This window comes from Mus caroli, unplaced genomic scaffold, assembly GCF_978045245.1.
Source record: "Mus caroli unplaced genomic scaffold, Mus_caroli_1 scaffold_10, whole genome shotgun sequence".
In the NCBI taxonomy this organism is placed as follows: Eukaryota; Metazoa; Chordata; class Mammalia; order Rodentia; family Muridae; genus Mus; species Mus caroli.
Genome location: NW_028227265.1, coordinates 49,607,267 through 49,751,445, shown reverse-complemented (window position 1 = coordinate 49,751,445; position 144,179 = coordinate 49,607,267). Strand labels below are relative to the sequence as shown.

Genomic DNA, 144,179 nt, shown 5'->3' with positions numbered 1-144,179 from the left:
GAAAGTCAAACATTTACAGCTGTGAACATTTGCCACAGATCAAGCTGTCAAGCTTTCTCCAGTCCCTGGGTTTCTAGGATCACCTTACTCCACATTCCTCCTCCAAATGCAGTTTCTATCTCCAGGCAAACAATGCACTGAGGATGCGTTTCCGCTAGGGGCATCCTGTGCCCGACCCCCATCCCCTCCGTCACGGACTGATTCAACATCTGTGTTTTCTTGTTTTCAGAAGGAAGGAGATATACACTCTCAGCTTTGGAATGACAAAAGCTAGAATCTTTCCTCTCTACTTGCAATGGTCCAGGAGGAGTATGCAGGCAGTACTCCTCTAAGAGGTTGGGGGGTGTTTGACCCTGGTGAAAGAAGAATGGTTAAAAGGAAATAAAAAGGACTAACTTTCAGGTGGAGTCAAGTACTAAAACTAAGAGAAAGGAAACTGCTTCCACTCTTCTGTGGATCACCTAATCAAAAGGATGATTTTTTTTTTTCTAAATTTTTGTGATAATGAAAAATGATCTTTGGGCTCATGATTCCATGGAAGTGACATTTGAAGTGATCTTGATGAATTGAAGATTAGGCAAGACACTGTGGAAATCATGTCGTCAAATACAAGTGGAAAATATTTTCCCATCTATCTGAAAACAAACAGGCACAAAAGGGATAGGTGGGGTTGCCATAAAGCTCTTAGTTTTTCTTCAGGCAGTTGTGAGCAGCGTCACTCTCGGGTAAACGGAGCTTGAGTTACATGAAATAATCCTTTGGAATTAAGTTGATGGGTGGTCTTTACTTTGGTTTGTCACTCTGGCACTTGGGTACCAATACTTAATATTCATGACTAAATCCAAGGAGGAAAAATGCTTGAAATTATAATCTTCTTTTGTGTTTGGAGAAGAATCTAGTTTCAGCCAAACTTTTCGTTTAACCAGTATGTTTTAACCTTCCTTAGGGGAGGAGGCCTAGAATTCCAAGTCCTATACAATGTTTACCTTTGCTTCACTTGCTAGACTGGCAGGTTTTCAGATATGTTTCCAAGGCAAAGACAAGCAGCATATTTCTCTCAACACCAAACCTCGCAGAAGCCTGTGTATAGCACAGATACAGCTGTTGGAAACGCTCAGGCCCAGAAACTTCCCAAATGTGATCTGCCCAGGCACCCCTGTAAATGTCTGCCTTTCACAGACAGGTGCTTCTCTGTGTGAACACCTCCCAGGAAGGCAGCAGAAAGAGCAAGGCGAGCTTGCCAGGAAGAGTGACAGGACAATATGAATAAAGGGGCAAGCAGCAGTGGTGCCTTGAAACTTAAGCTGTTCTGATCCCAGTGGAACAGGACACCTGGAGTCTCCTCTTGCCCCTTATCCCCCAGAGCCCTTGCTTCTGCAAGACAGAAGGGCACGGGAAGTAGCAGTGATGTGCTTATGTGGACGCGGATGGATGGGATGAGAGTGTGTTTAAGGAGTTTAATCCCAGCCAGGAAATGCTAAAGACCCTCTTGTGGATGAACATAGCCACGGGGGAGGGGTGTCTCTGATCTCACTTTGGTGGCTCTTACATTTATGAGATATAAGATATATAACACCAGGCTTTGACCCCCTATCCTGAGAGCCCTTCATTTCCCTCCTGCCTCTCTTGCCCTGGAAAGATTCTAGGTTGACTCCTGGGTAGGTAAAGAAATGTTATTGGAAAAACATTGAGGAAAAAAAAAAGGCCCATTACTTTTTAATCACTGGTTGTACTTTCCACCAGGAAGATAATACATTCATTAACTCATGTATACATTATGAATAGGCTCTGGAGAGACAGCTTCGTGTATAATAAAGGGATTCTGTGTAAGCATGAAGACTGGAGTTTGGATCCCAGTCACCCAAGTAAAATATGGGCAAGGTGATATGTGTTTGTAACTTCAGAATTGGGTGGAAACAGGAAGTTATCAGAGACTAGCTGGCCAGCCGTCTAGCTGTAATGAGCAGCTTCAGATTCACTGAAGGACCCTGTTTCAAAAAGTAGGTGGAAGACATTTTAGTTTACTTAATCTCTGGCCTCTATCATACACCAACAGACAAGTGTACCAGCATACAAACTTGTGTACACCACACACACACACACACACTTATGATTATTCTTCTCTCCCTTATTTTGACTTTACATTAGTATTCATCAAACTGAATAGTCTTTGTGTGATTGAAAATTTAAAGAAATTTTTGTATGGACATGACTCTGTATGTACTTTGTCCAGAGAAAAGAATATAAATAAGGTGACATGTGAAGGAAAGACTTTGGAACTGGGCAGAGTTGGTTTAAATTTGTCCCAATATGTGAGTTCGTATGTAACTTTGGACAGGTTCTTAAACACCTTTGTGCCTTGGTTTCCATTATATGTCGAAGGGAAATAGTAACTTTTGGAGATCAGATACAAGATAGAGGATGAGACAGAAGTCATTCGCTCAGATGCCAAGTGTGGGATCAGTGTGTGCTACCCTCCTTCAGTGGTTCCAGTTATTGCTTCTTTCCTTGGGATTCCCAGGCACTGCTGCAAATGACATGGGGAAGGGTGGAGTACAGCCAAGTTCCATGGTCCACGTCTTCCCTTGAGGTGTCCAGGCCCTGATGTACACCAGGCTGGAAAGGGTGAAGGGAAGTTTGGAAAGGGTGGTTCAGCAGGATCCTGGTCTGGCAGTGACTGCTGGGGTGGGGAGGGATCTCAAAAAATTTCAGTGAGTTACAATGCATAAGTGTTACAGCTCTCTTAGATGATAGTCAACAAAACAGCTGGTGCGTATATACTTTATCTGGGATGAATATATGAACCCTGGAGAGTGGAAAGTGGCTCTTCCTAGAGTGACATTTCATTGGCTGAGATTTAAGGTTCTGGGGATATCTCATTTGCATGGAGAGACATTCTAGCAAATTGAACCTGTAATTTTGACAAGGATTACATGACATTCCTCAGGTAGAAGATTAGGTCAGATCTGGGGCTCCCCAGATCAGGTGAAGAGGAAGCCTAGCTAAGAAAAGGGAGTCCTTCATTTTGCACTGAGCTCAGGAAAGCTATGCAGATAAGGTAGACTACAACCTTAGTATCGAGGTACAAGATCCTTCCACAACCCATGAGGCATCTTTCAAAACAAGGATTAGCCACCACAAGGCCATGTTTCCAATTGTCCTCATGTTTAACTCAGTCAGTGCTGATGCTGATAAAGTTTCTGGGGGATATTTGAGTTTTCTGATGGGTGCTCTCTTTCCTGGGAGAAACCATGGAGTATAAAAAGCAGCAGTAAAGGCAATGTTGTGAATGGAACATACTAGAAACATAAGTGATGTTCTAATGTGGAAGATTGTTTTCTTTTTTTGTGTGGTCATACACCCACTTTGGCACCTGTGTTAGTCACGATTTTATTGCTGTGCAGAGACATCAAGGCAGCTCTTATAAAGGAAAGCATTTAACTAGCTTTCTCACAGCTTTCCAGACATTTAGTCCATGATCAACATGGCAGCACATAGGTATACGTAGTGCTGGCAAAGTAGCTGACAGTTCTGCATCTTTCTACATCTGGATCTGTAGGCAGAGAGAGTGGGGAGAGTAGATAGAGATAGATAGATAGATAGATAGATAGATAGATAGATAGATAGATAGAGAGTCAGACAAAGAGACGGTGTGTGTGGGGTGGGGGGATGGAAAGGGAGAGGGAGAGTGGGCCTGGCTTGAGCCTTTGAAACTCAAAGTCTACCCCAAGTAATACACTTCCTTCAACAAAGCCACGCCTTCTAATCCTTCTCAAGTAGTGCCATTCCCCGATGACTAGGTCTTCAAATATATGCACCTATGGGAGCATTCTTATTGAAACCACCATGGAACTCATTTCTTGAAATGTAAGCTTGTGCTTTTCTGCAAATGTGGATGCCATGTTTGAAGGTACTCCTGCCTACTTGATAGAAATCTAATGTCAGTGATAACAAAGCCAGAAAGCTATGTCTGGAAAAGGCTGTCCATATTATTAAAAGAGTATATTGTTGGCCACAAGGAGCTTGATACATACTGGAGATGATACATACTGAGTTCATGGTAGAACATGGATGAAAATCCAAGTCTCTTGACTTGAATACAAATATCTGTTTCAGCAGGAGGATTTCCTTTTTCTCCTCTCAGTTGCTGCTTTTGATTGACAAGAAAGATGAAAGCCAGCATCATCAGGAAGGTGTGTGAGTTTTCCTTGGCCTTGCCCTCCAGTGCACTCCTTCTGAATAGGAAGAGTATAGTGAGAATTTTGGTTTAAAAAAAACACCACAGAAATATTATAAGAATATGTTTCATTTTAATCCCAGGTGTGGGCTGCTTCAGACTTCCTACAGCAGCTGAATATGATTTGCCTTGTGCTCTAGCAGAGGAGTAATTTTGCCAGCTGCAGATAGTGTCTAAGAATTCTGGGGACTTTTCAGAGAGCCCTGAGAGAGGGTGTGGGTTGTTAGTTGGTAGGTTGTTGGTTGAGGTTTGTTAAATAGTTTTGCATAAAGAGGAAACAACAACAAGAAGAAATTAAATATCCTGGCAGGAAGATCAAATTTGCCCCAAGGAACCTGACACTGCTAATCATCAGGAAGTCATCAAACAATAACATGACCCCCTTTTCTCTCTATGCTTTTTTTCTCTCCTAGCTAGTGTTAGGGAGTTCAAAGGGTGGAGAAGGGTGGAAGAAAGAACCTACAAAGTAGCCAAAAGAATGGCTACAGAAGACAGGAAATATCAAGTAGGAACTAGAAGTACAATTAAGAATGGTCTTTCCAGCCTGGGACACACCCTCCTGCAATTTCTCCCTGGGACAAAAACCGAAACACTGAAATTTGAATTCCCTGTTTTGCTACCAGTTAATGATAAGTGTACATACCAGCTAAAGCAAGGAGTAAGTAATTAAAATGATTTGTGAGAAACCAGAAGATCCATCTCTTGAAATCATTTGAGGAAATATTGCTTATATGGATTTGCTTGGATTGTTGCAAAAGATTGAATCACAGCAAGATTTCTTAGGCTGTACAAGTATAAATTAAAAAAAAAATCACCAACCATCTCTGGCCAACATCTTCTCTCCAACCTGTGTTCTGCATCTTGTTCCAAGAGTTGTGTCTGAGCCAAACAATACTGGACAGGGCATCTGCAGCACAGACTGGCAGTGAGAATTTTGCCTTGAGTTTGAAGGTGTTATTTTTCCCATGGTCTGATTTGTCTGGCATCTCCCTCTGCCTTTTCCTTTGCAAGGAAAGACATGAGAAGCATTAGTTGCTGACGACGTCAAGAGAGCGCTGAGGCCGGCTGGGTCTGTTACTCTTGGCCCATGCTTGGGGTGGTGTGGTTTTACTTCCCATTTACAGAGACTTTCTAGAAGCCTGGGCCCTGTTCTTCAATGAGTCCTCCTTGTTGGCTGGTATATATTTTCAAAAGAGAGAGAGAGTCCCAAAGAAGGAAAAGAATCTTCAAAAGCAGATTCTTGGAGAGAACAGAGTACCTTAGGAGAAAGTAGTGGAATCAGAAAGGATAAAACTATACAGTTGCTAGCTTGTAAAAAACCACCCTTCTGTCCAAGGCAGATGTAAAATTTGCAAACATCCATTCTATAGCCTAGTGTAGATGATGGTAACAGCTCCGTGATTACAAATGTGTATTCATGGGACTTCCCAGCGCTTGCCTGTCATAGTATTCATTCAACGTAAAGGAGGTATAGATCACAAAAAAACTGAAAGATTTACTTTATTTTTATATGTGTATCTGTGTATCTCTTGTGTGTATGTGCACATGTGTGCATGTGCCCTTGGAGGCCAGAAGAGGGCATCATCGTCCCTGGAGCTGGAGTATGAGGAGAGGGTGAGATACGTGATGTAGGTTCTCTGAAAGAGCCATGAGTACTTCTAACTGCTGAGCCATTTCTTCAGTCCAAATGCAAACTGCAGTAGTCATATTAAAATCCCCAGGTCCTAGGCTGCAGAAGGTGGGCTATTGTATTTGAGGGAGGAGCAGCCAGCTTGGCATCTGGTGTCTGGTTATGAGCTTAGCCATTAAAACCTTGAATAAAAGACAAACCAAGGTTTCCCTTTCCTTTTCCATCTGTAACACAATAAAATGACGTTTGATCTCTAAGAATCCTCACAGCTCTAATAGTCTGATTCTGTGACCCATTTGCCTTGAAGGGCATATATTTTCATCTTAAAAGAGGCACCATTTGGATGATGAAAAGCAAATTCTGCTCTTTTGATGAAGTCCCTGTTGTAGCCAACAGTTTGTTCAGAGCTTTGCACTTGGTTTTCAGAGCCATTCTTTAAGTATTCTGTACTGCTTCAATAAATTATGCCTGAGAGAGAGAGAGAGAGAGAGAGAGAGAGAGAGAGAGAGAGAGAGAGAAATTGAGAGGTGGAGTGTCACAAGATTTTCCCTGTCCAATTACATTAGTGCAGAGGAGGCCTGTGATTGGACAGGGAAAAGGGAGGGGGCGCTAAGAGTCGCAGAAAGAGGCTGCATCTCAGGGTATGAGGTGAAGGAAGATGGCTGAGGACATGTACCCACGTGGCATTTTCCAGCCAGAAGCAGCTATGATTTCACAAGGTTAGAAATATTGGAATAAAGCTTTTATCATTATCAATTGGCTCTGAAATTATTGTATTGCCATCTTGTAAATTGTGATATTATTGATACATAAATCTGATTGGTTAATTAAGCATTAAGAGTCTTGATTCTACCAGAGTACTGGGTATTGTGATATGATGGATGACCGTGGGGTGCATGATAGCAAGAGGGGCTTGGGGGCCCTGGCTGGAGAGATGGCCTGGCAGGAGCCCTGTGGTCCAGCATGGCTGGAGAGTTAGCAGGCCAGCAAGAGCAGGGAAGCATGGTCCAGCCCGGGGAGAGTTGGCAGGTTCATTTTTTTTTTTTAAATATTTCCTGCAACAGTGGAGTGAGGTAACGTGGCCTTGAGAACAAGAGAAATGATTTGACAGTTGTTTCTCCTTTAACTTGAGGATGATGATTCCTCTAGTCATGTCTTCTTTTCATACACAGGAAATACTTTGACCAACTTCAAGTAGTGTGAAAGACAGGGAGAGGGGCAAGTCCTGTGTGAATATTGTCATTTATGAAGTATCAGTTTGGGGGACTGAGGTTTCTAGATCTATGTTGCCAGAGTTCTAAGAAAGATGTTTAAGATGTGTAGCTTGTCACCAGGGGCAATGTAATTTTTTTTTATACACATCATTTGCTTAAAAATATTAGTAACTTTAAAAAAATCATTCTTTGGAAGCTGGAGAGATGGCTCAGTAGTTACAAGTACTTGCTGCTCTTGCAGAGAACCGAGGTTGGGTCCCAAACCCCTCACATGGCAGCTTACGTCCATGAATCCAGTTCTAGGAGACCTGATGCTCTCTTCTGACCTCTGTTGGCACCAGGCATGCATGTAGTACACATACATATACATGCAGGCAAACACTCATACACATAAAATGAAAATAAATTTAAAAAAATCCATGAATCTTACTTTATATGCAACATTTTAAACAACTGTTTTGTTTTTGGAGCAATTTCAGAATTACAGAAAAGTTTCAAAGATAATAGAGAATGGAATAGATCTCACCTTCTCTTCGTGTTTTGGCATCTGCATTACAATGGCACACTGTGACATCTAGACCAATGCTGATATTTGGCCATAAAGAAACTCAAGACACTTGACAGGCTTCATCTGCTTCTTATTCCTGTCACTTTTCTGTCCCTGGACTCAGTTCAGGATCCCACCCTGCATTAGTTCCTTACCGCATAAAGGCAAACAGAAGGCCACGGGGAAACATGCACATATTCCTTTAAAGAGGTGTTGCCTTTCATCCGGACTTTGCTCTATCTGACTGAGAAGTGATTGTCCCTAGTCACTTTTCCCTCTTTGATGGTGTCATGGACCATGCTAACTGTGGGTTCTGCAGGCAGAAGTATAGTCTTCTTCACAGGCGATGGGAGTCAGCTAGCATCAAAGCTTCATACAAGCTCTCAGGCATAGAAGAGGTAGTATAGAGTAGGGGTACATTGGAGCCCCCATTCATAGCTAGACAAGGAATAAACCCTGCAAGATGAGAAAGGGTGTCTGTTTTGCCACTATTACCTTTCCAAGGCCACCTGGTTCCTGGCACATAGTAGGCTCTCAATAAACATTTGTTGAATCCCCAAATGTGTGGAAAGATGAGAAAAGCTGTGGAGCTGTAGGAGAGCCAGCAGAGACAGGGAACACCATGGCTGGCAAAAGAAAGCTCGTTGGCTCTCTCCATCCCCACCCAGGCAGCCTTGGCAGTGGTAGGAAGGAATCCTCTCCAGTGGGGCAGCTTGGCCTTCTTCAGCTGCTGAGTTGGAAGCCACCCTTCACTACATCACACCTGGCTGTATTTCAGAGATTAATGAACAGCATCTTGTCAAGTTTAATACATTGCACCTGGGGAGTTTACTCTGCCGATGTAATCATAAATTCCCCTAGCTGCGAATCACACCTTAAAGACTTAAATGAAGTTCTAGAGGGAACCAGGGAAACAGGAATCACTGTAAAACGTAAAAACGTGATGGTTTTGAGAGAAAAACTGTAAATTTTCTAGGACATTAGGTTTCAAAAGAAGGATTACACACAGACTAAACAAAGTAGAGGTCATAAAAATTTAAAGACACCACAAAACATAACAAAAATAAGATCCTTTTTAGTTATGACAGAATTCTAAAAGGAAACTTACACCAAATTATGCCACCCAAGCAGAGTCATTAATTAACCTAATGAGAAAATATGTTCCATGGCCATGGCCAGAGCATGTCAAGAAGCCTTTGACATTTTCAAATGGGAAAGAAGAAGGAGGAGGAGGAAGAGGAGGAAGAGGGGGAGGAGTACGATGAAGAAGAGCAGAAACAGGAGATGGAATAGGAAGAGAAGGAGGAGGGGGAGGAGAACAAGGAAGAGGAAGAAGAGGATGAGGAGGCAGGGGAGGATATGGAAGAGGAGGAAGAGGAAAGGGAGGAGGAACAGGATTGGGGAAGAGGAAGAAGAGGAGGAAGAAGGTAATTACAGAATTTAAGTAATCTTAATTGTTAGCCTACCAGTTCAGGATCGCTGAGGTATTTTTGAAATTATCCTCAATGAGCTCTTGTGGAGGTTTCTGCAATTGTTGGGTAAATAAATGTGGATTTCAAAGGCAGAGTTGGAGAAAAGAAGAGAACATAAGGAAGTAGCAGCTTAGGGACCACTCAGGGTGGAACTTCACAAGGAGAATTGGAGTGGAGAAGCACCCAATTCCTCCCAAACCTTATGTACAAATGGGGCTGCAAAATTTTATTCTGAGATAAAATGGGAGAACCCAAAAATTCCCTCATTCAACCCTGGGCATGGCATTTAAAAGTCAAATTTTTGTTATTTCTTAAGTGATCTTGTGGTTTGCAAGGTCAGTATTGCTTCTGTCCCTATCTAGGGACCTTCCTGGGTACTTTCATCTACCTCTGTTCTTACTGAGACTCAGAACCCCCTGAACCTCTCTGCCTGCCCCTGGTGAGCCTTGAGCTTCATTATGAGTTCAGAGTGACACCCATCTACGGGTGCTTTGTAGTTCCTCCTGAGGAGTGGGGATGAAAATATTTCTCATATATTTCTCAGAACTTGTTGCAAGGGTTAATGAGCTCATATGGACAGAGTGTTTTTAGGTCCTCAGATAAAGAGTTACAGTCACCTAGCATGGCATTAGTCAGCGTTATTCAAACTGCAGCCCTGTTGGGCTTCCACTCACAGCTACAGTCAAGAAGGCATTAGTCAGGGGTTTATGGATTTCTCTCCAAGATTACCGTTAAAGCCGAAACTGCAAAGTGGTCCCCGTTGTGAAAGTTGAAACCAGAGTAGAAATGAAGGCTCTCTGCCTGTTCACAGGCATCCCAGGTGGTGTTCTGTGGCCTGGACAGGCTCCAGGTTCCACCTTCTCTGGTGACCTGTGGAGTAACCTGCCCTTTTGCACTCTCAGAGGTGATAGGCAGTTAACGTGGTCTTGGTGGTTCTGGAAATTATGCTAAGAGTCTGAGGTCTGAGATGTTTATCCAGCCGATGCTGGGAAGGCAGTATAATTATTACTAGCCTTATTGACCTAAAATGCCAATCACTTTAGCAGGCTATACATTTGACTGGCTCTATTTGAGCAAAAGAAATTGATTCTGGAGTCTGCAGTTTTTCAGTCTGACACAATACAGAACTTCCCTTCCATTTCCCTGCGGAAGTGGGATGTGTCTAGACTTTAAGCACTCAGAGTCCTTTGACTTAGGTAGGATTTCAGCTTTCATGACTTGCTGTGGGCTCATATTATCATGCAGGGCTTTTAAATGAAGGTTAATGGATTTTATTCACACACACACACACACACACACATACACACACACATATTTACCTTATTTACATTCCAAATGTTGCTCCTATTCCTGGTTCCCCTTCCCCAAATTCTTCACCCCATCTCTCCTCCCCTTTGCTTCTGAGAGGGTGCTCCCCCACCCACCCATCTACCCTCACCTTACCCCTGCCAGCATCCAAGGGGCATCATGTTTCTTAGGATTAGGTACATCCTCTCCCTCCGAGGCTAGACAAGGCAGTTCTCTGCTACACATGTGTTGGGGCCATTGACCAGCCCATGTATGCTTTTTGGTGGGTGGCTTAGTCTCTGAGAGCTCTGAGGGGTCCAGGTTAATTGATACTATTGTTCTTCCTGTGGGGTTGTCATCCCTTCATTTCCTTCAATCTTTCCCCTAACTCTTCCATAGGGATCCCTGAGCTCAGTCCAATGGTAAGCAGTATCTGCATCTGTCTCAGTCAGCTGCTGGTAGAGCCTCTCAGAGAACAGCCAGGCTAGGCTCCCGTCTCCAAGTACAATATGCCATCAGTAACAGTGTCAGAGTTTGGTGCCTGCCCATGGGGTGGCTCCCAGGATTTTTTTTTTATTACATTTTATGCATTGACTGTATTCTCTCTCTCTCTCTCTCTCTCTCTCTCTCTCTCTCTCTCTCTCTCTCTCTCACACACACACACACACACATACACACACACACACACTGCAGTGTTCATGTGCAGGTCAAGGACAACTTGGTTCTCTCTTTCTATCTAGTGGGTTTAGCAAATGAACTCAGATTTTCAAGCTTGGAGGCAAGTTCCTGTAGCAACCAAACCATGCCGCTGGCTCTGGAGTCATGTTTTAGATGGGATCAGTTGCTGACGACTTTTATGTAGACATTGTCCTCTGCTAAGGACTCAATTCTAGATCAAGAGTGTAAATCTCTATATCTGAGTCTGTGTAATTCCAGAGCTATTGACTATTAGATGAAATTTAGAGACAATGGGTCGAATTCTTTGATTCCTATCTTGATATTTTGGTTGTATCTTTGTTGCTGAATGTCAGTAGAGTCAGAATCCTCCGCAGAGTCCAATAGAAAACAAACCCCTAGGCTTCACCAATGGAATATCTTAACTAGTAGTCTTAGCATAGTGCCTAGTGGTCTACACTGATACTACTGGTCCTGAAATTATGTGCACCTCCCCCTGTCTCTTGTTTATATGAATGTGTGTATGTGCACATGCAAGTGTGCATACATGTGTGCATGGAGGTCAAAGGTCAATGTTGGGTGTTCTCCTCAATGGTCTCTACACTCTGTATTTAGAGACAGTGTCTCCCACTGAACTTGGCCTCACTGGCTGATTGGCTTGCCAGTGAGCTCCAAAGATCTACCTCTCTCCATGTCTCCAGTGCTTTCCTGTACCTGGCATTTAACATGTGTGCTGCAGATCCAAGCTGAGGTCCTTACAATGAGCCATCTCCACAGCCCTCACAACCCTTTTCAAACTTCTGTGCTCTGGCTATGGGTTGGAGAATCTGAGTCTAATCTTCACCAAATCTGGTCTTTGACCTGGACATTTTCATGATTGTAATGCAGCCTCCAGCTTCGTTCCCAATACACAGTACTAGAGTCTGTATTTTTCACAATACCAGTGGTTAGTATCGACTCTGAGGTTGGGAAGCACCAGAGTCTCCTGTATATTTCTTATGCAACCAGCGAAGTGTTTCAGATGTTCCAGGATGGAACATTTGAACCTCATCATTTCCAGGTGAAGACAATTCTGACAGGGTGGCCAATGACCAAAGCTTAGCACCACGGAGCCTGGGTTTTGCTTGTCTCTCTGATGTCTTCTTAGACAATGAACTAGGACCTAGAGTGGCTGGAGAGCACAAACAAATGGCTTATGAGCATGGAGAAGCTTGCTCTAGCACAGGAGCCCTAAGGATCCCAAGGGATTGCATGCTGGGATTCCTTTGGAGCCAGAATCCCATAAAGGAGCCCGTGGGGTATACAATTTGGCCCCACTGAACAATTCTTTAAAATCTATGCAGCAGAAATGTCAATACTACTCTTGGCAGGGCTGGCTGCAGTGCTCTGTAAAGAGGCAGGTGTTCAACATCAAATAACACTGTCTTGGACCTGAGCAACCCAGAGAAAAATGTAAATGAAATTTAAACAGTTATGATAAGAACCAGTCGACCACCCGGTCCACCCTTCCCCAGCTTATCCCCCCACCTTTCTATCACCTCTCTCTTTGCTCACAGAGCTGGAAGTCTTTGGAGTATCTTTAGCAAATGCTGTTTGTTTTGTTTTGTTTTTTAAGATGCATGTAGGAGTTATAAGATGAAACCTCTTGCAAAGGAAAGTTAATAAACAAAGAGCAGAGCATAATATTGACAGACTTTAGTACAAGTTATCTTTATTAGAAGACGCTGTGAAGCACAGAATTTCCTGTCCCTGAGGTATTGACATAAGGGCCACAGCAATGTGGGCAGAAAATGGTGAACGGGGTTATGGGAATACTTTCTCTGGGTGTCACCCTTTTATTTCATATTAGAAGCCCCTTATTTGGAATCCCACACATCAAGAGAGGTGCAGACAGGATGAGGGACTCGAAGTATCTGGAGTAATCTGTGGACGTAAGTCTAGGGACTTTAAGGCTTTCCAATACACACAAGAGGAAGCCCAAACTCCTTATCAATTCCAAAATCACGCCTCACATGACTGCGGCCCAAAGAACTTCATTTGTCCTTTCACGGCCAATATTTGTGTTCTTCTGGGACCAGACCTGAGCACACTGTTTCTTTTTCTTTTTGGGTCTTGGTTTCCCTTCTGCCTGGGATGCATTTCCTTAAATTTCTCTCATCTTTCTCTGAGCATGTGATATCTGTGGCCTGCCTGTTTGAATACGTTCTCACTCCCAGCAACTGTCCATTTCCTTCTTAACTGTTCTTTTGCCAATTCCCAGAAGTCTATTACATCACCCACAATCATTTGATTCCCAGGTCACATTCTCTTTGTCTGGCCAGGAATGTAGAGGTGTGGCCAGGAAGCTTCATGCTTTGGGTCTTCCACACAATTCCAGTCGGGAGGTGAGTGGAGCTGGGATAGGTCTCTCAATGTGGGCCAGTTTTAGCATCTTCATAGTTTCATGGCCTTAGTACGTTTCAACAATTTACACAGTAGCTGAAGTCTCCAACAGCCAAATGTTTCTATGGGCCACAAGCAGACACTGCATTACCTTTTGACCTAGCCTAAAAAGCCACTTAACAAAGATTTCTACATTTCTATTGGCTCAAGTAGATGGATGAAGGAATGAATCAGGTCTGACTCTGAGAAATGTCTCTCATCTGTGGTCTCATGGTCTCTAGGCTAGTTTTATCATCTTTGTAGATGTTCCTCTTCCTTTGAAAGACACAGGCTTTCTGAGGGTCCAGTAGCCCAGGCCACTGCCTTGCTTCTTGGAGTTACGTGCTCTGCATGGAAATACTTGCCTCCTGGCACGCCTCATCCCATTCTCCTGCTCCAAGGTCCCCAGTTCAGGGCAGTGAGCACATGAAATAAGTTTTCTGCTACTAATACTTAATCTGGTTATTATTGCTTATTGATTAGCTAACTACATACTGGTTACACTGCCTTATGAGTTTCAGGCATTGGGTAAGAAGTAACTTTATGAACATTTCCTGACTTCCCTTCCATCTTTCAGGTCGACTTTCTATCACATTTGCTACAAGTGTTTTGTTCAACAAGTGGAATTGCACATGGATGACACCAGGCAGAGTCTTCCAAGCGGACTTTTGAAATGCCAGTTAAGGAGTTTGATGAAGCACTCAAAGGGATGCTGTGCAAACTGCACTTGGATCATTTCCATAAGAACAGTGGTGATGTGTCTTTGTGGAGGGAACCTCCAGATGAGGATTCTTCACAAGCTATTGCTCTTCCCCCACACTGCGAACAGGAACTAATTGGATCATGAGCCTGGCAGAGTAAAGTGCTGACCGTGAGAAAATACAGATTCCAGTTTATCATCTGTGGCAACTTTCATACACGTCTTTACACTGGAAAATTTGGCTTTATCAGTTAGTTGAATTATGTTTCAATAGAGTGCTAAAGACATATTGTTATTGGTCCAGGATACCTATTTGCGACGTTTCTAAATCTCAGTGAAGCAGCTTATGCACCAAACAGCAAAAGAAGAACAGAGTTGATGGACACGAGTTAAATAGAGAGAGAGAGAGATTGGACGTTGAGAGTTTGAGGGTGGCCAAGGTGTTGTTTGCCTGGCGGAGGACTCCAGCATGCTGGCTATGGCACACGGCAATAGCAGGGAATTTTAATAACAACCCAGAGTGACAAATGATGTTGGGTTCATCTAATGGATTGAAGGAAAATCTCACCTGGAATCTTAACCATGACAGAAGTAAGAGCTCACCCTTTTCTCTTGACCCAGTCCCTAAACACAGGACTTAAGTAAATAACCAAAGTGGACTGGATGTAAGCCAAAAATTTCACTTTGCCTGCTAAGTACTTTTAGACACTAATAATGTTTTCTTTGCATGTCTGGATATTGTTTCTTCTCTTGGGTGCTAAGCATTCTGAGACTGAAGAGCCTGCCTTACGTACCTTTGCCTTCCCAATAAGGCTGGTCTGGTCTGCAGTAACCATTTATCAGTTGAGCGGTGGATTGTATAAGTATTCTTCACATGACTCTGCGATGAAGTCAGTGTTTCCTGGCCCTGGTGCCAGGTGTGATTGTGTAAAGGAAAGATAGCGAGTGACTGCAAGGAGACCTGTGAATATTGTCTTCCCTTCCCTCCTCCTTCCTTGGCTTTCCTTCACTTTAGGATGTAGAACTGTGTTTATTTTCCATTTGTTTTCTCCTAAACTCCCCTTTTACACTTGTAGTGGTGATAATGTGTTCAGGTAAGTGATTCCCTTTAAAGCCAGTTAAAGGGTGTTGGAGAGACAGCTCAGGAAGTAGGGTGGTTGCTGTGTAAGCACAAGGACTCTCAGATTCCTAGAAAGAAATGGGGTGGGTATAGCACTGGACCTGTAATCCCAATGCCCAGGAATCAGAGACAGGGAATTCCTGGAACACATTGGACAACCAGACAAATCAAAATAAGCTGTAGGCTCAGCAAGAGACCCTGCCTCAACACACACACAAGCACATGCACAAATAACCATGGACTGTACACCACACAAACACACATATGCAGAGCCAGGTAGTGTTCTGGAGAGAATGATCAATTAGTGGGAACTCATTGCTATCAGATCCTAAGACAAAACAAATTGAGGAAAAATACTTTAAAACAAGCTTCCAAGGGGCCAAAGTTAATAGTCTTTGCTGTTCTTGTAGAGTTTGGCTCCCGACGCACACGTCAGGTAATCTGATGCTTCTCTGGCTTTCACAGATACCTGCACTCACATGCTCACCCTTTACACACACACACACACACACACACACACACACCTCTAAGAAGCTGACAGGCAAATGAGTAGTTTCTTACTATGGAACCAAGAATGGAGGCTGGTCTTTGCACAAACCAATGAGAGAGGATGTTGAAAATGAATTTGAGAGCTGTAATACCCTGTCTGAATGATGTCACAATGCTTTGTGGAATAAAAGCAGGAGAGCCCCCACATGAGTGCTGGTTGATACCCAGCATGCCCAATGCACTCTCCCTCCCTCCCTCCCTCCCTCTCTCCCTCCCTCCCTCCCTTCCTTCTTTCCTTCCTTCCTTCTTTCCTCCCTTCCTTTCTTCCTTTCTTTTCTTCTCTTTCTGTCTTTCTTACCAAAGTTGTGAATGCAGTTTGCTTAGCAAGACAAGGAAAACGTTACCAAATGAACTATACTTATATATTAAACTCATCACCAGAAATAAATATTTGGAAAGAAAGATGAAAATAAATATTGTCATTAACTTGGGAATTTCATTAAAGGAGACAATGCAAATAACAGGAATTTTAAGTAACTAGGTCACCATGACCTTAATTAGCATAAAATACTAATTGGACACATTTAAATAAACTTTAGATTCCCACCTGTTTTTACTCTTACCAGAAAAAATTGATGTTAATTTTTCTGCCTATGAGAATCAAGGCCAGTTTGATCTGTCGGAATTTCAACAAATCACATTTGTGTGGATGATATGATATTTATAATGCCTTTACAGTGTCATCTCATTTGAAGGTGGTTAAAAAATGTTACAGTTATTGTTTTATTCATTTTATCAAAAATGAAATGAAGTACAGATGATGGTGATGGTGGTGGTGGTGGTGATGTTTTCTGAATGCTGGTGTTTTGATATCTTTAGAGCATAAGATATCAAAAGGGCCTCTGATCCAGGCATGCTCTGAAGTTAGCTCAATTTCTTTCACCATTGGTCAAGGGCTTTCCCGCCATATCATCATATAGGGCATACGATGGTGAGAAAAACTATGGCATGGACAGAGTAGTTTAAGAAGACATTAGGTATGTCTAGCACTTGACCTTGGATTACATTGTGAGGTCAAGGGTGTAGCAGACTTGTCATGATATTCCACATATTCTTGTTACTTCTTTCTGAAAACGTGTCCTAGAAGAACTTGTTCTCCTTGATGCCCTCTTTAAAATTCAGGTGTATTTCAGCTTATGTAACTTACTCTTCAGAACTTTCCTTCTTGCAGATGTTTTTAGGCAAAAGAGAACAACGTATCACCTAGGTTTCTAATTCCTTATTCTAATAGTCTGGCAGTTTCTTTATAAAGAGCTTGGCTGATAAACAGGTTTGACTAAAACATTGCTACTCAGTTGCTACAGAGAGGGGGAGAGAGAGAGAGAGAGAGAGAGAGAGAGAGAGAGAGAGAGAGAGAGAGAGAGAGAGAGAGAGAGAGAGAATCGATCTGTGGTAATGGAGATTACCCAAGAATTTAAGAGAAGTCATGCTATTCTGTCTGAGGGCATTATAAATTGCAGTTGAATATGACCTCAGTTGATGAGTTGGTGAGGATGAGCTCTGAGAAGCACTCATCTAACATGAGTTCTGGTTAAGGGAATTGGTAATGGTGTCTAAAGTTTAGTGCAAGAGGTTCTCTAGTTGTAGAGATGCCTGCTGTTCAAGGGGTTTGGCACTAGAGGGAGATATTGAGCTACACAGATAAAAGGGTGGAAGGGTGGCCACCCCCCCAACCCCCCCCACCCCCCCAGGGAATATGAGCTACATAAGTTTGGTCATGCAAGTTAAATGTATTCTACTTACCAATAACAATTAACATGGATTTAACATGAACTATATGCAAACAGCATAGTAGGCTTCTCACATGATTTGATTTATTATATCCTTTGGCTACTATTCATTACAACTCTAGGATACAGAATGAGAATTTAGGGACCCCAGGGAATATGTTATGGTCACACATCCAAGAAGGGATAAGAAATAATGGGACATGGGTCAGACCAGTCCTGTCTTTAATGTGAGTCTGGACAGTGGCATTCCAGTATGCACTATTTGTTTCTCTTCATGTCCCTCTAGGGCAGGCTTAATAACGTAAGCAACTGTGACTGTTGAACAATCAAAGAATAAAGAATTGAATTTGAATTATGGATTTTTTTAAATAGTTTTTCCTCAGGAGGCAGGTGACCAGAGACATATGACTAGGTTCTAGAGCAGTGGTTCCCAACCTTTGGGCCACGCCCTCCATGGGAGGTAACTGGCCCTTTCACAGGGGTCACCTGAGATCACCAGGAAGCATTAAGATTTATAGCAGAAGCAGAATTACAGTTATGAAATAGCAATGAAAATTTTATGGTTGGTGGGTCACCACAACACAAGAAAATATCTTAAAGAGTCACAGCACTAGGGACGCTGAGAAGCAGTGTTCTAGACTGTGCTGTGCAAATCAGAAGGCATCCCAGGCCATCCCAGCTTATTGAGCACTAGGAATGAGGCTACTGCAACCTGAAGTGGAATATTTAAATGGCTCCATTTTCAATAGTTTAACTATAAGAAGAAATAGTTGGTTACATAATTAGAAAACTTTGGGGCATGATTGGAGCAATGTGGGTGTGAATCTACTTTTTCAATAAAAAATTTCCTAACTAGATATCAGTCAAATTTTCCTGAGGAAAATGTTGTGTTTGAATTAAGATGGGCTATAAGCATAGACTGTGCAATTGTTTTCAAGGAGTTATTTAGTATAAAAATGCAAGATATTTTATTAACACTTTTTGGATTGTGTGTATACTGAAATTCTAGATGTGCATCCGAATTACAAAAACTAAGCACTAAAATGTTTCAAACACTTCTTTTTATTTGTGAAATGTGCTAAATAGAAGGTTTAACTATACACAGACAGGCATGCATGTACACACATACAAACTACACGCACACACATTTAAAGCTACTAGTAGTCACACATAGGTCTCAGATGCTATTAACACTGAATAATGCCTCTATAGAGCCAGACTGCCTGGAATCAAATCTTAATTTACAACACATAACTGGAGAAAGTCCGTGTCCCCTTCAAGAGGTGCTTTCTTGGCCTTTTGTTTTTGATTCTCCAGATTGCTTTGCTGTTCTAAGTATCATAACTGTATCTTGGTGTTAGAACAGAACTATAAGATCTCCTTTCTGAAATGTCAGTATACATTGATAAATTCAAATGCTGGCCAGAATGTGACTGATTCCACCAAAGTCTCGAGTGTGTGTGTGCGTGTGTCTGTATCAGCATGTGAAGATTAGAGGATCAACTATCTCTTCTTCTACCCAGGGATTAAATTTAGGTTATCAGGCTTAGCTGTGGGCATTTTTACCCAATGAACAATGGCACTGGCCCAGGAACTTCCACATTGTTGGTGGAAGTATAAAAAGGTACAGAGTTTGGCAGTATCTTATCAAACTGCATGCGCTTTTGTGACCATGATCCAGTCATTGAACTCTTAGGTATTTACCTAGAGCAGCTGAAAACATATCCACACAAAAATCTGCCTATCAGTGTTTGTAGCCTCTTTGTTCATAGCTGAGTTGGGAGACAAATAAGGCATCGTTCAGTGGGAGAAGAGATAAATAAACTTTGCTGCATGGGTTTATGGCAGAATACAGTTGGCATGAATAAGTAAGGAATTGCCATAAAAATGAGCAGAAGATATGGACATCATGAGGAGAAAAGCCAACCTAAGTACCAACCTAAAGTAGCTTCAGGCTGCTTTCATGAGCCCAAGTACTCACTGTTCCAGAAAAGGCAAAAGGATGCAGACACTGACAGACTGTTGATAACCAGGGGTGGGGTAGGGGGATGACTGGGTGGAGCATTTTTACAGCAGTCAAACTGCTCTGTGTGGTGCTGTATTGCAGGTACCTGTCATTTTCCACCTATCAGAGCCCATAGGATGTGAATATGAAGAGCAGACCTGCTATTTACTTAAATAATAGATTGATCAATCGATTGGTTGATCTCATCTCACTCCTGTGTGTGAGAACAGAGGATGAGGATGAGGAACAGAGGATGCCACTGTGGATACATGGGTAGGGAGGTATAGTATGTGGCTGTGGATACATGGATGGGGAGGTACAGTATGTGGCTGTGGATACATGGATAGGGAGGTACAGTATGTGGCTGTGGATACATGGATGGGGAGGTACAGTATGTGGCTGTGGATACATGGATGGGGAGGTACAGTATGTGGCTGTGGATACATGGATGGGGAGGTACAGTATGTGGCTGTGGATACATGGATGGGGAGGTACAGTATGTGGCTGTGCATACATGGATGGGGAGGTACAGTATGTGGCTGTGGATACATGGATAGAGAGGTATAGTATACCGCTGTGGATACATGGATGGGGAGGTACAGTATGTAGCTGTGGATACATGGATGGGGAGGTACAGTATGCTACTGTGGATACATGTCAGTTGTCACATGCACTGTGGAAGGGAGCTTCTGGAATGTAAGCATTGATATTGGCACAGGCAGCACACATGTACGGAGAGGGGCTTAAGAGATAATTCTGTGTCTTCTGTTAAGGTTTGTTAAGAACCTAAAACTGCACTAAGAAATAAGGTTTATTAAAATATTTTGTAAGGAAAATCAAGTCATATTCAGAAGTGTAACTTCTATTTTTTTCAAGCTATCCATTTCCATTTAAGCATCTTAATTTGTGATATTTTTCTTTTTAACTTTTTTTTTCCTAGCAAGAATCCTTCTCATTATTACATACAGCTGGCACAACAGACACAGCTTAAAACTAATCTTTATTGACAGATCATTCATGTTACTTTAGGAACCCAGCTTGAGATTAGCTCAAGGGCTGGGATAGTTCCAGGACGTTGATACTGCATTTGTTTGGGGGCTCATATCAGTAAGAAGAGTGGCACTGTGGTGACAATCTCTCACAGAACCAGAATCCTGAGAACAGTCATCAACACATAAGTCAGTACATCACACATTCTACTTTGCAAGGCCCAACCCTGGAACTTAAAGTTAGACCTCGGTGTGGTTTAGATCTGGAAAGGCGTTCAAGCGAAAGGCTTTCTTCTTAGTCTGGTGCAAGTGAGTGCCTGTAGAGGCTTTAAGAGGTGGGGCATAGGGAAGGGTTTGGGTCATTAGGGGCATCTTCTGTTGCAGCTTTCTCTGACCTGTTGTGACTGACAGAGGCAAAGAAGACAAGAATGACTATGGAGAGAATCACCACTGCTCTGTGACCACACCCTGACAACTCAGAGGAAATAAGTGGCATGGATTAGACATGACAGGACCTAAAAGGATATAAAAAGAAGCCATTCTAGGCTGAGAGAAACAACAGCAACAAATTCAGAGAACACATCCGAGACATCAGCAACAGACCCACAAGAAGGGACTGGAAATGAGGGGCTGAGGCTGGAAATAAGGGGAAGACAAATAAGGATGCCCCATAATGTGTGTGTGTGTGTGTGTGTGTGTGTGTGTGTGTGTGTGTGTGTTGGGGGAGTAAGCTTGGCTTCAAGGGTATGTGTGAAGGTCAGAGGCTGACACTCTTCATCTTCAATTGTCTTTCTGCCTTATTTATTGGAACAGAGTTGCTTACTGAACCTGAGGCTTGAAGTTTTGCCTATTTTGTTTTGATTTGCTGGTCATGATCAGGTGGTCCCCGCTGAAGTTATAAGTGTGTTCTGTTGTGTTGAGCTTTTATTTGGTGTTGGGAATCAAAACTCAGGTTCTCTTGCTTGAGTAACTGGTACCATGCCTACTGAGATACCTCTCTGCCAGCTTGGAAGGAACCTTTTTTGCCCCTGCAGAAGGAAGCTGATTTCCAAGTGTAGTGAGAAGGAATCAATTAGTGACCCAAGCCTAATATCTGCATGGCACAGCCTTACTCCAGGGTCCTTGCCGTTATTCCTGGCATGCATAGCTTTCGGTAGGTCTACATCATGGAGATGTGTCCATGAGAAGAAGCTAGGTTGCTTTTCATGAAGCACATGGATTTTGTAGCAAGGGGTCTTAATTACAAAGTTGTAAATATGTCAAAGGGATCTGACAGCACCTTTTTAAATGACAAGAATGAGTTCAAGTGGCTTCTGATGCTGGCACAGTCCCCAAAGGAGTGGCTCTGACAGTCATTGCCAACCCAGCCTTCCTTTCCCTTTCCCTGTCCCCTGCCCTTTTAAATTATGTTAATTATAGAAAATACTGCATAGGAATGAGCTATAAATCAAATTATGAAACCACATTTGAAGTACTTCATCCACAGTGTTTTCCCTTTTTTGTTGTTTTAATTCTTTAATTTCTTTGAAGGATGGTACAACTTAATCTCTAGAGATCCCTCTTTGGGGTATTAAATAGAAAAAAAAAGGTAAATTTTAAATGAGATACTAACTTGAGGCTGGTATTTTACATTGTATTTACCAAGAAATAGGACATCAGCTTTAAATGTCCTTTGTTTGGGTGTGTGTGTATGTGTGTGTATCTATGTGTGTATATGAGTGCTTGTATGTGTGTGAGTAAGTGTATGTATGAATGAGTATGTGTGAGTTTGTACATATGAATGTGGGTGTATCTGAGTGTGTGTGTCTGTGTGTATATGACTGAGTATATGAGTGAGTGTGTGTGAGAATGAGTGTGTATGTATGTGTGTGGGTGTGTATGAGTGTGCGTATGTCTTTATGTTTATAAGAGTGTATGTGAGTACATGTATGTATGAGTGTGTGTATCTGTGTGTATGACTATATATATGAGTGAGTGTGTGTGTATGAGTGTGTGTGTATATATGAGCATGTGTACTTTTTTTAGTCTATTCTTATCTTTTTGTGGTGCTGGGGATGAAGTCCAGGGAGGGCCTTGTGCATGCTAGGTAAGCCCTCTACAGCTTAGCTTCACCCCTGCCCTGACACACCCTATTCCATTTGTGGAGCACCATCTCTCTCCTCACCCTTCTGCAATGTATGTATCAACTGAGAATTTTAAAATGGGTGTGGAAGCGACTTCAGATGTTCACGATCTAGGGAATTTCAAACAAGGAGTTGGTTTGATGGTAAAGCTGAGAAGCGAAACAGTGGACAGAGGAGGAACCCAGAGAAATTGGAGAAAGCAAGAATGCTTCCATCTCTAGCCATATGTATGCATTTTTGTTTCACTTGTGTGGGCAGTAAGTCTTTTAGTTCTGTCAGGGATTCAAAATGTGGCAGACATATGCAGGAATCAGGGATGTTGTGTAGGCTGAGGCATGGAGGTATGCTCTAAGAGCTGGAAGGGAAGTGACCTAAGGAGGCCTCTGGTGCTTCCCAGGTCCCGATGGGAACCAGGTAAAGGATGCTATCCTGATGTCATTTTGCCTAGACTTCTGGGTAGTAACCTCAATTCTGTGCTGCTTTGTGAGTAGACCTTGCCATACATTTTCTTCTGGTAGAAATAACACTTTACAGACTGCTTTTCCTTTCAGGAAGCTGGTGCGGCACATTTATTTAAGAACATAAGAGGGTTGGGGTGGAAGCAGATGGCTTTTCTAATATACGTTCATATCCACTGGCCAGGCTTTTAAAAACCTGTGTGATTATCTCCTGGATGTGTATATATGCACCACACTTGTGCCTGGTGCCTGTGGAGGCCAGAAAAGGGCATTGAAACCCACTGAACCGTCTCTCTAGCTCTACTGATCAGACTTTGACAAGTACTTTTGCTTAAATTAAAGTGGGATTCCAATGCCAAGGTCACAAAGCTGGGGGTACCACCTTCCTACTTTTTCAGGCCCCTGCATAATGTTTGGGTGGAAAACATTAAAATTAGCTATGAACAATGACAAAAGACAATAATGTTTAGAAGTAGATTGAATATAGAATATTGCAAAACTACTGTTTGTGTAACTAGTCTGAAGATTTAGGAGGAACTTTTTAAATTTTAAAATAAAAACAAATTTTAAAAGGGCACAAGAACATGAAGTCATAAGATAAAGTTTAATACATTTGATCATGTTAAGACACACACAAAAAAACAGCCAATCTAATCAAATTTCGGGCATGCATTTACATAAATATATTAAATTAAGAAAAGAAATTATACACTTAAAACATCCTTTCACCTAAAAAATTCATTAAATCCACAGATCAACAATAAAGCCAATTCTCTGCATTTACCATCTCAAGATATAATTGTTCTATTTTAAAGATAACACAAATACACTTGTTAGAATTTATATGCATTATACATATATTATATATTACATAGATAGTGTGTATACATATGTAGTGTTTGTACAGATAGATAAATATATATACATGGGTGTGTGCACATGTACAAATACACACAGATGTACTTGAGGCCATCTGTACTACTTGTAAACTCCTGGATCTAAAGCTGAGCCAAGCTGGAGCCGGTTGCATGTGCTCTTTTGCCTCCAACGTGTCAATCATCCCAGTGAGCTTCCGGTGCTGCCCTTGCAGGTGCCTTCCCCTCTCTACAGTGTGAAGTCATGCGAGGCACTTCAGCATTTATATTGCGTTAATGAATACATGGGGGGCTGAATAGTAGAGGACCAATCAAGGAAAACTGCATGTCTTTACAAACTGATTTAGTGAGCCAGATTAGTGCAAACTCAAGAAGGTCCTATGAGCCAGTACCTACACATATTAATTTCTGGGGACAGTCTAGAAATTGTAACAGTGTCTATGCTAATTCTGATCCTTTAAATGTGCATCTGGGCTCTTCCTTCTGCCTCTTATTAGTGTATTAACAGGAACCTGAGGATGGATTGTTTCTGAATCTTATAAGATTCTCGTAATCTTATAAGACTATGAACAGACTGCTTTAAATTTCAACAGCTTGAAGGAAATGAACAATTTGGAACACTGAAATGTCTGAGAAGAGCAAAACACAAAACTCAACACCAATCACCAACAAACCAATCACAGATAAATCCAAGAAGACACAAGCTTTTCCTACTAGAAGTCTTTCATGCTCATGGTCATAATTCTATAAAATATTCATTGCAATTTGATAGATTCGTTTCAAATAGTAGTCTGTTGTAGCATGTCTTAGGGCATCTTGTTTCTAAAATTCCACATTACTTCAGTATTACCCACCGTAGTACTTCATGGTTCTTAGTGCCACTCATGTTCACACACATCCTCTGACTAGAATAAGATATGGGGATATATGATCTCTCATAAAGCTGTCAGTTTAGTTTATCACAAATAATATTATGAAATGAACCCTATGAACATGGATTCTTAGTTCATTCCAGGAAAGTCATGCCTCAGATTTTAAGATTATGGAGTAAAAAAATATCCGATGTTTGTTCTGGCACAGACCATACCAAGTCTAATCATACCTTATTCATATGAATGGAAACTACTGACTAGTTATTTTTCAGTACAGAGAGAAATGTTCAAGACTGAACTTCTAACTGTAAAGAAAAAGCTTATATTTGGCCACTATCAATTTCCCATCACTACCTATTTCATTTTCCCTAATGTATGTATGTATATATTATATATTATATACATACACACACATATATACACACATATATACATATAAACATGTATACATGCACACATATGTATATACTATATGTATATAATAGATGATATATATACATATATTAGATGATAAAATGTTCTTTTTATTTAAAAAATGATAGCCAGCAGACAATATATATGGGATGTTCACTTGTCAGTATATGGATATATCTATTTTGAATCTATAAATAATACATATTCAAAAAGGAAAAACTGAAATAAACAATGATATCTTACTTTGTGGTGTACATGAATGATTACCTTAGGATGAGTGCTGAATTGATACCATGTTGATTTTCTTTTTAATTTTGTTGTTGACTGACAAAAACAAATGAGAAGTTTTAGGCATAAGGCTTTTTATTGATGCAAGGAATCAATAAAGGAAAACGTGTTTGAGGCCACCATTACCAAGGGACTAATTTTCTTCCACATGGATGTAGAATAGTTTCCCTCAAAGTAGATTCCATAGAGATGGTCATCACTTTGGTAGGAACTAGCTAGGGCCATCCTTCCTGTCAGGTCAAGCTCTGTACTAGGGCAACTAACTGTCCTAATCTTTCCTGTAACTTTGCTGGAAGACCAGAATGAAGCACCTATGCTGGCAGACATGTATACTTTTTGTCATTTCTTTAAGAGTTACTCTAGCCTAGAAAGCTATTTCTCTACTTTTCTTAGTGATACTAACTTTGAGTCAATGTGATTCTGGAACAGAAAACAAACAAACAAACAAAAAAACCAACAACAAAATGTCCTGGCATCTGCTCTAGGACAACTTCATGATTGGCAGACATGATGTGTCTGCCAAGATAAAACACAGGAGAGTGGAAGAGGAAGAGGTTCAAAGAGAGACAGGTAGAGAGATAGGAGTGGTGGTACAGAGAAGGGTAGGGTGTGGAGCCTTAGGTAACATTCTAGACAGATGCTCAGACAGTAAGCTGATGTACCATTCACAAACCTCGCTGATATACTTCCTCCCCCTTAAAAACTTAAACTGGGTTTCTTTCACGTGCCAAGAGACAACAGAGAAACGCATAAGATCTTGGATTAGCATGTACTTTGAAAGACCTCAGGTTCAGTGTCTGACCTCATTTCTCACCCTGAGTAGATTTGCTGTATACTTTGTGGTTCAGGTAATAAAACAAGCCAGAAACAAAGATACTAAATAACAGTATGTTATTCTATAACAATTCCCAAAAACAATAACTAAGGAAGTCATGACTATTCAGAGCCATGCATATGGTAAAGAAATAGTTTTCTTGGTGGGTTTTATAAACATGTATAGATTTTCTTTGCCCATCCATTATGAAATTGATCAGTTAACTGGTAGAAACTTCTGAGCGAAGCTTAGGAAGTGTTTTCCAATACCTTAAATAGTGTTTTAATAGAGATATGGCCTGAAGCACCTTTGCTATCATTGGAATTTCTTAACTATCTCTCTTTTACATCTTAATGAGACGCCAATTTAGCTCTTGGATCATTGCTTTATGTGCTTTGAAACAGGCCAGAACTTTGCACCAAGACAGGTAGAAAGGTGGTTTTCTACTCAGCTGGTACCCAAAGCCGAAAGTCTAGAGTGGGCAGGCATACTAAACATGGCTTATTTCTCCTTTGTCATTCACATCAGCTTTGTTAGATGGGTAGATTTGTACTTTTAAATGATTAAATAGTTCTTTTTCTCAGCTCATGGTTTTTAAACAATTCCCATCTGTCTCTCACAAACTGCTTATGATCAATTAAAAATCAACTTCAAGGTCAAAGAGAAATTTGGAATTGGTCACATAGTCACACCATCATCCACCAGTTATAGCTATCTACTTTTCTCCTAAGGATGGAAAGAAAGGATTCTAGTGATTTTCTTTGCTTGGGTTACATATCCATGGGTCACAGTCTTTAAAGATAATTTGTTCTTTCATTTTAATAGTTCCTTATAGAAAAGGCAGTAACTTCGGGTGCTTCTTGAAGTCACTTTTCACTCGGGAAAGGTCTATGTAAAACAGCTCTGGATCTGGTCATCTTAGCCGAAGTTATTTGCAGAAGAGCATCCGCCAATGGAGCATCTTCTCTTTTAAAGATATAAAAAGAAGCTCTTGGGTTTTAAGACTTTTGCTGACTTTCTAGAGGCATCCTTATTGTTTTTACTCAAACTATGAATGGGAGTACGTGCAATAAAAGTGTACAATTTGACAAATTTAGACAGCTGGCTTCTTCATGAGAAGTTCACAGTCTGTCAATGTCACCCACACTGAATAAGGGATGGTTTGATAGTAAGGCCCACTCACAAAAATGGTTGCCAGGGTAATTTTTCCTTTTATTTATTTATTTTTAATTGTAAGACTTTCTGTAATGGAATTTGGTTAAAAGACTAGGAAGAGAAAATAACAGAGACAAAAGACTATTAACCTACAGATGAAGGCTACTGCATGACTCACTGCAAGATTTGTCACAGTGTCGGGCCAATGGAGTGCTGGTAAAACCAGAAGGGACCACCTCTTTTCTAGGGTAAGAGGGCAATTTGGTCTCCATGCTCATTTAGTCCCAAGACTTCTTTGAATAGACTGTCAATTGAATCTAAATTGTGCAAAATTATGCAAGCACCTTTTAATGCAGGCAATTGTTCCCTAAGTACCAAGATTTCCCAACCCACGTCTATTTCATATGAGGTCACTGGAACCCAAGCAATCAAATATGGAAGACAGGAGCAGTGGACCCAACAAATATTCTACAGTGTGGATTCCTTAGAAATGCACCCTGTGCTTGAGTTGCAACTCTCTCACTCTAAGACCATAGAGGGCTCCTAGCTGGGAGACCACTGTTGTTGTTGAGCCATATTCCTGAGGAGGAAGAGGTGTGTGCACTGCACACTTTTATGATTCTACAGCTTGGATTCCAGAGGAATGAATGCTATGGTTGAGAGTGTGCACTTATCATGGTCCAATGTCAGTAGTACAAAAATTCTTTGTTAAATCCTAACATAGAGAGATGGCAAATGGAAAACCATTAAGAAAAATGTCTGTCAGACTCTTGCAATTGAAAGCTAGGGCACATCATTTCTCTAAGAAAATATGAACAGAACACTTGTAGAAATTTTATTGAGGCAAGAACCAAAGGGTATTGTCACAGAGACCTAAAGGAGTGTATGCACTAGAAGTCAGATTTGCCAAGAATGAAGATCATAAGAATCCATACATGTGACCAGCTTATATACAGCCTGGGTTGGCTGTGAAGGAGCAAGCTCTTCTCCAGGGAGGATGGATTAAGAGCACACACTGTAGCCTTTTAATCTCACAGACTCTGATATTCTTGCTATGGTGAAAGCACTTTACATGCATGCAATGCTGGAATTTTATAAAAACTGGTTGCTTTCTTGCTTTCTCATCTGATGGGAGTGACTACATGTTGGCACAAGTACACATTGCTACATTAGATCCACAGCACATTAAAGGCTGTTTGCTTCCTTACTCCCCTTCTTTCCAATTGAGTTGGTGAAAACGTAACTTTAGTATTTTACAGGACAGGGTAAAGGTGTCTCATCTAGGTGATGTCTATATTATAAAAATAAAATAAAAAATATAAATATGTAACAGAAACCCAGAGCCTATTGTTATACAAAATATACAATAGAAGCAGCTCATTCCTGAAGACTGCTCTTTCAAATAGGTTGTTCTGATTTAATCATAAAACATTGGAAAACCATCTTGAGACTAAGCTGAAGTAATCAGATTGCTCTGTCAAATAAAAAGCTAAGTGCACAACGTTCTGTAATCAGATATATCAACAGAAATGAAGATTACAATCTTACATCAAGCTGCTTGTTCAGAAATTCACCAAGGAGTTGGGAAACATGCTCTCTTATTATAGACCTTTAATATAAAAATACTTCCACCACATTGCACAAGAACATTTCAAAACCCTACTAAGGTCAACTTTAGTAATTACAGACAGAATTTCCTGAAATGTAAAAGAATATCTTCCAATGCCATAAAAGACTCTGTGACGAATTTGCAGTGGAACTTCTGTGTAAAGTACTCCATACCAGCAAGTAGAAACAAAACAAAACAAAAATCCTTCTGTTATACAACCTCGAGTTTGGGGTTGTGCGTGTGTATGCAGATGTGAAGAAATGTGCCAACATACATGCTGAGATCTGTACATTTCTGAAAATTGCTTTTAAATTACTAAATGAAAATGAAATCACAGGAGTGTGTAGCAGAAGGACAGTCTCTCTTTTTAATGACAAGGTCAAAATAAATGCCCACTGGAAAGATATACTCAAACTGTCCCAGAAACTATACAATGTAACTTGTGAGATCCAGCAAGTAAGACGTCATGTCAATGATCTGATCAAGGATACCTGCCCTGGTCACTCTGCGGACGTTCCTGTCCACTTGTTCGCATTGAGGACCGAGATAGCCCTTTTTACAGAGGCACTTGTTCGGTCTGACACAGACACCTCCATGACGGCACGCTGGCTCACACTTGGCTGCAAGAAAGAAAACAACACAGTGCACTTAAACTTCACGTCCGAAGCCACCATGTCTGTGATCAAGTTAATGATGGATAAGTAAAGGTGGGCAAAGAAGGTGGGAGACCGTCACAAAATGATTGGACAGAGAATATAGAAGTGTGAAAACGGTTTGCAGACACAAGGTATTTTAAGGGCAGGGACCGAGCTAAACATCCAGATGTCAGCAGGCTAAGAAGCAGAGAGCATGAGAAACTATCTCTGATGTGCAGAACCGACTCTAACACAATGATGTCAGCTCTTTCAACCCCTGCTTCACAAGGCATTTCAACCCACAACCAATTCCATTCCTGCAGGGAGGAGCACACAGGAGAGAAGTTGGCCTTGAGAAAGAAGCCCCTCATCAGAGCAGGTCCAGTGTGACACTGAAGGTCATTTTGGGAGTGGAGTTGCATAAGCTATCCTGCATCTGGTCTCCCTGGGGTCCCCACTTTCCTATGCTTTTAGGAGGTGCCCCAAACACATGGCTTTGTGATTATGCCCCAAAGCCCATCCTGGGCCTAATGCAAGAGACTGGCAGATGAAGTTCTGAGCAATGCTCTTTGGGGCCATTTTACAGCAGGGAAGCTCCTTAGGGAATCATTTTTACTACTACCATATAGGAAAAGAATGTAAAGATTTACTGCTAAAATGATACAGAGACATAGAATTTGGATTATTCATTAACTAATCACTTATTGATGAACCTGAGGGTGGAGCCACCACAGACACAATCGAATCCTTTGAATACATTTCTTTGTACTTTAAGGAATCAGAATCACGTTTGTTGTTTTCAGGTAACAGTACTCAAAACTCATGGTTTTGGGACTGACCCATGGAAAAGAAAGTACAAAAAAAGGGAAAAGCATTTTCTCCTTCAAATTTCTGGAAGATGTGTGAACCATCTGGGTGTATAAATAAGATTCTTCATTGAAAACATCCCAGATTAATTTCATAAAGTGCTTTTTTTCATATTTACTGAAAAATATTTAAAGTTAATCAGGAGAAAATTTTAATTGAGAAGATTTTGTTGAAACACAACAAGCTAATGAAAGAATGTTTGTGATTGTGATGAATATATATTAAGACATTGTAGAGCACAGCAGGACTTAACATAATGTATTTACCCTCAGTTTGAGCGTGTTATCCCAAGATGGCATTCAGAAAGTATTTTTTTAACTGACATTTGTTTGAGGGGGTATAGAAGATAGGCAAAGTGCAAAAAAACCAACAGAGTGGATTCTCTATGAGACAAACAATGAGATAAGAGGATATATTTTGCCAAACACCAGGAGAAGCAGAGGATAATAGATATGTGACTACTATTACATTTGTACATTGATTAATTTTATGCTCCACTGACCAAAAAGGAGATAGAATTGGTCCTGGAGTGTATGTATTTATTCTGAACAACTATCTAGAGCATGATGATTTATGGCTTTGTATGGCTCACCTATGTTTTGAGTGCTAGTCCTAATTAGATGTTAGCAATATTACTAAACAGCAGAAGCAATTTAAGCTTAAAACATGTGCTGTCTTTATGACCTTTAACTATTGACTGTATCTGTAAGGCAATATGCAAGATAGACAAGCCATGATTATATTTGGAAACAAATACATCTTAAAAATTAAAAGCAGTATTTATGAGCCAAGAACACGATTAAATATTAATTTGGAGTTTGAGATTTCATCAGTAGGTTATACTTTAATGTGTGAAACAGTAGAAACGGAAACCACTTCTCACGAACACGTGCACACTCATTGTTGAATTTCTATCATCAACATAATCTTAAACTCCTTAAGTTTCTAAATTTACCCATTTTTTAAACTTTGCACCAATTACAATTTAACATGGTACAAAACTGAGGGCATCCCACATGAAGGGCTAGAAGAACCTCACAGACCTCCCTGACTCTTTCGGAGAAGCTGCACACCTTCATGATGGCTCACTCGGGAGTGGAGCAAAATAGAAAGCTCTTGTAATATGTGTCCAGATCATGGCATTTCCCCCTTGATTTAGTAATACCCGTGGAAAAGCCCTGCTCCTAGTGTGCCACAGCACAATGCAAACAGTGAAGCCAGAGAGAGCATTTATGGGGTGTCTGGAAAATGCTAGCACTTGGCCAGGGGCTGGGCAAACACTAAGTCTTTGGCTGCTGTGAATGCGCCAAATACAGGGCTGTGGTGTGCTGGTTTGCTTGTTTGTTTTTTTGAAAGGATTCAGTCATTTAAACATCTTTTATGCCTATGATTAACTTAGATATGTAAACAGCCACCATTAAGATGGGAAAGATTCCATTTTTAACGCCAGATGAGGCATTGCATAGTGTTAGCCACTTGCACACTAGATGACTCTACAAACAGGTGATGCTAACTTCTTGAGTGCCCACGGACCATTGTCAGTCGTCTGAGTGGTAACACAGATACTAACCAATTCTGCAGAAGTCTCCCTCCCAGCCGGGACTGCAGCAGCACTTGCCAGTGGGGGTGTAGTAGCCATTTCGACAGAGCCGGGAGCAATCCGAGGTCAGTGGCTGGGCAGGTTGAACTGTGACTCTGCATTCCTCAGGCATTAAAGGTCTGCACCCCAAAACAAGAGTTGACATTGCACATCAGCCAGAGAACCAGTATGGGATAAAATTTGGTGGTCTTACAGCTTACAGAGAATGTCTGTTACCAAAAGAGATCTTTAAGTGACTCAGTGAACTTACAACTTCAGAACAGAAAAATATGCCAGTGATGTGAAGTAGTCTAAGAAACTTTCAGCATCAAAATTCTTCATAAAATTATCATCAGATAGATATAATAATATGACTCTTTTGTGTTTGGTAGCTAGAACATCTAGAAACTGTAATTTTAAATATTTCAAAATGTTATTTTATGGTATGTGTGTGTGCGCCTATGTGTATGTGTGCACCGTGTGTGAGGAGTGTGCACATGCCGTAATTCATTTGTGGGGACCAGAGATCAACCTTGTTGAATCACTTCCTTCCTCTCACCTTTCCACAGGACATGAGGCTTGTTCATCCTCACACTGTAATCTTAAAAGTAGTAGGGCACACACATTTTAAGGCTTCCCTCTGTTCCAGATCCAGTGTTTTTGGGGGATCACTCACTGTAATATCACAGGGCTGGTGACATCATCATATGCTCTGATCCCTTCTTTTTCCTCTCTGTTTCTTTTTAATGGTTGATGGCATCAAACCCAGGCCCTTGAGCACATTAGATGTGCTCTATGCTCTGTTGCTTAGTCACATTGCTGCTCTTCTTTCTGCTAACAACTTACAACTTGCATTTGGGGGCAGAGTCTCCTAGACTCTCCTCTCTCTCTCTCTCTCTCTCTCTCTCTCTCTCTCTCTCTCTCTCTCTCTCTCTCTCACACACACACACACACACACACACACACACACACACATACACACACGAGGCAGGGTCTACCTATCTCTCTGTCTCTCTTGTCTTCCAGGGAAGGGTTCAGGTTGGCCTCATATTTACTTTGTAGGCCAGATTGGACTTGACCTAGAAATCCTCTTACTTTAGCCTCTCAGTTACTGGGCTGCTGAATCTAGCTCATTTTACATTTATTTTGACATAATAATTTTCTACTTCGTCTCCCTTGAAAGGCATCCTAATATGCATATGCAAGCGAATATTTCAAATAAAAATTTAAACTGTTAATGCAAAGAAAGACACAGAATAGAGATTTTATGAATTATATAAAGTTAAATTATTTTATCATTATATAATAATTTAATTAGCTTCTGTTATGAAGAAGAAAATGCTAATAATAGCAAGCACAGAAATCTCATTTGCAATGTGAAGCTTCATGCATTTTGTATTAATTGCTCTATAACTATTGTCATTTGTAGAGAAAAATTAAGCCATCAGAGGTTTTTCATGATTATTCTGCTTTTCTAGTGGGTGGTGTCATTTAAACAAGATCAAGCCAGCACAATGGGTCCTAATGTTCGTGATCTAGTCTTTAAGCAAAAAGTATGCAGTTTCCTATCTTCACTGGTCTCAGTGTTACCATATTGTGAGAAGGATCTTACGGTAAAGCATGCGAAGAAACGTTAAGTCTGTCATGTGCTCCCAAAGTCAAGGGTTAGCCACATAAAATTATAGGACTTTCCTAAATAATCAAATTAAGAACTAAGACTTTAAGAGTCCTCCTCCTCTTCCTCTTCCTCCTCTTCTTATTTTTTTTTCAAGACAGGGTTTCTATGTGTAGGCTCGGTTGTTCTGGAACTCACACTGTAGACCAGGCTGGCTTCAAACTCAGAGACTGAGCTGCCTTTGCCTCCTGAGTGCTGGGACTAAAGATATGTGCCACTTGCTAGTGAGAGTCTGTTTTCTTAAAACTGGCCTTTTCTACAATGATCTAAAATCATGTGTTAAAATCTCAAATATTAAAGATTTGTAGGAACTTCTGTATCTATCTTCATCATTGAAAATCCTACTTTATTGTAAAAATGCTGTTTTGCAAGTAATGTTGCAATTCTGAAGACTTAAACCTTAAACCTATTCAACTGCTCATTTAAAATTGAATATAGTCAATCTTTGTGAGAGATCCTCCCTAAGGTATTCCATGGCCTGAGCCCATTTCCACTCAGACAGCATTAACTATATTTTTCACATGTTCTCCAAGGGAGTCTTGCTAAACACACACACACACACACAGAGTACACACACACACACACACACACACACACACACACACACACTCGCTATGAGCACTAAGCTGTCCTCAGAGCCACAGAGACATGCTTGTCCCTTTTCCCACGTTCTGGGATTAAAGGTGTGTACCACTAGGTCTCACCAAATTATATAATTTTATGTCATAAACATAAAACCAAAAAATTCTGTATTTTTTTGCCTAATAATTCTTATGGTGCAGTTAATTTATGTTTAAGAGATGTGTTTTATGTTAACTGCAATACTAGAAAGTACATCAAAGGCTAAAATGTCAAAGCCAGCATGTTCTAAGGTCAGAGGATTGTTTCCTCATCCAGAGAAGAGGGAAAGTCAATGTATTTAAATTCATTTTTCTAGGAATATGTTTAATAAAGTATGTTTGGCTAAACCAAGCATTCTTCTGTACCTGATATTTGCTATGGAGAACCAGTTGTTTCCCTTGGCATGATCTTGGCTATGAGGGCAGCCTCATTTTTGGTAAGATAAACAGGATCCTCAGAGGTAAGAGGGCAAGACAGTACACTTGCACTTCATTGCTACGGGCCCATTGCATTGAGACAGACCATCTTAAGAACACATAAATACTACCTACCTATAACTAGTGACAGCTAAGCAAAAATTGAGAGCACACATTCATCGTAGTTTAACTAATTTCAATACATATTTTCATTGTGCTAGAAAATTGTGTTTATTGTATAATCTAATAAGAGTCATTTCAATAGCTTGGTTCTTCTAAGCAATCTTTTTTTTTTTTTTTTTTTTTAAGCCTCTGGATTGTGAACTCTATTGAATGGAGTCAGAAGTAACTTTCAAAATAGAAAAATGTAGCCAAAAGGATGTTTGAGCTTGCAATAAAAAATATACTGAGCTTATGTGTTGACAGCTATCCCCACAGCCCTTAAGCTTAATTTGAATCAGAAAAATACATATTTCCTCATCTCCTCACATGGCGAATAATGGAATTCTGAGGGGCTATCACAGAAATTGCCCAATATTCTTTAATATACAAAATATTGTTTTCAGAAAGTTAAGGCATTTTCTTAGAAACCCACTTTGGCTGGCTTCCTGTTGTGGTGTAAAGGTTTGGACACTTTACAATGAAGAGGGACAGTGGGAAGTTTGAGTTATTTATAACACACATTGTCTGTATTGACTTCCAGTGAATAGAAAGGGCCAATGGAAGCTCTCTTGGGGCAGTGGGATTCTGGGTGGTTTTAATTTAATGCATTTAATTTAGTGAATGAAAAAATAAATTAATAGATGAGACATCTCCTGTCAGCTTGTGTTGAGACGCTGTGATGAATCCTGCCTGTCCTTTTAGTGAGAGGTGTCCACATTCATCCATTTTGTATTTCACCAGAAAAATAAAAAACCTTATTCTTAATTTTCTCTGAGGTATACACATTTCAAATTTACTTTATTGTAAACCAAGAGATACAGACCTTAAATACTACTTATTTATAAACTTCTGACATGTGGGAGGTTTAAGCAGATGGGATCATTCTACGGCTTCTTCATGAAGGGAACATTGATGTAAGAACACTCTACTTCTTCACTCTCAGTCACTAGGGCTCATGGGAAAATGTCTCCTCATTATCATTATATTTATAAACCTGTCCCTCTTCCACTATTTTCCCATTCTCACAAGCTAAGAGAAACCAATTGTTCAAATCTTTGTTACTCACAAATCTTTGTTACTTCTTAGATGAAGGGCAACCAGCAGGATGAAGGATAGAGTCAGATCTAATGATTCAAAGAGTGTTCTCTGTTGGAGGCCATTTCCTAACCAGGAGCAACTAATGTGGTCATTGATTAGTGTGTTCTGGGACTTCCAAGTACAGACAGGACTGCAGGCTTGTAATTGAGTGGAGTCTGTCTCCAGCAGTCAAAGCAACTATCTTCCTATGCCACAGTAGCTGATCCTATGGTTTCACGAATTCCCTGACTGTCTGATGCCCTGCAGTCAACTTTTGCCTCTCCCTGTTTCTAAAGGCCGTCGCCACTCTTTTACTTCAGGAGGCCCGGGGAGGAGGTGCATCTTGTGATGGTAGAGCTGACTACTGCTCATTTGTGTAAATCAAGGCAGAGAAATGATCCCTGGGTGCTGAGTTATCTCGTAAAAATCCCACTTTCCCAAGCTCTTACTTATGATTGTCTTTACTGTGGCCAGTCTATGTAACATTTTTTCTTGTACATGGTACTCAAGAGGATCGAATTCAAGAGCACCGGGGATTGATAGCAATGTGTGACTACTCCTAGGCACTCTGTAGAAAAATCTGAAGCTGAACTTGACAACTAATTAATCCAGTTGGGCTAGGAGGACTCCGATTCATCTGAAGCATGGTCATAGTCCAAGTTGAACAGATTCTCTTCCTGTGTGTCCACGAAACGGCCATCTTACTGGGATGTGGTGTTGTGTGGACAGGAAGAGGTCTTTCAGAAGTGCTCTCCTCTTTAAAGCATAACAAGACACGGAATACTTTTTGAGGTGTTGAAGCTATTCCACTTTCCCGCTGGTAATTCCTGAATAACTGACATGTGTGTGCTCCAAGGGAAGAGTAGACTTCAAGAGCGACTGTAAGTTTGTACATACACTATAACACCACAAGTTTTTATTTGTACTATGTCTCTTAAAGCTATAATTTAAGCTAGATATTGTCAATGTTCTATGTTATTTCTAAATAGTACCTAAAAACTTCTGTTCGGAAACATGATGAACAAAGTGGATTTGGGCAGTCTTCTCTGTTGGTGTTCATTCTGAGGGTTTCTGGGATCTAACCTGACCAACTCACAATAGGGCTGAGTGGGCCTAACACCTATTAATGTGATGGTGGTCTAGTCACCACCCCATTCCACAAATGTCTAAGATGGTGTGCAAATAAATCAACCTCTTTATTTCCATGGGACAATCAGGAGGTAAAAATTATGAGATTTCTTAATCTAGGCAAAGCAGTTAAAGTTGAGCGATAATGTAATTTGCTTTGAGATAGAAAGACAAGCCTATGAATTTACCGCAGATATTTGATACTTTTGCAAGCCCCTGACTCTAGAAACTGGTCAACTACAATTATTAGTGCTGAATGTAAAAAAAAAAAAAAGTTAATTTGAAGTTTCATATGCTTGAAAAAAAATCTGTCTCCAATGCATTTTGTATTGGTTAGTGCTTCAGCCCAAGTGGACTTCTCCATCTTCATCATCTTGTAAAGTTATAAGTAGTCTAGGAGGCTTAAGTGACAGTCATGGATTTATCATAGGGTTGGTGGCTGGGAGATAGTTCTGGCAATCCATGTAACAGTGCAACTACATCTAGAAGCTAGCTGCCCTGGGGGAGACTAGAAACATACAAAATTAAAATGTGACAGAAGCAAAACTCTGAACTCAGGAGGGAGGTCGTGAATCCAGACTTAATTTTTATCTGATCATTAAGACTAGTGGTATAAGAAAAAGTAAAAATTTAAGCCGGGCGGTGGTGGCGCACGCCTTTAATCCCAGCACTTGGGAGGCAGAGGCAGGCGGATTTCTGAGTTCGAGGCCAGCCTGGTCTACAAAGTGAGTTCCAGGACAGCCAGGGCTATACAGAGAAACCCTGTCTCGAAAAAAAAATTTAATAGAAATAAAAATATAATAAAAATGTAAGACCTTCTGGAGGCTTAACACTATCAGAGTCTAGCAATGAGCCTGAGGGACTGGTGGGTGAAGGGAAGTCACTTGACTTAAATATGCCTTTAAAAATCCTGGACTCTTAATAAATAGAACTAATTTTAAAGTACAAGTTTTTCATTATTTATATTCCCCATTTTATATATTTATAAATAAATGACAATTGTAGGTGGCAATTCAATCAAAATTTCAGGGCAGCCTGTATAGTTACCACAGAGGCTAATGGTCCAGCATTCAAAATTGATAAGTTAGGAAGGCTATAATTGAAGAAAGTGGAAAATTCTTTTGAATGTTGAGGTTATATGTCACATCTATAGGAAATAGGGAATAAATATAAATACTTAAAATACTTGGTGTGTAAGCTAATGTTAATTAGCTTGATTTAATCATTGAACATTCACATAATTATTTTTTTTAAAAAAAGTGTTATCCCTATAGTTCTCTCGGCTTTTTGGTTAAAGTGGTCTAAAAATGTTAATGAAAAATTCTAGAAATGAACCAGTAGTGCTTTAAAATATGTCGTTATAGCATATTGTTATAACCGTACTATTAACTGTTGCTGTGAGTCTCTCTGTGCCTAATTTATAAGTTATGCTTTATCGTGGGTGTGTATTGAGGAAAACTATACACAGGGTTAGATCTGCAGTTGTAGACACCCAGGGGAATTCTTGGAACAAATCCCCCAAAGGTATGTCTTGGGGGATGGGCTGTGAACTGTAAACATCTACAATTCATGTTGATCGATAAATTATATTTTAACAGATCTACAGCAAACTCTTTAGATTCACTGTGATGGCACAGAAAATCAGTAGAAAATTTAAAAGGGAAGAAACCGAATTAGGTTAGCATTTTATCAACACAAAACTTGACATCGTTGTGAATAAAGGCATGATTGTTTTCAAAAACAGAACACAAAAAGTATTTAGGAGAACTTGGTCACATTAGTTTTTCATAGATTTTGTGAGACTTTGTTTTGAAATAGGTGAAGGTGCTATGCAATGCTGCGGGCATTACCCAGGTCTAAGTATGCCGTTAAATATATAAATAAAACACAAATCTTGCTAAAAAGAAAATGAGAAAATTCTAGTTATATCAAAATCATCACAACCCAGGATCAGATTCATTGGAAATTTTAACCTTGGTTTCGCCTGTTTTTAAAAGTAAAACATCTTTAAAATTTCAGATAATATGTGGCAACTAAGAAAGATTTATTAGCAAAAAAATGACATTTTTAAAGCTACACGTGAAATGAAGTTTTCAGCAATAAAAACAAAGACAAGGAGATATGTGTACACACATATTTTTTTTGGTTATCAGATATACATAAAAAAATAATAGCAAAAATGCTTCCCTGACTTTTAGAGTTCAAATTGACCACGCTGGACAGATTTTTATAGGGCATATACTTGTTCATGACCCCTAGTGTTAAGAAATTCTGTCTTGTTGGAGAGCTGGTCCCTTGTGGAGCCTGTATCCCTGTTAATAGCTACAAGGTCAATGGAGCCGCTAAACAGTTTGTATTACTGTCAGGGTGGCCATGAGAACACCACCTGCTGCAAGAGGACTTGGCAGCTGGGTCAACAGGCACTGTGGGAATTTATCAACTTAGGGGGCCACTTGCATAAAACTTTGACTGATAAATCGGGACTCCACTGGCTTACTGGATGAAAATTACTCTGTTATGTATAAGTTTCTTCAGAATGACAGAGCTGCCTGTGGGCTCCACACACAAAGGGCCGGTTTACCCTTATGAAGTGATTTTTTTCCCCTAAAACCAATATTTTAGCTGCATAAAGAGGAGTAGGATGAAGTGATTTAAGAAAAAAACCAAACCAAGGGCAGTAAGTGGCTCCCCAAGGGAGTGGGCAATTGGCAGACTAGGTTTGGATACTGGTCACAGAGGAGTTTGGGGACACAGCATTTCTGAAGAATGACTTTTGGAGCTTGGAATTTGCATTGTTAATTTATAGACCTCTTAAAGGAAAGGGCCCAGTGTCTTGATTGGAAAAGGGCTAAGAAGGTGTTGGAATACAGGAAGAGTGGGTTTAGAGATGGCAAAGCAAGGCGTGAGGAATAGCTTTGTTTCCACATTCCTGGAGAATTAACCCTGAGAACATCTCACAGTCAGAACAAAGGCACTTTGGTTTAAGTCCACCTGAAACAAATTTAAAGTCTTGTGCTCTGGTAGAGAGAAAGTTTGGCAGTCACATAACTGTGTCAGAACTTTTAAATTTCCACTACTGCCAGGAGCATTTGATCCCCATCCTTTCAAATTTGTTCATTCATTCATTCATTCATTCATTCATTCATCCGAGTGCGCTAAACATTCATGCCACAGCCCCTATTTGGAGGTGAACAGCTTTGTGGACTATGTTCTCTCCCTCTACCTTTTTAAGGTGGGACATGAACTCAGGTATCTGGCTTGTGTTTCACGTGCCTTTGCCAGCTGAGCCATTTCACACACACTCCTTAAACATTTAATTAGTTCTGGAAAGAATCAGCAAAGAGCAAGCTGGTAAGAAATGACTTGACTGTCTGAAATTAGGTGGTAAGAACTTTGTCAGGCTACACTGACATCTGCATCCTAGTTTTGGAAGGGAGAGAACCTGAAAGGTTGAGAAAGCACCTGAAAATAATTATGGAATGCAAAGAATGCAACCAAACAGGCCTAGAGATTAGAATACACTTTAGTTATATTATTCAACTCACTTCAGAGTCCCATGTAGTCAAGATGCAATAGGCAATGATTATCTCTAAGGTTCTGATGGACTAAGGGGCACAGCACGCTAATAATGCATGGGCTGTTTAATTTCAAGGAAGATAAGACTCAGCATCATTGGTAAAATGAGAGTCATTGCCCAGATCATGTATGTGCCCAGTATATCTATGTCTGTCTCCTGGAACCTCCAAGGGCAGACCTCAGGGAACACTGAGCTGAGTACTAGAGGGTCTGGGAACCCCAAATGGACAGACAGCCTTCATTCTGAAGAGAGCCGCAACTTTCACAACTCTGCTGAGATCTTTGAAGTGTGGTTAGTGTTTTGGCATAAGCCAGCTTTGTTACCGATCTGTCTCTCCAGGGAAGGCTCTTCTCTAAATAACAACTCGGGAAACCGGGCCATATTTTATTTTTAAATTTTCATTGTGGATGGTGACCAATGGGACGGGGGAAGGGGAATGTCATTACCCTTATCTAAGGGCAATGACAGAGAGAGCGAGAGCAACATACAGATATATGTATGTAGGAAATGTACCAGAAACCCTGTTATTTTATATACTCCCTTAAAAGTTGACTAATTGAAATTTAATGACCTTTACTTCATTTAAAAGTCCTTCCTCTGAGGGAGCTGTTCCACTGTAAATAATTTAAAACTTATGCAAATGGTTCTGCAGTTTACAGCTTTAGATGAAACTGTCCTCACAGATTGCAGCAAGACTGCAACCTCATGTGTTTTTGCTAAATTTGACTAAGAGTTACTACATCTTATTTCTAAGTTCATTTAGTGTGTGCGTGTGTAGAAAGATGTAACATAAATACTATGGTAAATATATTACTTCTATGATACCTTATATAGAAATATATCAAATTGCAATTTAGTAGTATTCTCTTCTAGGGTCATAGATCAATTGACAAGTGAAAACTATTTTGAAAATATTCTAAGAAATCTAGGGGATTCTCTAATCAAAAGACAATGAACTTCACTATTCAATTTGAGTTAGATTTTGAAACAACAAGAAATACCCACACATGCATGCATATGAATTTTTAAATTTGATGATGTTTTTCTTCAGTTTTAGAGAAATACCTCTCCTCTGCCTGACCTCTTGAGCATGCCTATGCTAGCGATTAACTTGTGTACCCCAAATAATTCTGCCTGTGCAGAGGTGTCAGCTCATATAGAACACCAGCCCCTCTTAGGAAAAACATTGCAATAAAAATCGCTGGCATTCACATCAAAACAGTAAGAGACTCCCAACAAATGTTTATGAAAACGTTAGCTTTCTTCCACTTAGTTTAATTTAGAATGTGCTGATGCCTCTGTAGGAGGACGGGACTTTGGGATTCTATTCCTTCCCCTACTTCTGCAAAGCAAACACAGCTCTTAACCCTGGTCCCACACATGACATGAATCACCAGAACAGGCCCCATAATGAGAAGCCAGGCCTTCAGGTATGTCACTCAGAGACCACCCTACTAGAGGGGGCCCTGAGATCCCAAAGCCAAGGCCACTCATGGCAACCCTGATAATTAGATTCTAATAATAGATGGAAGGTGTAAAGCTCACCTCTACTCACCAACAGACTAAACAATCCAGAGCAAGAGAGATTGGAGGGGGAGGGGATTCAGTGCCCTACGATGGCGACGCTTCAAAAGCTGATCTGTCTTGACAACATAATGACACAACAGTGACCATTTTGAAACTAATTGCCTGAGGTCTGGGTGAACCCTCTGAGCCCTCTCTGCAGGTCATTACAACGCTCTGTTCTGAGCTCACATTAGTTTGGCTAATGTCTGTGTATGAGTTTCAGCACCCTCCTGAGTGTCTGGCAGTTTTGCATCTCTTTGCTTTTCTCCAAGAGGACACTGATTTCACACCACAGAGGGAAGCCCTCACTACAACTCCATGTATAACAAGCATGTCTCTCCTGTGAAGTGAGGGTTCCTGTTCTCAGCGAGCAAAGGACAGCGACCATGTCTCATTGCCTATCCTCTTTGTGGCACAGAGACCGATGCTAACATGTATTTTTCTCAGGAAAAGGATTTTTTTTTTGTATAGAAAAGTCAGTCTGTCCAGTTAGTAATCCATGGCTTTTTCAGGAAAACACACAACTAACAACTTATGAATAGTATTTTAAGAATTGAACAACGTTGGGCTGGAGAGATTGCTCAGTGGTTAAGAGCACTGGCTGCTCTTCCAGAAGACCTGGGTTCAATTTCTAACACTCATATGGAAACTTACAGCTGTCTGTAACTTCAAGATCTGACACCTTTATACAGACATACATGCAGGCAAAACACCAGTGCACATAAAATAAAAAAATAAATTATTTTTTTAAAAATGAATCGAGCAATGCCAATGCCTTTGGTTAACCTTTCCCATCACTAGAATTGATTCCTACCACTAGAGTTTCTTGAGAGAAACTTCAAAAAGTTTGAAATGGTGTTGGTGAGTAACAAGTCCTAGTTAGTTCATCACTTACTAGTTATATCTATAAAAATGATTAGGTCTGGTATGCACAACATCCATGAGGCAGCATGTAATTTTAGCAGCTACTGAGAGTTCAGCTCTCCTATTGGAAAAATAATGATTCAGAATGACAGCAGAACTGTGTGCTGACACTGAGATGGGCAGATGGGGAGGGAATAGCAGCAGAAAACACACACACACACATACACACATACACACACACACACACATGCAGTAAGCATGTATCTGTGTATGCATGTTCTCATGGATGTAGTAAGTGTGTGTGCATACATGTGTGTGCATATATGTGTGCAGACGCCAGGTGTTAACACTGAGTATCCTCCTTGCTCTGTCTAGCCAGGTGTCCTGCCCTGGGGATTCCCTCTCTACCTTCCAGATGTTGGGTTGTAAACAGTCACCATGCCCACTCCACATTTATGTGCATTCTGAGGAGCTGAACTCTTTCCCTCATGCTTTCAAAGTAACATTCTATTTACTATGCCATCAAAATACAGGCTTTAAAGGGCAAAACCTTTCAAATCTTCCCTTGACTGAACCAAATAACACAATAGCCCCCTAGCTTGTATTTGCTTGGTTAGAACTGTCTTCATGAGTGCTTAGAGCTCAGGCAGTGTTGGAATGCAACTCAGACGTTCACTGTTAAAGTAACAGCTCACTCAGCTGGTGAAACTCACATGAAGGAGACACTGTATGCTGGAACAGCCCTCATTTTCTCAAAATTAAAGGTTTTATTTCTTTTCTAACACAAGAGCTGAAACCATTGCCTACCATGCTAGGATCCTTTCCTGACTTTTACTGGGAATTTTGGTCCCACAAGTCCAAGCCAGCTCAGAGAGGATGAGGATGACATGAATGAGCTTTTCAGGTCTTTCAAGGTCAAGTGCATCCTTGTCCTGGGAAGGATAGAATGTTGCTCATTGCAAACTGTGCCTCTTCTGTAACACCTTTGAGTGAACTAAAGCAACTGGAGAATGGATATTGAGCAGACTCAAGAGGAAAAAGAAAGTTTACCTTTTGGGGTCTACGATCTTGTAGAGTTTTCCATTGTGAGTCTGGGTCATACTCTTACTGCTTGATAGAATGTAAACCTCTCCTGTTGAAAGAGAAATAATACAGAGCGAATTCAGAGCATGACATCACAGCCAAGCAACTACCAGGACTCTCTATCCATCTTCAGGAAAGCCTGATGCTGACAGGTGTGCTGGCACCCCATAATTCCAATCCTGTGGACCAGATCCACCTCTTCTCTATGCCCAGCCTATTCCTATTCAGGAGGATATTGCTTCTCAACTGGACCATAGCAAACAGCTTCCTCCCTGGGATCCCCATCTCTGCTTCTGGTCTGTGTTTACTCTAACCCCAGTGACTCTTTTCAAGAGTAATTTATATGAATTATCTCAACTGGGGTCTTTCTGCTTTCTCATGAAGCTGCCTGCATTAACCTCTCCCTTCATTCCTTCTTCCTTTTCCCTCCTTTCCATTCCCTTACCCTCCTTCCCTTCCTCCATTCTTTCCCTTTCTCTTCTATCTTCTTCCTTTCCCTTCTTCTCTTCCCTGGTAAGTAATGCCCAGAAAGGAAACCCAGTGCCTTCTATTCTAGCCAAGCACTCTACCACTGATGCTCATCCCTAGACCCAGTTCTTCTCAAAATTAAAGTCTGTCCATGACATCAAAGTTATATTACAGAGCTTATGAATTAGAAAAGTGTATCTTTTTTAATTCCCTTGAAAAAACTCAGATATAAAATGTTTTCCCTCTGGAGCAAGAACAGCCAAATTATACAATTTCAAATGTTCAAAATATATAATTATATTCCAGTGTCTCATATATGTCCTCTGTGTGTTTCTGAGAGAGTTGCCTGAGTCCTTTATTAATCTAAGTGAATGGCATGGGAATATTTTTGTTGGTGTCCCATTTTAATGTACAGAGTCAACCTGGGCTTTCATTACAGAGAGAATACTCTGACTTAGGAAAGAAGCTTATTCTTCCCTTTTTTTAATGCCTTAAAATTAATTTCTGAGGCTGAAGGATCTTAGTCTTCGTGGCTTGTTAGGGTGTAGTTAGGAAAAATACCACAAAAGCTACACTGAACTCTGTAATTTAAAACAGTGGACAGTACACAATTTCACTTTATAACTAATCACATTCCAATTTCAACTCCCTTTGCTCATTAGGCTCGGCACTTTTTTCTTTTAAGGAGGGAAGTTTTATTTTAGCTCATGATTTTGGGATTGCAATATGTGGTAGCCTGTCTCTGTTACTTGGGATAGTCATCATGGCAGGAATGTATGGCAAAGAAGGCCTGTTGCCTTCATAGCAGCCAGGAAGCAAAGATACAGAGAAAAACAAGGTTCCAATACTCCCTTTAAGAACACCGAGTTTGGGGCTGGAGAGATGGTTCTAAGAAATGGGCACTTATAGCTTTTGCAAGGGATCTGGGTTCAGTTCCTTGGACTCCAAGCATGCACTCAGTGTACACACATACATGCAGACAAAACATCATACATACAAAATAACTCTATTTATTTTTAAAGAGCACCAATTTCCTGCAACTGAGGCTCACCTGCTAAAGATGTCACCACCTTCCAGTGGCACCATGGAATGGTGATCAAGCCATTAACAAACGTAGGCTCCATACATTGATAAACATGCCAAAAATATTGTCACACAGATAGCCAATGAGGTAATTTCTGTTCTATTGGCAAGGATCTCTACATTGCAGATTATCTTGCATGTATTTTTATTCTCAAATCATCAAAATAAGTAAGCAATAGAGAGGGGAACTTAGCTTCAGACTCTGCCCTTTGAAAATATATTAGAGGTGGGCAAGTGGAATAGACAGAGAATAAATGTATCATCATAGTACATACAGCATAAAAGGATCATCATAGAACAGGGATAGATACACAGAGAATGAAAAGATCACCATAGAACAGGGATAGACAGAGAATAAAAGTATCATCTTAGCACAGGGATAGATACACAGAGAACATAGTGTATAGATCATCATAGAACATAGTGAACATATCAGTAGTTATAAAAAGACTCGCCATTTGGAACTAATTTTTTTCCCTTATTCAGCTTCTTTTTTTCTGCTTTTTAAATTTTTATATAATCTCTGAAATATAAACAATGTATAAAGACTCTTTGCAGAAAGGTTACTGGGAAAGAAGGTATAACTTTATCATCTTGGGACTCTGTGAGAGGTTGCTTTTGCTGGGGGTGCGTTTTCAACAAATAGAAGAAGAAACTGTGATTCTATAGGGCAGAACAAAGTGTTCCAAGCAAGAGGTGTAACTGGAACTTAATGGGACAGTAGGCACAGTACCTAATTCATCTTCTCCAAATCCCAAGATGTGACCCGAAAAGTAGCCTCGACAGGAGCTGCTGGCACCCAGACAGAGCGGCTTTTCTTGCCATTGCTTGGTCACTGGGCTTTGCTGGAGGGTTAAGAAATTCCTATAACAAAACACACCACAAAATCCACAATGAGAGTACACCTCCCTTACAGGGCACTCTAAGATGTTTTAGAATAGACATTGCAGTGAAGAATTGTCACACCAAAAACATCACTTCTCTGCGGTGTAGAGGAACACTATGAAAGTACCAGATGAAGATAAATTGTGGTTCGGGGGGGGGGGGGGCACTAAAAAAATCCAAGAAAGAGAGAGCCCCTCATCATCTACTTTCAGAGAGGATACTTCCCAGGTGACTCTCAACTGCAGGCTGGACTGCATAGGAAGGGATGGGGTAGAGTGCAGGGTTCAGTCCCTGCCTTTTGCAGAAGCGGAGCACATCAGGGCTCCTGTCGCCTGAGGGTCAGCAGCTCGGGAAAGAACCTCTCCGAATGGGTTTCATCAGCTCCTTATCATCACCCACCATGAGACCTTGAAAATTTAGGCTAAATTTTTATTTTGTAGTAACTACTTATCTAGACATATTGCAAAGTGCTGCTCAAGATCCTAAGGCTTGGCATTACCAAAATTCATTGTCTTCCAGAGTAAATAAAAAACCAACCAACCAGCTTTTATAATTTCTTTAAAACAAGTTTGGGCATTAGGGTGAGGATAATGGGAAAAGTCAAAATAAATGGACAATCCCCCAGAGGACGTAATTGTCTTTAAACATTATCCCAGAGGAAAAGAATCTCGTTGGAAGCATCTCTTCAATTAAGCTTCCAGATGTGGGGGACACCAGAAAGTAGTACCATTTGTGTGTCCAAGGTCTGGCTCTGGGGGATAGACACTTGGATCACTCTTGGTAGTGTGCCAAACGATAGACATGCCATTTGGTCTATAGACCTGTGGCATTAGGAAACATACCCATTGCGATCTCCGAACACATAGCTTCCGTACAATCTTTCAGATTGACAGCCTCTGTAAACAAATCCACCAACCAAAGGGCCGTTACTGAATGGCTTGAATTCAAGAAGAGATGGCTCACTTTCTGGAAAAAAAAATTAGTATTAGAGAAGATGAAACATTTCCAGAAGTAAAAGTGATACAGACCAAGTAGTACATTTTATAATAACATAATTCTTTATTGTGTTTCTTAAGGCGAGACACGGATCCTTTTCAGATGAGAATAATGAAACTGTTCAAATGGCATCGAAGCACCAGCTTAAATGACATGAAAGCGCTCACCAGGACCTAGCCATTTTAACTGTCAGGATACACCAAGATTCCAACACAATCCAAACCCAAATATTTTAAAATCATTGTTATTTACTTTAGAACCAAAATATTTTAAAACTTGAGTTTTGAACAATAAATGTCCATAAAAAATGGTTCTGCTTACATTTAATAAATCAAACCAGACCTGTCAAATCATATGAAATGTTTAAAAAGTTTTAAAGGTTCACACCATAATGGAAATAAAAGCATAGTACATAAGAAGTCTTTAAATCCACATTTACTGTATTCTTCAAATCACTGTCTCTTTAGTGAAGAAGTACCTTCACTTGGGGCATGCTAATGGTTTTGCCTATAGATTTGCAAGGATAACAATGTCTGCTCCAGGCGTTCCTTTGAGCTACATGTGGCAAATTCACCTGACGGTGACTTGTCATGCATTTAATGTCAAATAAGTCACAATCAATACGCGGTACCTCACGTAAGGAACTTTGTAGCAGTAGGGTTATTTTGAAGACCTTGCTCCCCCCACATGACTATGCTAAAGCTTGGAGAAGACAAGTTTTAAATACCCAGCACCAGGATTGTAACTGAATGACGAAGGTGGCGCATATTAGAACCAGGCTGCTTCAGTTCATACCTATCCTTTCCAGTTCAGATTTCCGTGATAACTAACCTTTCTTTACCTCAACGGCCCCCTCTGTTCAACGTAGCCTATAACACTGTCTGTCACCTACAGCTGGTCTCTGAATGTCTTCACAAGGGGAGCTGTGTGAACTTTGGATGTATTTCAAAATACATAAACGTAAGTCTGTTAATGGTTTTCTCTGGTAAGTTCATTTGATTAGTAGAATTTAATTAATTCTCCAGATATAATGAAAATCCATTGAATTAGTTGGTGGTTTGTTTGACTTTTTATCCAAACCATGTTATTCTTTGGTTTGGTCTTTATAAGGTGTGCACACACACACACACTCTCACACACACACACACACACACACACACATACACACACACACACACGAGAGAGAGAGAGAGAGAGAGAGAGAGAGAGAGAGAGAGAGAGAGAGAGAGAGAGAGAGAGAAGCAAATAAAATAACAAATACCACATGAACTAGCCCAGCAGCCTCATTCCTAGTGCTAGGATAAATAGCCCCATTGAATGAGCCAATAGAGGGAGTAATCAATTTAATAATCTCAATCTACTGTGCTTCCTAAGTCATAATAATGCTTAAGATATTGTGGCCTTCAAAAGGGAGTATGTACTACAACTTTGAAAAATACTGAGTGTTTTGGATTTTATTATCCAACATTTTGTTTTTAAGTTCTCTGTAAATACTCCAGTAATCATTTTATTAAAAATAATGTTTAAATATTTTATTCCCATGACTTGTTTTTACAAGTCAATTATATTGTTTTCTCTAAAAGAGATCCATTTCTAAATTATTTTTATTAGAAACATTATTCTCCTAATTGCTGAGACTTGCATGTTGAATGTTCAGTAATTTCTTACCTTTAAGGCTTATTTCTGTGTGTATAAAATGTTAAGACAAGTTCTCCTGAATAAAGAGAAATTCTCCACTTTTGGTCTTAGATGAGCAAAATACAGCCGCTGACTTTTGAGACTCTTAAACTATTTGAACCTACAGAGAGCCATTCAATCCATGGGAAAGGTAATTACACAGAGGAACCCTCGGGGCGCGGGCAGTCCTTGGACCTTTACAAATGGAGCGATTCACGCAGTGGCCTGTGCCAGGCCAATGTTTCTATGCTTTCTCAATGCTCATTATGCAAACTCTTTTTTCTCTAATTAATATACTAAAACCAATCTTTACCTAAAGCACAAGCAGCCAGGTAGGCTTCACTCACCATAATCTCTTCCCTTTATTATCTGTAGGATTCTGGCTGATGACCTGTTTTTCCCGTTGGAATCTGAGCAAAGTATTGTTAAATTGATGTTTATATCAGTGGGATGTCGATCCACGGCACATCTGCATAATAAAGAGGCAAATACTCATTAATTCCTCCCTGGGTCTCTTCCTGACAACAAGGAACGAACACTTTGTGGGCTGGCAAGGATCCTATGAGCAATTTAGTTTAGATATTCTTGAAACCACTGAAGGAAACATCCTGACAAGTTTGTTTACTCTATTGAAGCTAATGACCTCGGGAGTGCGTTTCTTAATTCTTCTGGCTATCTTTCTTCTAATGAATGTTCTCACTATCTTAAGAACCTTTGTTTGCCTATTGGTAAGGATTACCTCATGCATGACACATTGGCAGAGTTTGGATCTATGAATCAATGCTACCATCAACTCATCTGTGCCACGTAGTGTATGTAATTTATTAGTCTTAGAACTAGTGTTGTATTTCTTACATGGAAGACTTACTTTAAAAAGTTACATACATCTATTTTGTGTGTGTGTGTGTGTGTGTGTGTGTGTGTGTGCGCGCACAGCATACCATTATGAAGGTGAGAGAACAATCTGTATAAATCAGTTTTCTTCTTTCTCTCTGTTCCTGGCATTGAACTGAGATGTTCAGTCTGGTTCTGTGGCAAGTGCCTTTCCTCACTGAGACATCTCACAGGTCACTCGTTCTAAGGGTCCCTGCTTGTTCCAGTTCAGGAACAGAGACACAGCTGCCACATGTCTACATGGAGGTCTGTCACCTCTGCCCTGTCCTCATTTTCTCCATACCTAATCTGGAGATCAGAATATCGCTGTGGTTCTAACCACATAATGGTCGAAGATCACTATACTCCTGTTACCTAGTCTAGGCCTGAAAGGCTACAATATTCCCTGCAGGTTTAAGTGAAGAAGAGGCTGGGATAAAACTAGTGATATGTCTGAGCTCCTCAAAAATGTAACAACAGCAACAACAACAGTGACAATAATATAACCTAATCAAACAAACAAACAAAAATTCAAACAGAAAACAGTGTCACTGACTTTTGGGGACCATGTAGTCTTTGTTGTAGGGGCGAGGGAGTACCATTCTGTGAATGGGTTCTTGGCAATCTCCCTGGCCTTGGTCCATCACATGACAGCAGTGTTACCCTGCTCTTAGCCCCTCATCCCCGTTGTGAAATCCAAAAATATTTCTACACATTGTCAAATGTCCCCTGGAGACAAAAGGCATTCCATTGACCATGGCTTTTTGGGCCAAGAAAATACATTAACTACTTATAAACCAAATCACTGGGCTATAAAATAAATTAAAAACATTTAAAAAATTGAGAGTTGGAGCTTCAGGGACAAAGAGTCACTCAGCAATTACTACAACAAAACAAAACGAAACGAAACAAAACAAAACAAAACAAAACAAAACAAAACAAAACAAATAAAACAACAACCGAGTGGTCCAAAGAGCCCAGTCATGATGAAGAAGCAGGAGATGGGACAGTTCTACAGCAACAGGGCCTTCACTGTCCTCTCTGACAGTGACTCCTTCAATACAATGTCTGGCAGGACTGGAGACACAGACATGCCGTGACTTAATGGGGAACTTTAGTCCCCACAGGGCGAGAGGATTTCCTATACGACATTTTCCCTCAAGATAGAGAATCTATGACAAAAAGAGAAGTCTGACTTGTTTTCAGCAAGAAGCAGCTGATGGTGAAGAAAAGGGCATCTTTTCCCAACATAAGTTGCTGGGGGCTGTGAATGCCATGCCATCTCCTGACTTTCAGCTTCTTGTGTGCAAAGGGAGCCAGACAGTGAAACTGACCAGCCGAGGCTATGGTGATGCATACCTGTTGCCATCTGTTTGTCTAAAAGCGACACAGAATGTATACCACCAAGCGTAGCCGCTGATGTCAGTCAGGGACTACTGGAGATGATGATGTGCTAATGCTGTCTCATTAGTTGGTCACTGAAAACATCATTCTACTCTGGATGATGCTAAGTGCAGGGGGGGGGTGGTATGTAAATGAGCGCATTGGGCTTGCACCACTGATCTTTGTAACTTATGGTCATCTTCACTGTGAACCTATTAATTAGTCTTGAAACTAAAGAGGAAGATGGTGGGCTGGGAGATGGACCCATGGGAAGAATACTTCTTGTGCAAACAGGACCACCTGAGCTTGATTCTCCATGATCCTCAGGAAAGCCAGGCATGACACAAGCCTATAACCCAGTATTGCGGTCTGTTAAGGGGACGGGGGTGGGGTAATAGATAGAATAGAACTTTCTAACCAGTCACTCTCACTGAAATATCTGGCTTCAGATTCAGTGAGACTTAAGAAATGAAGGAAAAGAGAAAGCTGGATAATAGAGGGGCAACATCTGGCCTCCTCCTTTACCCTACATATGTAAGTATGGACATGCATACACACCACACACACAAATAAAAATTAAAAGGGTGCTGTATGGGCAGCTATCACACAGTACTACCAAGAGTAGTAGTACCTAGCTTAGTACCATAGACAAGGTGCTTACAGTAGTCAGCTTCATTTGTAGCCAGTAATAGTTTCAGTCCCTTCTCTCATCACTAAGTCTTTCTCTGCCTGAGACTCTCTGGGAAGGAAGCAGAGTGCAAACAGAATTTTTCTTTAGCCCTCGGTTGCCAGAGGAGGCAGGGCTACGTGGCACAGGCATCTTGCCATGAGTAGGGTCTGGAAAGGGCCTCATCCTGTGTTTTTGCACTGAGGCTTGGACCCCCAGGAAGGTTGCAAGAACGCTCCGGTGGGAGGGTGGTGACTCAGGCCGCTTCACTTCAAAGTGCTGCTTTGTGGTGTCTGTGCATTCTGAGCTATAGAAATGGAATGTGACAGTTTCCTCCACATCCTGATCCCACCTTAAGTATTCCCTGCTGAACAGATTTTAAGATCTGTGGAGATGCCAAAAAGGAAATGAACTGTGGACTTGGGCTTTGATGGAGCAAAGATGAAGGGCACGAGGGATTATAAAAATAAAAAGTTTGAGAAATATTCACCTTGCACATAGTGAACACTCAATAAACATTAAATAGCAATAATAACTAAGCTAATAAATGAATGAATGTGGCCACATACCCCTCAGTCTGAATGATAGACCAGATTGGACTTAGTTTTCATCAGAGAATTTCTGTTAAAGTTCCTAGAATTTTTAAAGCGTGCCTGAAATCCTTCACTCTACAGACTTCTAAGTTTTCTGTTCTTTATAGTTCATTATAGTAAACAGAAAACAGTAGACATGAATTCCTTTAGAATTTGTAAGTTTCTGAGGTGTGAAAGACATTAACATTTACCTAAACTCTTTGAAAATGAACACTACATCATCTTGCATTAAGGGTAATGATGGCAGTAAGGACCGCCCAGGTGTGAGGTGTGAAGTACCATTCTTTGTCCTCTTTCTGTGGACTCTTACATAATCCTGACAGAGCTCTCAGAACACACGTGTTACAGCTCATATTCAGGATATGTGGTATCGTCTGAATGTCCCCTGCCACGCTTACATCCTGGAACCCTGATCCCTACTGCAGTCAGTTGTACAGACAGGACCTTCCTGGTGGATTGTGTTGAAAACACTACTCTCACCAATGGATTCCTACTATTATTGTGAGAGTAGTTGGTTATCATAGGAGTGAGTTCCGAATTGGAGGATGAGTTTGGCAACTTTTCTGTCTTCCTCTCTCTCCTTTGCTCTCTCCTTCCACCATGAGACGAGGAATCAAGAAAGCTCTCAGCAGATGCTGAGCAGGTGCCAGCATCATGGCCTCCAACTGCCCAGCATCCAGAACTGTGAGCCGAAATCCATCTATTGTTTATAAATCACCTGTGTGTGGTATCCTGTTGAAACAGCTTAAAGCAGACCAAGTCAACAAGGAAAATAAAACTTAGAGGGATCTAAAGAAAGCAAGCCAAAGGTTATCTAATAGTAGTCTCTGAAGTTTTCTCTGTGACCTTGAGTTTTCCTTTGTCTAATCTTCTTTAACCTTCTTCACACATGAATGATAGAAAGTGGGTTAATACTTGTTTAGTTAATGGTGGGTATGATTTTAGAGGTTCAAAGGGATACTACCCCTTGCTACTTGGTGGCTGAATATCTTACTTTTCTCCCTAGATCTCAAATTCTGTCTTGTTTTGAAAGCAGGGATGAGATAGGCAGATGTCCTTACCTGCCTGGATCATGGAGGCCGTGGGCGAATACTTCTGGGGGCTGGTTGGTGCTGTTGAAGTGAGGGTTACTCCGCGGTATGGAATAAGGCACATTGCACATGTCCGTGTCCACGTCCAGCCTCAGCACAGAGCCTGTGAAGTCACTGAGAGATTGGAAGGGGAGTGAGTTCTTTACACTCAGGTTGTTTGTCTCACCTGAACACATGGCAAGGTTGCTCTAAGGAGAAAGAAACCATCCCTTCAATTTGACTCAAAATTTCTTGATTTCCAAATTCCATGTGGCAAGAAGTGAGACCAGTAAAAGTTTGGGTACAAGATGTGGGGTGGACAAAGATGTTCAAAGTATGCTGCTCTCTCTCTCTCTCTCTCTCTCTCTCTCTCTCTCTCTCTCTCTCTCTCGTGTGTGTGTGTGTGTGTGTGTGTTTAATCTGTCCTGTATCATCTTTGCCAGTCTATGTGTTTATGTTCCTCAAGACACCAGTTAATTAGACAGAGGGTGGGGCAGCAGCATGGATGGATGGGGGTGGGGAACCAACTGGTCACAGAGGAAGAGATACACAGTGCTTGTGTTGCAAGGCAGCATTTGTAGCAATAATTCTTTTAGGACAAGTTTCAGGATAAAATAACCTTATGTTCAGTCATCAGCCATAATTCCCAGTTTTTGGCTCTGACCTTGTGTCCTGGCATTGAAATCACATTAGTGTCAAAAAGTCCTTGCTGGTTAAGCAGTCTGTTACCTTAACCCATCCATCTCTTCCATGTCATCCAGCGTGATCATACCATCCCCAAGGATGACGTACAAAAAGCCATCGGGACCAAAGAGCAGCTGTCCCCCAAGATGCTTTCGGTGGAGCTCAGCAACTTCCAGAAACACCCTGGCTGTTCTCACATCAACTTGATGGGGATTTTTCCTGCATGACAGAAGAGGGGAGAACACCATGACTTTGCAGGTATGCTATGAATTCACTGGAAAGGAAGAGGTGTACAGACAGACAATAATATTTGAAATAGAGCTAATCAGAATGACATGAAAAACCCCATTAATCTATGTTTTAGGAACATCGTTGAAGTTTAAATAATTAAGAAAAAATACCAAAGACACTATGACACTATTTTATTTTATTTCTTTTCACACAAACACACACACACACACACACACACACAAAGAGAGTGAGAGAGAAACAGAGAAAGAGACACACACACAGAGATAGAGAAGTACACACACACACTCTCACACACACACAGACACACACACTCACACACACACACACTCATACACACACAGAGACAAAGATGCACACACTATGTTTTAAGTCATGGGATTATTCTGCTCTAATTATTACTAATTTATGGCAATAGCTTATAAGCAGTCTGTAAAGAGATGAAGAAGAGAAAAGAACACACAAACTTTGTTCTTCCATGCACATTAGTTAGTGATACCTGGATACTGTGTATTCCACAACCCGAAGAATGTGGTCGTGAGGCCCAATGGCCCACCGTTCCTGGTTGGTGGTATAAGACACATACAGCTTTCCATTTTTCTTGTAATTGGGATGGAATGCCAGACTTAGCAGACCCCTTTCGTCTCCTCCCTGCAGTGAGATGGAAAACACAAAGAATCATGAAGTTAATTATCTTCTTTATTGTGTTTCAACTGGAACCTCGAAAAGAGTTTCTTCTGGGTAATCTTTGCCCAACCTCTTTTCTTTTCTCCTTTGCCTACTACACAGAAAAGGATTATAAAGCATTTCTCTATGAGGTATTCTTTTAAGGTTAGAACAGGACAGCTGTCCTGTGTAGTTATCTATGCAAGAGACCCTTATGCCACTTTAATCAAGTGGTTTGTGCATGTAATCTTGGGAATTGGGGAGAGCAGTTTAAGCGCTGTGTGAAATTCTTTACTGGGTTACGAGGTTGCTTGTAGTGCATAGGAGACAAATAAAAACGGTTCACAATCAACAGTTACTTCTAATCCAGCTCACCCAAAAACCTAAAACCTAGTGCGCACTGCCAGCTCCCACTGTCTTGGCAATATGTTTAGAAAGCAGTTAAATTGCTTGTGTAATGTATAAACCTTTGTTTCACCCGGAGGCATCGACATCAGTTGTCACAACGATGGTGGTCTGTACATCATAGCTAGGTAACAGAGGCTTTGGCCCATCTATGCAGAGAGGAGGTAGTTTTTACATGCATCCTAAACTCTGTAGAGAGTAGAAGCATGAAGAGCTGGGAGAAGATTAGAAGGCCAGGACCAGAATAGGAATGGGGAAGCACTAGGAAGAAAAGGCGATGCTAGGAAAGAAAGAAAAATCTCAAACAACTCTTTTGTTATTATATGAACGTCAAAAACTGTATATGTTAGACATGCCAGATGCTAAAGCAATTAAAATATCATCATGTTCTGAAATAGAAAGGTACTTTATCTTCGTTTTCTGCTAATTCAGCTTGTGGAAATTCAATATGGTCCAAGCATTTGCTTTGTCCCACAAGTACTCTAGGAATGTCTATCTTGGAATCAAAGCAACTGAAATTATCTAGATCAGAAACTTAAATTCCATGTTCTAGGAAATGAGTGAACATTTTTCTTTGCCGTCTGGTAAGTCACCCACAGTGGTGACATCCTTTGTCAGACACCGAATTCTACAACCTTTCATCCTTTACTTATGCCTGTAACTTCATATCTGCTTTGGCAAAATACAGAAATTAACTTCTGATGTGTTAAATGGGGAAAACCCTACAAAGCCAAAACTTCATAGCTGACCCTGGTCAGTAATGGTCGACTGTCATATTGGGTCCCACTACACAGCACTTGTCAGCAGCACTGAACAGCACTGGGTGCAACTTCTGTGCTACATCAGTCTGAGAACGTAAAGTTTTAGGAATAAACATTCATTTCAATAAACCTTGTTTGCTTGGTTTCATGGCTCTGAGATAAATTTGTTTGGTTACATAGCATCCAAAGTAGAAATATTCAGACTCTGAGAGGTGCATTAATTATACACTGTCTGGAAGTGCCCAAGACCTACTGAATCATTTATCCAAGCGTTAACCTTTTCACACATCGCCATATGCCTGATTTTAACTTTAATCATTAAAGTCAGATGCTAAAGTGTATGATTTATGAATGAGCCTCTGCTTTGTGTGGATTATTTTGTGATAATGTTTTTAATACAGACTTGATGCTGGTGTTTTACTGTTCTCATCACTGGAGATAAATATCATTTGGCTGTCTTAGGGCACATCAGAAGCTGAGATGTATAACCAAGATTTGAATGTACAGTGTCTGCACATTTCAACCACATTCACAGATTGCATGAGGAGGCCCACAGGTAGAATTCTGACCATGATGAATTCTCCTCCTCAGTACACTTCTCTCTAACTGTGGGACAAGCTAAGTGCTGCGGGTGTGCTTCACTGATGGCTGTGGTCACTGTAGAAAGCCGTAAGCTGAAGCTGAAAGCACTTCTCTGTAGTCCCTAGTCAAATAGTCAGAAATGTAGCCCGAGGAGGAGCACACCATGGCTCATAACTGTGCGAGTTGCTTTCATGGATTAGAGAAATAGAATTTACATGTCATTGGTGGCCAGATGGAACTGAGCTGCAGACACAACTACAAGCCGGAGTGGGCATTTGTTCATGTTAGAAACACATGGCTCACACCTATGAATCCAGGAGCATCACAGACATTTACTAAAGTGCCAAATTCAGAAAACAAATGAGTTTTGAATTGAAATAGATAATGCAATCTTAAAAAGTCGAGAATTTCAAGTTTTTTCAAGTTACATGATTGACATTTGATTAATTTAGGATGTAGGATCTGCTCTTTTCAAATCACCTTCTGGGTGTAAGGCTGGGTTCTGATTGGTTTGAAAACTTGACTATTTAAATCATTTCCAACAAAAAACTTTTCCTGACTAAACTGGTGAGAAAAATTTCATGTGTTATATAAATATCATGGCTGCCTCTAATAACCAGCTAAGGCTCGGAGATTAGGAAGGTCTGTTAACTCTCCTACGGAACCAAGAGACTGAAAAGTATTTTCAGTGAAAAATATCAGTGACAGGTGATTCACCTGAATTAGCTTTCACAGTGATGTGGTCTACTTAATTAAAATACATCATGAGCAAATGAAAACCTGCCTTTTATGTCTAGCTCAGTTTTTAAGGTCTACGTGAAGAAACATGCTGATTGGCATGGAAGGGTGACTTCATGCCTGGGTCAGGAGCCTTATTACAATACTTATCAGATACTTAAGGCCTCGGGTCCCCTAATGTTACTCCTGCCTTACACATGAACTGGACACTGTCCCAGCATTAGGGATGGCTGAAGACAGCCTCCTTAAGGCCTCTGTTCTTTCTTCCTCTGACCCTACGTCCATTTTCACACAAGCTCTGGCCATCTGTTTTCATAGCCTCATTCTGTTTTCCCCAAGTTGCAAAACTGCCTTTGTCTCCCCCACTGTTGCAAACCCTGCTAAGCTGGTTTTAGAGGCTCAGCAGAAAGAATCAACCAGCCCTTATGACAACTTCACAGGCCTCCCTCCTAACTCCTTCCATCCTTCTTTTCATGATGGCTCGGATCCCATGGGACTGGAAATCATGAGCTCCATACAGAAGTGCCTTGAATTGGAAACAGATCCCAGGAGCACCAGAGCAGGGATGGCTCACAGTGAGCTGAGTTGACCTGGCTAATAGGATATAAACACACTCACTGAATAAACACACTCAGAGAGAGGTGCCATTCAGAAAAAGTATGACATCCGAGACAAATCTTTACAAATCTGTTAGCCAATTTCCAAGATATTTATCATTACCTATGTGAATGGCAGTGATTTTTTTTCCCCCAGATTCTCACATTTGGGCTTCATGATTAGCTACTGAATACTTCATGTGCAAGTTGGGCTTCAAATGACTATGCACACAGAATCATGAGACTCAGACTAGAAGCTAACAGGGGAGGCACTTCTGATATTGCAGAACAGTTATCATCTGCAAAGCTCATGCTTGAAAGGTTTCCAATCAAGCTAAAAAATAAAGGAAGAGGGGAAAGAAAGGCTTGCAAAACCCCCTGGTGTTACTTTAAGTAAGATCACGGTTGTGTGTTAGGGTTAAAGGCTGGCATCTCAAGCTAGCTGCCTGCTTCTCATCCCTTCCTCATCCCTCCCAATACCACAGAAGTCTGGACAGCTCCACACCAACCACAACAGGATTCTCAAAAGAGGATTGTTGAATGATCTAAAAACAGTGTTCTTAAACCATTTGGAATCTTGAGATGGACCTATGTTTCAGAGGAACAGTCAGAAAAGCTTCTCCAGGAATTTTTAATAGCAAGCCAACTAACTGCCATTCAGCTCTTGGGAGCAGCCTCACAGGGTACACACCACAGAATATGAGATTAACACCTTCTAACTAAGTCCTGAAGGCTTTAATGGACCGGATCTCCCCTTGCAATGCTGGGATAAACTCTATCCTATTGAGCAATCGAATTCTGGCCAATTGTTAAAGAATATTCTTCTTTGTATAACAAGAAATGTCCATTTGAGAAAGAGAAGTAACTATAAGATAATTATAACAGAAAATACATTTTTTTTTTCTCTTTAGGGGAAAATTTGAGGTATTTGTCTTTCACTCTGATACTTTTAAAAGAAAACGTTCTATATATATATTTTAAATTTTTGTATTTATCTTTATGTGTATGAGTGTATTGTCTGCATGTCTGTCTGTCTGTCTGTCTGTAGGTATATCATGTGCATTCCTAGTGCCCCTCAGATGTCAGAAGAAGGTATTAAAGCCCAAGGAACCAAGTTAGGGTTGTCCATGAGCTATGGGTGCTGGGGACAAAGCTCAGGTCTTGCGCAAGAGCAGTAAGTGCTCCTATCTGCTGAGTCACTTCACTGACCCTCTCTCTCTCTACTTTCAATATGGGTTAAACTTAATTTATTCCGAGTGTTTATTTCTCTTTCATTTGTTCCATCTCCTCTGTGTAATGCTGACTTGAGTAGTTTACAAAGGGGCAGCATGGACCGGAAGCAGGAAGCACCACTACTCATGTTTACAGTTTTCCTTATGTTCTTGTCCACGCCTAACTGACTTCATGTGCAGACTTCCTTGTGCAGCAATCCTTGTGTCTAACGTACTCTCAGCGTCTAGGGATTAACTTGAAGCAGGCGGTTGTACCTACTGCATGGGTATTTTAATCTAGTTTTTCAAAAAGGCTACTACAGACAGGTTGCATATGCCTGCATCCCCAGCACTTGCGAGGTGGAGGCAGAAGTATCAGGAATTCAAGGCCAGCTGTCTGTTACATAATGAGTTTGAGACCAGCTTGGGCTTTTTGCTTCCAAACAAAACAAAAACCAGAAAAGGGGATCCCGAGCATATATTCCTTACCTTTATTAGGAAGACTTCACCACCTATTACATGACCCCATGGCACTCAGCAATGAAGAAGCATATATAGTCCTATAATCAAATTATTGCTGCCTTGACAATGAAAAATTAACATTAATTGAGCAGATGTTTCTTGAGTACCTACGAGGTATCAGGTTCTGCTTGGCAGGGAGGATAAGAAGGCTAGGTGCTCCAGAAGCAGACACCATTGTGATTTTTAGGGGTTTTCTTCCCACCACACTCCTCTAAGATGCTGCTATTTTTGAGTAGTTCAGCAATACCATGTCATTAGAAATGGGCATTTCCAAACAACAGGAGTTGCAAAGAGCAGAGAAATATTTGGGCTATCATTTCACCAAAGGTTTATTCTTGTGAATATCTGAGGTTTTTTCAGGTACACAGATTTAGTAACTTCAAGACTTAGTAACGAAAAGGAAAAACTTGGCTTCCTAGAAGTTAAATTACTCAAAGAATTAGGCAAGTTTCTACAGACAGTAAGACCATTCTCTTACATGACACCAGGGCACAGGTAGGAGGGACAGCCTCGGGTAAAACAGTTGTTCACTTAATTCCAAAGGAATCTCTGAGACTTAGGAGCAGAATAGGATAGTGGCATCTTTAATCGTTTCTAAGTCACATGTCTGTCATGTCACATGTCTGTCCTGTCAGGCTAACTTTCTCATTTCCTCGATCAGCCATCACCTCTCGTCTGAGTTTTTCTGGCACACAGAATGAGAGGGAGAAGGCTAGCCGACTTGGCAACTAATATGGCTGTTTCATGTACAAACCTTTGCTCTCTGTGACTCTAGAATATTCTGTTATCCAGAAATGAGAAAATATGTAGGTTTTTAAAATTGTCATTCCAAACACAATACCAGATTATATCTTTACAAAGATCATGGCTGGAAGCGACACATTTATGATCTTGGTCTGTACATTAGGATTCCACATGGGCCTCGAGGGTTAGAATAAATGTCAGCAAAGCTGTCTTTCTTTCTGGAATCTCCAGGGGATAAGTTTTTTTTCCCCCCGTTTCCAATTTTAGCAGCCTCTTACATTCTTTAGTCCATGTGTTCTTCCTTCCATCTTCAAAGACAGCAATAGCAGGCTGAATCCTCGACGCACACCAATCCAGTCCTCCCAACCCTGCTTTCTGCTTTCAGATATTTGTGAGTACTGTGAACCTGCCCAGATAATCCGGGATAGACTCCCTATCTGTGTATAGGCTAGCACTCTTAATTCCTTTGTACTTTCGTGAGGACATATTTTGGTCAGGGACAAACCACAAGAATCATTTACTCTGCCTTTAAAGATGGGATCCTAAGCATTTAAAACTTGAGTCTTTTTGGCCATTTGGCCATAGCCCCTGGTGCTGGAGCTTATCTGCACAGTCACCAGAAGGCACAGAAGGAACGCCCGGCACGGCACACCTGTTAATTTAGCTGCCAGCCTAGAAATTGATAGGATAAAGTGCAGAAAGGGTGGGGTACCTTTGGTGGCTGTGCCAAGGTGTGCTGCTGAAAAATTATGCCATGCAACAGGTCTAGTGTAAAGGGTTTATGGAAGAGCAGAAAACCATCAGAGTGGGAACATGAGATAGAGACACATAGAGAGAGATAGAGATATATAGAGAAAGATAGGGAGAGAGAAAGGGAGGGAGGGAGGGAGGGGGAGTGTGATGGGGTTGGGGACCCTTTTATGGGCAGCACACCTGGTGCACCTGGCTGCAGGTGGTGGCATAGCCGCTTGCTTGCTGCTAGGTCCCTGGGAACGGGCCAGTGAGGACTCCTGATTGCTAATAGGAACAATCCTAATGATCTTCAGAATGAGTGGCAGCACCCGTCAGAAGTGAGGGTGAAAGAGAAGACAGTTGTGTAAAATGTATTTACCAAATATGGGAAGCATGGTTGACGGGGACTCTTGGCATTTCAAGCTAAGACTTGGTGTTTTTATTTTAAACTGTGTTCTATATTATTTTTCTTTGCCTGCTGTTTTTAAATATACTGTAGGGTACTTTTTTTTTTCTTCACTTTCTGGAAAAGGTAAGAAACATTGCTTTTTAGCAGTTCTAAAAGTGTAATTTAATCTCTGAAGAAGAGCCAGGCCCCACGGGGATCCTGAGAGAACTTATGGGAAGGAATACATGCATAATAAAAGGTACGGTTTGTCTTTGACTCTAGTTCCTGGCCCAGAGTCCAGAAAACCCTTGGAATTTCCTGAGTGATAGGAATATCTTTTTATTAATAAAACACCCTTTCAACTACACCTGAGCTGATGCTATTGGGTTGAATATTGATGGGCCCTTACATAGGTCAGGAATGGAATTAGCAGCCTGAGAAGTCAACCCTGTGACCAGAAAATTGAAACCTTTAGCTCTTCCCTCCCCTCACTCTGAGAGGAGCTGCTGACTAAGTTCAATCACCAATGGCCAACAATTTCTGTCCATGTAATAAAATCTCCATTAAAAACTCTTGGGCTTTGGAGCTAGTTCAATGGGTAAAGTGTGAGGACCTGAGTTCAAACACACAGAGCCCATGTAATCCCTGCACTACTACTGCTGAGGAGAGAGACAGGAGACTCCCCATGTGCTTACAGGCCAGCACACAATAAGATGGTAGGCGACGGCAGGGACTCACACCTATGGTTGTCCTGTGTCTTCTGTATGCACAACTGCCCACACTCACATATCCCCTCAAACGCATACAATTTTTAAAAAACAAAGCCTCCTAAATGGTGGAGTCAAGTGAGGTTGGTGCTTCCATGGAGGGCTGGGACATCCACAGAGCCACTACTCGCTGGGATTTTCTGCTCCACAGCTACTTACTCTACAGTAATGTTTCTCTTACATTTCATACCAATAGGGATGAATGCATATTTAGATATTTAAATTTTATAATCATAATATTTTATGTACCCGTGTCTGTGATTTATTTTATATTAAATTTATACTTGTCAAGTGGAATTAAAGTATGTTTATATTTCCATGTCTTCTCTAGGTTTCATTTGATACAGTAGAGCCTCTTGAAAAATGGATTCACTGGATTCTAACCATGCTCAAACAGTGATATTCAGCTGTAGTACCTCAAAAGTGCCAGAAGAATTTGTTATATCGGGTAATGGCCTGAACACGAGGAGCTCTTTGGTTCAATGTATTTCACATGATAATAATTTTGAGATATTCTGAAGTTCAGTTTGCTAAAACATCTCCAAATGATGAAAGGCTTCAATACAATGAAACGGTTTGAAACATAGCTTATTTGTAATGATAAAGGAACGAAACAATACATTTACGAAAAAGTATCACCTCTTCCTAGAAACAGCACCCCACATTTTCCCGTAGGAAGATTTTAGAATTGTCAGTGCCATTTAGAGAAAGTAAAGCCTTCTTCTGTGCTTCTAGCTTAATAAAAATAAGTAAAAGTATAAGCCATTCATGGGATTAAAAAGTACGGCAAAGTGAGAATTGTTTTGAAAGAGAAAAAAGCATTACAGTTCACTAAATTATTCTGGTAGGACCTACTGGTTATGTACAGTTTGGGCCTTATTTTGTGAAGTAATTTTGGATGAGGTGTAGCTTGGGGTTTAAACGTACATTTCGTGCGCACAAAAGGCTCTGTGTGCAACACACACACACACACACACATGCATGCACGCACACGCACGCACACGCACACACACACAATTTTTAAGATAACTGTAAAAGGGTGAATGAAATATTGATTGATTAATTACATTGTTAAACACAACTGAATGTCAGTTATGTAAAACAGGAATTAGAACAATTCTCCCTGAGGCTGGAAACTTCTTGAAGGTGTGCCCTCACCACCCTGGGAAGACATGTCATAACAGTAGCCTGCGCTGTGCCTTACGGTGTTCCAGAGACTGCACTGAGGAATGTTTGAATGCTGGTTTCAGCTCTGCAGCAATTTCAGGGTTTAGTTCTGTGTCACTATTACTCTTGTTTTTTGGAGAAAGGATTAATGAATTTGTCCAGAAGGCATAATTAGAAATGACAGCGCAGGGCTCATCTGTGATGGGAGTGGTACACATGTCACAGTCTGGGACCAACTATTTCCTAAAACACAGGACTAGCTCTCCTCTTCCTCATTCACTGCTCTGGAGCTGAAATGTTTTTAGAATAGTCAGGCTTACCTTTCAGAAGTCCTATAGGAGAAAAGGGTAAACTCCGTATCTTAGTTATTTTACCTAATAGGTATTAGTTTAACTTAATTAACACAGTTATTTTTTAACCTACAAGTCATGTATATGCCTAGTTATCTTTTAAAGAATTTTTCCCTCTGGGAAAATAGTAATTTATTTCTTAAACACAGACTTTCAAAAGTTCAAAGAGAAGGAAGCTGAAATATCAGCTTTGTCGAGGTAGAAGAAACAAGCAAGGCATTTACATGGAGAAAAAATTGTCTACTTGGATATAATTAAACATGAAAAAATATTTATGTTGCTTCTTGATTTTATAAGACCATAGGCGCTTAAACATTGATGCAGACAGCAGAAGGCACAGGCAGGTTTACCTGAACTTCTGCTGTGTGTGCTAGCTCCTCCACAGCATCAAGTTACAAAAAACCCCTAAGTTTCATTGACACTGCCCCCCAAAACCCTGTCATTTTGTTGTTGTTGTTGTCTTTAACAGGAGAGTGTTGTACTGATAAAGGGACTATCAGAGACACAAACAGCTCCTCACATGCCAATTTCTGTAGTGTGATAAATAACCTTACCAAAGCCAAGTGAAAATTGTCTGTTTGATGCCATGGCTGTGGTGCTGTGGAGAGATGTAGGCAGTCAGCTCTTGAGAGCCAGTGTCAAGGCATCACTGTGGAACATTCCAGTGCTCACACTCACCTGCCCTTTACCATTTTGGCAGTCTTCCCATTATTCTCCTGTTTCAAGTCCAATTCATCCATTATTTCACCAACTTTTCTATGAACTAACTAGAAGTTTAAAATGTTCATATCAACACTACAGTCAACATGAGGAAAGAAATGTGTCTTCCTGTTGTTTTAGATGGAAACTTCACAAGAACTAGTTAGACTTCCTCCCTTCAATAGAGTAGGACACTTAAAGATTATTTTATGGTAAAATTTGTTTGGTCATTTAATGGGGTCTAGGACTTCATATATTTTTCATGTTCTCTTTGGGAACAAAGAGTACTTAAGAGTCTCAAGAAAGATAAAGAAGGCCAAACCATTGAGTCCAAAGCAATACTTGAACTGAGTACAGAAATGGCAGGCACAGAAAAAGAGGCTCCACAGCAATTCGGATCTTCCACAAGATGAGAAAATTTGCAGATGGGAATGCGATTTTGAAGTAAGGACTGTGAAACCCTCCATCTTAATCCTATGAGAAACATATGTGCTACCGGAAGGAGTCTTACCTTGCTCTCAGCTGGCAAAGGGCTGTCTGGACTTTACAAAATTGCAGGCAAGGAAAGACAGGATTTCTATCTCTATTCAGAAGTAGGCTCCCCATAGGCTTTTTTTATAAATCCATGCCGCTCTTCTCAGGAGATGTGGGTGGTGTGTGTTACCAGCACTTTATTAATGATTTGCTAGAGTATATACTAGGCCATGGTAGGAATTTAACTGAGTTTTTAAAACATAATGTCAGTTAAGAATAGTATATATTCTGAAGTTAAACATAAAGCAATCTATTTAGTAAACCAAGACAAGGTTTGGAGTAACAAATCAATCCCTAAATTGGTGCAATCTCTGGGAACATAGATAGCAAAGCACAGAGGATGACCTCCATGTTATAAATAAGTCCTCCATAGAGGGTGCTTCCAAGATTTGTGAATTTAAAAATGGGGCACAGAGCTAGACCAAGAATTCTCAGCAAAGGAATCGTGACTGGCTGAGAAGCATCTAAAGAAATGTTCAATGCACTTCGTCATCAGAGAAAAGCAAATCAAAACAACTCTGAGATTCCATCTTACACCCTTCAAAATGGATAAGATCAAAAATTCAGGGGACAGCAGATGCTGATGAGGTTGTGGAGCAAGGGGATCGATCCTCCACTGCTGATGGGAATGCAAACTTGTATAATCACTCTGGAAATCAATTTGGTGGTTTCTCAGAAAACTGGAAATATTTCTACCTCAAGACCTAGCTATATCACTCCTGGGCATATACCCAAAAGATGCTCCAGCATCGCACAAGGACACTTGCTCAATTATATTTATAGCAGCTTTAGTAGTAAGAGTCAGAAACTGGAAACAACCCAAATGTCCCTCAACTGAAAAGGATAAAGAAGATGTGGTTCATTTACACAATGGAATACTACTCAGCCATTAAAAACAAGGTCACCATGAATTTCACAGGCAAATGCATGGAACTAGAAAATATCATTCTGAGTGAGGTAACCCAGACCCAAAAGGACATGCATGGTATGCACTCACCTAATTATAAGTGTATATTAGCCACAAAGTACAGTTAACCATGCTATAATCAGCAGTCCCAAAGAAGCCAAATAATAAGGAGGACCCAAGGGATGGTTGAATCTTTCTCAGAAGAGGAAACAAAATAGATATCTGAGGTCAACGGGAAGGAGGGTACTGAGGGGAGAGGGGATGGCAAGGGGAGCAATTAGGGAGAGCAGGGGAGAGGGGAAAATAGAGGCAATGTGGGGCAAGCAATCTCTAGGAGGTCCCAGAGGGATGGGCAGAGGCCCCAGGAGGGATATAGGGGTGACTCTAGCTGAGACTCCTAAGAGTGGAGGATATGGATCTGGAAGTGGCTACTTGCTCTAGCCAGGCAGGACTCTAAGTGGAAAGATAAGGACAGTAACTCACCCACAAAACCTTGGACCCAAAATGTGTCCTGTCTACAAGATGCACAGAGATAAAGACAGAGCAGAGACTGTGGGAATGGGCAGTCAATGACTGCTCCAAATTGAGATCCATCCTAGACAAGAACTGATTTCTTTTTTTTTCTAAAGATTTATTTATTTTATTTTATTATATGTGAGTACACTGTAGCTGTCTTCAGACACTCCAGAAGAGAGCGTCAGATCTTGTTATGGATGGTTGTGAGCCACCATGTGGTTGCTGGGATTTGAACTCAGGACCTTCGGAAGAGCAGTCGGTGCTCTTAACCACTGAGCCAGCCCCAAGAACTAATTTCAGATGCTATTAATGATACTCAGTAATGCTTGTAGACAAGAGTCTAGCATAACTGTGAGGCTCCATCCAGCAGCCAATGGGAGGAGATACAGAGACCCACAGTCAAACATTAGATGGAGCTTGGAGAGTCTTACTGAAGAGTTGGCAGAAGGACTTAGGGGCTTGAAGAGGACAGGAACTCCATAAGAAGACCAATAGAGTTAACTAACCTGGACCTTGGGGGAGCATTGAGCCTGAATCACCAACCAAAGAGTGAACTAGAGCTGTTCCTAAGCCCCCTGCACATATGTAGCAGATGAGCAGCTTGGTCTTCATGCAGGTCTCCCATCAACTGGAGTAGGGATCATCCCCGAGCCTGCTGCCTGCATGCATGTGGATCCCATTCCCTGAAATGATCTGCCTTGTCTGGCCTCCCTGGGAGAGGACGCACCTATTCCTGCAGCAACTTGATGTGCAGGGCAGTTGGGGGTGAGGAGGTTAACACCCCAAGGCAGGATTCCACTTCGAAAATGAGAAAGTGAGGGTGGAATGAGGGAAGGATCTGTGTGGAGACCATTCTTGGAGGAGAAGTGGGTAGCTGATACTGGGATATAAAATGAATGAATGAATAAAGAAAGAGAGAGAGAAAGAAGGGAAGGAAGGAAGGAAGGAAGGAAGGAAGGGAGGGAGGGAGGGAGGGAGGGAGGGAGGGAGGGAGGGAGAGGGAGGGAGGGAGAGGGAGGGAGGGAGGAAGGAAGGAAGGAGGGAGGGAAGGAGGGAGGGAGGGAGGGAGGGGGGAGGAGGGAGGGAGGGAGGGGGAGGGAGGGGGGAGGAAAGAAGGAAAGTCTTTCATAAAGGATGCTTCCACAGTTGAGGATGAAACAACATGCAGTGGAATACGGCTCTGAAAATTATTTTAGAGCCATGCTGACTAACATAACATATGCTTATTTAAACTCCAAACTTACTAACTTTAGATCCAAAGTTAATCTGGTAAGAGCCTATCAATTTACAAATACAGGACAAACCTTGTTTATAGATAATTCCTTTGAGACAAAGGGAAAAATTTAGAAAACATTTTAACTTCTTGAGACTTTCTTATAATTCTATATACTTGTTATCTATCATCTACGTATCTATCTGTCTATCCATTTATCTATCTATCTATCTATCTATCTATCTATCTATCTATCTATCTATCTATCATTATTTATTTAAGGCAGACCTTCACCATACAACCCAGAGGGACTTGTACCTTGCTGTGTAGTCCCTAAGGTCCTTGCACTCATGACACTGGTGCCTGTTTTCCAAGGGCTGAGGGAGCAAACAAGCCCAGGTTCAAGTTTATTTTACTTCCTGGGTGAACTGTCAGTATATTGTCTTAATACTTGAAAATAGTTTTTTGTTGTTTTTTAAGTTTTGAAAGTCCATAATGAAGACAAACTTTTAATGAGTTCATAAGAATCAGGACTGTACTTTTATAAGGATAAACGTCATTTTCATAAATTATTTGCAATATTAGTTTTTTTTATAGTGAAAGCAAATGAAATAAGATGAGCCCTAAGGTTTCATTCTCCTCGGAATCTCCGTGGCACTTAGTCTGACTATTGGGTTTTAAACATTAGACGCAGGACTATAAAATATATTCCTTTCGTAGTTCCATGTGATTTATATCTCTGTAGTTGGAAAAATAATATTTTTTTCCTGCCAGAAAAGAAGAAATTTAGGGCTTTTTCAATAAAGGCAAGAAGAAAACCATAAACAATATAAAAGATAAATGCTTCACTCTAACAAAATGTATAAACTTGCTTTTAATGAATTTGACTTTCTGGTTTTATAAAGTTTGCTTTTTATGATGTGTGGCTAAGACAGTGATTATGTGGCTAAAACCATTATCTTCACATCGTTCCCTAGGAATCTATGGCTGGTGCATTTGACTTCCCCAGTCATGTCTCAGGGCCTTGTCTCAGTGTGTGTTTCCTCCTCTGACTCCACATAAGAGCTCCAACTGACTTCCATGAGCACAAAAATTGAGCAATTAAATAAGATTTTTGCTTTGAAAGGGAACCATGAAAGAAAGAAAGAAAAAAAAAAACCCAACCAACCAAGCAGCTTAGACCACCAAGGAACACTAATAAATTTAAGGAAATATGAGGTTCCCTTCATGTGACCTCTCTTGAGAAGTTATATAATAGATTGCTGGAACTTCAAGGTCACATAAAAATTATGGCACTTTAAAAATTATTTTCTGAGTTAGAATTTGAATGAATATGATTTATGTGTCAATTAAACTTGCAAGTTACCAAAGTAGCAAAATCTAGTTGTTTGGGTCTTTGATATCATCCTGAAGCACCACTTATAACATGATTAAAGTGCTGCACTCTAGCCACACCGACTGAAGGACAAAAGACAATGGTCATTCTCATCTAAAGTCACTTTTACCACAAAGAAGCAGTCATAATAATTAGACAAAACACTCGTTGTGCCTCATATATCTAAAGTGAGCAAATGTGGTTGGTATCTTATATCTTATGTACTTATATTGTCTTCTCCTCCTCCTCTTCCTCCTCCTCCTCTTCCTCCTCTTTCTCTCCCTCCTCCTCCTTTTCTTCTTTCTCCTCCTCCTCTTCCTCCTCTTCTTCCTTCTGCTCCTCTTCTTTCTCCTCCTCCTCCTCCTCCTCCTCCCACAATCTCTCTGTGTAGCCCAGGCTAAACTCAAACTTGGCCTCCTTCTATTTCAGGCATGCACACACCAACCCTAGCTTAGTATTTATGTATTTATACTAATTTTAGATGAAAGTAATGAGTATTTGTGAATAAATACATCTTTAGTAGAAGTGTGGGACTGGTACATAAAATTTGGATAAAGTCTAGACCGAAGACTATTAAATCAGAATAGGATTTATTAAGAAAGACTAAAGAGGGCTTGGATGTCATTATTATTGTTGTTGTTATTATTATTTTTAATTATTATTATTTCATGCATGTGCACATGCATCTGGTGGGGAGAGAGATGGAGGGAGACATAAGCGGGCATGTCATACTGTGCATGTGGAGGTCAGAGGACAAGTTTTCGGAACTGGCTCTCTCCTTTGCCATTGTTCCATGGGTTCTAGGGATTGAACTCGGGACACCAGACTTTGTTAGTGAGTCTTGAACTCATCAAGCCCCTGAATTTTTAAAGTTTTTTAAAGAAACAATGTGAGGCACAGAGCCTTTATCTGAGGAGAGGGGAGGAGAGGGGAGGAGAGGAGGGGAGAGGAGGGGAGAGGAGGGGAGAGGAGGGGAGAGGAGGGGAGAGGAGGGGAGAGGAGGGGAGAGGAGGGGAGAGGAGGGGAGAGGAGGGGAGAGGAGAGGAGAGGAGTCTTCCTTTTCCATGAGAGGTGCTGATCCCCATCCTTTCTCAAAAAAAACATTACTTTAGGTCACTAGGGACAATGGAAGTTGGGGCCAAAGGACCAATGTACAGTGTTTCCTCATGTTTGAATCATGTGAGGCTGCTCTCAACAAACCAAAGTAAGAATTAGTAAAAGACAAGCAATGATTTCTAGCGTGTTCATGAGCATATCAGGCAACCTGGGCAAAAGTGAGGAAAATGGACACTGCCCATTCTAACTCCCAGAATTCCATGGGGAAGGAGAAGAGTTTCTGGCACTAAACCACAGCAAAGACAGTATACCTTTTCCTATCAGGCAGCATCTAATCTTGAATACCTAAGGCCTCATTCACATTTATCACTCTCAGAGCTGGGAGTCCAGCACATCCCTCAGTCACTACATGATGATGTAAGCCAGTTGCTCTGCAGCCTGGGGCACCAAATCCTATTCATTCCCATTGCCACACTGAAGAGCATGAACTCAGAGTTCAGACACTAAATCTACCATCGGCTTCCCACGGATGAGCCTTGGATTGGTGGAGTTCTTAGAACTCCTGTGTTTTCGGCATACAAGGGCCTCTGCTACGTTGTGGTCACTGTGAGGTAGTTCACAGAAAGATCAAGGAATAGCTTTGATACATTCTTGGTGCTCGGGACAAGTCTACATTATTCTCTATGCCATAGCCTGCACTAATATGTTGGAAAGCCATGTTTTAAGGAAAGATGGTTACAAACAAATTTGTAATTCATGTTTAGGGGAGAATTCTGTAAGAAAATTATAGGGTATTGTGGGAAAGAGTATTGAGGTTAGGGTTCAACTTATCAATGGGCTTAGAGAAGGTCTGCCTGGACTGTGCTAAGACTTTGAGGTGAGGTGTCTATAGAAGAGCAAGCCCAGTATGTCCTAGAGAGGCACCCAATGGAACTGGACTAAGACAACAGTCTGACCCATCTGTGAGCCGTGAACCCTTATCATTGTTTAGAAAGAGAGGAAAGAAAACGGGCAGAAGTATGTGTATCCCCTGCCATTGCTGCTGGGTTGCAGTAATCTTAGGGCTCTGAGGCTGTGTGAACACAGTGGAAAGAACATGAGTTCCAGCAGAGGTTCACTGGCTTAACCCTGGTCTATAGCTTGCAGGCAGTTTGACTACTGGGGCAATAACCCACCCCTGATCATCTTCCCCTGTTGCATAGGCATTGAAACTTCTTTTCACAAGGCACCCCATCCTACAGCGAAGAACACAGAAAACAGATGTTGAAGCTTCTAGCACTCAGTGAGCATGCTTGTCAGTGCTAGCCAATCAGCTTTCTTCCTCTGGTGTGGGATGGGTTTGTCTGTGACTGTGACAGGGGGCAAACAGGAGGGCTACCCTTAACTTCATATGAGACTGAAAGTTCATGATGATGAATAACAGCATTCATCACTGAATTATTTTGTCAGCGTTACGACCATAAACAATGTAAGATGACATTGGAAGGAAGTTTATTTTTTTCTATTGTATATTGGCAATGTTTCCTTTACCACAACAGAAGGGAGAGTACCGTGCAGGGATTCTTAAGGGACCTCAAGTATACCATGAAACATTGTTTTGAGTGTCAATGTACATCATTTCAGAATGGTCTATAGGCAGAGCAATGGCTTAAGATAGAATTGACCTTATTAATTCTGGGGAGACAGCATCTGTTGCTATGGAGGTGGCTCAGACAGAGGAAGATGTTTTCTTTAAATCAAGCAATTTTATAATATACATCTAAATAGAGGTAATAAAAGCATTGTAGTGAGAGTAGAGGGCAAATTGTCCTTGGGTTATATGAGTTTTTACACTGGTCAGCCATATCTGACGATGGTACGGGGGCACTGATCCATCCTTCACACTGATTGGCAAAAACCATTATTTTACTCTATCTCCCTAAAATAAAAAACAATACAACTTTTTGACTCATCTACAAAAGAAGATGAAATAATTCCTCAGCAAATACAAGAGGATTCTCTAAATGGTTCTAGTATTCTTTCCCAGCCTCAACTTTGAGCATATTACCTCAGGTTTATGTGTTTCCAGATAGAGTCAAATTGGCACCCTGTCAGTTTTAACACTATTGCCTTTGGGTAGGTTCTTCCTTCTGAGTGGAGGAATGTTTTTCCTCTTGGTGGCAGTTCCTCTGGAAGAATTTGAAGGCCTAACTCCCACTTCCATGCTGTCTACACACAGACTTCCTTATGCCTTTCTCTTTTCTTTCTAGCAACTTTCATGCATTCCTGAGACACCACTCAACCTTCATCATGTTGTGTTAATCATGTCTACCAGTCTCTCTCCTTCATAAAGATAAGCTCTTGAGTGGAAACCACATTTATTATTTATTTATTTATCTATCTATTTATTTATTTATTCATTCGAAACAGGGTTTCTCTGTATAGCTCTGGCTGTCTGGCCTCAATCTCAGAATTGCACCTGCCCCTGCCTCTCAAGGACTGGGATTAAAGGCATGCGCCACCACTACCCGGCTGGAAACCACATTTTATTATACTTTGTGCCACCAAGACTTAGCAGCTGACTGCTATCAGCTCTAGGCATTCAAACATTAATGAATAAAAGCAGTAAGATTTGTAATTCTATTTTACACGTATGCATATTATGCCTCATTTTTACTTCTCTTTTGAAATATAATTATGTCAAAGAAATCACTTAAAAAGATTTATCAATGAAAAAAACCCGTCATCAACGGTCTTACCAAGCAGTAACTCTGTGAACTACAATAATGTCCAGCATGGCAATGAGCACGATAGGGGCATAGGTGCAGTTGGGGTTAGCCAACTGTGTTCTGCTGCTCTGCAGGAGAAAACACAAACCTGATGCTCTAAATGTGACCAAAACCCCTTAGTTAGGGAGCTCATGGCCTGGTGTGTGTGTGTGTGTGTGTGTGTGTGTGTGTGTGTGTACCTAATATTATTATTCTGCTAAAGAGACATAACAACTCAACTCCTATCTCTCTACTCATAGTGCAGCTCTCAGACCTCATTAGAAACATTTCCTTGTGGTCATCATTCCCTGTTGTGAAAGTAACAGCATTTTGTTTTGGCTCCATGTTGAGTCTTATGATAGTAGAATAAAGAGGATTCCTGTAGAAGAGCAATCATTCCTGAGTCACTCCCCAGGATTAACGTCTCTAGAAGACACCAAGTAAACTACGGAGGGATGCCACCAAGACGTTTATTTTTCTTCATAACAACTGGTCTACTGCTTTAGAGCAAAACACTAATAAAAGTCAGTCATCATTATGACGTCATCAGCACAGTTTCCTTAGAAATAAACCAGCAAGTACAAAAAATATTTATAATGCACGACATCATCTATATGCCTTTCCATTGCTCAAACCTTGGATTAAACTCAGTGAGATTTCCTGTTTGTTATAAGGAACAGCTTTGGTGTGAAGTCAAACACATTACCAACAGCCCTGGGAAATCGAACTATCTCTGCAAATTGCACGTGCCCAGGTGTGATTTATTCACAGCGGACAGAGGTAATTATACAACCCTATCCAGAAATTTATGAAAGGGTCTTTTTTTTGTCCCTCCAAGTTTTGCATTTCAAATTCATGGGAAGATATTTAACTGTGACTGCAGTGGGTTGTATATATAAAATAGGCTTGACATGCCCACTGATAAAACATGGGCCATACATGGTTAACACCCCATGCTCTTTGGAGAAATGAGTAATCCAGTGACATATTTTTGATGGTCCCACTTTGATGAACCTGGGTTTCCACAGGTTCCCTGTAGCAGCAACAGCAATGCTGGTAAAATGGTAGACATAGTGGAAGAAAGGTTTGTCAGTGTGCCCTCAACCCTTGTGCTCTGGTATGGTACTTCATAGATGAATCAATTCCTGGGGCTTCCCAGTTTGTAACCATTTTACCAGACAGGCTTCACCAGCATCTCTCAGTCTCCTCTGTTTCTTGGACATTCAATGACCTGTTCCTGATGAATCTTTTGCAGTAGGAAAGCCAATAAAGAGAGGGAGAACAAGGACCGTGGGTTTCCTTTAGTCCATTTCTAAGGCTGTATAGCCTGACTGCCCCAGAGTGACCTCTTACGCTCCCAACTGGCAGAAACCTCCAAGTCTGTGTTCATTCAGGATGGGAAAAATCGTATCTGCAAACGTGAGATTTCTCCCCAGGCTTGAATGAATTCAACTGTTGGCTGTTTGGGAATTAAACCAAACCAAACCAAACCAATTAATTCTACAGAAGGCCACCCAGTCAAATCAGCAAGATTCTGGGGGGCATTCCTAAGAAGCTACACTCACTTCCTGAACAATGTACATTGCCACTCAAGGCCAAATCAAGCACAGGGTGTTTTTCTTCCTTAGCAATGAGCTGTTTCTTCTGAGATCAGTCTAGCACTTTGGAGAACAGGCTGCTTGTAGTAGGGATGCCACGGTTTGTGTCTAAGTTTGTATTCACCTAGGAAATGTTCCTAGAAGACAACAGCCTTAAAAATCAATGTTGAGTCTGAAGTAAGATTTCTTCAAATGTGTTCAGAGGGTGGGTGGTACATGACTGTTGGCTTGATTGTATTTGAAGACTGACTTCAGAAAGACGTGAGTTTGATCTTGGTTTCTCCAGTTAATATAATTTATGCACCATTGGGAAAAATCACTCAACTTTTCGGAATATGGGTTCCTTTGTCTATAAATTAGGTTGGGTTGATCAGACCTAGATATTAGGACCATGTCAAGGATTAAATGAAGGATATATTATAAGGTCTCTGGAATGTAGTGGGATTTCATAAGAAAAAGTATTAATCTTTATCAAGAAAAAAGTGTGCTCTCACAACCTATAGGCCTCAGGATGGAAATTCCGGGGTCTAATATGTGGCCCATCTAATTCTTCACCGGATGCCACTTAGAGAAGCAGAAAGGTTAAACATTATAGCTAGCACACCAACACACAGACACAGTCACACACACACACACTCATATACACACACTCAAACATACACACACATGCATATACTTACACACAAACACATATATTTGTGCACACACTCACACACATACATACACACACATACATGCACACTTGGTAAGCCACTTTTCGAAAATCTGTCATAGAGTCCCAAGGACAGAAGAGCAGGACCTTGAACAACCACTGCCTCGGATACAATCCAAGCTAAGCATCCTTTTGTTAGCACTTATACACTCGTGCATGGTTTCCAAGCGTTCTTGTCCCTGAGTGCTAAGCTCACACTAGGCTAATATCAGAAGGCTGGTGAGCATGCATGCTGTTTTGCTGTGACGGCTCTGGCTGGTTGGGACTGATAAAAGGTTCTCCCTTCTTGTTCCTTCTCCTGGCTCTTTCTGCATAGTCATTTATACCTCAGACTGGATAGCTTACACTGCCTGTAACTTGACAGTCTACTTGTTACTGTTGAGCATAGTTTAATTGGAGTAGCCACAGAGCAAATACCCACTCAGTCATTTCTTTAGGAGTATTTTTATTTTCTCTTTATTTTTACATTTTTTAATATACTTTAATCCTCTATCTTAATTCCAATACATCATGAGTTTCTGGATATCCCTTCACCACTTTTAGTATTTTTCTTTTTCCTCTCCTCTCCTCTCCTCTCCTCTCCTCTCCTCTCCTCTCCTCTCCTCTCCTCTCCTCTCCTCTCCTCTCCTCTCCTCTCCTCTCCTTCTTTTCTTTTCTTTTCTTTTCTTTTCTTTTCTTTTCTTTTCTTTTCTTTTCTTTTCTTTTCTTTTCTTTTCTTTCCCTTTCCGTTTCCCCTTTCCTTTCCTTTCCTTTCCTTTCCTTTCCTTTCCTTTCCTTTCCTTTCCTTTCCTTTCCTTTCCTTTCCTTTCCTTTCCTTTCCTTTCCTTTGTATCAGAACAGGTTATATTCTTCAATAATATTAAAATATGTTTACTGATTATTATTATTTTTAACTTTGCAACATTTCCCCCAAATATTGTTTCTCACTAATTTCCTGCCTCTTAAAAATTCCCCTTCTTTGGGTTTGGTGTCGTAATGATACTTCTCGAAGCCTCTAAGGAGGACACTGAACTTAATTACACTATGGCCACTGTCATTTGGTGGTTCAGCCACACTTACTTCCTTAACCAATCCATATATGACTCAAAGCAAATCCAAGAGCAGCCTTCACGCTTCAGCAATAGGCCGTTCCAAGAAAGCAGTTGTTTATGGTATTGAGAAACTGCTCCTCCAAGCCACATCCCAGTGCAATGTTCAGTTGGCAGAGGAGAAAATTTTATGTTGTTCAGCAGGGAAATCTGCCTCATTCGACCACCCACGAGGGCAGCAAAAATAAGTCACCTAGTGAAGGTGGCCTTTATACAAAGGTCAAATAGAACTTACTGGAAACTTTGGGTGGACTGGAAAGTCTGGGCTTAATATAGTGAACTGCATAACTTAAACTGTACTCAAAATTTACTGTATTAGGAAAGCTTCTTGCAAGATCGATACATGATGCTAACAAAATGATGACTGGGGGAAGAAAACTGAAACAGGATGGCTTGTGCAGGGTATTACGTCCCGGTTCTGACACATCTCAGTTTCTATCTCTGCACCCTACCTCCCCGCTTTCCTTTTTTACTGACAAATGATGCATCCTGTCAGCTATTTGCTTTTAAAAAATAATAAATGTGTGAATATGGGTGTTGGTGCCCATGCATGCCAGAGGAGGGCACCAGATCAGAGATCTGGGATTATAGGCAGGTGTAGACTGAAAGCCATGGGGTCTGGGAGTCAAACCCAAGCCCTCTAGAAGAGCAGGAAGTGCTCCTAACTACTGATCCTTCTCTCCAGTCCCACTCCCTTTCTTGATGACAAAATGGAGCAGAAGACTCTAAGGAGGTGGGAGAGCAAATGATAGCTTGGTGTTGGTGTTGTTTTATTAGGCCTAAGACACCAAGTTCAAGTCATCTGAAATTCCCCAGTTTGAAAACCACTTTTGATCATAGCTACTGCCAAGGCCACTTTAATAATGTAAAGTATCAGAGGGAAGGAATTGTAATATTTAAATCTAGAGAAATTAGAGTCACACATGTGATGTTTTGTGTAGCTTCACTTCTGGTTTATAAACAAGCTGTCCTGTATTCTCAGCCCAGACTATCTGTATTCTCAAGAGTTGTAAATTTAATGATAAATATGCATATATGTGCATATGCATATACACATGTACTCATGTACATGTATGTATATACATATATATGTATACACACACATTCCCACATATATGTATGTATATGCTGATGACTAATTCAGATCTTACCCGGATCATTTAGAGCTGAGTGTTGCAAAGTGCTTTACAAGTATCCATTCCCTTTTCTTTTCACTAGCCTCTGTTATAATCAGTCGTACGGGATGGAAAGATGACTCAGCAGGTATAGGTACTTGCTGTCAAACCTGGCAACCTGAGTTTAGTCCCCAGAACTCACATGGTGGAAGGAAAGAAGCAACTTCCACATGTCCTCTGACCTCACACATGTACCAGGGCACGTGCTTCCAAAATTAATGCATTAATTAATTAATTAACTTTTAAGACAGAGTCTCACTGTGTATCTTTGACTGTCCAGGAATGTACCATATAGAGTAGGCTGGTCTTGAACTCACAGAGATCTGTCTGCCTCTTCTTCCCAAGTTCAGTGATTAAAGGAGGGCATCACTGCAATAAGATATGAGTTTAAAAAAAATCTCAATAATGTTCAAAATTACAGAGCCCTAGAAATATAGGCCATAAAGGAATTTGGGTTCTTTCAGATCATACTAAAATGTGAAGGGAAATGCTAACATTTTATGGTTTCCATAATTTTGTTCATATATCCCTAAAAATGTTATTTTAGTGTCTTCAAATATTTATGGCAACATGACTTCAGAGAAGAGTGTATTTGAGAGCACTTCCTTAAAGGACCAGAGAGTAAACATTTAAGATTTGGGATTTCCTCAGAGGGCACTGACTCCCCATGGCAACTACCCAGCTTTGCTGCTAAGCACAGAGGTTGCCACGGGCATTACTTAAACTGTGGCTGTGTCCCAATGAAACTTTATTTACAAAAGCAACCAGTGGGCCAGATTCCATCTACACTCTGTCAACTCCTAATCGATGTCATTATCTTGTACTACATCTTAAGTGTTCTTCACTTTGGTCCACAGACTATGATATCTACACATGTGGAAGTAGTTGGCATAATTTATGGCATATCTTACTCAATTGTTGGACTATAGTCTTAATTTCAAAGAACCAGCCATTGTAACTATGACAACGTTTTGTTAATTCTTGAATATCCCTAGAGTTAAAGAAAAATATAATAGACACCAGTGTTTTAAAGCAGGGTTGGACTTTTAAATTAAAACGTACCTCACAAGTATACAAGAAGAGGTGGATCACTGCAGGTGGGCTTTGAGATTTCAAAGCCCCATATCATTCTCAGTCCGCCTCTCTGCCTTATGGCTGTTGTCTCAGACGTGGATAGCTCCACGCTATCCATCTTACTAAAAGCATTTATCTATTTCCATTAACACACATCATCATCTGCTCCATTCATCCCTTCTAAGTTCGATGGTTAATTCGTTTCCATGGAAGGCCGAAGTGAAGTGACCTAACTCCAGCTTGAGTTGCACTGCTCTGACTCCTCCTTGGACTATACATTCTCCTTGGAGAATGGAAATAGATAAATGCTTTTATCCAGATGTAGCTCCAGCTCCAGCACCATGTTTGCCTGCCTGCTGCCATTGCCTCATATCATGGTTACAGGCTTACTCTCTGAAACTGTAAGCCTCCCAAAACTCTTTCTTCTAGAATCTGCTCTGGTCATGCCATCCAATCATGGCAATTAAAAAGTAGCACACAGGACATTGTTTGCACATGACACTGTTATAAAGTTGGTCATTTCTCATTATGCACTTTTCAGTTTATCAGTTCACCATACTATCCAGTTAATGCGAATACCCATTTCTAAAGGTAAATGGAAATTTTATGTATGCTACTATTTCCCAGGTTAATATAGGGGGTAATGGGACAGACTTGTCTCCTTTAAGAAACAGGTAAATGGGGAGACTCTTGAATCTGTTTACAAACAATTCTAGGCCACACCTCCAAATGGCCTCATTGCCTCCTTCTCCTTCTCTTTGTAACACTGCACATCTTTCCCTAAATGTTCACACCTATTTTATCATAACACATCACCAAATAAGGACACATTTGCTGGGCTTTCCCCAGTTTCACTGGCTCATTTAGGAGATCCTCAGTAGGTCATTTGCTCACCAAATGACTCCATCAATGGTCATACTGACGAACCACTGAGTGGCAGTCCTGTACCACATTAATTTTTTGCAGAGCCACAGAACACATGGACAATATATAATAAATCCCTATACAGAGACCACTAGACAAAAGTCTATCCACTTAAGTTGAATGCCACAGCTCTTGTCTGTTTTACTCAAGCACCAAGTGGCTTTACTGCCATCTTCTGCTCACAATTTTTTGGCTGGACTTCACCCAGATCACCCATGGGCAAAAAGACCATTTTACAGAAAAATGATCTCATCATTTAACCCAATGAGAAGGGCAGAATAAAGCAAGGAGGAGTCAGAGCAGTGCAACTCAAGCTGGAGTTAGGTCACTTCGGCCTTCCATGGAAACGAATTAACCATCGAACTTAGAAGGGATGAATGGAGCAGATGATGATGTGTGTTAATGGAAATAGATAAATGCTTTTAGTAAGGCATGCTTTCCAGGAGAAAGAACTATAAAGAAAAAAAATCATATCTACATAAAAAATACTAGTTAGCCCTACTTAGATATATCCACATAAGGACTGGAGATATGGCTCAGTGCATAAGGTGTGTGCTGTCCAAGTGTGAAGACCTGAGTTCAAATGTCTGGTACCCAAGTAAAATTCAGATGTGGTAACGTGTGCCTATGCTCAGTCTCCCTGCAGTGAGCTGAGAGTCAGAGACAAGAGCAATCCTGGACATTAACAGGCTAAGCAACCTGGACGTTCCAGAGAGCAACAGAGACTCACAGGTCGGGTAGCCTGTTCACCCCGAGAACAACAAAGATACCTGCTTCAGAAAGGTGCGCAAGGAGGACTGACAGCTGGAGTTGCTCACTATGACAAAGATGTGACCACTCTCACACACAGTATATGCACACACTCAAATACACACATACACAAAGACTAAATAAAGTTCTACCTAAGACAAAAATCGTTTCCACTGAAAACAACAAAAAGTTGATACTGATTTTGAATTTTTTTAAAATAAAGTTGGCATTAATTTCAAGAACATGCTTAAATGTGACAAAGGCTGTTACAGAGAAAACAAATGAATAATTTAAGTATTTTTCCTAATTGTTAAAGATGAAACAAAAACATATATCTCCTGGGTAGACAGTTAGGATTCATGCTTTTCAAACTTTCCCTTGTTTTCCCTTAAATGAATAAGAACAGATTTTAATAGGAACATTAGCTGTCTAGCAAAGGCATGCTAACTGTCTCTGGGGATATTCAGAAACACTCTTCATATTTCAAAATGTAAAGAAAGAATGAGTATATTACACTCTGGGTAGTTTGCAGCACATTAATCATAGCCTTACAACTAAAGACAAATTAAAACACGTCAAACTTGTTTGCCAAAGTTAATTAAATTGCACATGATGGTACTCTGTATCATTATTTAGAAAATGGGAACCTTAAAGCCATAAGGTACAAGAAAATGCCAAAATTATGTTACAATGCTACATTTTTTCATTAGATGTTCCTTATTGTCTATGCACTGTCTTCATACTTCCTTTTTTTTGGAGGTTTGGCTGCAAACTTCATAGTGACTCAGTAATAAAAATGATTAACAGACAGAAGAAAACTAGACATGTCACAAAAGCCTTTCAAACAGAGAAAATCGAGTGATGTAGATGCATTTCACCAAACCCTCAGCCACCTTCGTTCATTTTCTGCAACTGAAAAGACAGCCATTCTCTTTCTTGGGCTAATTATTATATCGGTGCATCAAATGTGGGTATCTGTGCTAAACGATGTTACATATAAGACAGATTAAAAATAGGTGAAGAATGAATACGGGTCACACATTGAGAAAACACCAACTGAATGATTTAGTGGGTTGCCTTACAACCCATGTCTTAGAAGAAAGCTTAGGTGCTCAGTGATGGGATGACGAGGAAGAAAGTCTGGACTGATACCAAGAGTTTAGACCCTGGTGAGGAGGTGTGGCTACCTTAGATCCTGGCTGCTTGAACTGTTAAGGCCACAACCCAGACTGGACTGGAGCTGATTTGAGGCTTGCAAAAAATTTTAGCAACAATGTAAGATTTCCTAATTTACACTGACCAAAAATTCAAAACCAAAGAGGGCGGGATCTAACATTGTCCTCAGGCCTCCGAGGGCACCAGCACACACAGGTGCACAGACACTTACACAGACACATTTAAGTAAATCTTAAAAAACAAAGCCCAATATGGAACAAACGCAAGGTGCTTCTGGCAACACGTCACGCAACTTTGCTGCAGCCCTGGTTGTGAGCACACTTCACGTGTGTACTTTAGTGCCTGCCCACTTCCCAATACCAACAAACTGAAACACTTGGAGAGTTTTCTCCTCTCATCAAAGCATAGTTGTTTAATTACAGAAAAATAAAAACCTTTGGATTTTTCCCACTGTCATTCCACAGTACACAAATATCAAATTAGTTCACCATTGGATTGTTATTCTATTTTAATATTTTATTTAAAAAAACAAAACCTACATTTTTGAGATGTCAAACTGAGTTTCATAGGAAATCATTCAAAGAATTGTGGGTTGAGATTAAGACAGAACCTCTAACAATTTCTGAGATGGCTCGGACGTATTTCTGCCATTTTGTATTATTATGAATTTCTGTGAAGTGTTCTAAGTATTGCCAATTATAAAATCAAAATATCGATCAACTCTGAAACAGGCCAAAGGTACTCATCACCTTGTAGTATCGAATATGCAGACGAGATTTTTTAATGTAAAAATAAACAAGTATGCCCATCATATTAATACACAAATTTGCTTGTGTCATTAATAAGTGGTAAAATTCTATAAAAATATCTTAAAATACATTTCTTTCTGTTTGATTATCAATAGATATTTGATCTGCATACTCGGGTTTTTGTTTGTTTGTTTGTTTGTTTGTTTTTAAATATGTCAACAGTTGGGTAAAAATGCCCTTAGTGAATAGGTGTTGTGAGTGGGGAAAAGTTTAATAAGCCATGATCTAACCTACTCATCATCCTGCCCTCTTCTCTCCTAATGACACTCCAGTTTGATCTTAACCATTTATTTATTCTTTTACCCTTGCTTAGAGACTCTATGGCTGGCTCCAGGACAGGATCCTTGACTCTGTACAGTCAAACATGGGTAGACTGAGAATGCTCTTCTCCATCTATTTGAATAATTGCTCCCCAGCTGGAGAAACTGGGATGATTAGGTGATGGCCTTGTTGGAGGAGGTGTGTCCTGGGAGTGGGGGATGGGGTGTGAGCTTCCTATTCTATTCCCAGACTGTTCTCTCCCCCCTCCCCCTCCGCTCCCCCCTCTTCCTCTTCACCCCCCCCCCACCTTTCCTACTTGCTGATCAAGATTGCTCTCAGCTGTCCATGCCAGCTTTTTTTTTTTCTTTGCTTTTGCTTTGCCATCACTTTCAGAAATTTAAAACTCAAAATAAGTACTTTCTTGTATAAGTTGCCTGGGCCACAGTGTTTTGTCACAGCTATAGAAAGACTCATACAAAGTGACACAGGAAAGGATTGCCTTAACTGGGGGCATCCCTTACTGGATTTGTATAGGTTCTCTAGAGGAAAAGCCATTGTCTGCTACGCTCTCAGGAGGAGAGCCTAGGATCGCTGCTATTTGCAGCAGGAGAGGTGAAGCTCACCCTCACCAGAACATCAATCAGGAATTATTTTAGTTAAGCCATTTGAGTTGAAGTTCAGCTTCCCCTTAGATTCTCTCAGCATTCAGTTTTTGATTCAGTTCTTAACCCACCTTGATCACAGAAAAAGAAAACCTAGGAAATTGCATTCATGGGCTGCCAGAGCAATTAGCACAGCTAATGTGAAGTTTGCTTCAAGAGCTAGGTAGACACAGAGGCGAGACACTGCACTGGCAGTGGGCATATTGTCTTTGCTATGTACTGCAGACAGAGTCACAGCAGAGCACACGAGGTGGACCACATATCTCCTCTCTGGTCTCAGCTGCCGTGTGTAGTTTTGTCTCCACCCTGCTCCATGTTTCCAACAAGGGCTTTACCTATGCTTGTTGAAGAATCAATCCCTACAGACACAGTCATACTCAGATAGAACCACCTGCTCTTCCTTCTGGCACTGTCTAGATTTCACTTTGATGTTAGGAGACAGCAATCACTTTTAGAGTTCTGTTTCCTCTTTCTTTTTAGATTTGATCTTCCCATTTCCCTGGTGCATGTTTGTACATGAATTCACGTGTGTGTGTGTGTGTCTACATGTGGTGTGTGTTTGTGTGTGTGTGTACTGCATGTATGTGTATATGTGTGTGTTTATGTGTATAGTGCATTTGTGTGTGTGTGTGTAGCATGCACCTGTGTGTGTGTGTGTGTGTACACTTTACTTTCCCTTTCTTTTCTTTTGGTCAAAGCCTCCAGATTTCCATTTGGGATGCTACCTCCCAAATTCCAGGTCCTGGATTTTGGGTTGGGTCTGCAAATGGTTTCAGAGATGGGCACCTCACAGTGTCAGTATAACCTCTCATCCAGGACTTAATGGAAACTGAGCAGCAAGTCTCCAGTGAATGACAGTGGGGAGCACACTGTAGTGGATAAAATCATCTGGGTATTTTCAACAAAATGAGCACACAAAACATCTGGCTGGCCCTGTCTCATCATCAGTGTCTGTGCTGACATATGAGTACCAGGTGGGGTGTAAACAGAGAAACAGCCTCAAATGGAGACACCAGCAATGAGGAGACCTCTGCTGTAAGTATTGCTTTTATTTGCTTTCAGATTTTGAGCTTGTTTGCCATTTTCTCAAGTAAAATCTGTCTAGTGTTGTCAGAGAGTGATATGTACACTCTTTTATTCTCATCTCAGATACAAAGATAAATATTTGGAGGGGGGGTCTTGTGCTGGGAAGTACATCACAACATTAAGGTCATCAATCTAATGTCTCCCGTTTTTTATAGACTGAACCCAGCTTAACAACTATTTGGGGTTTGACCACTTTGGAGAGATTCCATCTGGCATGTAAATGAGTTTTTAACTTTCTTCTTGCTTCTATTTGCTCCTGAGTCAGGAACTTTCATTACAGGAAGGTACTGGCTAATCTCTTTCCTTCTCTATAGTAGAGCTATTGGACTGAGAGCTTTGCTTCTCTGATTGAGATTGCTGGTCTTCCTGGAAAGGTTGCCATCAAATGCAAAGCCTGGGTGCCTGCTTTGCTTTTACTACAGTATAGGGCATAAACCAAGCAATTATAGGAATAGCCTGCATTTAGTCTGTACCTTCCCATATCCAAACATTGTCTGGTTAAAAAACTCCGTATGGAATTGTACAAATCAAGTACAGAAAAGCTTCCATCACTATCAGTTTCTATCACACAGTTTTAGATGTGCATACACACACACACACACACACACACACACACACACACACAAACTGTTTGATGATATAATTTACTTACAGAAAAAAAAATCTAGAAAGGACTGCATGAAAGAATTTGAGATACTGGTCCCTCCAGTGCCAGCTAAAACTGGACAAAAGGAAAATTAAATGTTAATGAAGTTGAGGCAGACATCTAAGTCTGTAGAGGTTATCCCCCTAACCATGAACAGAAAATGGATAATATTTTATGTGTCATGGCCTTTAAAATCATTTTTTGTAGTATTTCAGTCTGATTTTTTTAAAGCTAAAAAAGAATATAAATTTGAGTGCTCTCTTACCAAGGCATCATAATATCTTATGAGTCAGAAAAATAATACTATCAAGATTTGCCTCTGATAGCTCAATAACTTGTGCAAAAGCAGGAAGCAGTTCTGACGTAGTACCCACATACATGTCTCCTGGTTCCTATAAAGTTTTTGGTGCCACAAATCATTTGAATTAGCATAATGACTTTAATGTAGCAGTTCCCTATTATCACCCAAGGCAGTCCTAATTTACCCTGATCTGTGCTGTGCTCATTTCTATCTCAGTTCATTAGATGTTTAGTATTTAAAATTAAATTTACAAAAATCAAATGCTCACTAGCAAGTTCCATCTGGAAGTGAAACAACAAATGTGTGGTTAACACAGTCTTCTGGCATATAAGTCTCCATTGCTGTGATAGCCAACTATGCAGCTAAGGGCCTCTCAGCAATGCGGAATTAGTAGTAGCAAGGTCAGATAAAGTAAAAGGCCATCCTGCTCCAGGCAAGACCCGCCCTGCCCCCTCAGATCGTGCAGACTAGCTTTCCTAAGGCACATCATAAAAGTAATTCACTGACAACTCACCTTACCAGGGGTCACTGGGAGCCTCAAGTTTTCTGGAATTTACTTTTAAGAGGCATGATTAAGTGGGGACTACTATTGGCCCCAAAGTATTTATGCTGAGAACAAATGTCTGTCAGAATTCAATTCTTTGTGTGTGGTGGTTCCCGACTTAAAAAGATGTGTGCCCTGACGAGAAGCACATATTCTATTCGCCAAATTAAATCTTAGAATGAATATTGGTTAATTGATTTATTGGAGTTAAAAAAAAAAAGACACTGCAGAAACCCCAACAGACAACACTGCCTAATAAGAAAGAGAATGCCCTGGCTAAGTTCATTATAGTCTTTTTAACTTTTCTGTACCGATTTCCACCCCCTGCCCCCAACACACACTAGGGAAAATGCATTCATGTGCTTTCAAAGGAAAATAAAGATGCTGTTTAAGCTAAGCCAAGAAAGTCAACTTAAAAAAAAATATATATATATATATATATATATATATATTTGCAAGAAAAGCTATTTTGTGACTGAAACAAGTCTCTTTAGTTTCTAAAAATAATTTAAATATGAAAAATTTGGTTTAATATTAGGCAAAGAAGGATTTTGTGCATTAAAAACCTGTTTAGAGTTAAACTATATATGCATGGGATAAAATTAAAACAGATTACTTGGCTCTGTGTGTGGGATAGAGTGCTAATCTATACAGGACATGGAAATGAAGCTAGTACTTTCAATTGCACAGCACACATCTCTGTAATAACAGGGGACGAGGCATACAATTTCAAGGAACACCCACAATGAAAATTATTCTTTCCAAACAGAGAATTGTTTTGGAATAAGTTAGGTCAATTGGCACCAAGGGAATTCTCTCAAAGCAATGCCGAGCACAGAAACACTTAAGTGTGCAAGCAAAGTCAGAAAGGCCCGCCCCCTTCCCATTCAGCTTTTCACTTACTCGGTCCACAGCCTATTAACTTCTGTAGACTCAGAAGCAGGTAGAAAATGGGACAGCTCTTGGCTAGCTTAACAACCAGCTTGAGAAGATGAGTTGTTACTGAAGGTTATTTGTTCAAATGCCAATAACGAGGGGGTCTAATGAGGATATTTGGAAATATTCTACTCATGATGTTTCATAAATAATTGAATTATTGAGCAATTTTAAAAGTTAGAAATTCCACACAACAGCTTGTTTGCATCTTCCTTATGAGAAATCTATATTTTTGGATTTTACTATCATTTAATCTTCAGGGTATCTGGGTTTGGGCCCCCTTTCTGTCTATAGCTATACCAGAGGAACACAGTCCTGGGTATCTTGATCAGTTTTAGATGGTAGCATTTTTATGAATTAGCATTTACAAATGGTATATACTATGCTCCCTTTTTCCCCCATGATTACTATTTCCCTGTGATTTATAGCCTCTCACTGGATCCATTAAACACGTTAGGTTTCTGCAGCACTAAGTATCAAAATTTGCTCCTTAAAAGTCTTAGGAAGGAAGTAGAAATTCAGGAAATACCATGTGTAAAATGCTTAATACAGAAAATATCTGACTATTTCTCCAAATACTAACCCACTAAATGGAGGAACTGACAAGAGGCATAGCTATTATTGACTTCGTGATGCAGGTGAGGAATCAAAACAAGAAGGGAAAGCTGGAGGACCCGTGGGTGTAAACCACTAAGCGGAGCTGGAAGGAGATAGAAGCTGGCATTTGACCCCACAGCCAGTGTTCACTTACACCTTCCCTTGTCTGCTCCGAGCATGACTGCTATTGATCTTGGCGTGATCGTGATTTTCTTTCTTAAGATCAGCTCAGATTAAATCATTCTTATATCCAAAACTCTGCAATAAGTCTCCCTTCCTCTGGGTAAAAAGCCAAAGATTTTCACAGAACCTGCAAGACCTAGTGCCATCGAAGGTGTACTTCCCACACCAATGACCCATAGTAGCTTGGCTCCACAGACTTCTTTGCCCTGCGTCCCACTTTAGTTCTACATGACTGCAAGCTGTCCCTCCCCCTCCCCCAGCTGCAAGCCGCCATACCCCTCCACCCCCGCCCCCAGCACACTAAACACTGCCCATGGAAAGGTCATTGAGTGCCTTCAGCTTCAAATCCAGGTTTGGACAATTTGGACAATCACCGTGTTGCTATCCTGAACATTTAAGACAGGACCCTGTTGTTATCTGAAACCTGAAGCCTCAGAAGGAGCTGAGGTACTGTGGCTTTGAAAATGAGCCCCCACAAGGCTGACCACACAGAAAGGTGGTGTGTGTTATCTGTCAGCGTGTAAGGTGCCCAGTGAGCACCGCCTTAGGGATTTCTGGCTCATTAAATCAGAAGAAAGCAAAGGCCACTTTCTCCCAGCCCAGGCAATACAGAGTCACATAGAACACGTCTCTTGACCAAAACTCTCTTATAACATGTGTGGCTTTCTTCTTTCCAGGCTTTTAGAGCCAGCAAACATCTATGGTGTCACATTGGCCGCTGACTGGCCAGTGAGCTTCAGGTGCCTACTTGTCTCTGCCTTCTTGGCACTGGGATTTACAGGCTCGAGTCACCATGCTCGCTACCAACTGGCTTTTCCATGTGGGTTCTGGTGATCAAATTCAGATCCTTTGCTTGTTTGGCAAGCACTTCACCAACTGAGCCATCTACTTAGTAGAAGTTTTAATAATTGTTCCCAAGGAAAGACACATAGCTTGGAAACTTTTTTTCCCTATTTATCTGCTATTTTGCTCAGAAACCACACACACACACACACACACACACACACACACACACACACACACACTTAATCAAAGCCAAGAATCAGAAAACAAGAGAGGCTGCCTGGTAGGTTGCAATTAAGGAAGTATCCCAACTATTAGGTAAAGTCTGTCACTGGAGCTTGAGGTCAGCCCCAGGGGGATGGGTATAAATGCATTACTAACATCCTGGGGTGATCTGACCTTTCAAGTTCCTAGAGATGTAAAAGAGAAGCTGTAATCGTGACTCAGGCAGGAGGAGAGAATGGACTGAATCTAGCCCAGGACAGTCGTTGATAACTTATGACAGATGTTTGGTGACCTGTGCGCGCCTGAGGGTTGGAAGAGAAGTGGGCTCAAGTTCTGTCTAACTTTTCCTGAACAGGTGTGTTCACACTCATGAACAAAAGATGTTAGCTTCCCCCTGCATCCCCCATTTCTCTCAGGAAGTCTAGCATTTAATGGGAATGAAATTTGGGTACCTTTTTAATCCTCTGAAGAGCAGCATTTCGTGTTTTTTCCCCAACCACGAGCATCTTGCATTCATACTGTGTGCATAGCCCCCACCCCCCACCTCAGTCATTGTTCTAGTGGCTTCAAACTGCTGGCTTGGGGCTGTTTGTGGAGCAGATGTGCGCCCCCCCCAATCTAGAAATAGCCCAAGGACAGATGTCTCTGATTTAGGTTTGTGATCCTGTTTGGATCAAAGGTTCTTTAGGCTAAGAGGGAGGTTAAAAAAACAGTTTATTAGAATTAAAAAGTGAAAAAAAAAGCAAATAATTTAGCTAGTTTTTAAGAAAAAGACAACATTATCTACAGGTGAGTATCTGAAAGGAATGCTTGTTTCTCAGGAATTCAGTAGTCATATAGAAAACTGTATGAGCCTTTAGACACAGCTTTATTTCTGTGGTGGCTTCAGCTGCCTATATTCAATTCTATAATCCAATTAAATAATTTCAATTGCTAGCAGTAAAAGCATTAGCACAGATCAAATTCACATAAATAAATTTGTATTTATTTATCAAATAATGCTCAGCCATTTGTTCCCTTAAATTACTTTTAATTTTTTTTTCTGTGATTGAAGTTTAGGACTAGAAACTCATTAAGAGAACAGGTTAGGCTGCTGATGAAACTGTTTGTAGCCCAGGCAGAGGAAAATGAAAATTTGCTAGATAGGAGGATTTAAATTTTAATTCCTTTTTGGTGGTAGTTTTCAGCACAACTGTGACCAGATGTGCTGCTGTCCTTTGGCCACAAAGTCACCTGGGGATGAAAAAATGACATGGTTCAGAAAAGTTTTTCTCAACCCTTCTTCATGGCTATAACTATAAAACATTCCCACAAACAGGTGCCTGAACTCTTAAAGTTCATTTTGTCAGAAAACGGTAAAGATGACTTTTAATTTCTAACCAATAATCTGGGGTTTAAAAAAAATCACTTCAGATACATCACCACATCTGAGGATTTCAATATTAGACAGTTGGATATAATTGCAGATTTTACAGGCTTTAGAAGAGCTAAATACTAATTGATAGAGTGTTGATAATTACATTACAACATTACTATAGTAACTGGAAAAATATTTTGTAAAATGTCTGGTATATATAATAAATTCATTGACAGAATGCACACACACACATACACACACACACATGCACACACATACATACACACATACACACACACGCACCTGAGAGAAAAAGAGAGAGAACTGTGAAAAACCGCATGCTATAGATGTAAACTCAGAAGTTGATCGTAGGAACATGAAAACTAATCAGAGTGCAGGTTTGTTTGTAGAAGGTGAGGCTGTCCTTCAGCACATGGAGAGAAAATGAGGGGAACAGCAGATCCTACGGTCAAGGTCTGAGAGGGAGGTAGCTAAGGCCAATCCTTTGATAGATTCTTCCACTGAGCATCCAGTACCTTTCACTACATTTACTGATCTTTGTCCCTATTGCTTGGCCGTAGAACGGTCTTTTAAAGGTTTTATTTATCTACATTTAAAACCAAAAAACAAAAACACCAAAAACCAGTTGAGTGAAGCAGTCACTGTAACATCACATTACAAGTTAATTTTAAGCAACCCTTTCTGATAGTCTAAATCTGTGCTTTGAGCACCATCACCTAGGGTCCAAAGGAGAGGCTACAAAAATGAAGTCTTGTTTTTCTCTCGAGTCACATTTCTCTTTTTCTTTCTAGTTACATGTGGATGACTGTGTCTGTGGGGTATATACACGTGACTGCAGCTGCCCACTGCTCCAAAAGAACACTGCTCTCACACTCCGGGGAGCTGGGGTCCAGACTGTGGTAAGCTGTATAATGTGGGTGCTGAAACTGAACTCAGCTTCTCTCTGAGAGCAGCATGGGTTCTTAGCACTGAGCAATCTCTCCAGGCCACAAGAGTCACAATTAAAACATTTTTTAAAAAGTACACCCCAGGCTTTTTATGTTTTTCAAGGAAAACTCCATGTGTGTTGTGTGTCTGTGTAATTTCGTGTCTGTGAGCTGCCATCTAATTTTGGCACAATGAGAACACCACTGGAAATTTTCTATAAGTATCATTGAGACATGTTTTAAGGGTGAATTGCTTCAAAACCCTGGATCAGAGTTATCAGTGGTCACTAGAGCTCCCAAGTCATGCCAGGGGCTGCCATATTGTAGACCATGACAATAGCTTGGGCTGACAAAGCACTTCAATGTTTTGATGAGATCCTGCACATACAGCATTCCCTGCTACTTACATTCTTTGTTCAACTGGTAAAGGCACTGAATTAAAGAAGGCGTACACAGCCTCCACAAACTACACGCAAGCGATTGGTATGTGGCAGCTGCAAGTGCCGGAAGCCAAATCTAACTGCCTGCCTCTCGGCCCTATGACCTCAGCCCCCAACCACTCCTCTGTGAACCTGCCCCAGTCTCTCCTCTGGAGCAGCACAGCTCGGCAAGGTCAGGAGAGCAGCTCAGGATCACAGTCAGAGCACAGTGTTACACAATGTGCTTCTGAGATCTGGCTCCAGGGCCTGAAGTAGAGGTACCTCACACAGTGGACTTGTGCACCCTACTGTCTTCATCTATGAGATGGGATATTCTAATAGCTTCCCCACAGGGGTCTTATAGGGACAGCAGAGGTAACCTATATAATGTATATAATGACTTAGAGAAAAAGTGCTTTAAGGGAAAGAGTAGGGTATCTTCGTAGACGTTATGGCTTGCTCAAGGATCACAGCGTTTGGCTCTATTGTGTACTTCTATTTGCTGCAAGTGCCGGATCTTAGGTATCCCTCACACATACTCAATATACAAATCCATTGGGTCTCTATAACAGGGAATGCCATGCTACCCTCTACCATTTGCAAGTTTTCAGTGTTGTATTTTCTTGGTGAGGTCATGTGGCCCCTGGGAGGCTAACACCACGTCACAGAAGTGTCTTTCTAGTGGACAGCCTAGAGAACACTGGGGGACCACTCACCAGGACAGATGCCTTCACAGGAGCAATGGGTGTTTCTATCTAGATTTATTGGATTGTCTTCATTTTACACGATTATCCTAAGAGTGACCAGAGTCACAGTCTCTGTTTCCTTTGCCCTTGAAATCCTCAGTGAATATAAAGACATTCAAGGAGGTGGGGCTTTCCTCACCTAACACATAGGAGAAAGCATGTGTTCTCTACTCAACCAGAGAACAAGGAGCAAGCCACTCTAGCTTAAACCAGGACACAAGATAAAAACAATTGATGTATGAAAATGCCCCAGGCTGGCATAAACCCCAGTGTGTTTCTACTCAGTACAAAGATCCTATCAACAGCATAGGCGATCCTTATCTTCCACCATTTTTCTGCCTTGTATCCCAAGCCAGTTGGCCCATGAGCTCACAGGGGCTATCCTGTCTGCACTTCTCATTTCCCTACACGGATGCTTTCCGATGCTTTACACTGGGGCTCCAGGACTTGAACTCAGGTTTTTATGTTTGCATGACAAGTGCTTTATCCACTGAGATATCTCCCAGGGTTTAATACAGCATCGTAGATCATTTTGTGCAGGACAAAGTTTCAAAGTGTGAGACTTCTCAGTGTGTCATGCAAGGGCCCACAGAGGCTGATTCTGAGCCATTTTGGATTTCAGATTTTTGGATTTGAGCTGTTCAACTTATTTATACCAAAGGATTTTTTGCTTTATGAAAAAAATATTAGATACTGAATTTAAAATGAGATGAAACACTTTAAATAGAAAATAACATTGTTTCCATAAAGCTCTGAGCATTCTGGCACAAAGCACCCGCAGTACTGACTAAGGAAAAGACAGCGCCTTAGTGGAAACCAACACCCAACCCACTGAATAACAACTGTCACTTAACGTGGCAACACTTTGTTTTTAGTTCAACTGACTGGTTTTGGACCAGATTTCTAAAGAAATTAAAAATTAAAAAAAGAAGGTTTGTGTTTGGTGGAAGTTTGAATCTGGGGAAAGACAATGTCTACCATTTATCATAAGAATAGAAAACATGTTTATTTCTACACAATAGCAAGTCTTTTTTCAGTTTGGCTCAGCTTAATAACTTATAAGCAGTAATTTTATATGTGAAAAACTTTCAGAACGAAGCCAGGTGTGTTGATTATCATCTGCAATCCTGACTCTTGGAAGGCTGATGCAGGAAGGGCACAAGCATGAGACTAGCCTGGGTTATCTTAAAAATGTATAAATAATGATAAATTCTTTAAATGATGCACAGTATCCAAACCCTTTCCACAGTGGTGATGGCCCTATTGTAATGGTTTACAAATATAATTTGCTGCTTTCTTTCAACTGGATGTTTGCTTTCTCTCCAACTAGAGCATGGGCACTACCTGCCTTTTGGAGGAAGCACTTTACACATGGTAAGTCACTCTTGCCTCCTATCATGCAAACAACAACACAGCGACATTTCAGGGACTGCCATAAGATTGTAACTTAATGACAGAAAACACGCAAGTTTCAGAAAGCTAGAACATAACCCAGTGGTCTGCCAGTGAACTCTTGGAACTCAATAAACCCGAAATGCTGGTTATTCTGCCTGTGAATTACAAGTCAGGAGCTGTCCAGGCAGGGCTGGCCTCCGAACACCCTCTATCCTCCTCCACATGTTCCTGGGACTGCCTTGCACTAGGGCTGGGTCTCTCAAGAGCCCTGCCTCAATGGGCTCAGTCACCCGGACAATCAGCAGCTTTCACCCTTATGTCCTCTCCTCCCCCGATAAAAGGACTGCTTTAAAAAACATCTTTTGAAGGGAGGATCCAAGTAGACAGAGAGGGACCTGGGTCCAGTGACACTTGCTCCAATGACAGACAAGCTCTGATGCAGGCAGCAAGCTGGGGCCTGAGGCTGTGACCCTCTGTCTATTGACTGCTCAGGAGAACCAAATGCTGAGTGATGCCTGCCAGGTCCCTGCAGGGGTCAGGTGCAGGCTGGCTGCTGCTTCCTTCTGCACATTTGCAAGGCCATGGCTGACTTCTGGATCCTCAGTGGTGTAAGCTGCTTTGGTGAGATTATGTTAGAGTACCTCTGGGGTCCAGGTCCTTTGCAAGTAGGATTTACAGAGACAACAGCAAATTACAGGAACACTGATGATAGCAAATTGCCAACTAGCCAAGCATCAGATTCCAACATGGAGCTTGATGTCAGGCCAGTGGGATGGTTTAGTGGATTGTTTGCTGCCAAGCTTGATAGGTGACCTGAGCCTAATCTTCAAGATCCATGTGGTAAAAGGAAAGAACTGACTTCCACAAGTTGTCCTTTCACCTTCACATGTGTGTGCATCCATACATACACACACACATACTACAAATGAACACATTCATGCATACATACACACACTACAAATGAACACATGCATGCATACATACACATACATTACAAATGAACACATGCATGCATACATACACATACACTACAAATGAACACATGCATGCATACATACACAAACACACTACAAATGAACACATGCATGCATACATACACACACACACTACAAATGAACATATGCATATAAACATACACACACTACAAATGCACACATGCATGCACACACACACTACAAATGAACACATGCATGCATACATACACACACACACTACAAATGCACACATGCATGCATACATACACACACTACAAATACACACATGCACGCATACATACACACACTACAAATGCACACATGCATGCATACACACACACACTACAAGTGCACACATGCATGCATACACACACTACAAATGCACACATGCATACACACACTACAAGTGCACACATGCATGCACACACACACACACAAACTACAAATGCACACATGCATGCACACACACACACACACTACAAGTGCACACACATGGGCACAAAGGATAAGAAATAGTATTTTTCAAAAACTCCATGTCAAGTAGTTTACACTACCACAGTTAACTCCTCTCCTTGTTCTCACTGGAGTGCATGTCTAACAAAAGACGCAGGTGAAGGACTGGTGCTCAGCCGCTTCCTCTCAATCATGGAGGACACAGCACCTGGGTGTGCACCAGGCAGGGACTATGAGTCTTGTCCTTTGTGAAACTGACCAACCATTAAATATTGTGAGAATGCATTCTGCTTGAGTCCGACCCTACCCACTCTGATTTAGGTTGCAACTTTGAAAGCTCCCAGGTCTGGTCTGTAAAAGTGAGCGTCCATCCTGGAGAAGGGCTGGTCTGTTATCTCTGAGGAATTCAGACAGGGGAGTTGCTTCTTGGACTTCAGAAGCTCCAATTCAAATTTGAAAGAAGCCCACTTTAAATATTCCACAGACCAAGTATCTAAAGATCTTCTGGACTCAGGGAGCACAATCTCGTGCCCATTGCCCATGGGACCAACAGTGACAGCATGTGTGCAACAGCCATACACAGTGTCTGCTCCTCAGTCTGACCCATGAGCTGTTCTTCAGTGTCAGCACTAGTGATGGACTTGTAAATTGTGCTTCAGACTGACTCTTCCATTGTAATTTCCAGGCTCATTTCCCATAGCAAATGTTCTTTAACTTAGGTTTTGTATGTTAATAGATCACTGTTGTCATGTGAACTGGACATAGTATCCCCCAGGATACTATGATCTCTCATATTTTAGGCAACATACTCTGGCTGTCAGCGAAGCTTCTGCCTCACAAGCGTGCACAATCCCGGCACAGTGACACACATCTGTAACCTTAGTGCTGGGTGATCAGAGACAGGTGGATTCTCAGAATTCTTTTGCCAGCAAGTCTAGCCAATCAGTGATCCCTGTTCTCAATGAGAGATCTTGTTCCAAAAAACAACATGGAAAGTGATAAAGAAAGATATCCACCATCCACGGCTAGCTTCTGGATATGCATACACATATACATACATATGTACCAGCATGAACATGTAAACACACTTACATATCACACACATACACACACACACACACACACACACACACACACACACACACACTCACAAGGACCAGTAGAGAAAGCTGTCCCTATGCTTCTCAGTTATTGGCTGGCTGTACATGACATTGCCTACAGTTACAAGGTCCAGTAGAATTTAAGATCAACTGGGTTTAACTTGCTTTTATTATGGGCCAGAAGTCACTATCCAATCTTAATTGACAATTAGAAGAGAGAACATTCCAGAATCCTTGTAACCATCCCTAGCTCTCAGAAAGTCTTGTAATCAGAGATTCTTCTTTATGTCTGCCTTAATTTACTCCCACAGGCCATTAATTGGTGTCATGTGGCTGAGATCTCCATGGAAGTTTCTATAACTTTCATCTAATTAGGCACGTGGAGGCTGGGTTTAGAATGTATTATTAATTTTGTGGACTGTATGTTGTAGTTAAATGACTTTACACCACCACTTAAGATTTTAAAACTGAAAGAACAGAAAAGAAGACGTATGTAAAATGGCTAATTGAAAAGTCTTACTTACATCATTTATGCAAAATAGTTGTAGACAACCAGAACATCCACACACAAGCTCGTTAAACATTCCTAGTATCAAAGAAGCCTGGGACATCTCTGGAAAGACAGCTATGAAATGTCTATTTCCTAAGTCTCTGAGAGGCAAATGATCACAGCCAATGCTATAGCTCATGATCCATTCATGAATATGGTGGCATCTGCCCCACCACGCTGTCAATGGCCTGCTGACTCACCAGGATAATGGGTTCTGAAGTTTATGGTGAGCTCCAGAAGCTTTGTGGCTCCTCTGGAAACCCAGATGCCAAACTCAACAAGATTTCTTACAAGATTGATTGTGTTCTGCAAAATTCCTAGAGACTGCCGTTGCAAACTTCCTGCAGACTCCTGGACTGTGAAGTTGCATTACAAAATGTTTCCCTGCCAGAACACAATAGCCCACTGGATCGTTCTTTCAGTATCCCAGTGAACACGTGTAATTGGAAAGAGAAGGACTTCAAAGTAATAGTGAGTTTAAAGGGAGCCATATGTTCTTTAGGCAGTTAAATTGAAGTAGAAATAAGTTGATCACTCTTATTATTTTGTACAGCAAAGTTTCTGGTGTTCTGAGACCTTTCTTACAGCTACTTTTGACCATATGCATCTTTTTAACATCAACATTTTTCTGAAATAGTATTAGAAAGTAATATATCCTTAAATATTTGAAAACATACTTAAGGCAAATTGAGAACATATATTTATACTAATATTCCACTCAGTACCATTCTTTTTATGAATGACTATTAAGAGAAGAATCCTCCAACAGGTTAAGCAAAAGATACAAGAGTGATAAATGACTTTTGTTTACAATGGAGAAACTAGAACGAAGAAGTCATCCTAGATGAATAAGATATGAATGGAACAGTTCAAAGCAAGTATTTAATGAAGTTTACAAAGCTCGTACATACATACACTTACGTGCATGTGTGTGTGCGTGAGCGCTCATGGATGCTTTTGGGTGTGTCTACGTGTGTTTGGTGCTCAGTCACGGCAGCTGGAAAGTGGGTATCAGGAGCTGGCTTTACAGAGGCTTATGAGACAGCTGACCTGAGGAGAACAAAACTTGGGTTCTCTGCAAGAGCAGCACTTGATTTCTAGCCCCTGAGCTATACTCCAGCCCCTGAAAGCAAGTTTTTGAGAAAAGTTTCCAAATCTTAGGGAAGTCCTAAAATATAGTAAATAGAGGAAATTATAGTGTGTGTGTGTGTGTGTGTGTGTGTGTGTGTGTGTGTGTGTGTGTGTGAGTAAGAGAGAGAGAGGGTGGGGAGGAGGGAGGAGGGAGGAAGGGGAAAGGGGGAAGGGGAGGGGGAGGTATTTGTTTTTAATTTCATTTACAGGTTGTTTAGGTGTGGGAAGCTGAGCTGTAGTTTCCTTTGATCAGTGGCACACAGAGGATGGACCTAACACGTTTCTCCGTTGTTCCTTTGCAGGTGCACACGTCACTCGCACAGGAGGAAGCTATACTGTGAGTAACAGACGCACTTGCCGCTCCATCTTTGCTCCATACGGACACCACAGCCAGTTAGCCAGACCAACTTCAGAGACTACACTCATTAGTACTCGATCTTAATTAATTATCTGCTATGAATCTAGTAATGTTTCCTTTAGAGAAAGCGGAAGCCATCAATGTACAAACAATAGATTTACTCAAATAATCTCTCCTGGTGGCCAAGTTCCCTGTCAAAAGCTTTCTTCTTCCCTTCTTCTCTTTCGCGCATGCATGCGTGCCCCACCACCACCACCACCACACACACAAAGGGATATGAATGGCGGCTGGAGAGATGGCTCAGAAGTTAAGAGCAATGGTTGCTTTTCCAGAAGATCCAGGTTCAATTCCTAGTACTCATATGGTGGCTCGCAACCATCTGTAACTCCAGGCCTTCTGGCTTCCATAGACACCAGGCATGTGATGTACGTATATACATGCAGGGAAAACACCCATACACGTAAAATAATAAAAAATTTAAAAAAATAAAAAATTGAAAAATAAGACAAATAGCGACTTGTAGAATCTCATTGTCTAATGCAAATAGGCCTTAAATTTATGGTCTTCCTGAACTGGCCTCTGAAGTGCTGAGATCACAGGGATGCATCAAAGGAGGGATTTAATCCTCCATCCCTTGTACAGAGGATTGGACCAATGGCTTCATACATACCAGGTTAACCCTCTGTACAGAGCTATATCTCCACCCTCAAAGGATATGTGTAGTTTATTATTAGTCTGTGGGTGTGGGCATAGTGTGCTTTGCCCACCTACTGTGTCATTTTGGAGGCAGGGAACAGCTTTCAAGTGCCTATTCTCTACACGGTGGGGTCCAGAGGTCAAACTCAGGTGGTCAGACTTGCATGGAAGCTGAACTGTCTTGCTGGCCCAGTGATTGTGGTTTTGAGTATTGAACCCAGAGCTTCACCTGTACCCTCCTGACTCATTCCATTTATTTAAAAAACAAACAAACAGAAAACCCCATAGGTAAAAAATAAATATTGTGAATATATTTTTCTTTCATTGGTTTCTTTTGCTTTCGGTGGTGAGAATGAGACGAGCCTCAGATTGTAATTCCTCCTCTGCTCCTTTTTCCACGTAAAAAAATGAAAAGGATAACCAAGTCTTCCTGAGACTCATGGCTTGTTCATTTTCCTCTAGTATAGTCATGAGATGGTGCACATGTCTCTGATCTAGAATGCCACAGCTACGACCAACCTCTGCTACCAATGACATGACATCATCTGCTATTCATGTAACATGAACAGGACATTTTATTTATATACCTAGGTTATTTGGCCAGTGAATTCAGATTATGTATTATATAGATGACTAATTATTGATTTAAAAAATTTGACTTACCTGTAAAAGCACTGTTCAAAGAAGTCACAGATAAGAAACACTTTTTCTTGTGACACAGACAAATAAAAGGCATGATAAAGGAACCAATTACAATTTCCAAAAAAAAGATCTTTGTTTCTACTCGAAAATGTGAATATGTAATATGAAATGTTATGCTCATTGACTAAGACCTAAAGGCAAAAGTTATTTTAAATATGAACACTATATAGGGTAAATGTCAAAATATTATAAGATATTTACAACACTTAGAAGCCAGTAAGTAAAACAAAGATGTCTTCAACCCTCTCAGTTGTTGCAATTATTGATCTCTTAGATTATCTCCATATTTCCCTTCTCAAATATTCTTTATTTTATTACAGAAATATGCCTTCAGTGAAGCAGAGCACATTTAAGATAAAGCCTATACAACCAGAACAAAATGAAGAAATATAAAAGGCCAACCTTTATTCCACTTTGAACAAGTTTGTGAATATCCAAGTAAGGCTCCTTGAACAGTTCTCCTTCTGGGGTTAGAATCTTCACGTAGCCTTCCTTCTCTAGAATGAAGAGCCGATGGGAGCCATCCCCGCTGTGCACAGCACTCACAGGCTGCCGCAGCCCACTCATGACCTCCTGGACACAGAGGCAGTTGTGTTTGTGTTTTCTAAGCAAACCAGAGAAAACCAGTCAGTCCCCCTTCTGATGGAGGGGCAAAGGGGTGCATCCAGCTTCACCAAGGTTTGTTTCCTCCAAGAACCAATGGTTTTGGAAATCAGGAAGGACTGCTAACCCGAGCATCATTTTGCTAAGTCCTACCATCTTTTCAAGGGAAAAATAACACGATATCCTTTTCCCAGAAAGTAAAAGTGAGAATCCAAATGGTTTATCCTGAAATGTCATTAGCTCATTAGCTCATCTTTCAGTGACAATAATTAAAATTTGCTTTTACTCATGATAATGAGCCTTTATGAGAAGACATTTAAGGAGAATGTTCTAAGATCTATTTATATAAAGAAAAACTGATTTGCTAATAAGTGCTGAATATTTCCATGGTGCCATAAAGCTAGCGACAATCATAAAATCCAAGTTGAACACTGTGCCCATAAAATTCCCATGAGTCACAGAGAAGCCAAGCTCATAACATAGGATTAGGAGTCTAAGTATTAAATGCACTTAAGCTATAATTTTAGGAGAGCAAACTGCTATGAAGGAAAATGACCTTAATGCATGTGGAGTCTATAGCTCCTGAGCATAAGTATATATAGGCGTGTTGCTGTCAAAACCATGGATTTGTTTTTTTTAAGAGTAAAGAGGAGAGAGAGAGAGAGAGAGAGAGAGAGAGAGAGAGAGAGAGAGAGAGAGAGAGGGAGAGAGAATAGAATTTTACAGACCTGCTGATTCCCCCCACTTTCTCGTAGTCTTCCATCTGGCCCAAGTAGTTAGATGCTGGTCCTCTGACTTGCTTTCTCGGGAAGTCTGGAAAGCATAACCCAGCATCTTTTCTTGCATAGTAAAAGCAAAATTCATCAGCAGTTGTTTGAAGAAGCCCTTTAAACAGACACGTAGGAAGACTCATTAGGACCGTGAAGTCTAGCAAAACCAGCTCACTTGAAAGATGGGGCATATGGCCAGAGACGTTTTTTAGAGACTGTACGAATAATACCAGGGAAACCCAGACTACAGCAATATGAAAGAAAAAAGCATAGAAGGAGGGATTGAGATGCCCTTTTCTTCTTGAAACACATTTCAGAGTTCCAATACAAGTATAATTTATGCTGAGTACTTTTAAAAGACTTATGTATCCATCCATATGGTGTATATGTGTGTTCCTTCATGAGTTTATATGCACTGTGTATGTGCTGGAGTCTGAGGGGACCAGAAGGGCATCAGATCCCCTGGAACTGGAGTAAGAGACAGTTGTGAGCTTCCAATTTGGTGCTGGAAACTGAACCTAGATCCTCTGCAAGAGCAGGAAGTGATGTTTACCACTGAGCCATCTTCTCCAGGCCCTGTTCTGGTTACTTGAAAGGCTATATGAAAGGCATGTTATAAAAGCCCAACGGTAAATCTTACTGCATTTTTTTTTAAATCTTAAAGTTCCTGTGTTGACTCTCCTCGAGCTTCCTCACTGATCCCAGCTTACATCTGTGAGCTGACCTCATTGCTAATTAGTCTAATTTTTCTACAGTACTAAATACCTTCCTAAAAAGAACACATGACAAGTAGTCTATTGTTTGCTAATTCTCTTAATGCAATGCATTCACAGGGAGATAACAAGAATCTCCATATTAAATTAATGACCCACTGTGCAATCTTTAAGCAAGGAATTGATGCTAGGAGTCAGCATCTCATCTCAAGTATTTTGAAGGCTTTTTTTTCCTTGCACTTTCCCCCTAAAGGATAATGATAGTATATATTTAAGTGATCTCTTCTATCCTCTTAAGAAGACAAGCTGACACCCACCTGAACAAAAGCATGATAGATTACACAACAGATTTACTAAGCAGGTGGTAAGATAAAGATTTTTTTCATGTTATATTAAAATTGGTTTGTGTGTGTCCACACGCGCATGTGTGTGAGCACAGATGGAAGTGTACAGGTCAGAAGCCAGCATTTGGTGTTTTCCTTGACTGTCCCACTCCTTAGTCTCTCAGTGACCGTGAAGCTCCAGAATTCCATGATACTGGCCACCTAGTGAGCACCAAGGAGCCTCCTGTCTCACTCTCCACATCTCTGGGGTTGCCCCTCATGCCTCTGTGCTCAGCTTTTTACATGCATACTGGGGATTGATCTCTGGTCGCTATATAGCAGGCACTTTACCAGCGGAATCATTCTCCCAGCCCCGGGGTCTGCAATAATTTTTATAAGTACAGGTCTCCTTGTGTATGAAATTAAAAGCTTTAGGCCAGAGGGAAAATACAGAAAAATTTGACATCTATATTTGAGGTAATAAGATCCTGGTTTTATTGTGCTTGTCACTAAGATTGCATCTGTATTCTAAGTACACTTTTATCAGGATCTGGGCTAAGGATATAAATGCTGGAGTAATTGCCCAGCAACTCAAAGCCCAGGCTTGATATTAACACTGCAAACAAACAAACATACACACGAAACCTCTGCTTGATCTGTTTTTATCAGAGTCAGCTCGGGCAAGAGTCTTTAATGATCCAGAAAAAGGTCTCTCGCCCGCTTCTCTTTACTATAGTGAAGTTCTCTTTTTTACATTACGACTTGATTTTTTCACTTTGCCTGCTAGTCTTGGGATAAAAGCATCAGATAACTTAGTCGGAGTTTAAAAATCATATAACAAATTCAGGTTTTGTATTAATTTCTAAGAACAAGATTTGGAGCTCAGCCAAGCAAGGTTTATTGATAGAGTTTGCAAGACACTCAAAGCTCTCTTCCAGTGAGCTTGACCTGGGTCAGCCCAAACCTCTGAACAAACCAACCTTGGGGTGAAAGTGTCCCATGTGATAAAGTATGGGATACATTTTGACCTCATTTTTGGGTGAAATATATTCCCTTAAATTGTTGACAGGACTCTTCAAGAGCAATTTCTGTTTAGGCTGTTGGGAAATGGGGAAGGCCAGAAAAAGTGTGTGCCCTCAAGGGTGTATGAACACAGGTATACAGGTTTCTGTATGTGCCCTCAGAAGGTGTGTGTACACAGGTATGCAGGGTACTGTGTGTGCCCTCAGGGATGCAGGGGATGGGAAAGGAACCAGAGGATGCTCTTTAGTAGGGGCAATGAGGAGGTTTTCTTCCTTTGAAAATCTGGTACCATCAGATACAGAAAGGAACAGAGAGTTTATTCATCTTCAGGAATTCACTGTAAAACATAAGTTTCTCCGCTCACTCTTCAGTGGTGAGCACCTAGTTGAAAACTAAAAATACTAAAAATAAGTCTGTTTGAGTAAAAATTTAAAAAAAAAATGAAGTTTGCTTTAAAAGCAATTGGGTATCTACAAACTCGTACCACTTTGAGAGGAAATTAATAAATGCAAGAAACTATCTGAAAGCACTTTTAAGAGCAGTATATACTGGGAATAAATATTAGGAAATGAGAATAATTTTCTAATAGAATATCTTAGCATTAAAGGATAAAGTATCTTCTTAAACTTGTATATTTAGATGTCCTGATCCCTTTGGCCAAGCACACACCTTTGGTTGTAGGAATTCACCGGAGAGCCTTTTACTGAAGGTATGTGTTTAGCTTGGCCTGAATCACCACACTGGTCAGGTCTACAAATGCAGAAATACTTGAGTATTCTTTTAGCTGTATTTGCTAAACCCTTGGTTACTAATCAAGTATTCAGACTTCATAGCCATTTTCCAAGATGGTGAATCCAACCCTCTATTCCACACAGCATCCTATAAAAATACTGGCCTGGGAAATACTCCCCAGAGTGTACTAACTTTTCCAATTTATTTCTCATTATGTGTTTTTGAGACGTTATCTTTTACCCCTATGTTCATCCATCTTGATACTGGAAAGGGGAGGAGCTGCTGAGGCCTGGGAAGAAGGGGAGGAACCTCTGAGGCCCTGGGAGGACGGCTTTCCATGTGTCCATTCTGTACCTCCAGCCTTTCTCCCTGGGACTAATAAGACACATGTGTTAGGTATCTGATGGAGTCAGAACTGGGGAAACTCAATGGACTCAAACCCTTGACCTTGGCCTCATTAGCCACAGGATTAAACCAATTGAACTAATTGGGTACAGACCTTTCACACGGCTGGAACTGACTGCTGGGACGTGACTGTCTAGAAGTGATAAAAATCATTACAATAATAGGTACAAAGAATAAAGCAATGCCAATGGATGTCTCTATGTGCCTTTCTCAGAGTGTATTATACCAGCTTTAATGAACACAAAATATCTATTTGGCTCATTCAGGCCAAAGAAAGACCCACAGGGTCTTTCTGGATTTGGGCACTGAAGAAATTTTAGGAAATTGCCTTTCTCAGTGAGTCCACAAGTGGAGAACATTTTGATTGATAGTCTAGAGAAATGCACAATTTTACTGCTTTTAAATCTCTTTTCTACATTTTAGGAAATAAGGAGCTCCTGATTTTATTTATCTATCAGAATTTTTTACAAAGCACATTTCTTAGGTTTTCGTCCTCTTCGAGATTTTGATTTGTAGAAAGAAGAGGGCATTGGTAGGAGCAGCTGGGGTGCTGTGATCCAGTTTCTTATAAAATGAAATCTCAAAGTTGTCTTTGTAATCAGCTCTAAAGCCCCAGTGAGCCAGAAGCTGGGCAGGGGCTGGTTGGGAGGACTTGTGCTTCGTTCATTGTTCATCACACCTTAGGAAATGGTACCCTACCTGCTAGAACTCAGACCGGCTAATAAATCAATGACCATAAATGCCTCAAAAAGTGTGTGCTATTATGACTCACTTCGGGATCAAGTATTTAAAAGTACTATCAGCTTGTGACCTAAGGAAAGGCTGTCCCTCTAAGGCTTGCTGCTAAACTCTCCCTGGGTCTCCGCAGCACTCTCAGGCTCTCTCCACCTCTGGAGTCTAGCTTTCATGTGGGTTATCTTTCAAGGCAGCCTGGGTGGCCGAGAAGAGCACTTGACATCTTGATGCACTTCAGCAGCTTTACATATACACAAACTTTGTAGAAAAATAAATTTGTCATTCGTCACCACATACGCTGATCTGGGAAGTGACGCACTTGCAGTTCGGGCCCAGGGCGGTTTGCTGGGCTCTATCTTTCGGTTGCTCTTGTAGACTTGTTTTGCTATTGTCAACACTAAAATAACTTCGACTGTATAAAGACCACCATGGGGGAGTCTGTGGATCTAGCATGCTGCGTTTGCTATGAAGTGATAAAGTTAAATGAAGATGCCAAGCGCTGGTATCAGTTTCAGCTAATGGTTGTAAAGGCAGGAAGTCTGCCACAAACCCCAGGCTTTCCAATCTGTTATCACTTCTCTGTGGGCCAAGGAGCTACTGTGAGCAGTTCCACTTTGCGTTGAGGAATGTGATAAAGGGGGATACAGATAGTTTAAGAAAGGTCAGAAACATGGCTACAGTTTATAAAAACAATACTATTCTCACATCCAGACAGAGTTAGGTACATATCATGCTATAGGCAAAAGCAAGCAGACCTAAAGTGTTTATTATTTATAAGAGAGTTCTATCAATTTTTTTTCTCTATTTTTTGTGAGTCTGAAAAGTACTAAGATGTGTATAGCACTTTCCAAGAACCACCTGAGTCACAGCCTGCTGCACTCAGGCTTGCCTCTTTCTTAAATACCATTTAGTTTTATAAATGGTTCATCGGATTGATTTACGTGTGAACTTTTACGTGTGAACTAGTACTAAGAACCTGTCTTGTTAAATTATGTTCTTCCTTCATGTTTATTTCTCTAATTAAAATGACAACTGCACAATTTATAAATGTGTGTGTGCCTCTGTTGTGTGTAGTGTATGTGTGTGCGCATGCGTGTGTATGAAATGGCTAGCAGTTAATGTCGGGTATCTTCCTCAATCCCTTTCCATCTCACTGAACCATACAGACACCTACTCTCAAGCAAGCTCCCGGGATCTGCCTGTGTCTGCGTTCCCTTCCCTCGGTTTCACATGCTCATGGCTATGTGCGCCTTCCTCCCACACACACCCCCCCCCCATGGATGCTGAGGATCTGAACTCAGTCCCTCTGGCATTTGTGGCAGGTACTTTGCCGACTGAGCTGCCCTCGTCCTAGGTTATACATTTTTGATGGTGCCCGTGTTAATTCTATGTTTATTAGGGTCTGGAATGTGATGGCAACCTGGTGTCCTGTGACACCCTGTGCAGAAGAGCTTCACAGCAAGTCTGTTGTTTTCTCGTCATACAGCATTGATTAAACAGGAGAGTTGGGTCTCAGTTTCTCTCTCTGTCTAGAGGACAGGACTTCAGCGTTCTACCCACTGCATGGTTTCTAAGGCATGAATTAGCCACTGTATGTGAAATGCTTGGTTAGATGTCACTTTTGGGAATTCATACTCACACTTTATCCAAAGAAATATCTATAAAGCCACTGGTGCTCCCTTATCCGGGGCCGGTTATATATTAGAGGGAGAGACTGTCCTACTCATGCTGGTAGATTACAAAAAAAAAAAAAAAAAAAAAAAAGGTTCTAACAGGAAATGTTTGTTGTTGCTGGGGGTATAATTCAGAGGGTAAAAATGAAAAGACAGAAAAGGTTTTACTGATAATAACCGAGCCTGTATAAAGTTATGCTGATAATCCAATGTGTAAAAATTTTACCACTTAGGATTTTACCAAGAAACTTAACCCCATTAGAACAAAACCAAACTGTCAGCTCAAACTGCAGTGCTCTCTTCCACGGCAATAAAAAGGAAGAGTTTGGGAAAGCTGGTTATGACGTAAAATAAGAAGGAAAAGCACGATTTACAACTCCTGTAAACAAACCTTGAAGGACAGGGATCTTATAAGGGCTCTTAGTAATGTTTTAACTTCTGCGTATTTGTTTGTTGTTTGAATTTTGTGTCGTATTTTTTTGTTTTGTTTTGTTTTGTTTTGTTTTGTTTTGTTTTGTTTTGTTTTGTTTTTACCTGGAATATGGCCTCGGCAAGTATAAAAGAATTCTTTGCAGTAGTCCTTGCAGAGAAGCGGAAGTGCTAGGTCCCCATCCAGGACATCTCTTTCAGGTGTGTAGAAGAGGCTCTGGGAATGGGGGGAGCAGGGAGCGCATTGGATCTCCTCCAGCAGCCTGCTGCATTCTGAGTTGTTGGTGGCAGAAAAGATCTGAAAGCCACAAATCAAATCGGAAACACATCTCGTTAGTCATGCAAAACGTGAGCTCTGTCAGGTTTTCTCCCCTCCCCCGACCCCCACCCTTCAATCATGGGAGCATAGAAGTCGAATTCAGAGAGGAAGAGTGACTTTGTCACAGCATACAGTTTCTCAGAAGGACACACGTTATCTCTGAGGCCAGAGTAGGGAGACGAAGGTCAGAGGAGGACACACAGAAGCTCTTCTTGTCACTGCAAATCCAAATGTGTGGATTTGTCCTTCTGCTGTTAAATCGAAACGTTTATAGACTGTGGAATGCTTGCTCCATTTCCTCTGACCCAGAGCATATATTGAATCGTATTTACCTTAAAAATTAGATACCTTTACCCAAGTGTGTCCAAAGTGTGATTTAAAGACATGGCTCATCCGTGTCATGAATGAAAAGTATATTTAATTCTTAAAACCCCTTATATGATTTCAAAACTGTGCTTAAATAGCATCCTGGTAAGATTCTACTTGTTTTCAATCTGCAGACTACACTAGGCACTGCCTTTTGTGTTTTATAAAAACACCCCAAGCTGAACCAAACAGGCTTAAGACTCATTTTTAACATTCATTATATCTTAGCCAGGAAAAAATTTCTAGCTAGCTCCCTAGACATTTTATATGCATGATAGATATAGAGTTAAATGAACATGCTCTTGTATAGTGAGTAGTGAATTTTAGTGGAAAAGAATACTTTTATCATTATTCACTCAATGATATGTCCTTTATATATCAGATCAATTCAAAGGACTTGATGATTCCTTGAGTTAATAACTTGTAGGTAGTTCGGGTCTTAGCATCAGTGTTCACTTGAAAACCTGATTTGAGGAAGCCTTCAGCAAGTATAAGGGATAGTATTAGCATAATATCTAAGAAATAAAATTAATGCTACCTAAATCAAGCACTAGTTTCCCCATGTGCACACTACAATATGCCACAGCATGTATTTATTTTATAATGTTTCCATGTAGACTTCTCCTTGAATATTTCTCTGGAACAATGCCTTAAAATTAAAAGTTTGAAACTTTGGGAAAATGTTTAGCTCTTTAAAACAGGTATTTATTTTACATGTTAAGGTAATTTGGATAAATAATCTAGCCAGTGTTTTTCTGGATTACAACATCACAAGGGTCTTAAAAGAAAACCTATTCCTAAAGGACAAGGTGGTTGAAAATCAAATTGCTCTGAGTATTTCAGAGTCTAAAGAGGCTACTCTAGTTCAGAAAAAAAACATGTGTATATTATAACTACTTAGAGTATTCAAGAGTTATTAATCATAGTTGCATTTACATTTTAATTTTTATCAGTTTATTTAAGTGACAAGTGACTAAATGGTCCAAGTTTTCTAAAAGAAAACATACACCAGACACTTAAAATTTGCATTCCAAGAATGTTTTTAATGTCTTTTATTGACCAGCTTGGAGACCTCACAAGATCTATTCAGTGTACAGCTTGGTTCTGTTTGTTTCTCATATAGCAAACCCCCGAGAACTAAGCAACAGCAGGGAACTGAAGCCACCTCTTCTGCTCCCAGAAGACTGGGCTGTACTTACCTTTGCTTTTATGGAGATGATCTGTGTTGCCTTTTTTTTTTTTTTTTTTTTTTAATAGCTAATACAGAATGATCCCATGTCCCCTCCCAGCTGCTCTTCAGGAAGAGCTTGCTTTTAATGCCTAAAGAATTTTGTCTTTTACAATTTTTGGAATGTGTCCTGCCCACAAGATCCCTCATCAAAAGTCTCACAAATAGGGTTCAATAAATTATTTGAAATCAAGTAGAATATTATTCTTGTTAAAGTTTGACGCTGTTCCGGCCCAGCAGGATGGGAACATTTTACTCTGTGTGAGGTCTGCAGTATAAACACCTATTTGAAGATAGATAGAGCCATCATTCTGACTTTGGTTTCAATGAACCAATAGTCTTACTGAAGTCAATTAAACTGACTCAGTTCAAGTAACAACAGTGGTTGAGACCGATGAGTACTGGTGTGCTGTGCGCAGAGGGAGGAGAGCTACCCCCTCTTTTCTTTCTTTCTCCCCTCCAACATGTCCATGCCAGGCATACAGGTACTTAACTTTATGCCTGACATTGCCCTGAAGCTTAAAAAGAAATTTAGATTAATTTCTGGTTTCAATTTTTAAAAACCAAGTACAAAGCCATCAAGTTATAGTGGCTTAGCTAAATATACTTTGGAAATCGTGTAACTCTTGTAAACATGATTACAGCCAGCCTAGGAAGAACCGAGGCTGTGGCTGACTAATCTATAACATTTGGCAGTTCTTCCTTTAATCTTTAGTCAGGGGAAAGTGAAATCTATGCAAGAAAGGTAAGATAAGTTGGAGTCTACAGAAAGCCCATGACTGCAGCTTATCAGCAGAGAAATAGGTGGCAGAGACCCCCTTATATTTCTCTTTATTTATCAAGTAACTAAACAAAGAGGTAAAAGAGAACCCATGTGGGTCCCATAAAAGGAGAAAAGGAGAAAAACATGACAGTATATTAAGATGTAGCTTTAAGATCACTTGGTCCACAGAAAAGCAATTTCTAAAAAATCATATGCCTACAAGACTGTTCAGCTGTTGGGCAGAACACACGCGCGCCTCTGGACTATAGTGCTGGATTATGTCATTAAAGAGTTCAGTTTCAATTTTAGGCTAATATGTAAATAGATCATTGTACGAAGGCAGCTGTTAAAGGGACCCCGGGATGAGTTATTTGTTTAGTTGGATGTGTTCAACAATAGCCTTTGTCCCTGCAAGGGCCAGAGCAAACAAGTGATTGTAAAAGGGCACACTTGAAAACAATTACTTTTCACCCATTCCTTGACAGCTTTGGCTGTGAAACCACCAGGGCAGGGGGGGAGAGAGAGAGAGAGAGAGAGAGAGAGAGAGAGAGAGAGAGAGAGAGAGAGAGAGAGAGAGAGAGAGAGAGAGAGGCTGTTCCTCTGTGACTACAAGTTAAGTTTAAGAACTGGAGTATTTTGATAGGGTGTGACAAGAATTAGATCCTTTTAGCATGCTGTATTTAGGGTCTACAACAATTTTGCTAAGACAACACATCCTACTAAATTTTGGCATCTCTTATGCGTTATTGTAGTTAACACATAACATTGTTATATTACCTAACATTATTAAAACCTACAAGGAATTCAAACATACGTACATAGTAATAAAGTCTGAGAGACGGAACTAAATGTTAGCTCACTAAAGCACATTTGTTAGGCACACTCGATCTGCTGAGTAGTTTCTCATTATCTGTTTGTCTTAGAAATTTCTTCCCTCAGGACACTCTGCATAGTACTACTTGTCTTGAAAAGTTGATGAAATGTAAAAATCTTTTCAGGGAGTATTTTTCTTTTGAAAAAATAACAGTAACAAATGGCTCATTAAAATAGCCCTCCATCTCTCTTGTATGCACATTTATAAAATGAAACCCTAACATACATTATAATCCGGGAAGGCTTATGGGGGGGGGGGAAGGGAGACACTGATGTTTATTATAAAATAACATGTTTTACAAACTATTAAAAAGTGAGAACGTAGGTCAAGAATCTATGGGTATGGCTGTACCCAATCTCTGCCTTGAACAATTTGAGTATTGTTTATAAACCACTTGCAACAGAGCAGCACAGGCTGCTGGATCCAACTTGGTCCGCACGTTTTTCCAAACAAATCTGGTGGAGTCTGGTGGAGATTGGAAGGGCTTAGACGGGAACATACACAGCTAACACAGCAGACCTTGCCTAAATAATGATTTTCCTTAAGGTTTTTTTCTAATGTATCTTCCCTTAAGGATTATAATCTACACCCTCCTCCCCCCCAGCCCCCCCCCCCCCCAGTCTTCTCTCTCGCCCCTTCTCCTCACTATAGAACAAAGTTTGCATTCCACATGTTTCTGGAAGAGGTCAGCACTGCAGGGGGGCTCTGAATCCTCTTCATATTCGCAGCATACATGACACCCAGGGACACTTCATGGGGAGTATATATTTCTACACCTTTCTCTGAGTTTCCCCCTTGAGGATGGGGGTGGGGACTCCCGGGAGAAGCCTTTAAGATGCTCAGGACTGAGCTGTTTCTGTAGCTTCATTCAATTAGGAGCCTGGGGCTTAATGACATTGTTGTGAATAAAATGCTGGACTATCTGTTCCCCATCTCAGACTACGGCTGCATATGGTAAGAATAAAGAGCGAGCCTCAGCTGAAACCCGCACGAGACAGCTCTCACTCATCTGGGAACAGAGTGGGCCGGACAAACGTTCCCTCAAAAGGCATGGACATTTGGACGGAGCTGGCGACTGGAAGAGAATGATGTTCTCTAGTTTCAGCCATTAGTGAACCAACTAACAAACACAATGGCGGTGTTGTTATTCCCTGGCCATAAGCAACAGGGCGCTGTGTGTGGGCAGCAGTTTAGTAGGGAGGAGGATAAGCCGACCCCTTTTTGTCCTATTGATTTTTTTCCTATTTGCATGACTTGAGCAAATTAAATGATGCAATATGGCTTTTTGTTACAAAACAAAGTGAGAGGTACCACCCAGACACATATGTTGATTCGCAGGAGCTGTTTACATGATAATAGGGTGAAATCTACCGTGAACTGAGCATAAAAATTAGATTCAGCTTGGGCAGTTTTTTTTTTTTTTTTTTTTTTTAGTGCCTGGGCCAGCAAGAGTGGAGCACAAGTTTTCCAAGTGTCTCTCAGACCTTGACAACTGCAGGCTTGTAACAGAGGAATTCTTAATTAAACCTAAAATGGGCAAAGAGAGGGGGAGCAGAGACACCTGATTGTTTATCTCCCCGTGCAGTGATTGTTAATGACAGGATCCCACAGACAGCACACAGCACAGCATCCCATGTAAAAATAAATCTGATGCAGAATCAAGACCAGTGACCTCTTGCACTCGGGGCAGATACTTCTTGGATAAGCTAATCATGCATGGGAAGTTCATATGTCATCACTCAGAAATATGTTTCCAGACAAGATCCTCCTAGACTACGGAGTACCAGTGAAAACCTGCATCCACGATACAAGAAGGAGAAACCACCGCGTAAGAAGGTCCAGCAAAATCTCTCAAGTTCTTCAGTACCAGGAGTTCCCTTCTCCTGACTTAACCATTGTCATGCACGCTAGACCCTTCAGATTGGGTTTAAGATCATAAACCAACAGAGTCCTGAGAGCCTTTATAATTCAATCTGCTCGCTAGTTAGAGCACGTGGAGAAAACTGAACAAATCTTTTTTTGCCCCCAGAAAAGTAAACCGGAAACCACAGCCACCCTAATTTACAGTTCCACCTCACCAAGTGCTCCATTTGATCCAAAATACAGCTAATCCCGATTCTTTTGAAATATTTGCTCAGACCAGGACGCGGGTACCACAAAAAAGTCTCTCTCTATAGATAGGCAAGTTTGACCAGCATCCCCACAACTGACTCCAGAGTAGGAAGAACTATCCATCTGTACACTGCTGAGAACACACACCCAAAACACTTAATCACCTTAGAAAAGTTATCACAACTACCCACAACTACTTATGTTTGGACTCTCTTGCAGTTATCAGCATCTCAGCAAGCTACACGTAAGAGGCAGGGGACTGCCTACCTTGTTCTCCAGACGCCCCAATCCAGGGCTGTCACTCTGCAGGCAGCAAGATACTCGTGGGTAGAAGCCACCACACAGAATCTCTCCTCCACTGAGCAGCTCCAGCTGGGACATCACCCGCCTGTCCCTTCTCTTTAGGCGCTTTGGGGGGTTCCCATTCAGGCACCTTCTCCTTCTCGCTCCGCTCCCTTCGCTCCTTTCCCCAAACTTCGCATCTCCTTCAAAGAAGCCCAGAGCCACGGCCAGCAGTAGCAGCTTAAAGGAGAGCATCTTCAGCATCGTCTGCCCGGAGCAGCAAGGGCAGGACGCGGGAGGATGGGGTGGGGGAAAGGCCACTGCCCAGCAGGGGCACTAGGGCGCAGCTCCAGGAGAGTGCTGCGGGGCGGCGGGACGCTCTTGGGGGCAGAGGGAGGTGGCTGGGAAAGAAAGATGTAGAGCTATGCAACTTTGCCTTAGGGCAGCCGGAGCAGCAAGATAAAGTGCAGATGACACTTGTTCGCAGCCTTGCCAGCGTCTGTTGGGTTAGGGGCTTTCCACAGCGGTTGGGAAGTGGGAGGAGAAGGAGTTGGAAGAAGAGGAGGAAGGAGAGGAGAAGAGAGTCATAGAACTTCGCTTGTCCGCTGAATGGGAGTTGTTTAGGTGAGACAGTAGCAGGAACCGAAAGGGCGGCGGTGGCGGCAGCTGGCCGGGCGGAGGCAGGGTCGGTGCTGGGCTCGCGAGGATGCTGAGGTCTCCTCTGCCGGCGGCTGCAGCTTCTCACACAGCCTCTCATGTTTCGCTCCCTCTTTTCTTCTTCTTTTTAACTAGCGCGCGGGGAGGTGCTGCCACCGCGCGCCCCTTGACGTCACCGGCGCTCGCGCGCCCCCGCCCCGGGATGGGGGAGAGAGGAGGGGGCGGTCCAGGAGCTAGCGCTCGCCGGGGCCCAGGGTGGCCTCCGGCTGCGACGGGGCGGGGACGGAGGAGTCCAGAGGAGAGGGGGGGGAGGGACGGGGAGCCCTCCGAGCCAGCCTCTGGGGCTCGGAACCTGGAACGCAACCGTGCCGGGGTGGGGGTGGCCTGGCCATGATGCCCAGCCTGGTACGTTGCTGCCACTCAAGAAGATGGGGCTGATGCTCCCAGATGGTGTGAGTAAAAGGGGACAACGAAGAGGTGAGAAGGGAGGAATCTTTGCCTGGCTTTGCCCACCGGGTCTGGTTCCCTCAGCCCAGGGAGGGATGGACTCAGTCAGTGGGCTGGAGCTGGCGTCTGGGAGCTTGTCCGTGCCTTTCCCTCTCTGGCAGGCATGAATAAATGCTGCTGGTCTTCAGTGATCCTGGAGATTAAGAGAGGAGAAAGAACCCAGATGCTGCAAGTTTCTTGTGTAGGCTGAGGTGGTTTGGAGACTATTGCAAAGGGCCACCCACAGGTCCTCACTGAAGTTCTTGGAGGCACTGCAGTGGGCACAGAGACACATGTGCTTAGAAGGGTTGGGTATCCCAGAGAGGGCTGAATCTGAGTCCTTCTCCAGGCTTATGCAAGATGGCCTAAAGGGGCCACCTGTACACCCAGACTAAGTCGTCTGGAAGACACCTGTAGATATCTCAAACTGGCTGTACTGTGTGCATTTATAAAGTACATGTTACGCACACACCCCTGGGCACAAACTTTCTGGTGTGCAAATATAGAAGAGGAAGAATTTAATCTCCTATGTAAAGTATAGAAACACAAGCCCCACACAACTCTAAAAGTACAAATAAATTTCCCTTTTCCCTAACTGGATAAGTTCTGCTTAGAGCATTTCTAGAAGGATGTCCATATTATTAAGAGCTATGATTTCACTTTTACTGGAGCCCCGTGGCATTGGAACAAACTTCCCAGGAGCTGCACACGAAATGTGACATGTGCTTTTTTTTTTTTTTTTTTTTTTTTTTTTTGTCTATTTGGGAACTTCACAGGGAAGCTGATTTCCTGGTAGATGGCTTCTGATGAGGGGATAAGGCTGTTTTTCCCATTTTGGCAATAGAGGAATGTTCACCATATTTGGAAACAGATTTCATGAAGCCCCAGTGAAAGTTGGTGGAGGTTGAAGCTGGTAACTGATGGCGTTTAAAGTGCTATCAGAGGCTGGGTGAGCCTCATCCCTGGATGCTGGATTACATTTTATGTGTGAAGTTAAGAGTTTCTAAAGCAAGAGAAGTGTCCTGTTAGAATAAACCTAAAGGCTGCACAGACATTTGGCTTAGCCCCCAGCTTTAGCAAATGCCCCGCCCCCCAAGCCCTCCAGACTGCCCTGCATCACTCTGGACCTGTTACTGAAAAAACTACTCTGGTCCCCGTGGCTAACATTCATCCTGCCTAGAAGTCTTTGGATATCAAATACATCACACTAAGGATTTTAAGACTTTGAAAAGTCTCACGTTTGAAGCTCTTGATATGAGTTCTATCAAAAACAAGCTTCTGGCATAATTCCTTGTAATTCAGATCCCAGAACCCGTCTACATGGGTTTAAGGTTTTTAATTCCTAAATTCTGGTTTAATGTCTTTCCCTAAAATGAAAATCCTTCTAAAATATGTCAGTTGTTCAAGCTTCCACTCCTAAGTGATAAATTCATGTTAATACTGTTGGGTCAGGGACTCTGTGCTGAACACTTCCAGGTTAAGCCCACTTGACATAAATCAATACTGGGTTTTAGAAACTTACGATTCTGTTATAAGGTATGATCCTAAATGTCAAGGGGCAGAACATTTATAAATGATCTAAAGGAGACAAAGTTATTTCCTTCTTTACTTCTTAGGACAAAGTCTTTGGTATCAAAGACTGACCTTTAAGAATGACCTTGAACTATTGATGCTCCTACATCCACATACTTAGTGTCAGGATCGTAAACAAAGACCATTATGCCTGCTTGAGGCAGTGCTCAGAAGAAGACCCCAGGGCTTCTGGAGATGATTCTCTGATATACTCATGGACAGGTACCTAGTCCATTCATCATCAGAGAGCCTGTCTCAGGCTGTTGATAGGGGCAGATGCAGAGACCCACAACCAAACATCAGGCAGAGAGCAAGCCCAGGTTAGAAATCTCTTTTGGTTCCCTTCCCTTTCAGCTTGGGAGTTCAGGGAATCCCAGGGAACCCAGAGGAGGAAGGGAGGAGGAATTGTGGGAGCCAGAAGGGTCAAGGGCACCAGGAGAGTATGGCCTGAGGAATCTACTAAGGAGGGCTCATGAAAGCTTGCAGAGACTGAAGCAGCAATCATGGAGCCTGCAAAAGTCTGCACTAGGTCTTCTGCGTATATGTTATGGTTGTCGGCTTAGTCTTTTGGGAGGACTCCTGACCATGGGGATGAGACTCAGGGTGTCTCTGACTCTTTTATCTTCTCTTGGTACCTTTTCCTCCTACTGCATTGCTTCACTTAGCCTTGATGTGAGTGTTTGTGCCTGGTCTTTTTGTATCTGTGTCATGTTCAATTGATGTCCCTGGGAGACCTATTCTTTTCTGGGGGAAGACAGAAGTGGGGAGTGGAGAGTGGAGGGGGTGGGAGTGGAGGAGAGAGAAAGGGACACTGGAAGGAGTTGAGGGAGAGGAAGCTGCAGTCAGGATGTATTGTATGAGCGAAGAAAAAAATTTAAAAAGCATCCCAGGGCTTCATGCTTGCAAAGCAACCACCATAGCAACTGAGCTACATCACTTCCCTTGTTCTATCTTGACACGTGCAACTGGAAATGATCTGTGCACAATTCATCAGGAAAGGCAAGTAATCCTGTCCCCTACAGGACACCACGCTTATTTCTCGTGTCACTGATAGAATTTCTAACTAGTCCCTGACTCCTGTTTCACAGGTGAACTAACTTCTGATTTTTTTTTCCTCAGAAGACAAATTAAGAACGTAACCCAGCAGATGAATGAACTTCTTAGGAATCAAGGATCAACCCTGGAGTATTTCTTAAGAAAGCTTCCTTGGAGGTTGCAACAAGGGAGCAGAGCCGTTGGCACACCTGGACAAAGTCAGAAGGATCATTTTCAGTCATTATACCTCGTTCAAGAAGCACGCACATACAGCAACCATTTTCATCCATGCATTCTTGGTAACCATAAGAAACTTTATCATGTGTGAATACGCTGTAAGTAGCAGATCCAGGAACTATATTGTTCTCTTTTTGAGTCTAATTCAGTCATATGTAACTGTGACCAACTTTCAATAAACATTACCTGTTAGCCATCTTACTTGAGTTGATTGTTTCTGAATGTTTCTAATGAGTTAAAAAAATCTTTTAATTGTAAGCAGTAGGACAATCTGTAAACAGTAGGACATCTGAGTGTACACCCATCGTGAAGAATTTTAGACCTTGCCATTTCAAATCAATCTCTATTCAAATCACACTGCAGTGTGACTCCACAGAGAGAGAGAGAGGGAGAGGGAGAGGGAGAGGGAGAGGGAGAGGGAGAGGGAGAGGGAGAGGGAGAGGGAGAGGGAGAGGGAGAGGGAGAGGGAGAGGGAGAGGGAGAGGGAGAGGGAGAGGGAGAGGGAGAGGGAGAGGGAGAGGGAGAGGGAGAGGGAGAGAGAGAGAGAGAGAGAGAGAGAGAGAGAGAGAGCATCTAACAATTACAGACTGGTTATAGTTCAGGGATAGCGATTGGCACAATGGCCAGGTAGCTGGCTGGATTTATCTCTAGTTAGTCAAACTTCTGTGCTGAAGTTAGTACCTGGACCAGCAAGATGCCTTTGTAGATAAAGGCACTGCCCCAAGCCCAATCATTTGAATTTGATCCCTGAGTGGTAGAAAGAGAAAACCAACTCCCACAGTTTGTCCTCTGATACTCACATGTACGGTGGCATTCAGTAGCACACGTGCAAGTGCACCCCCCCCCCCATATTTAAATCAGTAGCTATGTGGCAAATTCAGCTCTGGGCACTGCAGACACAACTGTTTAAAACTCTTGTGGAACTTCCTCTAATGGGGCAAGATACCATCTAGATACAGATTGTACCAGATGTCCATGAGTGTCAGAGAGAAACGAGATGATGGGGAAGGTCACAGGCCTTGGAAGGAACAGCGATTTTGAAGATAAGAGCGGCGAGCCACATACATGCAAAGCACAAGGAACAGGAGCGTAAATTGGATGAAGTGGGCAAGCTTGGTGTGTCCAAGGATTAGCAAAGAGGCTCTGCCCTCCACAGTGGACATGAGTAAGTGACAGAAAAGGACAAGAACTGTGACATCATGAAGAATCCAGGTCCCAGACTGTATAGGATCTTTGAGGTTTCTCCCCTTAATGAGGTACCTCTCCCATGGTAGGCAAGCATTCTACCACTGAAGTGTGCCTTGCTCCAGCCAACTGTCTTTTCCAAAATAAACTTCTGGCTATTTTGATAGAGTGAATTAAAAATACAAAAAACTGGAAAAGCATAAAGGAACAAGTGTAGAAAGAATCTCGGGTACACTGTGTGGAAGCATCCATGTCAATAAAAAGTGGATGGCCTATCAGCAAAGGCAGCAAAGGTTGGAGCTTTGGAAGAAAGCTAGCGACTCTGGGAGTTAGCCAGAGGCAGGAAGATGTGCCTCCCGGACCCTGAGGCCACAGATGCATGAAACTGAGGAGAAGTAACCAGCCATGTGTCACACATGGAATAGAATAAATGGGTTATATAGGTTATGAGCTCGTCAGGGAACAAGCCAAAGCGTATGGCCTAGGCATTTATTCATAAATAATTAAGTCTCAGAATCATTGTTTGGTAACTGATGTGTGGATGGAAACACCCATGGTAATTATGACTGAATCGTCAGTGATGGGGAGGCAAAGGGGAGCTTGGAAGTTCGGAGACAGACCCTGCCTACTAGTCAGTGCCGACCCCTCCAAGGTGGGGAAATAGATTATGAGGAGGCTGGCTGAAAACTAGCCTTTTAACCCTGACCAGAAAGAAAAATGCCTTCCTTAATGTTGCCATAACCAACCCTACCACCTAGGATCTTAATAAACAGAATGTTTATTTACTGTCTCATAGATCTGGGGTTAGGGACCCCTTATTGATGACCAGGATTGGTTCCTTCTAACTGACTGGACTTCTTTCTTAGCTTCTGGTAACTCTACTGTGATCACAGCCAAAGATATATGGGCAGCATATTAAAAAAAAAAAAAAAAAAGAGGGCACAAAGTTGAGTGAGTAGGGAACAAAGTGGATGTGGGAGCAGTTGGAGGAGGGGATGGGTATGATCAAAACACATTGCGTGACTCTCAGAGAGCTGATAACATAAGATGCAGTCACAAAGTGCGTGATGAACACAGGACCAGCTCAGAGGCAGAGACTGCCCTGTCCCTTCTCATTTGCCCTCTGGCTTGTAGAAAATTTTATAATTTAGACATTATTACTGCTTTGTCCACATCCACTGATTTTGAAATAATAGGATTTCTTTTCAATTTCATTCAGAATATTTTTTAACTTCCCCTCCCTGCCCCAGCCACTGCCCAAGCTCTTTGAAATAAAAGTTATTGAAAATTGAAAACTGTGTGATTTAATTTCCAAATACTTAAGAGTATTTTTCCCCCTGAAGACTCGTTTCTCTCATTTAAGTTGGAGTATATTCAAGATAAATTGAATTTCCAAATGTTCGAGTCTTTTCTGTGGGCAGGAAAATGTTCTACCTTGGTAAACATTCTGTGTACAACAGAGGAAAATATATGTGTTCTCTTGTGGAGAGTTGTATACTCTAAACTCTACTTGTGCTGGTTTGGTAGGCTGTGTTTAAATCTCTTTTCTTGTTGATCTTACTTGTTTTATCAATTCTTACAGGAGTCATACTAACATCTGAGGCAGGTTCCTTGCTCCCACTTGAAGATCCTACCAAGTTTTGTCCTGCATTGTTTGAAGCTCTGTGCTTATTTGAGTAAATGTTTATGATTAATCTCTTGAATGGAAGCTTTGGCGGTTATGAAATACCTTCCTTTATCTCCAATCAGAATTGCTTTTGTTTACCACTAACACAAAGTATCTCTTCCCATCCTTTTTCTTTTAACCTGTTTTTGTGTATTTATTAAAAACTTACCACAAGCTGCATAAGGCTGGGGTTTGTGTATTTTTTTCCAATGTGTCAAACTATGATTCTCAGGTGAGATGGCAAAATCCTTTATATTTACATTTACATTTATTCTGAGACAGAAACTCACATCTTTACTATTTGGTTTCTTTTTGTCTTGTCTACTTGTTTCCTTTTTATGTTTTTAATTTTTTATATTTTTTATTAAATCTTTTTATTATACTCATTTGTCTGTGTTGCTGGCTTATACTTACCTTAATTTTTCTAGTGGCTATTTTAGGGTTTAACTTATCACATTGTGCCTTCAGTTGTTGTTGTGGATTGTGTTAATTCGGCTCCCAAAATTACTTGGGAACCCATACCATAAGTCTACCTGTAAGACAATGAGGGTCCCTGCCCCCAGTTGGCTTTGATTGGTGAATAAAAGTTACTGGTGGCCAATGGCTGGGCAGGGAGACAGAGGCAGGACTTTAGATTTCTTGGGGAAGGGAAGTACTGGAGGAGGAAGATTTTAGAGTTGTCACACTGGGAAAGCAGGAAGATCAGGCCTGAACACTAGAGAAACAAGGGCTTACAGCCAGGTAAGAGCCCAGGAAGAGTGTGGCCCTGGCGCCCCTCCCCTGATGAGTCTAGGGTGGCAAAGAGGAAATATAGATTTTAGTAAGTGTTCAGGAGTATTGGAGGGGAGGCGTTAGCAACTTGGAAACTTGGGAGTGGGCCCAGCCGTTGAGCTGCTTAGGGCATATTAAAAATAAGGTTTCGTGTGTGCCTTTCGTTCAAGGATCTACACATTGGGGCAGTATTGCGAAGCATGCACACCTGCTGCGGAGTAAGAGTGAATTAACCATGCTACAATTATAGCTATGACACCACTTCGCTGGAGAATCTGAAAATGACAAACATGTGTCCTTTGTGATTGGTGGAGGGTTAGAGTCCAGATCACTTGCAGATACAAGAACTGTGCCTGCCTAAACCATTTTATAGAATGATACACCATTTACATACGGCCTGCACACATCGTTCCAGAGACTATTTCTCTAACAGTGTAAAGGCAGTGTGAGTAGATGTTTACACTCTGGTGTTTATGGAATAAGGACACATTCAGAGGGGATGCCATTACTCTGAGATTGGTTGAGTCTCCAGATGCAGAACCCGTGAACTCTGAGCCTAGGGATCCCAGAGCTCTTTCCCACCCATCCCCTATCTCTGTGTATGTGCTTCATAGGATGGAACATGGGATGATGGTTTTGTTGGTAGATATTTATTTTCTAGAACTATTTTAAAATATGAACAGAAGTTGTTCTTTTAGCTTGCTGGTATTGTTTATTAAATTATGCTAATCCATTGATAGTTAACATTAATGTTTTCACATATTCTTACAGTACTGCTGGATTCCTGCTTGGTGTGCTGTTCCTCCGGCTTGAAAGTATAGAAAGAATCTTTACAAACTGTGTGGAAGTATCACTTGTCAATACAAAGCCTGTGGCCAATGAGCTGAGGCAATAATTAGAAGGTGGAACATCCAGCAAATAGAAATAGAATCCTGGGAAATAGTCAGGCGGAGGAGATTTGACCCAAAAGCTGAAGTTGTAGGAAACCGAGAAGTTACCAACCATGTGACAGGACTTCGAGTCAACTAAACGGGCATGGGTTAAGTTATGAGCTCATCGAAGAACAAGCCAAAGCCTTGGGCCTGGGCATTTATTCCTGAAATACTGTCTCAGAGTCGTTATTCCAGGAATGTAGGCGCAGGTGGAAAAGCCCGTGATTACATGAAGGTGTGTGGTTACACTTTTTGTAGTAGGAATCTAAAAGTGATTGATCTTTTATATGGTAAAAAAAAAAAAAAAAGTATTGTTTTTTTTTTTTTTGGTTTTGTTTCATCTTTAATTAGATATTTTCCTTATTTACATTTCAAATGTTACCCCCTTTCCTAGTTTCCTCTCCGAAAATCCCCTATCCCCTCCCTTTTGTTTTGTTTTTTGTTTTTTGTTCCTTGTGAGGTACTTTTCGCTAGGTCTAGAGCTTTGGATCGGCCAGTTGTCTCCTTTTGCGTTTAGACAGGTCCAGACATAGGCTGGTTGGACTTAGAGTTTGTTTTGTTTTACTTTATGGTGCCATGAAATGGATACTCGGTAAAATCTTTACTTTCAATTACTGATATTCATCGTTCCCTGAGGATATGAGGCAGCATAACTCTTGGGATGCTGGGTAGCGGCAGGGAGCCACTGTGCGCAGGCGTGAGAGCTCCTGGAAAACAGCTAATCCTGTGTGGCGTTCCATATGGCGTGGCTGAGTGCTTTCTAGGCTAGTTGCATGGGATGCATTTTTGCATATCTTCTACATTCTTGAACATATAAAACAGACAACTGCAAGCATGATTTCTGTCTTGGGCGCTGCTTAAACATCATAACCCAGAGCTCCGACTCTTCCCCCAGCTCATTTGTTTTCATATTCGTGTTCCTAGTGCAGTTTATTAGGACGCCCTGGACACCTGAAGCCCCCCTCTCCTTCCCTGCTTTCTGCATCTTCTTAATTATATTTCCCCTTCTCGAAATTGCTTTCTTATTTTACACATGCAATTTCTTTCCTCTGGGTGTTTCTCACAGGCCCCCTTTATCAGTAGTTCAAAACATGTAATCTTATTATTATGCCCTCGGTAGCTCTCACTGTTCCTTTAGAAAAGTCTATGATTTTCTGTTTGCAAGTCATTAATTCTGCAGAATCTAAACAACTGGCTATTCTGTCCTAAGTCCCTACTTTAAAAAAAATCAGGCTTGCATTTTTTACCTCTAAAATTTTATCTAAAGGATTTACAATATCTTTCTGATTAGTCTTTCTTCTATATTTGTACGGGAAATACAGTTGTATGTAATGTAGGACATTTTGGATAGTTCTTGTATTAATTTGATTTTTTTTCTATTATTATACCAATAGTTCCTATTTTCCTGTTTTCTTACAGGACTGATAGAGATTTTTTTTAAAAGTTAGATTCAGAAGGAACTGTGGGGGCTCAGGAGGCAATGCTATCTGATGCCATGTCCAGCAACCTCAGTTCCATCCCCAGGTCACACAGGGTGGAAGGCGAGGACCTGCCTCCCTGAAGCTGTTCTCTGGCCTCTACCTTAACTCTGGGGAATCCATGTGCTTTTAGTCATCAGTGCAGAAACTTAGGAGTTGTGTTCATTTTCTTTTTTAAAAATGTGTGTGTGTGCACACATGCATGTGCATGCACATGTGTGAAGACTGTGTGTTTGCATGTGCATAGTTGTGCACATGTAGAGGTGTTGGGTGTCAGGTATTTCCTTCTATAATGTGTATCTTGGTGATCAAACTCGGGTTGTCAGGCTTAGCAACAAATGCCTTCATTGCCTGAGACACCTTGTCTGGCCCCTTGATTTGAATTTTTGTGAGATCACTTCATGGCTGGTTTCTATTATCTGAGGAAACCGAGCGTATGCCCACTTCAGTGTTTGCAATGGTAGGACTTCTGGTTGCTTTGCTATTATTCTTTTTTACACGCTGAAAAGAATTCCTTTGTGCTTTCATGCAGTGTTTTCAACAGCTGTCGATGATCACTGTCCAGAGACAAAATCAGAGAAATGCTTATTTATCTATTTATTACATGTGTGTTCTCGTGTGTACTAATGAACATGTGTGCAGATGTGTATGCATATGTGTGCTCAAGTGTGTAGACCAGAGGACAACCTCCAGGACATCACTCCTCAGGACAGCTGTTCACTTGGCTTTTTTTGAAACAGATTCCTTTTGGAATAGGCCCATCACAATTGAGTAAAAGCACACAGAGACGGGCTTGACGCTTGTCTAAGGCTTTGGCAGCTTCACATTCGGATCACGCTATGTCACTGTGCATGAGGACAGCCTTCCACACCTCTTCTAGAGTAGTATTGACATCCATTATGGCCTAGGGCTTGCCAGGGCTGACTGGCCAGGGAGCTCTGTGGGTGTACCTGTTCCCACCTCCCGCCACCACCACTGGCATTTTATGTGGCTCTGGAGATCAAAGCTATATCAAAGCTATGCTTTCTTAGCTGCTCCTCTAACCTGAGCTACCCCCCACCTGCCTGCAGTGTCTTTTTCTCAGCTTTCCTCCATTATCTCCATGGCAACTAAATTAACTTTTGTATACTGCAAATCATGTCATGTCACTCCTTTCACTTAATGCTTCAGTGGATTTTTAAAATTCCAAATAAAATTAAAATTCCATAGAAGTATTTGTCCACTGTTCTCCTCGGACATATCTGTTCCTTGTTCTACATTTTTAAATGTTTGAAGCTTTCTGAAAAAGAACTTTTACAGCCGAGAAGTTAAAAATATTGGTTGGACATTCATAGGAGATGAAGAATAAGGATAGGTGAGCACATTTATTTTCATGAGCCAGAAAATTTTATTTATTCATTTCTTGCATTTAAAGTACTCTCCGATGACAACTTGGACCTGAGATTCGTTGTCATAGTTGTTAACCTACACAACTTCAGCCAACCATGTTACAAGACTTCTCCTCTCAATCCATCTTTGAGTCCTACCAACTCCCCTTGTTTCTTTAAGGGTGATTTGGTGCTCACTACAGAGCCCCTCAACTAACTTGACATACATAGGCCCATCACAATTGAGTAAAAGCACACAGAGACGGGCTTGACGCTTGTCTAAGGCTTTGGCAGCTTCACATTCGGATCACGCTATGTCACTGTGCATGAGGACAGCCTTCCACACCTCTTCTAGAGTAGTATTGACATCCATTATGGCAAGTCTTAGAACAGCAGCACCTCGTAGCAGATAATCCCTACACTAACACTCTCACAGGCAGCTGGCTTACTGAGCTCCTCAGTTGTACTCAGGACTGAAGCATGATGCAGCCGCATGTGCCATGACCTACCATTTGTCACTACTACCACAATATTCTTTGCCCATGCAGCCCCACCTCTCATGATTTCTGAGGCTCTGCTGCTCTGCTGAACATTCTCCCCACCCACCTTCCTTAACCCCTGGCTGAACTGACTTGCCATGCCCATTGATTGAGTATCAGTGAACACTTGACACTGTCTGTAAGATTGTGGGCTTCCTGGGGTGACTGGAGGTCCTGTCCCTTAAACCAGTCCCTTGTCAATTCATACTAACTGAAATGAAGTAGCCTGATTGAGGGCTAGTGACTTACACTTGGCTTTGATAGCACATGTGAGAGGTTCCTCTGTAGTAATGTCAGCTTCCTATGATGCCTGAACTAGCCATAGTGCTAGAAGTTGCTCATACATTTTCCTTTATTTGATGCAATTGGAAGGGTAGCTAGTAGGACCAGAACATATGTAGAAGTGGTGCTTAATTATAAAATAATGAAAAGCAGCCTACATCATGAAATCACCTCATAATCGGGACGATTGAAACTGAGATTCCGTAATTAATGATTACATCAATTAAATGAACTCAATTTGTATCTCTGGCCTACATATACAATGTGAGAAAATATAATACCTTACCTATGGAGACAATTACTAAAATATGGAAGACGTGCTAAGTTCTGAGAACTGAAGCCCACACAGCGATCGAGTTAATTCCTTTTGGATGTTCTAGGTGTTTTGGAAACTAAGTATTAATTTGCCGGCTGTGACTCATATCAAGACCACCCTGTAACAATTTAATTCCTCAATGGATATCTGCTTATCATTTAGCTAGATGTATAGCTAAACCACGGAGACAAAAGATGTAAATAAACACGTAACCTTTGATTGATGAAACGTGTTTCATTTGAGAGTGTTTTAAATTAAATGCTAATGTAAAAATATTAGGATTTGTTTATTCAAAATAGGCTACCTTAGTCAAGAAACATAATTTATCCTCTAGGATCCTGAGCTGCGTATGGTTTTGATAGACAATCTAGAAAACATTTTGTTTTAAATATACAAGATAATTGTATCACAAATGTTATAGGATTTAACATAGATATATGATATAAAATATTTAAATGTCAAAAAATACTTTACAAACATCATTCAGATATAATTGTCCCAAAGAAAATGTTGTATGACACAAATATTCAGTGTGGCTTATTGTGTGTGCACAATGATATCTGGGTATTTGGCTGGGAAGGGGATAGAAACATTTCTGAAATGTTATTTTGACAAAATAGTAAAAGTAAAATTTTAAAAGTAAAGCATTTAAAATTTTTATTAAAATAAAAATTAAGATAAAAACTAAAATAAAAACTAAAAGAAATATTCATTAAACCCAAAGCAGCAAAATCATCCATTTAACAGCATATGATAAAGCTAAAACATTATTTGAAGAGTGTAGTGTAAGATCACAGATTCTGCTCTGTTCCACAATTCACGAACTGTTCATATTCTCTTATTTTCAAAATATATACCTTACTTATAACGAAATTCTTCAGGTTTCTTTTTTGAAAGTAAGCCTAATTTTTATATTCTGCCCTAGGGCATGAAATTCTGCAAACATTTTCATTTATTAATGGTTTCAAACACCTGGGGATTTTGTAGACATTACAGATATTTTCATATGCATAAACTTAGAATAAATGTTGACTATAAGGGAAAGCTTTCTAAGTTTCAAATCTACATGTATTTCATGAGACCACAAGTTCTATTAGAGACAGCCTTTTGCTGCTTGGGCTTATTTCCATTACATAAAGGGTAACAAGGGGTTGGGCATGGGGGGTACATACAGCTCAGCCATACAGCACTTGTCTAGAATGCACGAGGCCTTAGGTTCTGCCACTGGTACTGAAAAAATTGTGGATTTTTTCATTTAAAGCATATAAAATATGTATATATTCTCAAACATCAATTAATTCTTAAAATACATTTCTATAGTCCTGAGTATAAATTATGTATCAGGATATCCTTTAAAATGTAGTTGTTCTCATTATTAAAGAATTGAAGAATGTTGTTGTTGTTGTTGTTTTTCTTGTGAGAACATGTCCAAAAACTTATTGAACCAGACTTTGTTTTCCCGTGAAAAATAACAATGCTTTAATCATAGCAGCCGCCCTGTTTATTGCTGTAAAGAGACAGTCTGATAGGATTACGTTCCTAAACAACAGTAGGCTTATTCTCATGCTGCGTATGAGCCCAGCCCCAAAGTTGGCACCAACTCTGGAGATTCTAAGGGAGCCTCAAAGTCTTTACTCAAGAGTGAGAAAAAGTCTTGTGAGAACTGATGGCGCAGTAGGTAAGACCCCTTGATATGCAAATGTGAGGGCATGAGTTTGAATCCTGACACCCACAAAAAATGGCCACATGTGCCTCATAACCCCAAAACTGTGGTGGAGGGAGATAGAGATCTTGCTGGATCTATCTCTATCTGCAGGATCTTGCTGGTTAGCCAGCCCAGCAGAAACAGTGAGCTTTAGTTCTATGAGAAAATTAGAGTGTGATAGAGGAAGATAGCCAGTGTCTTCACGGGTCTCATCTCAGTGTGTGTGTGTGTGCCTTGCTTCAGATTCTATCAGAGATCTTATCCTAAGGGAATAAGGCATAAAGTGCTGGAGCAGGATGCTGGATGCCCAACACACATACACACACACACACACGCACACACACACACACACACACACACACACACACACACACACACACACTGTGTCGATTACATAAAGGATGCATATCAATTTAGAACTTCATCTAGGGAAAAGCAAGATCATATTCATAAACGTTAGTGCTCTGTTCTCTAAGTCTGTATCCAGGCCTCACCTTATGCACTTCATAAACAGCTTCCTCTGTGTTCTCACTGTAACACAATGGATTTTTCTGGCTTCTTCTGTTATTAAATGGCTTCATTTGTTTTCATTTCAGTTTCTTCTAAACATTTTCCATTTGGGGCTTTATATGTGACATTTTCCAACATTTCTATCTGGTGTTGTCATCTACTTGTTTAATTATTTTCATAAAACAACTTTCTTCACTCAAGTGATTAGAAGACTTCTATTTGATTCTTCACTAGTGTAATGTGCCCTGACAGTGATAAAAGCTGTGCTTCAATTCTCTCACTTAAGCACCATGGAATTAATGCATTTTTGGAGAGTGTGTGCGTGTATGTGTAAATTCTTGTAGGTACAAGTATGTCTGCTCACCCATGTAGGGTGAGAGGCCAACTGAGGATGTTGTTCCTTGGGAGCCATTCATCTTGGTTTTGAGGCAGGTTCTCTCCTTGCCCTGGGTCTTTCCAATTAGGCTAGATGAACTGGCCAGGGACTCCAGGAATCCATCTGTTTCCACTTTCCCTGTTCTAGGAATGTAACTGCAAGGTACCACACATGGCTCTCTCCCCACCCCCACCCCTCCTGGGGATTGAACTTTCCCAGCATGTTACTGACTGATAACACCTCCTCAGCCTGACTTCTATACACTTTATAAGTAAGAAAGAAAATTCCCCATGGTTCCATGGCTACTAAAATCATAGAGCTATGACAAACACAGACATAGGCCAAGATCATGTTTGTCAGATCCTTAGGATGTTTGCAAAAGGGGCAGGCTGTGATTTTCGTGTTCTATAGAAGTTCCACTGTCATGCTCAAATTCTGGTCACTCTCCTAAACCCACAACTTCCTGCTGATACACATGTAGCCATTTTCAGTGCTTGACTTGACAGTGTGTCTTTAAATTCTGACTGTTGTCACAGTCATCACTGTTTGCTCTTTGGTAGAAGAGACAACACAGAGTAACTGTGAAGCTCCTGTCACTTCCCCTGGCTCCTTTCTTCCTGTTACCTTACCCATATACTGCTGAGATGATGCTTCCTGCTCTACGGCCTCACCTCATCTGTCATTTCTCTCCAAGTCAGTTAACTATGCTTTTCCTGAACTCTCCTCACAAAACCCAGCAGAACTACAAAACAAAGTATACAGATATTCTAACAATTTTGATGAGTTAAGAGGACAGGCTTGAAAGCCGGGCGTGGTGGCGCATGCCTTTAATCCCAGCACTAGGGAGGCAGAGGCAGGCGGATTTCTGAGTTTGAGGCCAGCCTGGTCTACAAAGTGAGTTCCAGGACAGCCAGAGCTATACAGAGAAACCCTGTCTCGAAAAACCATAAAAAAAAAAAAAAAAAAAAGAGGACAGGCTTGGCTTCTGGGTCTTTGGAAGTTGCTCTAGAGTTGTGGGCTGGGGTGTGTCAATGAAGGTTGACTGTGGAAGGAGGCCCTTTATGTTCATGTAGTGTGGGGAATATAAGCTTAAAGGATGTGTTGGGAGAGGAGGAGAAAATAGTCTTTCCCAGGGGAGAATGCCCCAGTTGGTTGTGCAATACAAAATGGTCAGCACTGAGATCATGTGCATACACGTTCATTTTACAGATGGAGTGTATTATATTTATATATTCAGGAAAAATATATCACTTGAGTTAAAACAAAAGAAGTGAGAGGCCATGAATTTGAGATACAGCAAGTGGGGCGCACATGAGAGGAATCTGGAGTAGGAAAAAAATTCTCTCACTGTATTTTGAGTTCAAAAATTGAAAGAAGAAAATTTGTTGCTTCTGTCCCAAGTGCTCTTAAATTCTTTGCCACAGAGTCCCTGGCACAGGCATGTTTACAATGTGCTTGTGTTCTCAAAGCCTGAAGAGCAGCGCATCCGGGCTCGAGGTGGCCTTTATAACCTCATATAACCTGTGTGTAAATAGTATACATATTGTCACTCCTACCCTGTGTGTAAATGGCACAAGCATCATCATTCCCACCATGTGTACACACTGTCACTCCTACTGTACTAAGTGACATGTCATGGATCTTGTTCACACTCAAAAGAATAATTTGAAGTCTTTTCTTAAAATGCAAGTCTTATATGTCAAGATACAGTCCAGGATTTCCTTCTTCTGACTGCTGCTTGTCAGTTGTCTTAGTTAGAATCTCCTCCCTAGTCTGTTTCCCCATAAAAGGCTGTCACACTCACGAATCCTGAAGACATGAGTGTTGGGAACTGAGCATCACTGACTGTGTCCTGATCTGTATCCAACTCCTGTGAATGTTTTTACCTGATGGTTCTTGCACGTCATCTGTCTGGGCCACTGGATTCTTTGCTCCATCCTATTTGTGTGCTTTGTGATGTTCTGCGTAGAGTGGATTCTGTGGTCCTGGGGAGCAGTAGGAAAGCACTTCTTACATTTTTCCTACACAGTATGGGTCCTGAAAGAGTTGTGTATCACAGTGTACCTCTCCCTGGCTCTTCAAGTCCTTTCTACTCTTGGACTCCAGACTTCTTCAGAAATGATCTTCATTAACCCCACCAGTGCTTTCTATGTCTAATCATGGTAGCAGGTAATGCTTGCAGGCCTTCATCTTACTTAACTACTCTATAAATGCCATTCTTCTTATTTTTCTAATAATTTAACATTATATTTTTGTACTTAGATTTTTATTAGATATTTTCTTTATTTACATTTCAAATTTTATCCCCTTTCCTAGTTTCCCCTCTGAAAATAATCCCCTATCCCATACCCCCTACCCGTGCTCCCCAACCCTCCCACTCCCATTCCTGGTCTTAGCATTCCCCTATACTGGGGCATAGAACCTTCAAAGGACTTAGGGCCTCTTGATGACTGAGTAGGCCATCCTCTGCTACATATACAGCTTGAGCCACAAGTTCTACTATGTGTTTTCTTTGGTGGTTTAGTTCCAAGGAGCTCTGGGGGTCCTGGTTAGTTCATATTGATGTTCCTCCTATGGGGCTTCAAACCCCTTTGGATCCTTGGGTACTTTCTCTAGCTCTTTCATTGGGGACCTTGTGCTCCGACAATGGATGATTGTGAGCATCCACTTCTGTATTTGCCAGGCACTGACAGAGCCCCTCAGGAGACAGCTATATCAGATTCCTGTCAGCAGGCTCTTTTTGGCTTCTGCCATAGTGTCTGGGTTTGGTGGTTGTTTATGGGATGGATCCCCAAGTGGGGGCAGTCTTTGGATGATCGTTCCTTCAATCTCTGCTCTGAACTTTGACTCTGTAACTCCTTCCATGGGTATTTTGTCCTCCCTTTTAAAAAGGATTCTGGGCTTCTGGGCTAATATCCACTTATCAGTGAGTGCATATCATGTGTGTTCTTTTGTGATTGGATTACCTCACTTAGGATGATAGCTTCCAGATCCATCCATTTGTCTAGGAATTTCATAAATTCATCGTTTTTAATAACTGAGCAGTACTCCATTGTGTAAATGTACCTCATTTTCTATATCCATTCCTCTATTGAGGGACATCTGTGTTCTTTCCAGCTTCTGGCTATTATAAATAAGCCTGCTATGAATATAGTGAAGCATGTGTCCTTATTACATGTTGGAGAATTTTCTAGATATGTGCCCAGAGGTGGTATTACTGGATCTTCCAGTAGAACTATGTCCAATTTTCTGAGGAACCACCAAACTGATTTCTAGAGTGGTTGTACCAGTTTTCAGTCTCACCAGCAATGGAGGGGTATTCCTCTTTCTTCACATCCTCACCAGCATCTGCTGTCACCTGAGTTTTTGATCTTAGCCATTCTGACTGGTGTGAGGTAGAATCTCAGGGTTGTTTTGATTTGCATTTCCCTGATGATTAAGGATATTGAACTTTTTTTTTTAAAGGTGCTTCTCAGCTATTCAGTATTCCTCAGTTGAGAATTCTTTGTTTAGCTCTGTATCCCTTTTTTAAATAGGGTTGTTTGGTTTTCTGGAGTCCAACTTCTCAAGTTCTTTATATATATTGGATATTAGCTCCATATTGAATTTAGGATTGGTAAAGATCTTTTCCCAATCTGTTGGTTACCTTTTTGTCTTATTGACAGCATCTTTTGTCTTACAGAAGCTTTGCAATTTTAGGAGGTCCCATTTATCCATTCTTGATCTTACAGCACAAGCCATCATTGTTCTGTACAGGAGTCTTTTCCCTATGCCCATATCTTTGATGCTCTTCCCCACTTTCTCCTCTATAAGTTTCAGTGTCTCTGGTTTTATGTGGAGTTCTTTGATCCACTTAGACTTGAGCTTCGTGGAAGGAGATAAGAATGGATCAATTCACATTCTTCTACATGCTAACTACCAGTTGAGCCAGCACCATTTGTTGAAGATGCTGTCTTCTTTCCACTGGATGGTTTCAGCTCCTTTGACAAAGATCAATTGACCATAGGTATGTGGGTTCATTTCTGGGTCTTCAATTCTATTCCATTGATCTACCTGTCTGTTACTGTACCAGTACCATGCAGGGTTATTTATTTATTTATTTTTATTTATTATCACAATTGCTTTGTAGTACAACTTGAAGTCAGGAATGGTGATTCCACCAGAGGTTCTTTTATTGTTGAGAATAGTTTTTGTTATCCTAGGATTTTTGTTATTCTAGATGAATTTTCAAATTGCCCTTTCTAACTCTGTGAAGAATTGAGTTGGAATTTTGATGGGGATTGCGTTGAATCTGTAGATTGCTTTTGGCAATATAGCCATTTTGACTATATTAATCCTGCCAATCCATGAACATGGAAGATCTTTCCATTTTCTTCTTCTTCTTTTTTTTTTTTTTTTTTTTTTTGGTTTTGGTTTTTCGAGACAGGGTTTCTCTGTGTAGCCCTGGCTGTCCTGGAACTCACTCTATATTCCAGGCTGGCCTTGAACTCAGAAATCTGCCTGCCTCTTCCTCCCAAATGCTGGGATTAAAGGCTGAGATCTTTGATTTCTTTCTTCAGAGATTTGAAGTTCATATCATACAGATCTTTCACTTTCTTAGTTAGAGTCACACCAAGGTATTTTATATTATCTGTGAGTATTTTGAAGGTTGTTGTTTCTATAATTTCTTTCTCAGCCAGTTTATCCTGTGTGTAGAGAAAGGCCACTGATTTGTTTGAGTTGATTTTAAATCCAGCTACTTCACTGAAGCTGTTTATCAGGTATAGGAGTTCTCTGGTGGAATTTTTTGGGTCACTTATATATACTATCATATCATCTGCTCATAGTGATATTTTGACTTCTTCCTATCCAATTTGTATTTCTTTGATCTCCTTTTGTTGTCTAATTGCTCTGGCTAGGACTTCAAGTACTATATTAAATAGGTAGGGAGAAAGTGGGCAGCCTTGTCTAATCCCTGATTTTAGTGGGATTGCTTCAAGTTTCTCTCCATTTAGTTTGATGTTGGCTACGGGTTTGCTGTACATTGCTTTTATTATGTTTAGGTATGGGCCTTGAATTTCTGGTCTTTCCAAGACTTTTATCATGAAGGGGTGTTGACTTTGTTGAGTGCTTTCGCAGCATCTAATGAGATGATCATGTGGTTTTTGTCTTTGAGTTTGTTTATATAGTGGATTACGTTGATGGATTTCCATATATTAAACCATACTTGCATCCCTGAGATGAAGCCTACTTGATCATGTTGGATGATCATTTTGATGTGTTCTTGGATTCAGTTTGCAAGAATTTTTATTGAATATTTTTGCATTGATATTCATAAGGGAAATTGGTCTGAAGTTCTCTTTCTTTGTTGGGTCTTTGTGTGGTTTAGGTATCAGAGTAATTGTGGCTTCATAGAATGAATTGGGTAGAGTACCTTCAGTTTCTATTTTGTGAAATAGTTTGAGGAGTATTGGAATTAGGTCTTCCTTGAAGGTCTGATAGAACTCTGCACTAAACCCATCTGGTCCTGGGCTTGTTTTGGTTGGGAGACTATTAATGACTACCTCTATTTCTTTAGGGGATATGGGACTGTTTAGATCATTAATCTGATCCTGATTAAACTTTGGTACCTGGTATCTGTCTAGAAAATTGTGCATTTCATCCAGGTTTTCCAGTTTTGTTGAGTATAGCCTTTTGTAGTAGGATCTCATGATTTTTTGGATTTCCTCAGATTCTGTTGTTATATCTCCTTTTCATTTTTCATTTTGTTAATTAGGATACTGTCCTTGTGCTCTCTAGTTAGTCTGGCTAAGGGTTAATCTATGTTGTTTATTTTTTTCAAAGAATCAGTTCCTGGTATGGTTGATTCTTTGTATAGTTCTTTTTGTTTCCACTTGGTTGATTTCAGCCCTGAGTTTGATTATTTCCTGCCTTCTACTCCTCTTTGGTGAGTTTGCTTCCTTTTGTTCTGGAGCTTTTAGGTGTGCTGTCAAGCTGCTAGTGTATACTCTCTCTAGTTTTTTTTTTTTTGAGGCACTCAGAGGTATGAGTTTTCCTCTTAGGACTGCTTTCATTTTGTACCATAAGTTTGTCCCATATGTTGTGGCTTCATTTCATCATTAAACTCTAAAACTTCTTTAATTTCTTTCTTTATTTCTTCCTTGTACAAGTTATCATTGAGTAGAGTGTTGTTCAGCTTCCACGTGTATGTGGGCTCTCTATTATTTCTGTTGTTATTGAATATCAGCCTTACTTAGTCTATGGTGAGCTGATAGGGTGCATTGGTTTATTTCAATATTTTTCGTATCTGTTGAGGCCTGTTTTGTGACTGATTATATGGTCAATTTTGGAGTAGGTACCATGAGATGCTGAGAAGAAGGTATATCCTTTTGTTTTAGGATGAACTGTTCTATAGATATCTGTTAAATCCATTTGTTTCATAACTTCTGCTAGTTTCTCTATGTTTTTGTTTAGTTTCTGTTTCCAGGATATTTCCATTGATGAGAGTGGGGTGTTGAAGTCTCCCACTATTATTGTGTGAGGTACAATGTGTGCCTTTAGTTTTAGCAAAGTTTCTTTAATGAATGTGGATACCCTTGCATTTAGAGCATAGATGTTCAGAATTGAGAGTTCATCTTGGTAAATTTTACCTTTGATGAGTAAGAAGTGTCCCTCCTTACCTTTTTTGAGAACTTTAGGTTGAAAGCTGATTTTATTCGATATTAGAATGGCTACTTCAGCTTGTTTCTTGGGGCCATTAGCTTGGAAAATTGTTTTACAGCCTTTTACTGTAAGGTAGTGTCTGTCTTTGTTCCTGAGGTGGGTTTCCTGTACGTAGCAAAAAGTTGGGTCCTGTTTATGTAACCAGTCTGCTAGTCTGTGTCTTTTTATTGGGGAATTGAGTCCATTGATATTAAGAGATATTAAGAAAAAGTCATTGTTGCTTCCTGTTATTTTTGTTGTTAGAGTTGGAATTCTGTTCATGTGGCTATTTTCTTTAGGTTTGTTGAAAGATTACTTTATTGCTTTCCCTAGAGCATAGTTTCCCTCTTTGTGTTCCCTTTATTATCCTTTGAAATACTGGATTTGTGGAAAGATATTATGTAAATTTGGTTTTGTCATGGAATACCTTGGTTTCTCCATCTATGGTAATTGAGAGTTTTGCTGGATATAGTAACCTAGGCTAGCATTTGTGTTCTCTTAGGGTCTATATGACATCTGCCCAGGATCTTCTGGCTTTCATGGTCTCTGTGGGGAAGTCAGGTGGAATTCTGATAGGCCTGCCTTTACATGTTACTTGACCTTTTTCCCTTACTGCTTTTAATATTCTTTCTTTGTTTTGTGCATTTGGTGCTTTGATTATTATGTGTTGGGAGGAATTTCTTTTCTGGTCCAGTCTATTTGAAGTTCTGTAGGCTTCTTGTATATTCATGAGCATCTCTTTCTTTGGGTTGGGGAAATTTTCTTCTATAATTTTGGTGAAGATATTTACTGGCCCTTTAAGTTGGAAATCTTCCTTCTTGTCTAAACCTATTATCCTTAGGTTTGGTCTTCTTGTGTCCTGGATTTCCTAGATGTTTTGGGTTAGGATCCTTTTGCGTTTTTCACTTTCTTTGATTGTTGTGTCAATGTTTTCTATGGTATCTTCTGCACCTGAGATTCTCTCTTCTATCTGTTGTATTCTGTTGATTATGCTTGCATCAATGGCTCCTGACTTCTTTCCTAGGTTTTCTATTTCCAGAGTGGTCTCTCTTTGTGGATTCTTTATTGTTTCTTTTGTTCAATTCTTTCACCTGATTGGATGTGCTCTCCTGTATTTCTTTAAGGGAGTTATTTATTTCCTTCTTAAAATTCTCCATCATCATCATGAGACTGGCTTTGGATCTATATATCACTTTTCTGGTGTGATGGTGTATCCGGGACTTGCTATGGTGGGAGAGTTTGGTTCTGATAATGCCAAGTAACCTTGGTTTCTATTGCTTCTGTTCTTATGCTTGTCTCCTGCCATCTGATTATCTGAAGTGCTCGCTGCCTTTAATATATCTGATTGGAGCCTGTCCTTTTTGTAATCCCAGTTGAGTCAGAACTCCTCATAGCCCAGATTTCTCTGTGATCCTGTGATTCTGGGGTCCTGTGAACCTGAGATTCTGAGTGTGTCTGAGTTCTTGGCAGTCAAGCTTCCTCTGAAACCCTGAGATCCTGGTGTGACCAAGCTCCTGGGATCCTGGAATCTTAAGATCCTGGGTGTGTTAGAGTGCCTGGAAGTGGTATCTCCTCTGGGGACCATGGGGCTGTCTGCTGTGTTCAAAACCAATGTAGACCAGCACCTGCCAGAATGAACCCAAGCCACTGTTTGGGTGGGTTTCCTGTGTCCCTGCTCCTACTGTCACAGGCCCGTTACTATTGTTTAGGGACAGATGTTGGGTTCCACTCACCAGTGATTCTAAAATCCTGGATGTGCTAGGGCACTTGGGGCATGGAGAGTCCTCTGGGGACCATGGGACCATCTGCTGTGTTTCTGCCCAAGGTGGCCCGTAGCTGGCCTACACATGCCATTCTTTCCTTTAAAAATTCATTCCCATCCTGTATCAAGTCAGAGAACACTTTGGGCTGCTGTTGTTCTGTCTGCTGCATCTCAGTCTTAGTTAAATTGTCTTATGCTATTAAAGGACCAAGTCTCACAATGCTCCTGGATTCTTCCCAAGTCTTCCAGTCTTCTCATTTACAGTGCTCTTTATCCCTTTTCACTCTCATGTGACTTTCCTTAGGTTTACTCAGGTTGCTTACAGACCAAAGTTCTCAGCAAACTCCAGTAACACATTGAAGCCTTTTTCATATTTTTATTTTAATATTTCACATGCATCTCAAATTCAATACCTGAGACAGAAATTGATAACCCTCAGAACATAGATCTCCACTTCTAGACATGCTATATCTCAGTATACAATGCTCAAACTGAAAACATTGGAGGGAATCAGATCCCTTTTCCTCTATTTCATATTGCTTGGCTTATCTACTTGTGTTTATGGTGTCTGTGTTCACACGTTCATGCATTTGTAGGCCAGAGGTCTACATCATGTCTTCCTCAATGTTTTCCCTCTGTCTACTTTTTTGAGACAAGGTTTCTGACTATATGGAGAGTGTACCAACCTGGCTGGTTGTCCAGCAAAGTCCAGGGATTCTCCTGTCTGCATCTCCAATAGTACCACCCCTAGATTTTTATTGTGCTGCACATCCCAACTCAAGCTGCCATGCTTGTCACATAGATACTCTCCCATTTCCCCAGTCACTTATCTCATGTTTCTAGTCAGTCATCAGATCCTGTTCTTGCCCCCCTCTGAACTAGCTCCTGTCTGCTCCTGCTCTTCACTGCTGTTCTCACATCTTTACATTGCTCAGGCATCCCTCCCAGGCTGCTGCAGCGTCCTTTCACCCGCTTTTACTACATATGCTTTCTCCTTTCCAACTTGTTCTTGGTATTGTAACAGGTACCATCTTTCAAAAAGGCAAACCCCTATAATTTTCAAAACTAGTCCCTTTTTCACCTTCATGTGTATTTCTGGTTTTGTATGTGGCTTTTTTTTCTTTTTTGTGAGCCAGTGAGTTTGTTTAAAGGTTCTTGTGTATCCTACCCGGGGCTTCACTACTGAAGAAAACATATTCTCACCCCTTCCCCAATCTCATAATCACTGCCCCTCCTCCATCTCATAACCTCTATTTTATTTTTGTCACTTAGCTTTTGCTATGTAGAGGAAATCTCAAAATACAACAATTTAACATAACATTTGCTCATAATGGTAGATCAACTGTCATTTTTCTCTGGGGCTGTCTTGGTGGATCTCCGAGGCCATCTGGAAGATTGTTGGGGCTGTATAATCTGGAGCCAATTAATTTATACAGCTACCAGTGTCTCAGATGACAAAATCAGTCTATTTTGTGACAAGCCAATCAAAATAATGAGATGAGTGTTTGCCAAGGAGAAGAGCTATTAATTTTCAGTGTGGCCATCCGTGCCCAGTCCTGAAAAGCTTGGTCCTGGAAACCCAACTGGGGTGATGAGGGCATGAACAAAGGACAGACACACGGACTGAAAAGCTGGGATGAACTTGGCCTTATTCAGCTGATGGGGAGTGGGGCACCAACTACACAGCAATGTTTCTTATGTACAGTTGGAGAAGGGGGGGCTAGCTCTTCTCAGTAGGAAGTCTCTATAGAGAGCAGTCTGTTTACACAGCAGGAGGACACTGCAGATGATAGATTTTGTGCTTCCTGGAAAATCACTCAAAAACACCTAAACACTCTTTCTTGGACTAGAGGAAGACTTTGGCATGCCTCTGAGCCTCACTAACAGGAAAGCTCTCCCAATTCCCAGTGGGATCCTTGAGACAGCTGTGCCTATAGTAGCAATAGCTGATCAGGCCTTCATCTTAGTACAAGGAGATAGGAATGGATCGATTCGCATTCTTCTACATGATAACAACCAGTTGTGCCAGCACTATTTGTTGAAAATGCTGTCTTTCTTCCACTGGATGGTTTTACCTCCCTTGTCGAAGACCAAGTGACCATAGGTGTGTGGGTTCATTTCTGGGTCTTCAATTCTATTCCGTTGGTCTACTTGTCTGTCACTATACCAGTACCATATATTATTATATATATTATTACATATTTTCCTCAATTACATATCCAATGCTATCCCAAAAGTCCCCCATACCCTCCCCCCACTTCCCTACCCACCCAATCCCATTTTTTTGGCCCTGGCGTTCCCCTGTACTGGGGCATATAAAGTTTGCGTGTCCAATGGGCCTCTCTTTCCAGTGATGGCTGACTAGGCCATCTTTTGATACATATGCAGCTAGAGACAAGAGCTCCGGGGTACTGGTTAATTCATAATGTTGTTCCACCTATAGGGTTGCAGGTCCCTTTAGCTCCTTGGGTACTTTCTCTAGCTCCTGCATTGGGGGCCCTGTGATCCATTCAATAGCTGACTGTGAGCATCCACTTCTGTGTTTGCTAGGCCCCTGCATAGTCTCACAAGAGACAGCTATATCTGGGTCCTTTCAGCAAAATCTTGCTAGTGTATGCAATGGTGTCAGCGTTTGGAAGCTGATTATGGGTTGGATCCCTGGATATGGCAGTCTCTAGATGGTCCATCATTTCGTCACAGCTTCAAACTTTGTCTCTTTAACTCCTTCCATGGGTGTTTTGTTCCCAATTCTAAGGAGGGGCATAGTGTCCACACTACAGTCTTCATTATTCTTGAGTTTCATGTGTTTAGCAAATTGTATCTTATATCTTGGGTATCCTAAGTTTTGGGCTATTATCCACTTACCAGTGAGTACATATTGTGTGAGTTCCTTTGTGATTGTGTTACCTCACTCAGGATGATGCCCTCCAGGTCCATCCATTTGGCTAGGAATTTCATAAATTCATTCTTTTTAATAGCTAAGTAGTACTCCATTGTGTAAATGTACCACATTTTCTGTATCCATTCCTCTGTTGAGGGGCATCTGGGTTCTTTCCAGCTTCTGGCTATTATAAATAAGGCTGCTATGAACATAGTGGAGAATGTGTCCTTCTTACCGGTTGGGACATCTTCTGGATATATGCCCAGGAGAGGTATTGCTGGATCCTCCAGTAGTGCTGTGTCCAATTTTCTGAGGAACCACCTGACTGATTTCCAGAGTGGTTGTACAAGCTTACAATTCCACCAACAATGGAGGAGTGTTCCTCTTTCTCCACATCCTCGCCAGCATCTGCTGTCACCTGAATTTTTGATCTTAGCCATTCTGACTGGTGTGAGGTGGAATCTCAGGGTTGTTTTGATTTGCATTTCCCTAATGATTAAGGATGTTGAACATTTTTTCAGGTGCTTCTCTGCCATTCGGTATTCCTCAGGTGAGAATTCTTTGTTTAGCTCTGAGCCCCATTTTTTAATGGGGTTATTTGATTTTCTGGAGTCCACCTTCTTGAGTTCTTTATATATATTGGATATTAGTCCCCTATCTGATTTAGGACAGGTAAAGATCCTTTCCCAATCTGTTGGTCGTCTTTTTGTTCTATTGATGGTGTCTTTTGCCTTGCAGAAGCTTTGCAGTTTCATGAGGTCCCATTTGTCAATTCTCGATCTTACAGCACAAGCCATTGCTGTTCTATTCAGGAATTTTCCCACCTATGTCCATATCTTCAAGGCTTTTCCCCACTTTCTCCTCTATAAGTTTCAGTGTCTCTGGTTTTATGTGAAGTTCCTTGATCCACTTAGATTTGACCTTAGTACAAGGAGATAGGAATGGATCAATTCGCATTCTTCTACCTGATAACAACCAGTTGTGCCAGCACCATTTGTTGAAAATGCTGTCTTTCTTCCACTGGATGGTTTTACCTCCCTTGTCGAAGATCAAGTGACCATAGGTGTGTGGGTTCATTTCTGGGTCTTCAATTCTATTCCATTGGTCTACTTGTCTGTCACTATACCAGTACCATGCAGTTTTTATCACAATTGCTCTGTAGTAAAGCTTTAGGTCAGGCATGGTGATTCCACCAGAGGTTCTTTTATCCTTGAGAAGAGTTTTTGCCATCCTAGGTTTTTTGTTATTCCAGATTGCTCTTTCTAATTCGTTGAAGAATTGAGTTGGAATTTTTATGGGGATTGCATTGAATCTATAGATTGCTTTTGGCAAGATAGCCATTTTTACAATGTTGATCCTGTCAGGCCTTCATCTTGATCTTAGCCACTCACTCTGGTTTCCTTGGATATCTGTATCACATGGATAGATAATGAGGACTAGTGTCATGAGCTGCACCTTGACATATTAGCAATGGATGCAGGATTTCCAGAGGGAAAAACTAGGGATGGGGAGGAAATATGTCTACTCAAGCATCGTTGGTCTCTATAGTCACTATCTCAGATCTGTCTCTGTTGGGTCCTGCTGACTCTGAGGCAGGCACTGTTGCCTAAGAGGGAAGTCATTACTGCTTTAAGAGCAGCCTTTGCTCCAGTCACACAGAGGTTACAGCTGGGCTCATGCTCTTAGAACTTGAGGTTGTAAACTCAAAGACAAAAACCACATGGTCATCTCATTAGATGCGGAAAAAGCATTTGACAAGATCCAACACCCATTCATGATAAAAGTCTTGGAAAGATCAGGAATTCAAGGCCCATACCTAAACATGATAAAAGCAATCTACAGCAAACCAGTAGCCAACATCAAAGTAAATGGTGAGAAGCTTGAAGCAATCCCTCTAAAATCAGGGACTAGACAAGGCTGTCCACTTTCTCCCTACCTATTCAACATTGTACTTGAAGTCCTAGCCAGAGCAATTCGACAACAAAAGGAGATCAAAGGGATACAAATTGGAAAAGATGAAGTCAAAATATCACTTTTTGCAGATGATATGATAGTATATATAAGTGACCCTAAAAATTCCACCAGAGAACTCCTAAGCCTGATAAACAGCTTCGGTGAAGTAGCTGGATATAAAATTAACTCAAACAAATCAATGGCCTTTCTCTACACAAAGAATAAACAGGCTGAGAAAGAAATTAGGGAAACAACACCCTTCTCAATAGTCACAAATAATATAAAATATCTTGGCATGACTCTAACTAAGGAAGTGAAAGATCTGTATAATAAAAACTTCAAGTCTCTGAAGAAAGAAATTATAGAAGATCTCAGAAGATGGAAAGATCTCCCATGCTCATGGATTGGCAGGATCAACATTGTAAAAATGGCTATCTTGCCAAAAGCAATCTACAGATTCAATGCAATCCCCATCAAAATTCCAAATCAATTCTTCAACGAATTAGAAAGTGCAATCTGCAAATCCATCTGGAATAACAAAAAATCTAGGATAGCAAAAACTCTTCTCAAGGATAAAAGAACCTCTGGTGGAATCACCATGCCTGACCTAAAGCTCTACTACAGAGCAATTGTGATAAAAACTGCATGGTACTGGTATAGTGACAGACAAATAGACCAATGGAATAGAATTGAAGACCCAGAAATGAACCCACACACCTATGGTCACTTGATCTTCGACAAGGGAGCTAAAAACATCCAGTGGAAGAAAGACAGCATTTTCAACAAATGGTGCTGGCACAACTGGTTGTTAACATGTAGAAGAATGCGAATCGATCCATTCCTATCTCCTTGTACTAAGGTCAAGTCTAAGTGGATCAAGGAACTTCACATAAAACCAGAGACACTGAAACTTATAGAGGAGAAAGTGGGGAAAAGCCTTGAAGATATGGGCACAGGGGAAAAATTCCTGAATAGAACAGTAATGGCTTGTGCTGTAAGATCGAGAATTGACAAGTGGGACCTCATGAAACTACAAAGCTTCTGCAAGGCAAAAGACACCATCAATAAGACAAAAAAACCACCAACAGATTGGGAAAGGATCTTTACCTATCCTAAATCAGATAGGGGACTAATATCCAATATATATAAGGAACTCAAGAAGGTGGACTCCAGAAAGTCAAATAACCCCATTAAAAAATGGGGCTCAGAACTGAACAAAGAATTCTCACCTGAAGAATACCAAATGGCAGAGAAAGACCTGAAAAAATGTTCAACATCCTTAATCATCAGGGAAATGCAAATCAAAACAACCCTGAGATTCCACCTCACACCAGTCAGAATGGCTAAGATCAAAAATTCAGGTGACAGCAGATGCTGGCGAGGATGTGGAGAAAGAGGAACACTCCTCCATTGTTGGTGGGATTGCAAGCTTGTACAACCACTCTGGAAATCAGTCTGGCGGTTCCTCAGAAAATTGGACATAGTACTACCGGAGGATCCAGCAATACCTCTCCTGGGCATATATCCAGAAGATGTCCCAACCGGTAAAAAGGACACATGCTCCACTATGTTCATAGCAGCCCTATTTATAATAGCCAGAAGCTGGAAAGAACCCAGATGTCCCTCAACAGAGGAATGGATACAGAAATTATGGTACATTTACACAATGGAGTACTACTCAGCTATTAAAAAGAATGAATTTATGAAATTCCTAGCCAAATGGATGGACCTGGAGGGCATCATCTTGAGTGAAGTAACACAATCACAAAAGAACTCATACAATATGTATTCATTGATAAGTGGATATTAGCCCAAAACTTAGGATACCCAAGATATAAGATACAATTTGATAAACGCATGAAACTCAAGAAGAATGAAGACCAAAGCGTGGACACTGTGCACCTTCTTAGAATTGGGAACAAAACACCCAGGTAAGGAGTTACAGAGACAAAGTTCGTAGCTGTGATGAAAGGATGGACCATTTAGAGACTGCTGTATCCAGGGATCCGTCCCATAATCAGCTTCTAAACGCTGACACCATTGCATACACTAGCAAGATTTTGCTGAAAGGACCCAAATATAGCTGTCTCTTGTGAGACGATGCCGGGGCCTAGCAAACACAGGAGTGGATGTTCACAGTCAGCTATTGGATGTATCACAGGGCTCCCAATGGAGAAGCTAGAGAAAGTACCCAAGGAGCTAAAGGGATCTGCAACCCTATTGTTGGAACAACATGATGTACTAACCAGAACCCCGGAGCTCTTGTCTCTCCTGCATATGTATCGAAAGATGGCCTAGTCGGCCATCATTGGAAAGAGAGGCCCATTGGACTTGCAAACTTT

The 144,179-nt window shown here is 41.0% G+C and overlaps 1 protein-coding gene across 2 annotated transcripts; it reads right to left on the bottom strand.

Moving 5' to 3' along the window:
* Positions 1-23,742: 23,742 nt before the first annotated feature.
* Hhip (hedgehog interacting protein) lies at positions 23,743-114,208 on the bottom strand. 2 transcript variants are annotated; one of them, XM_029480876.2, is made up of 14 exons: positions 113,432-114,208; positions 107,608-107,800; positions 101,428-101,584; positions 100,499-100,700; positions 55,562-55,713; positions 54,859-55,032; positions 54,121-54,264; positions 49,891-50,012; positions 47,713-47,836; positions 46,719-46,849; positions 44,402-44,483; positions 32,257-32,405; positions 29,676-29,804; positions 23,743-24,324 (listed from the first exon to the last, which is right to left on the bottom strand). In XM_029480876.2, exons 1-14 carry the CDS (start codon positions 113,708-113,710, stop codon positions 24,296-24,298), a joined length of 2,067 nt encoding a protein of 688 aa, XP_029336736.1. In that variant the 5' UTR covers positions 113,711-114,208; the 3' UTR covers positions 23,743-24,295. The 2 variants fall into 2 exon arrangements, with proteins under 2 accessions (XP_029336736.1, XP_021025762.1); XM_021170103.3 differs by having other exon boundaries at positions 23,743-29,804.
* Positions 114,209-144,179: the final 29,971 nt, after the last annotated feature.

Excerpts from the sequence above, each read along its gene's own strand:
- Hhip (XM_021170103.3), bottom strand. The coding sequence starts at position 113,710 with ATGCTGAAGATGCTCTCCTTTAAGCTGCTACTGCTGGCCGTGGCTCTG. Across the intron at positions 107,801-113,431 it reads TGGGGCGTCTGGAGAACAAG|ATCTTTTCTGCCACCAACAA; the intron begins GTAGGCAGTCCC and ends TGTGGCTTTCAG. Across the intron at positions 55,033-55,561 it reads GTGGAATACACAGTATCCAG|GAAAAATCCCCATCAAGTTG; the intron begins GTATCACTAACT and ends TCTGTCATGCAG.